The sequence below is a fragment of the Coregonus clupeaformis genome, unplaced genomic scaffold, assembly GCF_020615455.1.
Source record: "Coregonus clupeaformis isolate EN_2021a unplaced genomic scaffold, ASM2061545v1 scaf0018, whole genome shotgun sequence".
NCBI lineage: Eukaryota > Metazoa > Chordata > Actinopteri > Salmoniformes > Salmonidae > Coregonus > Coregonus clupeaformis.
The window spans coordinates 309364-452359 of NW_025533473.1; the positions used below are offsets into that span (position 1 = coordinate 309364).

Genomic DNA, 142996 nt, shown 5'->3' on the forward strand with positions numbered 1-142996 from the left:
CAATAAAAATATTATGTTTTCAAGTCATATTTACCTTTCTTTTTCTATAATTTCCTGACATCAAGATTGGAATTCCCCTCCATGACATCCATGTGCTCCACGGTCACTATTCATATCCATGGTAACCAAGTACACAAACTTTTGAAAAAAGGTTATTATTATGTAATTTGCTTGTCTTGGTGGTAATGACACAATAATTAGAGAAGACTGTATTTTGTGTAAAAAAAAGTATCAAATGGCTTATGCACATCTAATATGTATATAGTTTCCATTTATTTGACTATTTTTTAAAACAGGTGCATTAAATATTTTGTTATTATCAAGACTTTTGTAAGTGTAATACATAGAATAATGTCAAACGTCTGAGTGTGAGACAAAACAGTGAAATCCAGACATGAAATGCTTTATAAAATAAAATAAAATAAACATTTTGAAAGCTGAAAAAAAAGTTGTAGGTTATTTTAGTCTCTACTTAATGGATGTAAAATCTAAATTAACATTTTATCTTAAAAATCTAACCCTGAGACACAAAAAGGCCCGTATTTGCAAAATCACCCATTCTATAATTGTATTAAATGGCATTTACTAATCTAGAAAGCACTTTCAAATAACTACAAAATACCAGGTTTTTGTGTGTGTATTATGACCTTGGAAATATCATACGGTAATAGAGCAGGCTACCGTTTATTTAACAGAAACTGCCTTCAACTCTGTTTTATCAACCTTCTTGATGTGTTCACACAAGTGCCACTTCTACCAGTGAGGGAACATAGCAAGAAGATTAGTGGTTCTCCTGGTATTTGAATTACACTTGCGGCAGTAGAACAGTCTATAAAAACAACCAAATGGACGGAATGTTCTGCATGGAAATAAATCTCATCCTTCATGTATACTGGACAAAAATATAAACGCAATAAGCAACAATTTCAAAGATTTTACTGCGTTACAGTTCATGCAAGGAAATCAGTCAATTTAAATGAATTAATTAGGCCCTAATTTATGCATTTCACATGACTGTGAATACAGATATGCATATATTGGTCACAGATCCCTTTTTTTGAAAGGTAGGGGCTTGGATCCAGTCAGTGTCTGGTGTGACCACCATTTTCCTCATGCAGTGTGACACATCTCCTTCGCATAGAGTTGATCAGGCTGTTCATTGTGGCCTGTGGAATGTTGTCTCACTCCTCTTCATTGGCTGTGCGAAGTTGCTGGATATTGGCGGGAACTGGAACACGCTGTTGTACATGTCAATCCAGAGCATCCGAAACATGCTCAATGGGTGACATGTCTGGTGAATATGCAGGCCATGGAAGAATTGGGACATTTTCAGCTTCCAGGAATTGTGTACAGATCCTTGCGACATGGGGCCGTGCATTGTCATGCTGAAACATGAGGTGATGGCGGCGGATGAATGTAAAGACAATGGGCCTCAGGCTCTCGTTACGGTATCTCTGTGCATTCAATTTGCCATCAATAAAATGCAATTGTGTTAGTTGTCCATAGCTTATGCCTGCCCATACCATAACTCCACCGCCACCATGGGGCACTCTGTTCACAACAATGACTTCAGCAAACCGCTTGACCATATGATGACATACGTTGTCTGACATCTGCCCTGTACAGGCTGAAGAGCACACTTCTACAGCGTGCCAGTGGCCATCGAAGGTGAGCATTTGCCCACTGAAGCCGAACTGCAGTCAGGTCAAGACCTTGGTGACGACGACGAGCACGCAGATGAGCTTCCCTGAGACGGTTTCTGACAGTTGTTCAGAAATTCTTAAATTGTGCAAACCCAGTTTCATCAGCTGTCCGGGTGGCTGGTCTAAGACCATCCTGCAGGTGAAAAAGCCGGATGTGGAGATCCTGGGCTTGTGTGGTTACATGCGGTCTGCGTTTATGAGGCCGGTTGGACATACTGCCAAATTCTCTAAAACGACGTTGGAGGCGGTTTATGGTAGAGAAATGAATATTAAATTACCTGGCAACAGTTCTTGTGGACATTCCTGCAGTCAGCATGCCAATTGCACACTCCCTCAAAACTTGAGACATCTGTGGCATTGTGTTGTGTGACAAACTGCACATTTTAGAGTGGCCTTTTATTGTCCCCAGCACAAGGTGCACCTGTGTAATGATCGTACTGTTTAATCAGCTACTTGATATGCCACACCTGTCAGGTGGAGGGATTATCTTGGCAAAGGAGAAATGCTCACTAACAGGGATGTAAAGACATTTGTGCACAACATTTTAGAGAAGCGTATTGAACATTTCTGGAATCTTTTATTTCAGCTCATGAAACATGGGACCAACACCTTACATGTTGCATTTATATTTTTGTTCAGTATAAATAACATCCGGCCTAATTTAAGGGCACATAGCCTTAACACAAATAGATGGATCCAAGGCACAAGGGATGAGTTCTGTCTGAAGTGAAGTCTCATTCAGAGAGGTTCAAGGCCATAGTACATTGGTAAATATTATATTTTTCTCTCTGCTAGGTCAGAGAAGGATAAAGGAGGGTGGTGGTGAAAATAAGATTTACTGCTCTTTTTCTCTCTCCCTCTCCTCTGTCTCTCTTTATATCACTCTCTCTCTCTCCCCCTTCTCTCTCTCTCAAGTGTTTAGAAACATATTTTATTCTTATTTACAATAAAAGTGACTTCAAAATAACACAATACATACAAATAATCTGAAACACAACCAAAACAAACAGCAAATGCATCCAACAAGTTTGTAGAGTCACAAGCTTGATGTAATCATTGTGTGCTAGGAATATGGGCCCAAATACTAAACTTTTGATAATTTGAATACACATACAGTGGATATAAGTGAATTTGTCCCAATACTTTTGGTCCCCTAAAATGGGGGGACTATGTACAAAATGTGCTGTAATTTCTAAATGGTTCACCCGATATGGATGAAAATACCCTCAGATTAAAGCTGACAGTCGGCACTCATAGTCACTGTATCATTTCAAATCCAAAGAGCTGGAGTATAGAGCCAAACAAACAAAACATTTGACACTGTCCCAACACTGCATTCCACAGTAAGAACATCATACCAAAGGTCAAGCATGGTGGTGGTGGTGTGATGGTTTGGGGATGCTTTGCTGCCTCAGGACCTGGACGACTTGCCTTAATAGAAGGAACCATGAATTCTGCTCTGTATCAGAGAATTCTACAGGAGAATGTCAGACCATCCGTCTGTGAGCTGAAGCTGAAGCGCAGCTGGGTCATGCAGCAAGACAATGATCCAAAACACACAATCAAGTCTACATGAAAATTGATAAAAAGCAACAAATTGGAAGTTTTGGAATGGCCTAGTCAAAGTCCAGACCTAATCCCAATTGAGATGTTGTGGCAGGACAGAAACGAGCAGTTCATGCTTGAAAACCCACACGTCACTGAGTTAAAGCAGTTCTGCATGGAAGAGTGGGCCAAAATTCCTCCACAGCGACGTGAGAGACTGATCAACAACTACAGGAAGCATTTGGTTGGAGTCATTGCAGCTAAAGGTGGCACAACTAGTTATTGAGTGTAAGGGGGCAATTACTTTTTCACACAGAGGAATTGGGTGTTGCATTACTTTGTTTATGAAATAAATATGTAATTGTTGTGTTATTTGTTCACTTATGTTCCCTTTATCTAATATTAGGTTTTGGTTGAAGATCTGATAACATTCAGTATCACAAATATGGAAAAGTGGAGAAAATTAGAAAGGGGGCAAATACTTTTTCATAGCACTGTATATACCCCTCAAACTCAATTCTGGACCTCGAAGCCAGTTCCACTGCATTTTTTTCTACACATTCTAGATCTAAACATAGACAATCAACATAGCACAACACGACACAGAAAATACACACCCTGACTCAACAAATACGAGTCCTTAGAGTCAGGGCGTGACAGTACTCCCCCCCCAAAGGTGCGGACTCCGACCGCGCCACATAAACATAACAGGGTAGGGGCCGGGTGGGCATTCCGCATCGGAGGCGGATCCGGCTCCGGGTGTGACCACCACTTACTCTCCACCTCCCTGTTGCGCCGCTGGTCTGTTCTGGACCTCGGCGCGCTGCTTTCCCTCTCCTTCCTCCCACGACGTACCAAGCCCTGTCTGGACCCTGGTGTGGGAGACCCCAAACCTGGAGAGGGGCTGACGTCTGGGTCTGGACTGGAACCGCTGACTGGCGCTGGACCCGACGACGGTGGATCGAACTGCTCTGGCTCCGGAGTGGAGCCGCTGACCGGAGCTGGATCAGGCACCGGTGGAGCGGACTACTCTGGCTCCGGAGTGGAGCCGCTGACCGGAGCTGGACTGGACCCCGGTGGAGCGGATTGCTCTGGCTCCGGAGTGGAGCAGCTGACGGGCCGCGTCGGACTGGACATACGCACCACTGGCTTGGTGCGAGGGGCAGGAACAGGCCGGGCCGGGCTGGCGACGCGCACCACTGGCTTGGTGCGAGGGGCAGCAACAGGCCGGGCCGGGCTGGCGACGCGCACCACTGGCTTAGTGCGGGGAGCAGGAACGGGCCGTACCGGACTGGCGACGCGCACCACTGGCTTGGTCCGGGGAGCAGGAACAGGTCAGGCTGGGCTGGCGACGCGCACCACTGGCTTGGTGCGAGGGGCAGGAACAGGTCGGACCGGGCTGGCGACGCGCACCACTGACTTGGTGCGAGGGACAGGAACAGGCCGGACCGGACTGGCGACGCGCACCACTGGCTTGGTCCGGGGAGCAGGAACAGGTCAGGCTGGGCTGGCGACGCGCACCACTGGCTTGGTGCGAGGGGCAGGAACAGGTCGGACCGGGCTGGCGACGCGCACCACTGACTTGGTGCGAGGGACAGGAACAGGCCGGACCGGGCTGGCGATGCGCACCACTGGCTTGGTGCGAGGGACAGGAACAGGCCGGACCGGGCTGGCGATGCGCACCACAGGTTTGATGCGAGGAGCAGGAACGGGCCGAACCGTACTGGGAACACGCACCACTGGCTTAGTGCGGGGAACAGGAACGGGCCGGACCGGACTGGCGACACGCACCACTTGATTGGTGCGAGGAGCGGGACTGGGTTCCTTCATTAATCCCCGCTCCTTCTGCTGCCTAACCAGCTCCTCTCGCCGTGCCTCTACACTTTCCTTCTGCTCCCTCTGAACCAATGGCCCCCCTAATCTGGTGGCCTCCTCTGGGAACCACACCGGCCAACATAGATCTACACATTCTAGATCTAAACATAGACAATCAACATAGCACAACACGACACAGAAAATACACACCCTGACTCAACAAATACGAGTCCCTAGAGTCAGGGCGTGACATTCAGAGAGAAGGCAAGAGTGTAGTAGTACATTAAAGGCCCACTGATATTTACAGCCATTTTTGATCATTTAAATCAGTGTTTTTTAATCCTGGTACTGTGGACCAGATGGGACGCACATTTGAGTTTTTGCCCTAGCTCTACACATCTGATTCAAATTATCAACTCTTCATCAAGCTTTAATGATTTTAATCAGCTTTAATATTGCAGATAGATTCTATCAATGTAATTTTTTGCACCGTTTCTAACCCCCCTTATATCAATTGCCCCATTTGACGTAGACTTCAAACTTTGTATGTAGGTATCTTTCCTCATGCTGAACAAATTTGCCTCAAGGACCCATAAGTTCCGTCAGAATAGATTGGACATTTTGGAAAACCTTTGAAAAACTTCTCATTAACCATAAGTCCAAATAACTTGTAGGCCCATGGTACATCTCTTAACTTAACAAAAGGGACTGGTTAAGAGATGGCTGAGTTATTGATAAATCAGGAAATCTGATTTTAATTGTCCATTTAAATCCGTTGTAAATCCACTCCACAGTGGCCTATCAACTTGAAACATTTTAGGGTATTCAAAAACATTACCATGAACCATGTAAAGTTTGGCATTGACATCTTAAAAAATAAGGAAACTATTAACAATTCACATTAATGCTTAAATAATCATATAAAATCTTCTCATGGACTGAAAGTCAGATTCACTCCAAATTTGATATTTGGACTCATCACAATAGTCCCTAAAGAGTTTGAGAAAATAACGTTGATGCATTCAAAGATTGCCACACTATACCAGTAGATGCACAGATTAGCACATATGCTAATATGCTAAAACATGCAAAAATAAAATTCTTACAAAATCTACTTCTCATGAACCATAGGACCAAGTGACACCAAATGTGTCCATGGTACATGTCTTAACTTAGTTTTAGAAGAGCTAAGGGATTGGTCAATGTTGCTGAGTGGCCTATCAACTGTGGCCTATCAACTTGAAATTTGTCATCACTATCATGGATGTCCCAAAGAGGAACCAGACTGAACTTGGTATTGATATCTCAAAAAACAAGGAAACTATTAACAACTAATTAGTTGCATGCATAACGCTGATGCTCAAAATCATCTGCAATCATCTTCTCCTCATGAACCAAATGTCGGATTCACTCCAGATTTTGTATTTAGGCTCATTGCATAAGTCTTTAATCGTTTTGAGAAAGTAGTTGCTGCATTAAAATATTGCCGCACTGTACCTATAGATGCACATATGCTAATGCAAAAAATACTTTTTAAATGATCTTATCATGAACCATATGTCAGATTGACTCCAGATTTGGTACATAGACTCAATGAATAGCCTCTAATGAATTTGAGAATGATTAGTTGCTGCAATCAAAGTCGGCCACACTACACCACTAGATTGCACCATATCACACCAGGGCTATGAGAACTGAACCGATGGACATGGGGCCATAAAATCTGGTGTGTAAACCTTATGTATATGTCCTTTAGAAGCTTTTTGAATATAAAGTCACTGCAACCTTAGATGGCTGTACCAGACCAGTTGGTGGCACTATAGGTGTCATTGGCACCAGTGGCACCACAGGATACTAGAGCAATAACTTTTGATCAAGTGGACTTTGTCCCATGAAAATTAATGTTAGATTTAAATTATGCAGACGACCAATGTGAAATATTGTGATTAGTATATCTGTATAATCACATACAGTGGGGGAAAAAAGTATTTAGTCAGCCACCAATTGTGCAAGTTCTCCCACTTAAAAAGATGAGAGAGGCCTGTAATTTTCATCATAGGTACACGTCAACTATGACAGACAAATTGAGAAAAAATAATCCAGGAAATCACATTGTAGGATTTTTAATGAATTTATTTGCAAATTATGGTGGAAAATAAGTATTTGGTCACCTACAAACAAGCAAGATTTCTGGCTCTCACAGACCTGTAACTTCTTCTTTCAGAGGCTCCTCTGTCCTCCACTCGTTACCTGTATTAATGGCACCTGTTTGAACTTGTTATCAGTATAAAAGACACCTGTCCACAACCTCAAACAGTCACACTCCAAACTCCACTATGGCCAAGACCAAAGAGCTGTCAAAGGACACCAGAAACAAAATTGTAGACCTGCACCAGGCTGGGAAGACTGAATCTGCAATAGGTAAGCAGCTTGGTTTGAAGAAATCAACTGTGGGAGCAATTATTAGGAAATGGAAGACATACAAGACCACTGATAATCTCCCTCGATCTGGGGCTCCACACAAGATCTCACCCCGTGGGGTCAAAATGATCACAAGAACGGTGAGCAAAAATCCCAGAACCACACTGGGGGACCTAGTGAATGACCTGCAGAGAGCTGGGACCAATGTAACAAAGCCTACCATCAGTAACACACTACGCCACCAGGGACTCAAATCCTGCAGCACCAGACGTGTCCCCCTGCTTAAGCCAGTACATGTCCAGGCCCGTCTGAAGTTTGCTAGAGTGCATTTGGATGATCCAGAAGAGGATTGGGAGAATGTCATATGGTCAGATGAAACCAAAATATAACTTTTTGGTAAAAACTCAACTCGTCGTGTTTGGAGGACAAAGAATGCTGAGTTGCATCCAAAGAACACCAATCCTACTGTGAAGCATGGGGGTGGAAACATCATGCTTTGGGGCTGTTTTTCTGCAAAGGGACCAGGACGACTGATCCGTGTAAAGGAAAGAATGAATGGGGCCATGTATCGTGAGATTTTGAGTGAAAACCTCCTTCCATCAGCAAGGGCATTGAAGATGAAACGTGGGTCTTTCAGCATGACAATGATCCCAAACACACCGCCCGGGCAACGAAGGGGTGGCTTCGTAAGAAGCATTTCAAGGTCCTGGAGTGGCCTAGCCAGTCTCCAGATCTCAACCCCATAGAAAATCTTTGGAGGGAGTTGAAAGTCCGTGTTGCCCAGCGACAGCCCCAAAACATCACTGCTCTAGAGGAGATCTGCATGGAGGAATGGGCCAAAATACCAGCAACAGTGTGTGAAAACCTTGTGAAGACTTACAGAAAACGTTTGACCTGTGTCATTGCCAACAAAGGGTATATAACAAAGTATTGAGAAACTTTTGTTATTGACCAAATACTTATTTTCCACCATAATTTGCAAATAAATTCATTAAAAATCCTACAATGTGATTTTCTGGATTTTTTTCCTCCTTTTTTCTGTCATAGTTGACGTGTACCTATGATGAAAATTACAGGCCTCTCTCATCTTTTTAAGTGGGAGAACTTGCACAATTGGTGGCTGACCAAATACTTTTTTCCCCCACTGTATTGTTGCCTTATTATGTGGTCTGAACGTAGTGAAAAGTGGATATTTTATTCAGGAAAATTAGAAACCGGAAATCCTTAAAGCTTGCACAGTCATAGTATTACAGCTGTGAAAGTATTTTGGAATGCTAAATGTGTAGTGTACCAACTGAGATTAAATCATTTACACCAACAGATTTTGACAAAATAAAGTCCCAGAATTCAAAGATTTCCGCAATATACCAATACACTAACGCTGAAAATATTTCACAAATCTTAACATAAACCATTAGTCAAATTGATCCAGAAATGGTATATAAACTCAATGTTTTAACCCTTTACACTTGTGGGAATTGGCCTATATCGATAGGGCTAAATTGAAACGTTTCTTACAGAAGAAATATGAAATGCATATGCATAACCATGGTAGCAATTGAAAGGGAACTGTTTGGAGATAATGGGGAAATTATTAGACCAAAGGTGAGTACACAATAGTTCGCTTGACACAAGACTGAATCCAAACATTACATTGTTGACTTTATGTGCATTTTACATTTACTGTACTGTAATATTCATATGTGTCACCATACTGAATTGTAATTGGATGCATCATACTGTGCAATGATTGGTTAAGACCACCCAGGTGGTGAGGTCATTCTAAGATGATCATGGCCAGAGACACATGGACATGCACGTTATAGCTAGTTAATAAAGAGCTACGTTTATAAATATCCTGTCGTCCTGCATTTTATTATTTTGTACAAAGCGTACAAAACAAGACATGGTGTCAGAGTAAAAGGACTAAAAGATGGATTTTGCTGGAGTTCCTTCACCTCGAATGGATTGGGGGTCTACAAATCTACCCGATGCATGGCGTAAGTTCAAACAGCATGTGGAGCTGATGTTCACGGGTCCTCTGAAGGAAAGAGGAGAAGAGGAAAAGTGCAGCTACCTGCTCCTCTGGATCGGTGAAAAAGGGAGAGACATTTACAACACATGGACACTTACCGAGGCTGAATCAAAGGTACTGAAAACATACTACGATCGTTTTGAAGCATATGTTTTGCCAAAGACCAATACAATTTTCAGCTAGGTACAAATTCCATGAGAAAGTACAAGGCGCTAGTGAATCGTTTGAACAGTTTGTCACTGAGCTGCGTCTGCTTGTGAAAGACTGTGATTATGCAAACAAGGATGAGATGGTCAGGGACCGTATTGTATTTGGAATACAATCACCGCGAGTGAGAGAGAAACTTTTGAATGTTGGATCAGAGTTAACGCTGGACAAAGCTATCGACATAGCCAGATCTCACGAGCTAGCACAGGTTCAGATGAAAACCATTTCAGGCGGCAGCATGAGCGCATCACGTGAACAAGCAGTGCACGCAGTCAGGCAGACATCAAAGCACACCTCCAGTGCCCAGAGAGCATGTTTCAGAACGGAGACAGACAGAACTCCAAAACAGAGCGACACAGACTCCAAACGCCCCAAAACATGTGGATATTGTGGATACAAAGTGCATGGCGAACAGGGGAATTGCCCAGCTAAAGGCAAACAGTGTACTAAATGTGGAAAATGGAATCACTTTTGCAAAAGTGTGCAGAGTTTACCGTGGAAAAACAGTACATACAGTGAGTGAAGATGAAATGTCAATCAAAGAGTCAAATGCTGATGAACTGTTTATTGATTCAGTGACACAGAAAAGTCAGATATCAGAGACAGAGCAAGCCTTTGCTGACATTGAGATAGGAAGACAAGGCACAGAGCTAAAATTCAAACTAGACACTGGTGCACAAGTAAACATTATTCCTCTGAGTAAGTACAGAAGCTTGACATCTGAGTGTGAGCTACAGCCCACCACGCGCAGACTGACTGGTTATGGTGGTGAACAGCTCCCAGTAAAAGGCACATGCACTCTCAAATGCAAATACAAGGAAAGGGACATGATGTTGGACTTTTACGTTGTTGACACTCGAGCACCTGCAGTGCTAGGTCTTAAAGCATGTTTAGACATGGACCTTATCAAGCTAGTTTTATCAGTGACAGCACCAGTAGAGATAGAGAATGTCATGGAGGAGTTTGCTGATGTTTTTACAGGAATAGGACTATTCCCAGGAGAATGTACCATTCACCTTAACCCAGACGCAACCCCTGTGATCTACCCACCGAGAAAGATTCCACTTGCTCTCCGCGCCCGTCTGAAGAAAGAGTTGGAGAGCATGGAGCAATCTGACATCGTCACCAAGGTTACAGAACCGACGGATTGGGTCAACGCGTTAGTGGTGGTGGAGAAACCACGGACAGGCAAGCTCAGAGTATGTCTCGACCCAAGAGACTTGAACAAGGCTATCAAACGCCCCCATTACCCCTTACCGACGCTAGATGGCATCACACACAAGCTAGCGGGCGCACGCTACTTCAGTGTCATGGACGCCAGATCAGGCTACTGGGCTATCAAGCTCACAGAAGAGTCATCTAAGCTCACAACGTTCAACACACCGTTTGGACGCTACAGGTTCCGTCGCCTGCCTTTTGGGATTATCTCAGCCCAAGACGAGTTTCAGCGAAAGATCGACGAGGTGTACGAAGGCCTCGACGGAGTCGTGGCAATTGTGGACGACATCCTTGTCTATGGTCGAACCAAAGAGGAACACGACAGAAACCTCAGCGCGATGCTGCAAAGGTCCCGCGAGAGAGGAGTCCGGCTCAACCCCGAGAAGAGCACAGTCGGCGCTACAGAGGTCAGCTACTTCGGGCATCTTCTCACAGCGAATGGAATCAAGCCAGATCCGCAGAAGATCTCAGCCATAAAGGAAATGGAGCCACCAAAGAACCGCGCAGAGCTGGAAACAGTGCTTGGCATGGTCAACTACTTAGCCAAGTTCGCACCCAGCCTCTCCAATGCTAATGCACCCCTGCGTCAGCTGCTAAAGCAGTCCAGTGAGTTCCTCTGGGACAACCAACACGACATCGCTTTCCAGAAAGTGAAAGACTTGATCACGAGAGAACCAGGACCAATCCTTGCCTACTACGACCCCAACAAAGAGCTCAGACTCCAGGTGGACGCGTCAAAGTATGGACTAGGGGCAGTGCTACTGCAAGAAGGAAAACCCATCGGCTACGCTTCCAAATCTCTCACAGACTGTGAAATCAACTACGCTCAAATCGAAAAGGAGCTGTACGCCATTCTGTTCGGATGTAAGCGTTTCCATCAGTATGTCTATGGACGACAAGTCATTGTGGAATCAGACCACAAGCCCCTCGAGTCAATCATGAGGAAACCGTTAGCCGCAGCCCCGCCAAGGCTACAGAGAATGATCCTTCAACTACAAAAATACGACTTCACAATCACTCACCGTCCAGGCAAAGACATCCCTGTCGCAGACACACTCTCCAGGAAGTTTCTTACCTACAAGGACAGCAGCCTCAGTGAAGGCATGGACATGCAGGTGCACACTGTGTACAGCAACTTACCAGTTAGTGACACAAAACTGAAGGAGATCCGAGCAGAAACAGAAAAAGACACACAACTCACACAGCTGAGGAAAGTCATACAGTCAGGATGGCCTGAGGAGAGGAGAAAATGCCCTCAGAGCGTCTCAGAGTTCTGGAACCATCGTGACGAACTATCACAGATCAACGGAATCATTTTCAAAGGAGAGAAAATCATCATTCCTACCAGTCTCAGAGAAGAGATTTTGACAAAGATCCATGCTGGACACATGGGCATGGAAAAGTGCAAACAGAGAGCACGGGACATTTTGTTTTGGCCCGGAATGTGCAAACAAATAGAGGACATGGTTGGTAAATGCCCCACGTGTCTTGAACGACGCCCTCGAACACCAAAGAGCCAATGTTACCTCACCGTATCCCAGACCGACCCTGGCAGGTCGTGGCAACCGATCTGTTCACGTGGAACAACGAGGACTACATTATAACAGTGGACTACTACAGCAGATACTTTGAACTCGACAAGCTTCACAGCACCACATCTGCAGCTGTGATACACAAGCTGAAAGCAGCCTTTGCCAGGCATGGCATTGTAGAGACTTTAATATCTGACAATGGGCCCTGTTACAAATCAAATGAGTTTGAATCCTTCACAAAAGCATGGGAGTTCACACACGTCACCACAAGCCCACATTACCCTCAAAGTAATGGCCTTGCTGAAAAATCTGTGCAGATCGCTAAATCACTCATGGACAAAGCAAAAGCAGACAAGAGAGACCCCTACCTCAGTCTCCTTGAATACCGCAACACTCCAGTTGACAACTTCAAATCACCAGCCCAGCTGTTGATGAGCCGCAGACTTCGCTCAATCCTCCCCAGCACCAACCAGCAGCTGCAACCTGAGGTCGTCAGCTACAAGGAAGTGCATGCAAAACGTGCACAGAGACAGCAACAGCAAAAGCGATACTACGACAGGTCAGCCAGACCACTGCCACCACTGAACGACGGAGAGTCAGTTAGAATCCAGGAGCATGGCTACTGGAAGCCAGCAGTCGTCATCCAACCAGCTGACACTGAACGTTCATATCACGTTCGCACCGCAGAAGGAGCGGTGTACCGCCGCAATCGTCGTCACCTACTGAACACAAAAGAACAACACACTGACGAGATGAACTGTTCCCCTGAAAGAGAACGGGATGGACTAAACACAGACACAACACAACATACACCATACTTACCTGCAACACCACAAGAACTGTTGACTGACACAGAAGCATGCTCAGCTTCATATCACACAAGGTCAGGAAGAGAGGTCAAGCCTAGAGCTGTCCTAGACCTGTGAAATGTCAAAGGGTGTAGGCGGATCGCTGCCCTAAAAGAGTTTCCAGACTGTAAACTTGTTATTGAAAGTTAACTTGAAATGCTTTGGTATTGTATTTGTTTGATATGTTGAGATGTCATTGCTACAGTGAAAAGCTGAGTTGCTGAGAAATATTTGTTCTAAAAATAACAATATGCTGAATCATTGTTTGTCTGTTATGTTGATGCAGTTGGTGCAGTTTAAATGGTTACTTACCTCGAGTTCAAACTACAGAGCATATATTCAAAAGAAACGCTTTATTGTTCCACATATTTTTTCTTTTTTTTAAAAAAAAGGGGATGTAATATTCATATGTGTCACCATACTGAATTGTAATTGGATGCATCATACTGTGCAATGATTGGTTAAGACCACCCAGGTGGTGAGGTCATTCTAAGATGATCATGGCCAGAGACACATGGACATGCACGTTATAGCTAGTTAATAAAGAGCTACGTTTATAAATATCCTGTCGTCCTGCATTTTATTATTTTGTACAAAGCGTACAAAACAAGACATGTACTTTTTGCCCCATTTGTTGATAACGAAATCTGAAAATACTCTGGATACATTCAGTAACATGATAAGACTATTCCTGGAAAATGTGGGGTAGGTGCAACATAAGTTAAAAAAGTTACAAAGGTTTAACTGAGAGCACTAACTGGTGTCTCCAAGTCGCCACACACCTCTCTAAAGTGTGCACAAGCAATTTCAATGCACTTTTATGACTCAAAGAAGAGTCTTCAACTATAAGGTACCCCCGGCGAACTCTTTGAGTTCACGCCCAGGCCAATTCAGGAGAGGTTTTGGGAGGGTGATTATGTTGTTTACTGGACCAGTAAACCTGTTAAGAGGTTGCAATTACTCCTCATTTGGAGTGAGGAGCCACTCCGAGGGCGGTCGGTCCGCCGTGCCCACAACCTGATACAGCTGAGGAGGACAGGCAAGAGGTGAGAGGACCGGGGACGTAGTGGAGGGTAAACATACTGTATCTGAACAAAACTTAAGTATCTATTCCGGTAAATGACCTATTCTTTTATTTTTTACTTTCGTCATCTCGTTCTGCACTCAGTTTACCACTACATCCATGGAGAGATCGCTAGCTTTAGATGGGATGGGATTGAACTACAGTAAAGCTAAACGCTAAACTGCACAACACATTCAATATCCAGCGCTCTCAACAAACTCAGATTTGTTTTGCATTTTGACGTTTGAGACAATTCCAAGCGTTTAATGCTTTTTGTCAAGAGTAAGGAAAGAGACACTCCGGACACACTGCCCATTTACCTTGTCAGAGAAAAAAGGCTCCGGCCAGTGATGTATGTGACCACATGCTGGATTTCTGGGGAAGTAAATAAAGGCGACCTCCGCTGGGCGCTAAGTCCCAGGCCCCTGGGGGTCCCTGGGGGATTGTTAAAAAGGTCATGGATGAAAATACCCTGTTTGCAGCCCCTTCTTTCTGCCCGTTCCTTCTTTGCATGTATACCACATGACACACTATGCACTACATAGTGCACTACTTTTGATCAAAGCCCTATGGGCTAGAATGCACTATATAGGGAATTGGATGCCATTTAGGATGCACCCTCCGCCACTGACTCCAATAATCGTCTTCTCATTACTTCCAAATGTTTCCCATAACTCAAATGGGCATCGAGAACAAAGAGGAACTAAAAGAAAGGTTTAAAAACAGTGGCAAGAAGAACTTCATATATTGCTGCCCCAACAAAAGGGGCACATTCTGCTAAAAAGGGAGGGTCATATTTTTTGTCAGAGAGACCGAGACGCAATTATACACTATGTTATGTTTTTATTCTTTAATTGGGTGGCGCCAACGATTCTAAGTGATTGCTTGGGTAGAATTAAGGAATAATCAACAACCCGGGACTAAATAGATTTTACAAATATGAATATACAGTGAGGGAAAAAAGTATTTGATCCCCTGCTGATTTTGTATGTTTGCCCACTGACAAAGACATGTTCAGTCTATAATTTTAATGGTAGGTTTATTTGAACAGTGAGAGACAGAATAACAACAACAAAATCCAGAAAAACGCATGTCAAAAATGTTATAAATTGATTTGCATTTTAATGAGGGAAATAACTATTTGACCCCTCTGCAAAACATGACTTAGTACTTGGTGGCAAAACCCTTGTTGGCAATCACAGAGGTCAGACGTTTCTTGTAGTTGGCCACCAGGTTTGCACACATCTCAGGAGGGATTTTGTTCTACTCCTCTTTGCAGATCTTCTCCAAGTCATTAAGGTTTCGAGGCTGACGTTTGGCAACTCTAACCTTCAGCTCCCTCCACAGATTTTCTATAGGATTAAGGTCTGGAGACTGGCTAGGCCACTCCAGGACCTTAATGTGCTTCTTCTTGAGCCACTCCTTTGTTGACTTGGCTGTGTGTTTTGGGTCATTGTCATGCTGGAATACCCATCCACGACCCATTTTCAATGCCCTGGCTGAGGGAAGGAGGTTCTCACACAAGATTTGACAGTACATGGCCCCGTCCATCGTCCCTTTGATGTGGTGAAGTTGTCCTGTCCCCTTAGCAGAAAAACACCCCCAAAGCATAATGTTTCCACCTCCATGTTTGATAGTGGGGATGGTGTTCTTGGGGTCATAGGCAGCATTCCTCCTCCTCCAAACACGGCGAGTTGAGTTGATGCCAAAGAGCTCGATTTTGGTCTCATCTGACCACAACACTTTCACCCAGTTCTCCTCTGAATCATTCAGATGTTCATTGGCAAACTTCAGACGGGCCTGTATATGTGCTTTCTTGAGCAGGGGGACCTTGCGGGCGCTGCAGGATTTCAGTCCTTCACGGGGTAGTGTGTTACCAATTGTTTTCTTGGTGACTATGGTCCCAGCTGCCTTGAGATCATTGACAAGATCCTCCCGTGTAGTTCTGGGCTGATTCCTCACCGTTCTCATGATCATTGCAACTCCACGAGGTGAGATCTTGCATGGAGCCCCAGGCCGAGGGAGATTGACATTATTTTATGTTTCTTCCATTTGCGAATAATCACACCAACTGTTGTCACCTTTTCACCAAGCTGCTTGGCGATGGTCTTGTAGCCCATTCCAGCCTTGTGTAGGTCTACAATCTTGTCCCTGACATCCTTGGAGAGCTCTTTGGTCTTGGCCATGGTGGAGAGTTTGGAATCTGATTGACTGATTGCCTCTATGGACAGGTGTCTTTTATACAGGTAACAAGCTGAGATTAGGAGCACTCCCTTTAAGAGTGTGCTCCTAATCTCAGCTCGTTACCTGTATAAAAGACACCTGGGAGCCAGAAATCTTTCTGATTGAGAGGGGGTCAAATACTTATTTCGCTCATTAAAATGCAAATCAATTAATAACATTTTTGACATGCGTTTTTCTGGATTTTTTGTTGTTGTTATTCTGTCTCTCACTGTTGAAATAAACCTACCATTAAAATTATAGACTGATCATTTCTTTGTCAGTGGGCAAATGTACAAAATCAGCAGGGGATCAAATACTTTTTTCCCCTCACTGTAGATAGAGGGATGGAGGAGGGGGGTAGCCTGGCCCCAGATCTCTCTGTGCTATTTTATTTATTTATTTTATTTAACCTTTATTTAACCAGGTAAGCCAGTTGAGAACAAGTTCTCATTTAAAAACTGCGACCTGGCCAAGATAAAGCAAAGCAGTGCGATAAAAACAACAGAAAATACAACATAAACATAAACATAAAGTCAAAAATACAACAGAAAAAATATATACAGTGTGTGTGAATGTAGTAAGTTATGGAGGTAAGGCAATAAATAGCAAAATAGTTACAATTTCGTATTAACACTGGAATGATAGATGTTCAAAAGATGATGTGCAAATAGAGATACTGGGGTGCAAATTAGCAAAATAAATAACAATATGGGGATGAGGTAGTTGGGTGGGCTAATTACAGAATGGCTGTGTACAGGTGAAGTGATCGGTAAGCTGCTCTGACAACTGAGGCTTAAAGTTAGTGAGGGAGATAAGAGTCTCCAGCTTCAGAGATTTTTGCAGTTCGTTCCAGTCATTGGCAGCAACTGGAAGGAATGGCGGCCAAAGGAGGCGTTGGCTTTGGGGATGACCAGTGAGACATACCTGCTGGAGCGCAGACTACGGGTGGGTGTTGCTATGGTGACCAGTGAGCTAAGATAAGACGGGGATTTGCCTAGCAGTGATTTATAGATGACCTGGAGCCAGTGGGTTTGGCGACGAATATGTAGTGAGGGCCAGCCAACAAGAGCGTACAGGTCACAATGGTGGGTAGTATATGGGGCTTTGGTGACAAAACGGATGGCACTGTGATAGACTACATCTAAATCATTTCCCATTTTATATATGGGAATATATATTTTCTTCCTTAGATAAAACCATTGCTAGAAACTTTAACAGAACGCTCAAATCAATTCAATACCTCAGTAGATGGACTAACATCCCAGTTGCTTTAACCGGCATAATTTCTACTGTCAAAATGAATATATTGCCATGCTGAATTTCTGTACTTCAATGCTTCCCTTGTCTCCCCCTTCTGGCTATTGGAATAAAATCCATAGTGCGGTTTTGAAATGTATATGGCACTAGCATTTCGTCCCATCCTAATTTGGTTTAGACATCATTCTTTCGCCCCCTGGCTGAGTATAGAGATAAATATGGTGTCTCCTGTTGCCATGGAAGAGGTAGTCGTCACTGATACAGTGCCTTCAGAAAGTATTCAGACTCCTTGACTTTTTCCACATTTTGTTACGTTACAGCCTTATTCTAAAATGGATTCAATTGTTATTTTTTTCCTCATCAATCTACACAATACCCCATAATGATAAATGTATTACAAATAGAAAACAGAAATACCTTATTTACATAAGTATTCAGACCCTTTGCTATGAGACTCGAAATTGAGCTCAGGTGCATCGTGTTTCCATTGATCATCCTTGAGATGTTTCTTCAACTTGATTGGAGTCCACCTGTGGTAAATTCAATTGATTGGACATGATTTGGAAAGGCACACACCTGTCTATTTAAGGTCCCACAGTTGACAGTGCATGCCAGAGCAAAAGCCAAGCCATGAGGTCGAAGGAATTGCCCATAGAGCTCCGAGACAGGATTGTGTCGAGGCACATATCTGGGGAAGGGTACCAAAAAATGTCTGCAGCATTGAAGGTCCTCAAGAACACAGTGGCCTCCATCATTCTTAAATGGAAGAAGTTTGGAACCACCAAGACTCTTCCTAGAGCTGGCTGCCCAGCCAAACTGAGCAATTAGGGGAGAAGGGCCTTGGTCAGGGAGTTGACCAAGAACTCGATGGTCACTCTGACAGAGCTCCAGAGTTCCTCTGTGAAGATGGGAGAAACTTCCAGAAGGACAACCATCTCTGCAGCACTCCATCAATCAGGCTTTTATGGTAGAGTGGCCAGATGGAAGCCACTCCTCAGTAAAAGGCACATGACAGCCCGCTTGGAGTTTGCTAAAAGGCACCTAAAGACTCTCAGACCATGAGAATCAAGATTCTCTGGTCTGATGAAACCAAGATCGAACTCTTTGGCATGAATGCCAAGCGTCTGGAGGAAACCTGCCACCATCCCTACGGTGAAGCATGGTGGTGGCAGCATCATGCTGTGCGGATATTCTTCAATGGCAGGGACTGGGAGACAGGATCGAGGGAAAGATGAACGGAGGAAAGTACAGCGAGATCCTTGATGAAAACCTGCTCCAGAGCGCTCAGGACCTCAGACTGGGGCGAAGGTTCACCTTCCAACAGGACAATGACCCTAAGCACACAGCCAAGACAATGCAGGAGTGGTTTCTGGACAAGGCTCTGAATGTCCTTGAGTGGCCCAGCCAGAGCCCGGACTTGAACCCAATCAAACATCTCTGGAGAGACCTGAAAATAGCTGTGCAGCAAGGCTCCCCATCCAACCTGACAGAGCTTGAGAGGATCTGCAGAGAAGAATGGGAGAAACTCCCCAGATACAGGTGTGCCAAGCTTGTAGCGTCATACCCAAGGAGACTCAAGGCTGTAATTGCTGCCAAAGGTCCTTCAACAAAGTACTGAAAGGGTCTGAATACTTATGTAAATGTTATATTTCAGTTGTTATTTTTTTGTCATACCCGTGGTCATACCCACGGCATTCAGCCAATCAGCACTTAGGGCTCGAACCACGCGGTTTATAATACAGTATATTCTATCAGAGGGCATTTTTGCCACACATCGCTGACTGAAATAATGCATTTTACCCTCACATTGTGTCTCTTTAACCCTTGGCTCGACTTCAATGTTTCTCTATTAGGCTACAGTGCTTTGCGCTGTCACTGGCAGCCATGCAGGTTAATTGTTCTAAGCCCTTTCAAAGAATGCATCCTAAATGGAAACCTATGTAGTACACTATAATGGGAATAAGGTGCTATTTGGGACACAATACACCATAATGGGAATAAGGTGCTATTTGGGACACACACAAGTTGTCAGGCACAGGTATCATAGTGGTCTCTGACTTATGGTCAGACTCGCACAAGTGGAACAAACGTAAACTTTTTTCAATGCTGAATTAAATGTCATTGAGAAAACAGAAAGGTGTCACAATGTAATTATTTCTGAATTTAAAAGTAATCCAAGAAACTGCAATCTGAGTACAATATTTTTTCTGGGAACGTAACTGGTTAGTTTTTTTGTAATCAGATGACATGTAATCAGTTACTCCCCAACCCTATGTGTGTCATTAGGTTGCAGAGTCTGGAGCGGAGGGCTGGGGCAGTGTGACAGACGTAGGGGTAATGTTGGTTACAGTGGCCATCCGCACACACAGACACACCTTTGGTCCGTAAGGCTCAGTCGTCACTGGTGTTGGTGTTGTTGAGGTGTTCTGTCGGTTGTTGAGGTATTGATAGATTCATTATTAATGACTAATTATTACACCCTGAAACTGTGTATAATGTGTTAGAAATGTGTGAGTGTAGGACCAGTAAAGACTCAGCAATGTGAGTAAGAGTTAGGCCAGACAAAGGACAAGGAGAACTGTCTACACTACAGACAACTGAGAAACCAAGATAAAGAGGCCTTCCAATTTAGGGAGGGGAGAAACTGTTATGAAAACATGGTGCAGAATATTGTGAGAACGGCAATAACTGAGGAATGCAGAGAGTAGGCTATGATAAGAAAGTGTGTATGTATGAGTGTGTGTATGCATGTGTGTGTGTGTGTATGTATGTGAGTATATCTGTGTGTGTGTGTGAACTGATGGTCAGGAGAGCAGTTTTAGAGTGGAAAACTACAGCCCGCCTACAGAGGGGAGGGATTTTTTGTATGACGTATGAGTATAAAAGATGGACTCTGAAATTGTGATGGCAGAATTCTCAATGAATAAATATCTCTGACTATGCAGTCCGGGACTCTGTCCGTTACTTAAATCCCAAAAGACTTACAACCTTTTGGGAGACGCACAGAGACACTGAAATAGTTTGTTAAATAATTCACATAACAGGTATTCTGTCAGCATGACAACAGTCCCCTTGACAGACCCCGGATCCACAACTTCCTTTATCAGAATATATAGATGTTATAGGTATAGAGGGTTAGATAATATACACTGAGTTTACAAAACATTAGGAACACTCTTTCCATGACATAGACTGACCAGGTGAAAGCTCTGATCCCTTATTGATGTCAATCCACTTCAATCAGTGTAGACAAAGGGTAGGAGAGGTTAAAGAATGATGTTTAAGCCTTGAGACAGATGAGACATGAACTGTGTATGTGTGCCATTCAGAGGGTGAATGGGAAAGACAAACTACTTAAGTGTCTTTGAACGGTGGGAAGCATTGGAGTCAACATGGGTCAGCATCCCTGTGCAACGCTTTCGACACCTTGTAGAGTCCATGCCCCGACTAATTGAGGCTTTTCTGAGGGCAAAAGGGGGTGCAACTCAATATTAGGACGGCGTTCCTTATATTTGTACACTCAGTGTAGGTATGTGTGGGTGGAAATCCAGAGTCCCTGGGGGAGTGTGTGGGACCCAAACCATCCGTCACTGTGACTACACCCCATCCTGACCTGCACTTTGAGCTAACAACTGAGTGTGTATTTTTGTGTGGTACCTGCCTGGTAAAATAAAGTTTAAATTACCCTGACAGTAAAACCAACATTGGGACACGTGATGGGGACTAGCTTTGGGGAAGTGGCTCTCTTTGAGGTCAGTCAGTGCTAATATAGAGCAGAATATATAACTACAGCTCAAGCAGACCAGTTAGAAGTGGAGCAGATCAATATCCAGGTATGTGTCCTAAATGGCACACTATTACCTAAAAAGTGCGCTACTTTTGACTGGAGCCCAATGGGCCCTAGTCAAAAGACGGGCACTAAATACAAGAACAGGGTGCCATTTGTGACCCACATTCAGTATGATCTTTATGAATATGATCTTAAACCAGTTGGACCATTTATCAGATTCCTCATCATTGAAAATATATCCCATCTTTACAAGGCACTTATTTATCATAGCATGCGATAATCAAAAGCAGTGAACATCTGGACTCATGTCATGATGCATCACGTTTTATACATCTTTGGGAGATACATCTCTTTCTCATCTTACCCTGCACTCTCCATAGCTCCAGGGAACATATAAAACTTGATGACATCGAAGGTATAATTATTCATTTGGAAATTGCTGAACCCATTGTCCGCACTAGCTTTCATCAGACATTTGATCAATATGTTGTGTTATGACCATACATTTGTAAACAATATTATTGATGTGCCTGTCAGTTGAGATGTTTAAGTATTACGAAAGCAGGCAGACAGTGCTAGATCTGAATAGACTGAACAGTCTGAAAGAATGGTGGTGTATTTACTGTTGTTGATCCAAGAGCTTTCTTTTTTCTTTTACCCCCTTTTTTTCTCCTCAATTTCACGATATTACGATCTTGACTCATCGCTGCAACTCCCCAACGGGCTCGGGAGAGGCGAAGGTAGAGCCATGCGTCCTCCGAAACAAGACCCGCCAAACCGCGCTTCTTAACACCTGCTCGCTTAACCCGGAAGCCAGCCGCATCAATGTGTCGGACGAAACACTGTTCAACTGACGACCGAAGTCAGCCTGCAGGTGCGCGGCCCGCCACAAGGAGTCGCTAGAGCCAAGTAAAGCCCCCCAGAGAGTAAGGATGTCATGACACTACAATTGTACATGTTATTGGGCTTGAATCTACAATCATCAGCTGTCCTTTTGGGGCCTTCAGGACCAGGATAGAAACGTGGAACATCTCAGAGGAAGCATCTGAGGCACCACAGTTACACAAAAGTCCTTTATTACTGTGCCAAACAAAATAGAGATAGAGAGACGAGGATCAGAGGATTCTCTTCACTCTGCCTCACAGCGACTGCACAGAAATCAGTAAAAAAAACAACGAAAGCTCCTAAGAGATTCCACAGCCGATACAAAAAACAAAGAAAAAACTAATCAGGGGGTCCAACCCATCTCTAACCCAGAGTCCAATATGTGTCCCTTGTCCAGTGACGTCATTGTGGGGACTACTTCTTGGCATAAGTGATCTTCATGGCGCATTGGGCCGTAATCCGGAAGCCTTGCAGCGCATCTTTGGCCACTCCCGCCTGGCCCTCGCTCTCAAACTCCACAAAGGAGATGTCGTGTTTTCCAGGGACGAGTCGCACCTCTTTGAAACCAGGGAATCTATGAGGAAAAAGAGAAATCACAGGTGTATTGAGAGAGGTGAAATGTTCAGAAATCAGAAATGTAATGAATAGAGCTGACATGATCTACACAATGCTTTCTATCTGAACGTTCTGCACCCTCTTGAACAGAGCCCCAGTTGCCATGCTGCAAAATATAATATATCAAAGGCTTCACCACCTGCAATGGTGAAGTCTGAAATGTGAAGGATATAAAGCAGGTTCTTAAACTTTTTCAGCTAGAGTACCAAATTAGAAATTGACCATCCCCCTGTGACCCAAATCTTATAATAATAATATGCCATTTAGCAGATGCTTTTATCCAAAGCGACTTACAGTCATGCGTGCATACATTTTTTTTGTGTGTGTATGGGTGGTCCCGGGGATCGAACCCACTACCCTGGCGTTACAAGCGCTGTGCTCTACCAGCTGAGCTACAGAGGACCTTCCTCCAAACGACCCAAATTAAAATTAAATCATGTGTGATTATACATGTATTCTCATAACTCGCGACCCACCTCTCTCACATGCCCAGGGTCCCTACCCATAGTTTAAGAAACCCTGATATAAAGATAGTACTGTATATTTCACAAGTTCATCAGCCAGACTCAATAACGATTGTTGTCGATGTTGAATGAAGGCAATCAGGCATCTAGGCCAGTTTACTCATTTGACAACAAGATCATCCAATACTCACTGATTGAACAGCATGGAGAGCATCATTTCATTAGTTTCTTCTGGCAGGTTATTAAGGAATAAAATGTAGTTGGGTGGATTGTCTGGAACCTAAAAAGACAAAGAAATCAGTCTGTAATTGTTGCATAGAATCTTCCCATGGAACATTTTTACAGCTTAGTCAATAAGCAGACCAGACTATCTGTAGCACTCCAACAGTTAATCCAAAAAGGGCACATTAAACAGTAAAACGTTCCTAAAGCAGAGTAGTAGAGATTTTTGCAAGAATACAAGGGAAGGCATTGCAACATTGAGCTTATTAAGAGAGTCCATCATTACTAGTGATTTAGTCACTCACAAGGGACATTTGCTGAGTAAACAACTCCATATACATCTCAATGGAGTTGAGTTGCGATGAGTGTCGGCGGAGTGTACCCCCTATTACAGTCGGTATCAGTCGATACTTGAAAAAATGTACATTCTTTAATGCGTACCTTGTACCTATGGTTCTCCTGTGTACCTACATTATTTTCTTTGGATGCTGCAAGCCGTAGTTTTGGGAAAAACAACAGCATTTATGCGACCTCCGCCAAGGGAGCCGTTGTTTGTTAACGGAGAAGGAGCAGCCCCATCATTGCACGGCAGATTCTTTTTTTTGGGCAGGGGATGCATATAATGCAATTTCTTATAAAAAACTATAGATTCCAACTCCCACTGACAACTCTATAACAATCAGGACAAGCACAGGTACACAGTTAGCATTAAATTATTTATATTTATAGAAGTATCGCGTGGTAGTGCATGTTTGAAGTCACTAACTTCATATTCTATTGGAAAACAGAACAGAGCAGAACTATGGATGGCAGCACCCAAAGAAAATAACACAGTTACACAGGACAAACATAGGTACAAGTATTTACTGATACCGACTTGATGTAGTCGTAGGTACACTTCGCCGACACTCACCGCAACTCAACTCCATTGAGATGTATATGGAGTTGAGTTTACTCAACCTAGTTTACATTCTAGGTTATTATTCTTGATAGGGCTTGAAAGGCTTACCTGCATGGTTGTTGGAGCATTGTTTGTGTTGGCTGATCCCTGTTAATAGAAAAGATAAACAAGTTATGAAAATAGTGTTGGAGTAAAATGACTGACTACATTCAAATGCGTACAGGATGGCTATGTGCATTTCGTTGACATATACTCATGCCCTATGGCAGGGGTAGGCAACTAGATTCAGCCTCGGAACTAATTTTGTCTGAGCGGATGGTCGGGGGCCGGAGCATAATTACAATAATTTGTACACGGCAACAGACTATCTGAGTTGACCCTTGTATTTTATTTTTGCACTCTCTCTATGCACACTCACACTCCAACACACACACTTCATTTGTTCACACACACACACACATAACATGTACACACATCTATACTGACTCTACACACACACGCACTCACATACAATCATCATATACGCTGCTACTACTCTATTTATCATATATCCTGATGCCTAGTCACCTTACACCTATACATACCTACCTCTATCGCTCCAGTATGCCAGCACATTGTAAATATGGTATTGGAACTGACCATGTATATAGCTTACTTACTTTCTTGTGTTCTTCTTATTTCTGTTTTTGTTCTTCCTAATGTTATTTTTAGTACTACATTGATATTGATTATTGCATTGTTGGGTTTAGAGCTGGCAAGAAAGGCTGTACTTGTGCACGTGACATTAAAACTTGAAACATTTCATACATTGAATTACATTGAGACACGATGCCATATGTCTATTGGGAACAGATTTCCTAAATTAAACTAATTTTAGCTGAATTCCTGGTGATTTTACAGTCTTTTTTTAACCATTTAAAATAAATAAATAACAATAGTCACCCACAGTTGAGCAGGTTGCCAACCCCTGCCCTATAGGGTCTGGTCAAAAAGAGTCACTATATAGGGAATAGGATGCCATTTGGGACGCAGTCATATAGCCTATGTGCATATACAATACTAGTCTCACCAGTGCTGGTTTCTTGGCCACGTTGGCCACTTGATCTTGACCCTTCTTCTTCCTGTCCTTCTTCTTGTCCTTGTCCCCAAACGTGCCTCTGATTTTGGAGATCACCTCAGAGTCTGTCTTTGCATACTGAATGCGCTGAAAATAAGAGACAATTACAATACGATTTTTGCCACGCACAGGCCTGGGTCGTATTCACTAGAAACCAAATGGTAGAAAACAGACCGAAAAGCAGAGGAACTGCCTGAAGTTGTCCACAAAGAAACTAACATTTTCATTGCAAAACGTTTTGCTTGTATACCGTAATGAATACCACCCTGTACTACTTCCACTTGTGAAAATGACATGCATGACTACTAAGTAATAACTTACCATGGGCTTATTGTAGAAAGGAAAACCTTGAAGTTGACGCAGTGCGTTCGTAGAAGAGGCAAGCTCTTTGAACACTACAAACGCCTGCCCTCTCATCTTCATGGTTTTCATGGCAACAATGTCCATGACTTGCCCAAACTGAGAGAACAGGGCATAGAGTGACCGCTTCAGTTCTAGAAGGAAACACCAAAGGTTATTTAACGATCGTTACTTATACACCATTGACACAGACAAAGAAATCTATGTAAACTTACTACAGCTCCAGTACAAGAGGGTAAATGGCTATCTAGCTCTGAAGGAACGCTGTAGTTAGCTAGCTACATGATCTTGGAACAATGATGTACTGTGATTATTACCATCCTTCTTGATCTTATCATTTACATTATTGATGTAAATGGTGTGGTTTGGTCGAATATCCATGATTAACAACTTTCACCTGGCGCTCTTTCACCTGGAACAACAACAAAACATCGCCACATTAGCTGGGTACTTTAGCTTGCTAGCTAGCTTGACCTACTACTGGCTAGCTAGTGCAATGAATGAAGCGGTGATGCACGCTAGCTAATAAACATTTATAGTAAGCTTCATCACCTCGAACTGGTAGCTGGTGCTGCTGACCAGACACATGTACAGATTAAACAGATTAATATTTATATGTGTGCAAACAGAACATCTCCTGATTCCAGATAAACTGACTTGAAACGGTGAGAACACTCACCTCTCTACACACTTTCCAGAAAACACAGGAAGTGAATGTGCGCGCGCTGGCTTCTGGGTCGTCTTCGGTTAATCAAAAGGTAGTTCTCTACCGCCACCGGCTGTACAGGAGTGAAACTATTTTTCCCACGAGTTCATTTTGTCCTCTCCGAGTACCCGTATCAGCTTTGTGATTTACTAGCTGATGACACTTCGTGAGTTTGATCATTTTTCTGTGACGCTAATGATAGTAATATAATATAAGGTGCACGCTCAAGTCTCAGAGGGGTGCACGGTGTGAGGACCAAGCTACACGAAGTAACTAGCGATCTTCTTTTGAAAGTAACCTTGTCTCTGTGCAACCGGTCGGGTGGTACAGAGGAAATTGGAAACAGACTCAAGATACTGAAACGCGTTTAGCCTGCTGGTTTGCGCGCTAGCCACATTTATTTGTACATAAAACGATTGGGTTGTTCCTTTCAAGGATAACTGGATCTAGTAACAGGTGACGCTGACACAACAGGGATGTGCAATGGCATCCGTGCGGGTGGCTGTCCGGCTCAGGCCTATGAACCGAAGGTAAGTAAAGCAAAAAACATGCAAAAAAAACTAAAACGGCCAAATTATGGTATTGTTGTTGCTAATGATTATATTGTTTCCTTTGAAGAGAGGCGCCCGGCTGAACACTGGCTCATTGTGATACATTGTAGCCATTTCGAACTTTATTGTAACAGTTTAATACACTAATTTGACTGGCATCATATGACTGGCCATGTGTTGCAAGAACACTGCTTAATATATTTGTCATAACAAGCACTGACGTTGCCACAACTGTCTCTTCCTAAATTTAAATGGAGACAGCATTTGGGATTAAAATGCCAACCCCACTCAAAGGAGCACGAGCCCACCACACATCCCCTTGCTAATCCACCAATAAGAACGCCTGGAGGTTGGCACACAAACATTATTATTTTAGGTAGCAGACAGCTGGCAAGGTGACGGGTGGACAAGTTAACCAACAAAACAAACATGAAGAATAGGAACTGCTGTGTCTGGCATTGGGAGTTAGTATTGGCAGCCACCCAGGGATTATGGGAGGGATGCCTTAATACTTTTCTGACATCTGTCAATAATTGCATGGCATTTAGTTTTCTTTATCACATAAACTATTTCCAACAGTAAATAGGATGCATACATAGCTGCATGACAGAAGACAACCACCCTTTCACTTACTCTGCACATCTATGTTAAATGTGGGTGTGTGAAATATGATGTACAGATTCCAAATAAGTAAGATGCACTTGTAGAAAAAGGATTCTGAAGAAAGTAACCTTTCACGCATTTTTAGACCGATCCGCCCAGAGTATAACCTGATTCGGTTGGCATTGTGTTGATGGTAATCTGTTAGGCACCAGAAAGTACGGTTTTATTTCATTACAGTATGTCATACTGGAAAGGCCACTATTAATAAAAGCTTGAACTGAATTCTTCCACAGAGAGACTAGGAAGAGGCATACCAAGAGACATTTCCTCCAGACAACTTTTAGTGATCAATTAAGCTAATAAGAACTGAGAGGATTCAGTTGGGGCCATTCTCCCTATCTTAGAGAGAATGTAGTCTTCTGCAAAGATAACAATGCCCAATATTATAGATTTATAGATGAATTAATCACAGTAAATTTGTGTTTACTATGTTGTCTTTTGTTGCTAATGTAACGGGTACCTTTCTTGTTGGTCCAATTTGTGAATCACAAAGTACTGCAATTTGGTACAACATGAAAGTAATAATTGTCTTACTCTGATGCTTCTTCATTGGTTCACTGTCTCCGTCGCATCCTGGTTTGGCTCAAAGAAAGGGGAGCTTAATTATTTGGAAGTAGTAACCTGTTTTGATTTTTACAGGGAGAAGGACTTGACTGCCAAAAACATAATTGAAATAAAAGGGGACAAGACCACCATTGCAAACTTGAAGGTAATTGTACGTTTTAAACAGGCTTTCTACTGCAATAATAATCAATCTACCCATAGCTAGGACTGTATTTCTTTCAACTTGGCAGATGTTTAGCATAAAATGTTATTTAATATGACTATTTAATACTTTTTAATACTAGTGCTATTTCATCAGTTAATTTAGATTAATTTAATACATAATTTAATTATTTGGTCATAAAATATGATCAGTGAACATCCATCATCTTGAGATTGCACTCAGCTTTGTGTTTACAGTATATTTATTCCTATTGTGTTGTATTTCATTAGATACCAGATGGCATTACTGGGGATTCCATGAGGGAGAGGAAGAAGACCTTCACCTATGACTTCTCCTATGACTCCTCTGACAGTAAAAGCAACACCTTTGTTTCTCAGGAAAAGGTAAGTGTTTTTTTCTCAAATAATATTGTTGTTGTTGTCCAAATCCGATTATAGTCAAAGCAGCTTACATTTGCCTCTGTTCAGGGGTCATTTTTATGTTTTACTTGTAGGACATTTTGTCATGGATGGAAGTTAATTGAGTCAAAACAGTTTGCTAATGTGCTGATACTCTAGTCTACATGTTGACTCACAAGTTTCTGGCGTAAGATATGACTTACTGTTGTGCAACCTTTTTTATTCATAAAATTGCATCATACAGGGGTCAAAGTAGATTTCATTTCTTACTGGTACGGTATCTTCTCACTTGCACACATGTTTGAGAGGCCTAAACAGAATTACTTATAGAATCCCTGTTAAGATCTCTGTGGGCCTAAAAGATGTTGTTTAATTAGAATGTATTACCTTTTAATGTGGCATTCACATAACCAGTCATGATGTTTTCATCTGACTATCAAACAATCAGATGAAAACGCTCCTGTAAGCCTGGTTCATCCACTCTAAAATAATTCCTGCATCCATACAGTGCGCTGTGCACCTGCCATTTGATGAATGGAAAGAGCCATCTGTAACAAAACACCAAGAAGTGTAATGAATGACATTCGGGGATTGTCATTTTATTAGTCTTACACTTGTAACCTGAACTGATGCGTCCACTGTCCACGTGCGTCTCGTTGCAAAATGTGTTATCGCTGAACCACATCGCATTTTGGAGTGTATTCCACACATTTTCAAGTCCATTTGCTAATTTTTAATGTGGGTGAAATGTGGTAATGATAAATAATAGTGTAATGGCCTACAGTTTTCTTGGAATCTTTGTTTTAATTATTGTTATAGGCTCATGTTCAACCGGGACGGCGTACCCCCACTATCTATTTTGCCAGTTCTCTGTCCTGGACCATACCGGCTTACTTTCACCCCTGGTATCATGTCAGTGTAATATTAATAGTAACACATAGCCTATGAGTTAACTGTTATAAATGTGTTAAAATTATGCATGCATAAATTCCATATTTTTGACTTTGTATTGTGTTGGCTAGTTTCTTTCTTTCACTGACTGCTTACTGTAAGATCTGTTTTAGCTAGTTAGATCTGTGGCCTGTTCAGGCGGTCACACCTTTACAGAACATTCAGATCTAAATGTACTGTGTGGAACAAATGAGTCCCTGTCATTGTGAATCATATCAGCTACATTACATTCCAATTTGCCAAAGCTCTGAACATTTCACCTTATTGAACAAGCCCATGTTTGCCCTCTTCCTTTGCAGGTGTTCAAAGACCTGGGCTCAGATGTCCTCAAGGCTGCGTTCCAAGGCTACAACGCCTGCATCTTCGCCTACGGCCAGACTGGCTCTGGGAAGTCCTACACCATGATGGGAAATCCAGTGAGACAAACATTCCCTTTGTAGGAGTGCTGATCTAGGATCAGGTCCCCCTTGTCTATATAATCGTATTAAATATCTAAAAAGCAAAACTTATCCTAGATCAGCACTCCTACTCTGAGACGCTTTATGAATACAGGCCCTGGATTCCCAAATCAAAGACTGGGCTGTGTTCAGCAGGGCACAACGTTGTGGAATGTTCAGATATAAATATATAATGTAGAACAATCATGCCTCTCTGACATGGAGATAAGTAATCAGGTCTACTCCGTTCATGACGTTTCTGGAAGTTTCCACAACATTTGCCTACTCAACTGGGCTGTTGTTTTTGTTATCAGACTATTGGGACTTCAATCAGTCGTGGAGACCCTAAGCAAATATCACAGTAACGAACGAGGGCTCCGACAGTCCTGTTTTGCTTTCACAAGTCTGAGTGATTAGGGGAAAGTACAAGTCAAAGTTCATAGTGTCAGTTTTCTCTGTGGACTCTTATGTATTGGACTGTTTTGGAGAAAGACTAAAGCCAAACCTGACATATTTAGAGTCTTCCCTGTAATGGATTATTTTAAGATCTGTTCTGTAACATATCAACAGGTTTCCTCAGTCCTCCACTGAACAGTTTCAATTGTCAGCCTTATCGTCAACTTATCGTCTGCGTTTGATTAAGGGTTTGCTCTATGGATTTATTTTTCATCAGGGAGATGCTGGTCTCATTCCACGGATATGTGAGGGTCTGTTCAGCCGGATTGCTGGGATGACTCGTTGGGATGAGGCCTCCTTCCGCACCGAGGTCAGGTAAGAAAACTATGTCCGTTGCAATTCCATTGTCATTCCTTGAATTGTTTTTACCTCTTTGGAAAAATTAAGACGCTTAAGAAGATATTTTTGTATTTGTTTCATTAGTCCACTGTTGATACAATCCCAAAATGTTGTGCATGTCAGCAATCAAGTTTTCAAGATATAGAACTTTCAAAACACAAATTGTCACAGTCGGTGTGATGTGGTTTGCATCATATGATGCAAAACTCGTTATACAGGCTGCATTTCTGCCTGCTTGAACGGCAATAGCTCAGATACACATGAAAACATTAAATGACCCCGAGAATTGATAAAACATCGCTCAGAGATGCAAAAAAAAACGATATAACATTCAAAATGGGTGAATCTTTCCTTTTTAATGGTGGCTCAATGAACACTTTTTTAAAATGTAGTAAGTGATTGCACATGATCAGTAGACGTTCTAGCAATTCGTACCTCATCCATCAGGTTTGTTCATGTAAACCTGAGACGACAAAAAGGGTCCCTTAATAATAATTGGTAGATGTCATCAGGCTAAACTTGACCTCTGAATGACCTCTTTATCCTCTCAATGTCATCAGCTACCTGGAGATCTACAATGAACGTGTCAGGGACCTGCTCAGGAGGAAGTCCACCCAAACCTACAACCTGAGGGTGAGGGAGCACCCAAAAGATGGACCCTACGTGGAAGGTAAGACATTACACTTTTTATATCATAATCAATACTATTATACAGACATAAGGGACATGATTTGGTCTTGCATACTGTATTTTCTCTTCATTCTGAGACTGATCCCAGTCCTGTCTGTAAGGCAGAATGATGGCTCCTAAGCTCATTATAACAGTGGATGTCTGTCTGTAGATGAACTCCCTGTGTTAATCCAATTTGAACCCAGACCTGTCTCAGCCAGAATGATGGCTCCCAAGCTCATTATAACAGTGGATGTCTGTCTCTCTGTATTATTACCTCTTTTGTTAATCCAATCTGACCCCAGACCTGTCCAAGCACCTTGTGCAGAACTACCACGACGTGGAGGAGCTGATGGAGGCTGGCAACATCAACCGCACCACGGCCGCCACGGGCATGAACGACACCAGCAGCCGATCCCACGCCATCTTCACCATCAACTTCACCCAGGTGGGCCTAGCTAATGCTATAGCCAATACTACAGCTACCGCTAGGCTAGCTACCGCTACTCCAGGAATGCACAACTCCAGTCCACAAGGGCCGCAGTGTAGTAGTCCTTGTTTGTTAGTTAGGGATTTAGTTACCAAGTGAGTGGACTCCTAGCCAATCAATTACATTGATTGAGAGAAATAAAAAGTAGCAGGACTGTAGCTTTGGAGGACCGGATGCTGCATTATATGTTGCATGTTAACCCTTAAAGGGGTTGCCACTAATAACATCTGTGATGGCACTTAACCATATTAGGAAAAATGGAGACATTTACACTGTAGAATGCACCCACAGTTTACGTGCAACGTTTTGACTCAAAGGTCTTCATCAGACTTAACAATATTAGCCTTAGCCTTTCAGCTTCTTTGAAATCCTTCAGAGTTTTTACGTGTTGTCTCCCTCCTCTCCAGGCTAAGTTTGACGCGGAGATGCCCTGCGAGACGATCAGTAAAATCCACCTGGTGGACTTGGCGGGCAGCGAGAGGGCGGACACCACCGGTGCCACGGGAGTCCGGCTCAAGGAGGGCGGCAACATCAACAAGTCACTGGTCACCCTGGGCAACGTCATCTCCGCTCTAGGTGGGTAACTGTTATACCAACTGTTATATCAATGTAATCAGAGACAGCAGATATAAGGACATATTCATTAAAGTCGCATAATAAAAAATGTGGAATAAAACCCCTTATCTGGCAATGTCTTTTAGCTTGAATATGCAGGCCATAATAATATGTTTTCCCATTACAATATTTGAACCACAGCAATGTTCCAATGACTTACTTCTACTGAGTATGCAGAGTATTGAGTTTCTCTGTTGATTTGCCTATTGATCAGACCTGGATTCAAATACTACTTGAAATCTTTCAAATGCTTTGAGTGTTTGCTCTAGCCTGTCTGAAGTGCCTGACAGGGTGTGCAACCTATTAAGCCAGCAAGCTCAATCAAGCACAGAAAGTATTAGATTTGATTTTTCTTATTGTTTGATTGATCTGAAATCATTTCCCTGTCTTGGTACAGCGGACCTGAGCCCGGATGGAGTGAACACCAACCTGAAGAAGAAGCAGGTGTTTGTGCCTTACAGAGACTCTGTGCTAACGTGGCTCCTCAAGGACAGCCTGGGAGGCAACTCCAAGACCATCATGATTGCTAGTGAGTCCTTAATAATGCGAAATGTCTTGCATTTAATCAAATGTTTCCAATCCTTCCCTTTAAATGCCCCAAATACACCCGACTAGGAACCCTGGTTTTTACCTGTCTGCTTCAGTGTATAAGGGGAACCCTGGATTCTCATTAATATATCTATAGATCAGATCCTGAGCCCAGCCACGCTTCTTACTGGGATAAAACAACGGAGTGGCTGCGGCACCAACTTTTCTGGACCCGTCTTCCCGACAGATAAAGGTCCCGCCACTTCTGCGCATGTGCGGGATTTTGTACTTTACGCATAGTCTCAGCTCTACTCATAGAGAACAGGCTATTTATTAAATGAATGGTGCTCGTTTAATAAAGTTGGATTAAAGCTTAATCAATGTCTGCAAGATATATCATCTAATTGCATAGTATAACGTTACTATAAGACAAAAAAACACTTTCTTATGAGATTTTAGGATGATTGTGCGAAAGGTCAAATGTTTCTCTCATGTGGCCAAAACTCAACAGCACGTGCCACTAGGCAAAATATGTGCTTTGATTTGAACTAAACACAGGTAGGCTATGCTATAGTTTAACGCCATCTGCTCTAAAATTTGCTCATTGTACATATTTCAAAATAACAGAATGATGCTGAGACTCCGATTTTTCATTTAAAAATGTATGTCAAACCAAAACCAATGATTGCAAAGTTAAACAAACCATACAACTCTATGCAGAAGGACTACTTTGAACAATTTCCACATAAAATTGAACAAAAACAAATTTACTTGAACAGTGCAGATGCAAAGTTTGGTAATGGAATGACAGTCTGTCTCAGCATCATTCTGTTACTGTGGAATTGCCATATCCCCATGAAACTGATTGAGATGAAATGGTTGAAGAATGAACCATTTTGAAGAATTAACATTTACGCTAGACTGTGAGAAATGTGAAGGGAGGGTGACTACATAAAATGTGTGTGTAAAAATAATAATAATAATAATATGCCATTTAGCAGACGCTTTTATCCAAAGCGACTTACAGTCAAGTAAAGAAGTAAAGAAAAGAAACGCATGCGCTAGGGCTGTCAAACGATAGAAAAATGTATTAGAGTTATTAATCGCAAATTCTAAATTTGAGCTGTAATTTTAAGATTTTTCATACAAAAAAACATTACAAGAATATAGAAGTCTTGATTTTGTCTAAAGTAACACTTAGCAAAAATAGGTAAACAGAGAAAGCACACTTTTTATTTAACCTCACTAACCACGTTTCCATCCACAGTTTTTATGCGTGTAAAGTCATACCAAAGAAGGAAAAATAATCGACATCTGATGGAAATAGGATGTTTCGGTACAATTTTATAAATGCAAACAGAATTGTTCGTTCGACATGGTGGGATCTTTTTGTGTCTAAAATGTATTATGCGAGAAATGGCGGCGGAAACGCCTTTTATTGTCAAATATTGATCTACAGTAATAACTATCATATCGAAGTAAACTTGGAGTCACGCGATGACATGGTGTGTGGTCCTTCCACTACAACTCAGGAAACCATGCAGTTTATTAGGCTACAGATGAAATAAGTTATGATGAACTTCACAGGGTGGTGAAAGTGCACGGTATGAGCTTGATGCTCCTTTCCAATAAATGTAGAGGGTCTGATTCTGGTGACATGACACTCGACTGCCGCTTGACAAATACAAAATATTCTCGCTCTTATCCATAATAATCACATCCTGTTGTTGGCTAGAGGGCACGTGCCAAGACCAGAGTAGGCACATTTGCTATTTAACTCCACAGTTTTTGTGACAACTATCCGTAGAGTTGAAAATGCGATGGAAACGCATTGAACTTTAGAACTTAAGCGAAAAAGTGAATTTTGTGTGCATTACCTCATCACACACTGATTTTTAACTGCAACAGGTCCGTTTGGTGGAAACACACCACTGCCAGGAAAATGCGCACATTTTCTTTTGCGTATTTTAGAATATTCACTTAAATCTGTCCCAAATTGGATGGAAACTTAGCTACAGTCAACATGTTTTTACATGGCATTGTAGATTTTAGCTGTATTGATTAGGTATTTAGGATGTTTTCAGTGTATTTTCAACGCACTAAAATTACAGTGCACTAAAATCTAAAAGTTAATTTTAGTTAACTTATTAACTCTGATAGCCCTAACATGCGCAGGATCTTTAGCTCAGGGGAAAAGGGATCCAGGGGGGCGGGACGGGGCGGTTACCTACAGATCCGTATTCTGACATTAAACAATAGGGACGCCAGTAGGGACATTCCTGGGTTCCTAGTCCAGTGTATTTGGTGCTAGAATTTGAGAACATGGCTTTCTAAACCCTTGTGAAGGCTGACTTTATGTATAAGAGGCTTAAGTGTGGCCAATGACCATAAGCTAAATATCTGTGGTATGTTTGCAGTCAAAGATACAGCATTAGAACATTGAAAATGCAAAAGTGTTTTGTAGTACGACAAATGTTTCAAAGATGTTTTGTTCTCGTTTGCGGCAGCCATTTCACCTGCTGACGTCAACTACGGCGAGACTCTGAGCACGCTGCGCTACGCCAACCGCGCTAAGAACATCATCAACAAGCCCACGATCAATGAGGACTGCAACGTCAAGCTCATCCGAGAGCTCAGGGCCGAAATCGCCCGGCTGAAGGCCCTTCTGGTCCAGGGAAACCAGGTGTGGATTTGTCACACTGATCTGAATTGTTTTGTGTGTGTTGATGGTTTAGGGCATTGGAACTCAACTATCCTGTCCACTACAACATTTTCTCGGGCCCTGAAGTGTATTTATTTCATAAACAAAACTACTCTACAATACACAAGTTTTGTAAAAAACTGTGAAAGTGTTAATGATATTGTTAATTTATGGGCACATTTTATAATGCATAGCTAGTACATTATGTTTTATTGAAATTTAACAGTCCATTCATGTCCACCTTTCCAGCTACTGGCCAATGACCTTGTTGTTGTGTTTTAAATGTCCCATCTAATCTAACTAGGTCTCACTGACTTCGGGAGTATTGATGTGTGATTCAATAATGTATTGATTGTTGGTTTGTTTTCATCCTTCTCAGATTGCACTTCTGGATTCACCCACCGCTCTGAGCATGGAGGAGAAACTACACCAGAACGAAGCCCGAGTAAGGCCATGTGGATGGTTCCTTTTAGAGTAAAAATAAACAGAATTACACAAAAGAAGCTATCGATACTTTGCAAGTTTAGTGTTCTGTTCTTTGAATCCATAAACAAGCCAAGCATTAAAGCAAGGTAGTGATGTGACCTCACAACATGCACCCCTTTTTTTCTCCAAAAGATCTTTGATATTCAAGAAAAATATTTTTGCTATTTCTGTCATAGGTGTTGGAGCTAACCAAGGAGTGGACTAACAAGTGGAATGAAACTCAGAACATTCTCAAGGTGAGTGGGCATATATTTGTATAAAATGTCGAATTCACTTTAGCTCACACAAGCACTCTGGTTATGTGCCTTTTTAGGTTATATTCAGCTGTGACATTTTATTGACTTATAAGTCAGAAACATCAATCAATTTCTAATGATTGACAATATCTGTCTTCCATTGATCTTTACAGGAAGAAACCCTTGCCCTGAGGAAAGAGGGAATTGGCGTCGTCCTCGATTCAGAGTTGCCTCATCTAATTGGTATCGATGACGACCTCCTAAGTACTGGCATCATCCTCTACCATCTAAAGGTCAGTCACAGTTGATTTGATTATTTTTAGTAGTTTTTACAACAACAACAAAACATCTCAGATTGCTTCACATACAGTGCATTCGGAAAGTATTCAGACCCCAGGACTTTTTCCATGTTTTGTTACGTTACAGCCGTATTCTAAAATGGATTAAAAATAATAATAATTCCTCATCAATCTACACACAATACCTCATAATGACAAAGCAAAAATGGGTAAAAATAAATAAAAATATAAAAAAATATATATATATAAATGATGATGATAATAATAAATAACTGATTTAACATAAGTACTCAGTACTTTGTTGAAGAACTTTTGGCAGCAATTACAGCCTCGAGTCTTAAAATGTAAAAAAAAAATGAGTCTTCTTGGGTATGACGCTACAAGCTTTGCACACCTGTATTTGGGGAGTTTCTCCCATTCTTCTCTGCAGATCCTCTCAAGCTCTGTCAGGTTGGATGGGGAGCATCTCTGCACAGCTATTTGCAGGTCTCTCCAGAGATGTTAGATCGAGTTCAAGTCCGGGCTCTGGTTGGGCCACTCAAGGACATTCAGAGACTTGTCCCGAAGCCACTCCTGCGTTGTCTTGGCAGTGTGCTTAGGGTCGTTGTCCTGTTGGAAGGTGAACCTTCACCCCAGTCTGATGTCCTGAGCGCTCTGGAGCAGGTTTTCATCAAGGATCTCTCTGTACTTTGCTCTGTTCATCTTTCCCTCGATCCTGACTAGTCTCCCAGTCCCTGCTGCTGAAAAACATCCCCACATCATGATGCTGCCACCACCATGCTTGACATTCAGGCCAAAGAGTTCAATCTTGGTTTTATCAGACCAGAGAATCTTGTTTCTCATAGTCAGTCTTTAGGTGCTCCAAGCGGGCTGTCATGTGCCTTTTACTGAGGAGTGGCTTCCATCTGGCCACCCTACCATAAAGGCTTGATTTGGTGGAGTACTGCAAAGATGGTTGTCCTTCTGGAAGGTTCTCCCATCTCCACAAAGGAACTGAGCTGAATTTCGAGTCTCATAGCAAAGGGTCTGAATACTTATGTAAATAAGGTATTTCTGTTTAAAAAAATATTTGTTTCTAAAAACCTGTTTTCGCTTTGTCATTATGGGGTATTGTGTGTAGATTGATAAAGATTTTTTTTTTTTTTAGAACAAGGCTGCAATGTAACAAAATGTGGGGAAGGGGTCTGAATACTTTCCGAATGCACTGTAAGTTCATTTGACTTCCTATTAAACTTAAATAGAAGTTACATGGACTTGACATATCGCTTTCATTTTTGTTCCAGGAGGGCAGGACATATGTTGGTCGAGACGATGCGTCGACTGTTCAGGACATTGGTGAGTGGCCTCTGTTACATACAGTGGGGGAAAAAAGTATTTAGTCAGCCACCAATTGTGCAAGTTCTCCCACTTAAAAAGATGAGAGGCCTGTAATTTTCATCATAGGTACACGTCAACTATGACAGACAAATTGAGAGAAACATTTTCAGAAAATCACATTGTAGGATTTTTTTATGAATTTATTTGCAAATTATGGTGGAAAATAAGTATTTGGTCACCTACAAACAAGCAAGATTTCTGGCTCTCACAGACCTGTAACTTCTTCTTTAAGAGGCTCCTCTGTCCTCCACTCGTTACCTATATTAATGGCACCTGTTTGAACTTGTTATCAGTATAAAAGACACCTGTCCACAACCTCAAACAGTCACACTCCAAACTCCACTATGGCCAAGACCAAAGAGCTGTCAAAGGACACCAGAAACAAAATTGTAGACCTGCACCAGGCTGGGAAGACTGAATCTGCAATAGGTAAGCAGCTTGGTTTGAAGAAATCAACTGTGGGAGCAATTATTAGGAAATGGAAGACATACAAGACCACTGATAATCTCCCTCGATCTGGGGCTCCACGCAAGATCTCACCCCGTGGGGTCAAAATGATCACAAGAACGGTGAGCAAAAATCCCAGAACCACACGGGGGGACCTAGCGAATGACCTGCAGAGAGCTGGGACCAAAGTAACAAAGCCTACCATCAGTAACACACTACGCCGCCAGGGACTCAAATCCTGCAGTGCCAGACGTGTCCCCCTGCTTAAGCCAGTACATGTCCAGGCCCGTCTGAAGTTTGCTAGAGTGCATTTGGATGATCCAGAAGAGGATTGGGAGAATGTCATATGGTCAGATGAAACCAAAATAGAACTTTTTGGTAAAAACTCAACTTGTCGTATTTGGAGGACAAAGAATGCTGAGTTGCATCCAAAGAACACCATACCTACTGTGAAGCATGGGGGTGGAAACATCATGCTTTGGGGCTGTTTTTCTGCAAAGGGACCAGGACGACTGATCCGTGTAAAGGAAAGAATGAATGGGGCCATGTATCGTGAGATTTTGAGTGAAAACCTCCTTCCATCAGCAAGGGCATTGAAGATGAAACGTGGCTGGGTCTTTCAGCATGACAATGATCCCAAACACACCGCCCGGGCAACGAAGGAGTGGCTTCGTAAGAAGCATTTCAAGGTCCTGGAGTGGCCTAGCCAGTCTCCAGATCTCAACCCCATAGAAAATCTTTGGAGGGAGTTGAAAGTCCGTGTTGCCCAGCGACAGCCCCAAAACATCACTGCTCTAGAGGAGATCTGCATGGAGGAATGGGCCAAAATACCAGCAACAGTGTGTGAAAACCTTGTGAAGACTTACAGAAAACGTTTGACCTGTGTCACTGCCAACAAAGGGTATATGACAAAGTATTGAGAAACTTTTGTTATTGACCAAATACTTATTTTCCACTATAATTTGCAAATAAATTCATAAAAAATCCTACAATGTGATTTTCTGGAAAAAAAAATCTCATTTTGTCTGTCATAGTTGACGTGTACCTATGATGAAAATTACAGGCCTCTCATCTTTTTAAGTAGGAGAACTTGCACAATTGGTGGCTGACTAAATACTTTTTTCCCCCACTGTACTCTATCCGCTGTCAGACTTTGCTATAAATCAGGATAAAGAAACAATTGATAATGCAAACACACACACACGAACAGTATCTTTCCCTCTCATTCTCTCTCCTCTCTGTAGTTCTCCATGGGCTGGACCTGGAGAGTGAACATTGCATGTTTGCGAACCAGACCGGCACTGTCACCCTGGTTCCACTCAATGGGGCCCAGTGCTCCGTGAATGGAGTGCAAGTGACAGAAGCCTCCCCACTAAACCAAGGTATATGCTTTTGATCGCACTTTATTTGGATAGTCATAGGCTACTATCAACAACCTGTTGATAAGCAACTGCTTGGTAAGGTTACGGTTAGAGTTAGGTTTAAAATAAGGGTTAGGGTTAATAAATAGTTAGTTGAAATGTTACTGATAGGTTGTGTACAAAACATTAGGCACAGTGTACAACACATTAGGAACATCTTCCTAATATTGAGTTGCACCCCCTTTTGCTCTCAGAACAGCCTCAATTCGTCGGGGTATGGACTCTACAAGGTGTCGAAAGCGTTCCACAGGGATGCTGGCCCATGTTGACTCCAATGCGTCCCACAGTTGTGTCAAGTTGGTTGGATGTTCTTTGGGTGGTGGACCATTGTTGATACACACGGGAAACTGTTGAGCATTAAAAACCCAGCAGTGTTGCAGTTCTTGATACACTCAAACCTGTACGCATGGCACCTACTACCATACCCTGTTCAAAGGCACTTAAATATTTTGTCTTGCCCATTCACCCTGTGAATGGCACACATACACAATCCATGTCTCAATTGTCTCAAGGCTTAAACATCCTTCTATAACCTGTCTCCTACCCTTCATCTACACTGATTGCAGTGGATTTAACAGGTGACATCAATAAGGGATCATAGCTTTCACCTGGTCAGTCTATATCCCTCAAACTCAACTCTGGACCTCGAAGCCAGTTCCACTGCATTTTTTCATTGTTCCCCTCTAATCAGGGACTGATTTAGACCTGGGACACCAGGTGTGTGCAATTAATTATCAGGTAGAACAGAAAACCGACAGGCTCCGGACCTCGTAGGGTAAGAGTTGAATACCCCTGGTCTATATCATGGAAAGAACAGGTTTTCCTAATGTTTTATACAGTCTGTGTATAGTCCGTAGAGCATCTACAGATGGACTATCCAACTAGCGTTAGCACGCTTTTAGCCAGCCAACACAATGATTGTTCTGTGAATGCACAATCCCACATTTACTGATCTGTAGTCATTTTAGCAGTAGTAAAACCCACCCATGTGCATTTCCCTCCCTATGTAGTTTTATTCCTTATTATCTTATTCAATGTTTCTAGTTCTATTGTGTTTGATAGGTGCTGTCATCCTGCTGGGGAGAACCAACATGTTCCGTTTCAACCACCCTAAAGAGGCAGCTAAACTAAGGGAGAAGAGGAAGGTAATACCAAAGGCTCTGTCTCTCAAAGGCGTTTTAAAGAAGCTTATTAGTTGCGGTATCAGTCATAAGTTATTAGATATTAGATTATTATTATTATTAGATATGTGGATGACACATGCTCCCTAAGGGTTTAAATCAAGTAAGTCATGACTCGTATAGCTTATTACTCATGTAGCCAAGCATTTCGTTGCACCTGCGATAACATCTGCAGATCTGTGTACGCGACCAATAAACGTTGATTTGACATAACCATCTAGTGGAAGGGCACGTTTACTGTAAGCCTTGTAGGATGTAGGCGACTTACCAATGAGTCATCATGAGGTCAATGGTCATGTTGACCTTTGTTGTGTGTTGGTCATTTTTCCCAGAGTGGACTGCTCTCCTCCTTCAGTCTGTCCATGACCGATCTCAACAAATCATGTGAGAACCTCTCCACAGTAATGCTCTACAACCCAGGGTGAGTGTATGTGGGTGTATGTATCACCTAATCCCAAATCAGCCCCTAGCCCCTACTGTCTATGTACTTGTGGAGATCTGAGAGGAATGGATGGGTGTAAGCAATATGGCGAAAACTCCACCTAGTCTAACAGAGGGCAAGGTGAAGCTGTTCCCATATTTCTTATACTAATCTATTCCTCTCAGATCTCCAGAAGTGCATGGGGAGTAGGCAGTAGGGGCTGGTTTGGGATTAGTCAGATGTATGCTCCAGCGCATGAACGATTCACCCCAACTCCCTCTGCGCAGTTCCCCCTGCCTTCTCAGCAGTTCAGAAGCACTCCTTTTCCTCCATTCGCTTAGGTCCGTTACTGCTCACTCACGTGACCACTGACTGAAGCAGTGGATTGGTTGTAAAAAAAAAAGAAAAACACTTTTTTTCTTTGCTGAATAACAATGTTACAGTGCCCAGTCAAAGACATCAGTGTACTGGCAGTTTATGATGGTCTAGGCAGTTGGCACAGGTGTAGCTCAAAATGGAAATGGGGGGAATGTACTTTGGAATGGAGGAGGTCTGTGACATTGCAACTGCTGTGACTCAAGCTGAAATCATGTGAGCTGGTAACGCTGCTCGTCACAAATGCCACATCACTCAAACTGTATGGCCTTCATTGATTCTATTACTAACTCTCCAAAAATCTGTTGAGCCAGAGATTAATTCTGCTTGTACAGAACCGCTAGAGAATGCATTTGTTTTGTTGTTGTACAGCACCCCTTGTGGAGGAAGTACATAGTCTTCCATTTCAGTTTTGTACAATACAACAAGTAATGCAATAGCTCTTACTCCGATTTAGACCTAAACTGGATTTTTTTAAAACCTAGAACGACCTACTAGGTAGGTATGCATACATGGACAACACAAAAAAATATATTAGTAGGTCTAGAGTAACCATGGATATTTTGAGGAATACACAGCCAGTATTTAGTGAACGTTGGTAATGGTTATTGCTGTGTTGTTTTAACTCATTTGTGTGACTATTGCTCTTCATTGAGTCTAATTTTAAAAGTACAGTAACTAATGTATCTCTGAACCCTCCCTTGGCAGTCTCTTCACTGAAAAGGGGCCCATCTATCTCAGGTAGACCCAACCAGTGTTCAATGTTCACTGCTTTGTTTTAACAATGCTAGTGAAACATGACACATCTTTTTCACTTTGTCCAGCCACCACCACCGTTGTTTGAACATAAGCCATCATCGTCTCGTCTTGTTTTTATAATGATTTTGAACATCGCCCCCGCTTGCTTCAATCACTGTTTTGGCGCATAATGATGACATCAAGCTTTGACATCCATTGCCTTGTATGAAGCTCTTCAGTCATTCCATGTGCCAATTGCAGCCTTAATTTCTGTGATCATGCCGTCTCGTTGAGTAATACTGTTATGTGCTGTGTGTGTGAGTCCAGTCTCACTGTCATTGTTATTAAGCCAGCTAAATGCTATTGGTGTACTTGCCTAGGTTGGAATTTGAGAGGCAGCAACGGGAAGAGCTGGAGAAGCTGGAACACAAAAGGTGCGAGGGGAGACACACACACAAACATGCTCACATTTTGACTATATAAAAAAAGTCCAACAATGTTTACTCACTAGTCACCTGTAATGCACCACATTGTAGGAACGGTGTGCTTTAAAAGCAAATATGCTGACATCACATGATTTATTCAAATCAAATCTTATTTTATTGGCCACATGCGCCGAATACAACAGGTGCAGACATTACAGTGAAATGCTAATTTACAGCCCTTAACCAACAGTGCATTTATTTTTAATAAAAAAGTAAAATAAAACAACAACAAAAAAGTGTTGGAGACTCTTGTTATTGTTAAAAGCAATTGTACAAAAAATGTCTTGTTTGCTATGTATGTTTTTGGCGAATTGCATAGTGTTTCATGATTTGTCTGTATTTGGTTGGGGTGCAGGAGGCTGATTAAGGAGATGGAAGAGAGGCAGAAGTGCGAGAAGGCGGAGCTGGAGCTCCTGCAACAGGAAGTAGAGTCCCAGCGCAAGGAGTCGGAGCAGGTGCAGCAGCGCATCCGCCACCAGGAGGAGACCCTCCGATGCCGCAGCCAGGACATCGAGAGTCGCCTGCGCGACCTCCTGGCTGAGAAGCAGCGCTTTGAGGAGGAGCGCCACCGCGAGACCCAGGAGCCGGAGCTACAGAGGCGCCAGCGGCAGAAGCAGCAGCAGGAGGAGCGCGAGGATGAGAAGACACAGGACGAGGAGGCGCGCCGCCATAGTGAGGCGGCAGAGCGTGCCGAGCAGGCGGAGGTCTTCCGCGAGCTGGAGCGGCTGAAGCGGGAGCACGTGGAGCAGGGGGTGCGGCTGGAGGCGGAGAGGCGGAGGCTGGAGGAGCGCGAGATGGAGCAGCTAGGCCTGGTGGGGCGCCTGGAAGAGCAGCTGAGGGAGCGTCACGAGGCGGCGGCCGCCCTGCTGACCCGCGAGGACACCCGGCGCCTGGACGAGGAGCGCCGTGCCCTGGCAGAGATCCGCGAGGCGCTGCTCCGCGCCAAGGAGACCAGTGGGCGCTCCGACTGCAACGGAATGGGCGAGGAGGCCGGGCGCGCCGCCCAGGTCCGTTACACGGACTTCAAGGCAGCGCAGGTGGAGGAGCTGGGTCAGTTGGAGGAGGGGCTCCGGCAGCAGAAGGAGTGCCTGGAGAAGGAGGTGGCGTCAGAGCGCGCTGCCCTGGCCCTCCTGGTTCACACCCACAAGGAGCATCAGCGACAGCTGCGAGAGACCCAGGAGAAGGGGGCGCAGGACGCCTCGGAACTCTCCCAGGAGGAGCAGCGGATGCACCAGGCCGAGCAGCGCCTCCTCTTCAAGGAGCGCCGGCTAGCCAGCCTAACAGACAGCCTCCTGCCGGCGGTGGCCGAGGAAAGGCAGAGGGCGGAGGAGCTGCTGAAACTCGGATGCTTCTCTGGCGCTGGCAGCATTTCCAACATCTCCCTGGGACTAGACAACACCCTGTACCAGGTGGAGAAGGAACTTGAGGAGAAGGAGGAGCGCCTCACCTCACACTGCGCCAGCGCCGAGCAGCTTCAGCAGCTGCAGGAGACATACGAGTTCACGGCCAACGTGGCACGCCAGGAGGAGAAAGTGCGGCGCAAGGAGAAGGAGATCCTGGAGTCGCGGGAGAAGCAGCAGCATGAGGCCCTGGAGCAGGCAGTGGCACGCCTGGAGAGAAGGCACTCAGCGCTGAAGAGCAGTGTCTCGCTGGACCCCGAGAGTGAGGAATCCAGGCGCAAGGCCTCCATTCTGGGGCCCGCACGGGAACTCGACCATGAGAGGTGAACACGCTTGTTATTTACTGTCACTACAGATACATCTGTACAATCAATGAATAGTAAAACATTTGTCCTCTAGTGGAAGGTGTGTGGTAGACCCATTGCTGTCCACATAATTATGGAAAATGTAGATAAGCTGATGTTAAAGTTTCAAGAGATGATAGATGATGAGATGGTAAATGAGTGTCGTTGATGATGGTATTATCACATTGGTCAATCCCTCCTGTCTAAAAGGGTGTTCCTCAATTGGTAATATGATTAAGGACATGATAAATAAGTAACTCTGCCTTTTTATAATGATATTGTCATAGTTTTTGTGGAATGAGTGTATTTATCATGACTCTTTGGGTCGATAGACACATGACAACTCTCCATCTTCTCTCCATATCCTCAGGGTGGAGCGGGAAATCCAAAAGCTGAAGCAGAGGATCAGTAAGACTGAGGGAAGTGGAAGGAATCACACTGGGAGCGGCGATGAAAAGACCGGCCTCAGCACTCCCCCTGTCAGCCCAATCCAGAGCCTACCCCCAGTGCTGCCTATCGCAGATGACGGGTACAGTGCCTTCAGAAAGTATTCACACCCCTTTACTTTTTCCACACTTTGTTGTTTCAACCTGAATTTAAAATGGATTAAATTGAGATTTTTTTGTCACTGGCCTACACACAATACCACATGGAATTATGTTTTTCAAAATGATGGCAAGCCTAAATGAGTTCAGGACTAAATATTTGCTTAACAAGTCACATAATAAGTTGCATGTACTCACTCTGTGAGCAATAATATTTATTAACAGGATTGATTTTATGACTACCTCATCGCTGTACCCATACATACATTTATCTGTATGGTCCCTCAGTCGAGCAGTGAATTTCAATTCACAGATTCAACCACAAAGACCAGGGAAGTTTTCCAATGCCTTGCAAAGAAGGGCACCTATTGGTAGATAAGAAATACATTAAAGAAAAGCAGACATTGAATATCCCTTTGAGCATGGTGAAGTTATGAATTATACTTTGGATGGTGTATCAATACACCCAGTCACTACAAAGATACAGGCGTCCTTCCTAACTCCGTTTCCAGAAAGGAAGGAAACCGCTCAGGGATTTCACCATGAGGCCAATGGTGACTTTAAAATGGTTACAGAGTTTAATGGCTGTGATAGGAGAAAACAGAATGGATTAACAACATTGTAGTTACTCCACAACTAACCTAATTGACAGTGAAAAGAAGGAAGCCTGTACAGAATAAAACATATTCCAAAACAGGCAGTAAAGTAATACTGCAAAGAATGCGGCAAAGCAATTAACCTTTTGTCCAGAATACAAAGTGTTATGTTTGTGGCAAGTCCAATACAACACATTACTGAGTATCACTCTCCATATTTTCAAGCATAGTGGTGGCTGGATCATGTTATGGGTGTGCTTGTAATAGTTAAGGACTGGGGAGTTTTTCCAGGATAAAAAAGAAACGGAATGGAGCTAAGCACAGGCAAAATCCTAGAGGAAAACCTGGTTCAGTTGGCATTCCACCAAACACTGGGAGATGAATTCACCTTTCAGCAGGACAATAATCTAAAACACAAGGCCAGATCTACACTGGAGTTGCTTACCAAGAAGACAGTGAATGTTCCTGAGTGGCAGAGTTAGTTTTGACTTAAATCTGCTTGAAAATCTATGGCAAGACCTGAAAATGGTTGTCTAGCAATGATCAACAACCAATTTGACAGAGCTTGAAGACTTTTGAAAAGAATAATGGGCAAATGTTACACAATCCAGGTGTGGAAAGCTCTTAGACTTATCCAAAAAGATTCTAACATTTATTGGCTCAGGGGACTGAATACTTATCTAATCAAGATATATGTTTTTTTTTGTAATGATTATTTACAACTGGTAGAATTTCTCTTCCACTGACATTTTGTGTAGATCGTTGACAAAAAAAAGACAAATCCATTTTAATCCCACTTTGTAACACAATAAAATTTGGAGAAAGTAAATGGGTGTGAATACTTTCTGAAGGCACTGTATGTGTCATCCTTTTGCAATATTCACAATGATAGCCAGAAACGGCACAGGCAAATCTGTTGTAGGTGGAGAATGATGAAATGTAGATGTCAAAGTTACTACCAGATGATCATGATAAAGATGCATTATTTTTGGACCCTAGGGTTGATCTGGCCATTGTAGATTTTGAGTATCTAATAAATGACCTTATCCGTTGACAGGATAAATGCATACATTGAGGAGGAGGTTAAGAGAAGGTTACAGAAGCTGAACCTCCTCAATGGTGACAAAAACATTGAGCTCGCACTTTCATCTGAATCTCCGCAGGTAAGCATCAGTGACACATACAGTGGGGAAAAAAAGTATTTAGTCAGCCACCAATTGTGCAAGTTCTCCCACTTAAAAAGATGAGAGAGGCCTGTAATTTTTTCCACCATAATTTGCAAATAAATTCATAAAAAATCCTACAATGTGATTTTCTGGATTTTTTTTCCTCAATTTGTCTGTCATAGTTGACGTGTACCTATGATGAAAATTACAGGCCTCTCTCATCTTTTTAAGTGGTAGAACTTGCACAATTGGTGGCTGACTAAATACTTTTTTCCCCCACTGTAGCTTTGTTTGCATTCTCCGTACAGAGCATATGCAATATTAAGATAGTGATATTTCTCATGTTCAAACTCATAAAGACATAGTTACTGTAGCCTCCCATACAATCGGAGCATAATAAAGGAACCCCAATTTGGAAATTGTGCCTTCGAAAAATAGCAATTAATTATATGAAGTTCTTCATTCCTACAGGAGGACAAAGAAGTTAATGAATCTAGCTCTGTTAGATTAACAGATGAGGTAAACACAGGTCCTCGACACAGGGTATACAGAATGGACTATAATCGGCATGCATTTCTGATTATTCTCTATAGAGGTTACATGGACCAATCAAGTGGGGTGTTTTTCCAACCCTTCTCTAATTTGTTTGTATGTGGATGATGTTTTGCCTGGTTTGCTTTTCTTTTCCCCAATATGAGAGGAACTCTGCTTGCCTGATGGCAAAATTGTCCATTTGTCACAGCATATGTAATTTTAGTTTGAGATGAATTTGACATTACATTGTATCTTTTAGGAATTGTTTGTCATTGCTTAGAAGTGTGTTCTTATTCATTACAGGATGATGACAAGCTGCAAAACCGTGTCAACTCTAGGAAATTGAAATATGAGGTAAGAGTTGAGTTTTCAATTTTTTGGTTGGAGATGAAGAAACTAACCAGACATTTTTAAACATTAATTTAACTTGAGTGGCAATCATGCTGAATCTTCACTAACCACCACACCAACTATGAAAAGAGGCATGCCGTTTGTAAAAGGTGCTTTAGGGAACATCCTATTTTACAGGAATCTCAAATTTGTATCTGATGAACATAGAAGATTCCTAAACCAAGAACATTTAAGGTCTTTATAAAGAAATGGCAAAAACTTAAGAATATAGCTGTTTATGGGGATATTGACTAGAAAAATCCACACAATCACAAAGAAGCAGGAAATTGAATAAAATACTGAATTGGCTAAAGGAAACCAGTCACTGACAGAGTAGGCCAACCTAAGTGTAGAACAGGATAAGGGGAAATGTCCAGCCAAACAGGGTTGATATCTGGTTTTGTAAGCAAAAAGGGAAGGTCAAGGTTGCATGGAAGCCTGGGGTGTGTACTTTTGTATTCATGCTCCATAACAAGCATCAATCTCTTTAATTCCCTTTTCAATTGTAATCTTGCTCATCTGGATTTTATTTCAATCACAACTGGATTTTTACACTTGGTGGAGGAAGACCTTAATTTACTGGGGTGAGAATGAATACTTGAAAGACTATAATTCAGAGCTTTTGATCTCTGGTTTGAAGTTATAGTCATGGAATCCCCCCTTGTCCACACAGAAAGACTCCATGCCCTTGCTGTGGCGTAGCTTCCTGTACGTCCCAGGACTTGAGACAAGCACTCACCTGGAAGGGCATACAACAAGTTCTGAAGAAGGCAGCGGCAAAGACCACTCTGAGTTAGATAAAATCGGCAACCCAGAAAGGGAAACCAAAGTCTTGCCAGAAAAGGACATAATGCCTTATAAAGAGGGTGAAAAAGCTAAATGGTGGCAGGTGGGAGTGAAGGGGAAGGTTGACCAAGCTGAGAGCGAGAACAATGGCTGTGAATTTAAAACCAAGGACTGGAGATTTAGGTCTACAAACACCATAGCCAGTGAAGATGGAAATAACAGCCAATGTAGGCCAGATGAGGAAGAAACCAATTTGAGTTGCTACATTGTTGATGACAAGACCAAAAGTCTATCATATTCTCAGTCCAGAGAAACCAGAACAGAGAACCCACTGTTGCACACTCTCTCACAGTTTGACTCTGTGGAAGGAACCAAAGACCAAGTTCAGAACACAAGCAAGACAAGTAACGACACTGCAACCGTGATAAATTCTGAAGTCCCCATACTGAGACTAAGCTCAAAGAGACAAATCACCATCAAGGGCTACTTTGGTCTCAACAAGATCCCTAAAGAGTCTGTAAACGGGCAGGTGCAGAGTAATCTGGTAACTTCAGAACCGGATCTACTAACCAACGAACTGGGAGCCAAACAGAGTTACGTCCTTGGATACTTGGCAGGCAAGCTGTCTGGAGTTTACAACGACGCTGGACGATATCTGCAGAGTACACGTGATATAATTCGGCAGGTTCGAGCAGGAGAAACTTCAGCATTGAATAGTACATTCTCTCAGTACATGACCATAGTAACAAAAGATCTTCCACTTGTTCAGAAAAAGCAGCTTGAACCTTCAATGAAACCCGACTCAAGGCAGAATAAAGTTCATTTTGCCAATTTGACAGGCAATTGCCTTTTAAATGTTCCTGAGAAAGGTAATGTGTCTGCAACTCCGGACATTTCATTATGGCCTAAAGGCTCTGTGACTACATACAAAGATGGGAAGCCTGTAGTTTATTGTCAGACGCTCGTGGAGTTTCCCAAATGCCTTTCGGAATTACAGTCTCTTCCTCTTCAGAAGATGATGCATCGTTTGTACTGTGTGACGCCTAAGATCGCTGCCTCTTCCCACCACCTTTTGGGTATCTACTGGCTAAGCATTGCCAATTGCAAACAGCCTACACCACAACCAAGTTGCTTACTGTTATCTGAAACCGACCTCTATGCAGTCTCCGCTGGTACTGGTTTGGGTAACAACCAGCCTTTGGCAGTTTTTCACCACTTCAGTCTCTTGCACATCAAGGAGATCCAAGTGAGCTTTGCTGGGCAGCATGTACGACTCCTGGGTTCCACTGAAGACACCATCTTGGTCATCTTCACCCACAGCAAAGCGCTTACCCAGGAGCTATGCTGTACTCTGCTGAAGATCCTTGCCCCGGCAGAGGTTCAGGAAGGCCCAGGAGCCTACCCCTTGCTTCGTGGAGACCTCTTGCGCCTCTCTCTGGACTGGAGGTCCCACGTTCCAGACCTCCTGCTGGATAGTGGCCTCTGTGTTACCTCGCGCTTTAAGAGGGTCATGGCTGACCTGCTCTACATCCTGCACGGCAACATGGAAGGACCTAACAGGCCCTCCTTGGCTAACATACACCTTCTTCTCTACACTTCCATCAAGGTGGAAAACTATTCCACCTCGCGCCAAGTTGTCCTTTGCCAGTTCTTTCTCACCGACAACCACATAGGCCTGGTGCAAGAGGATGCCGTGTTCCACCCGGTACCTCGAGGCTCAACTCTGGTTCCCATCCAACCCCAGTTTCGGGGAGTAGAGCTGCGCAGACGCTCAGACATCCGATGTGTGCTTGTGAGACACAGCGACAGATGTATGGTGCTTGACATCTTATTCTCCATGACTCACAAAGGGCAGATTGAGACCAAAAGAAAGACCAGGAAAGGCTTAGCCATTGTCCCTCCACCTTCTGATTGCAGGCCCCCAGCTGATTCCTGGAAATTAACTTTCAGCTCTACCTCGGATGCAGCAATCCTAATCAATCATCTGTCAACCTGATTTAAGGATGTGCTTCCAGGTCATAAAAGGATGTAATGCTAATAGGTAATAAAAGGAAAGGAGCTTAACTGCCACTGCAGGCCTGAAGCGTTAAGACTGTGCCGTCCTGCTGAACTCGTCTTGTTTTCTGTCAGCATTGCACTTGAGCAAGAAAGCCATGGTGAGTTGGCTAGCCAGCTAAATTCAGTATTGTCAGCCAACTGCAGTTCTGAGTATAATAATCAGCTAGCTAGACTGATAACGTTAGGGTTTGCATACTACAAGAGTTTAGCAACATTATAGTAAAGATTTCACTTGTAAATCTTATTTTGTTTGAGCATGGCGGCACCGTCCTACCACTTCCGATGTGTATTTAAGACTCTGTTTAAATTATTTGTTTGATTAGTTGAAAATCATATCCAAAAAACCCATTATTCTTGTAACATGGGAACCATGCCTTTTGTAATTGTTAATGTATGTCCACAATGTCAATGTAACATTTTATTGAAACTCATCTAAAGGATCCTCATGAACATTGTGTTATAAGAAAATACATTTCCATATTATGAATACAGATCAAATACTAAATTTTAAAGGTCTAACGCCAATGGCTGCTATTGATTTTAAAGTATTTTATAGTATATTTTAATGCTTCTCTTCTTAACATACTGCCACTGTGGTGGTACACATTAATCAAATCATAGTCAATCCTTCATTGTCACTTTAAGAACAATTTTACTCACAAACCTAATTGTTTTGTATTGGTGTAGTTAATTGGATATTTCATAGATTTTCTTTCCCACTACAGGTAATATTGTGTCATTTTCATGTAGTCAGCTTAGCTCTCCCTCTGTTCTTACATGAATGCTCACATCAATCACTTATGGCTGGTTAAATTGTTTTCTTCAATATGTTTGTGTATCCGTTTACACATATTCATCATATGGCGAATTGTAATGTGCAATATGATTTTGAGGAATATGTGTGAAGCGTAATATGAAGAATGTCTGACGTACAATATGACTTGTGACTATGATCACTGCAATAATGTTAATAAAAGATGGTTAATTGTTTTAACAAAAAATAAAGATTGTGTTCTGTATAAGCCTTTGTTTGTGTTGCCTGGTTGTATCTAGCTGTTCTGTTTCGTACCTGTTCACTGTTGTCATATAAATAAGACTACACCTTCCTGTCCATGTTTCTCTCGCTCTCTCCCATTTTCCTTTCTTTCCACCCATGTTTTTCCCAGCAGCGATTTGTCTCTGTCCCTCTTGGGAACAACTCTGACTGCCTAAAGGACCCCGTTAAAATTAGCATTCCTCGCTACGTTCTCCGAGGGCAAGGGAAAGATGAGCACTTTGAGTTTGAAATTAAGGTAAGCTTCTCTTGTTAAGTATCTCTCAAGATCCAGGATCATCGCTTTGCGGTCTCTGGTCTTGCATACATGTCTGATAGGTCCATATCATACTGAGTTGTCCATTTTGAATTCTGGCATTATTCAATGAGTTAGTTGTATCTGCCTTGTACTCAGTATTATTTTCCTCTCTCTTTAGATCACTGTAATGGAAGAAACATGGACCGTCTTCAGGAGATACAGCCGCTTTCGGGAAATGCACAAAACTCTCAAGATGAAATACCCCGAGGTAAAATAATTTGATGAACTAGGAATTACCACATACTACACGTCCTCGCCTATTGTAGATAATAGTAATATAATTGGCACGATCTTAATGACCTCCTTCCATACCAGCTTGCAGCTTTAGAATTCCCTCCCAAAAAACTATTTGGAAACCGAGATGAGAGAATGGTTGCTGAACGGCAGAGTCACTTGGAGGTGGGTGCAGCCATTGACACATACTATTGCGTTTCTTAACAGTAGTATAATTAAGTTGTAAATCTGTCAATCAGTGACACAAGTCTGAAGGTTTGTCATTCTCATCCATCATTTCAGAGACCTAATTGTTCCTTGACATACATTTAAAGCAGTAGTCACCAACCTGTCGATCGCAAGGCATTCCTAGTCGATCACCAAACATTTCTGTAGAAAAGCAAATGATAAAGCCTTGCACTCCAATTTGTTTTGGTATTAGTGTTGTGCTGTAGGCGGTAGGTGCACTTGATTCAGAAGCCCTGCACGCCGGGTAGGCAAAGTGTTCCCATTTTGAACCATTTAATTTGTCTAAAGGGACAAACTCTGCCTACCCTACGGACCAAGAGCGCTAAATCAAGTGCGCCTACTGCGCTGGCCAATCGGATAGCTGAAATCACCGTGCCTACAGTTTCCACGACCCCACAGCAAAGTTTGATACTAGCCTACGTGAGATTTCATAACTTTTTTTTTAAACCATGACCAAAGAGAGACTGTCAAAGAATAAAGCAAGTAGCTGCTGTGTTTATGAGTGAGTTCATGTTTAAGGTTTTATTCAGCACTGTCAACACTGTTTTTAATCAACACGCTTCTCCCTACTTCTACTCGCGCTACAACCAGCACTGCAGTTGCAATGAATGAGTAGCCGAGTGTATCGATAAGCCTGCATATTTATTATTAGCAGCTCGTTGCGTCTTTTTTTATATGATTTGTTTGACCATTTCTCTGGTCATAAGAACATCACAAATTTGTGCATGAGGCAGATATAATGTAGCATGACTCGAGTTTCGCCATTAGGTGGAAGACTGTGTCCCCGCTCTCTGGTCAGTCTCACCAGAGGAAAGGAGAGAGCAGGGAACATGAGGCAGACCCTCTGCTGCGCTCTCCCTCCGCTGAGACTGACCATCAGATGCAGGTACCATCAGTCCAGTGAAATACAAAAGATAATTATTTGTAAATTATTTCAATTCATTCTCAGATGTGCCTGGCAAGTGATACTACAACTCTATTTTGTTATCAAAGCTCGAGTTTTGAAATATAATATGGTCTGAGAAGAACAATATTGGCAGGCCAAGCATATAGCCAATATGCTGTGATAATGTATTAGGCCTACTGCACAAACCTCATTCCTACAGAACTGTTTTATTAGGTTAATGTTGCATAGCCTTACATTTTTAAGTCATGATAAAAATAAAAATACATCTGAGCGGTAGATCTCTGCTTGCTTTTTGACTCCGAAAGTGATCTTGACTCCGAAAAGGTTGGTGACCACTGATTTTTAAAGTATGTTTGAACAGTAGATAGCACTGTAGGAATGATTATTACATTGATTGATATCCATTGTATGGCTAAGAATAAATATTGTTCTCTGGTTGGATGACTAAGCAGTAGATAAATGCTCCATAAAAAAAAATATATATATATATATATATATATACAGTGAGGGAAAAAAGTATTTGATCCCCTGCTGATTTTGTACATTTGCCCACTGACAAAGACATGATCAGTCTATAATTTTAATGGTAGGTTTATTTGAACAGTGAGAGACAGAATAACAACAACAAAATCCAGAAAACGCATGTGAAAAATGTTATTAATTGATTTGCATTTTAATGAGGGAAATAAGTATTTGATCCCTCTGCAAAACATGACTTAGTACTTGGTGGCAAAACCCTTGTTGGCAATCACAGAGGTCAGACGTTTCTTGTAGTTGGCCACCAGGTTTGCACACATCTCCGTAGGGATTTTGTCCCACTCCTCTTTGCAGATCTTCTCCAAGTCATTAAGGTTTCGAGGCTGACGTTTGGCAACTCGAACCTTCAGCTCCCTCCACAGATTTTCTATGGGATTAAAGTCTGGAGACTTGCTAGGCCACTCCAGGACCTTAATGTGCTTCTTCTTGAGCCACTCCTTAGTTGCCTTGGCCGTGTGTTTTGGGTCATTGTCATGCTGGAATACCCATCCACGACCCATTTTCAATGCCCTGGCTGAGGGAAGGAGGTTCTCACCCAAGATTTGACGGTACATGGCCCCGTCCATCATCCCTTTCATGCGGTGAAGATGTCCTGTCCCCTTAGCAGAAAAACACCCCCAAAGCATAATATTTCCACCTCCATGTTTGACGGTGGGGATGGTGTTCTTGGGGTCATAGGCAGCATTCCTCCTCCTCCAAACACGGCGAGTTGAGTTGATGCCAAAGAGCTCAATTTTGGTCTCATCTGACCACAACACTTTCACCCAGTTCTCCTCTGAATCATTCAGATGTTCATTGGCAAACTTCAGACGGGCCTGTATATGTGCTTTCTTGAGCAGGGGGACCTTGCAGGCGCTGCAGGATTTCAGTCCTTCACGGCGTAGTGTGTTACCAATTGTTTTCTTGGTGACTATGGTCCCAGCTGCCTTGAGATCATTGACAAGATCCTCCTGTGTAGTTCTGGGCTGATTCCTCACCGTTCTCATGATCATTGCAACTCCACGAGGTGAGATCTTGCATGGAGCCCCAGGCCGAGGGAGATTGACAGGTCTTTTGTGTTTCTTCCATTTGCGAATAATCGCACCAACTGTTGTCACCTTCTCACCAAGCTGCTTGGCGATGGTCTTGTAGCCCATTCCAGCCTTGTGTACAATCTTGTCCCTGACATCCTTGGAGAGCTCTTTGGTCTTGGCCATGGTGGAGAGTTTGGAATCTCATTGATTGATTGCTTCTGTGGACAGGTGTCTTTTATACAGGTAACAAACGGAGATTAGGAGCACTCCCTTTTAAGAGTGTGCTCCTAATCTCAACTCGTTACCTGTATAAAAGACACCTGGGAGCCAGAACTCTTTCTGATTGAGAGGGGGTCAAATACTTATTTCGCTCATTAAAATGCAAATCAATTTATAACATTTTTGACATGCGTTTTTCTGGATTTTTTTGTTGTTATTCTGTCTCTCACTGTTCAAATAAACCTACCATTAAAATTATAGACTTTTTTTGGTCAGTGGGAAAACGTACAAAATCAGCAGGGGATCAAATACTTTTTTCCCTCACTATATATATATATATATATATATATATATATATATATATATATATATAATTTTTCATATGTGTGTTTTTAGGGGTTCCATGTTACTGTCATTGCTAATTCACACACTACTAATCTATAGTATTCTCTATTACTTGTAGTCATACCTCCCTCTTCTCCGTTTGCTCTAGAAATATCTGAAAAACTTCTTCAAGGTGATGATGTCGCCCTCCTCGGGCTCTCCACTCCGCACTGATTTGGACTCTGAGGGTGGTCTGCAGCTGTCCAAGCACGCCATCTGTGACTTCTCCCCGTTCTTCAAGAAGGGTGTCTTCGACTACAGCAGCCATGGAACTGGTTGAAGACATTTTGGATGAGGACAGGTTGGAGCTAGCCTGGCCCCAGATCTTTTTGTGCTGTTTTGCCATTTCCTATGGTAATTGCCATGCATTGACCATTGGAGTTGACGTGACAGTGCAAACAGATCTGTGACCAGGCTACGATGGAGCAGCTTTAATCCCAAAGCCAAAGTGTGTAGTGCCTTCCCAGGTCGCAGTCTAGGGATTGACCTCAGTACAACAAAGTTATGCTTTCTTCCTTTCTTGTTACGCCAGTACATTTGGAAATGGTACTTCTTTATGAGGACCAAACACATGAGAAAATAGTCTTCTCTTATGAATCTAGTAAGTAATGTAATGACAACAGGTGTAGAATATTTGCTATTACATGTGAATTACAGTGACACAAAATGGTTCTAAAGCGGGCCTTGTCGAAAGGTAATGCAACCGCTGCCAATCTAGAAGACATTACAAAGTCCTGGCAGTAGTGACTTGCTAAGTAATCTACTCTGCTCTCCTCCTGTTCACCAGAGTTTACTCAGAAATAATGTTCTGAAGGGAGGCTTTACAAAAAAAACTATTTTTATGCAGCTATGATTTCGATGGCAACTCTAGTTTCTACCATTTCTGGTGATATGCAATTGAGACTGATGTGCTGTAACTATGGGAACTGACCATGAAGGCATTACTCTTCACTTCCTGTAGGGTTGATAAGGGTGGCCGGTTTCTGTACTGTATTGGTCGTGGCCTCTAGAACTTGCTTAAAGGGAATGTTCAGTATTTATAACTTAATGTTAGATGGTTCCTCATCCTAAAAGTAGGCTAACCGAACCATGGGTTACATTTAGACTATTAGCCCATAAACTACTTTCAAGGTTAGAAACCATAAAACAGAACTTCCCCTTTTTAATGTTGATACCAATTTCTCATTAAATGCAAATACTCTGAGGAGAGGTACTTTTGAGTGCAATAACGATGACTCATGATCCCTCACAATTTAGGAGAAACGTTTAGTCATTTTGGTGAGCTATCGAAGTAATAATAGTCTGACTTCACCTTTAATGGTGGCTACTACAGTAAAACAAAACACTAATGTCAAGCTGATGTCACATGGCATTTGTGCAGGTTGAATCATAATATTCACGATTGTGAGAATAATGGTTGAACTAATGGTGGCATAGTATAGTCTTTCGAGACTTCACTCTGCAACTCTTAATTGTGTATTTCTGGGCCTAGGCAGTTGGTGTGCCTACTGCTCCTGAAAGCTGTTGCTAACAGTGTTGCTCTCCATGTTTCTAACTGGCTAATAGAATTACGCTTTTGTTGACCTCCAGTTGACCGCATGTCTTCCAAGTTTCACACTTAATACAATCACTGCTGCTGATTCAACACTTGACAGAAACACTTTCATAACTGTACATACTGTAGGTGCTAATACTTGAGTTGTGGATGTCAAACACAGTTCACTTAAGTATAATTATTTCTTAAATAAGGTGGTACAAATATAATACAGTTTCACATTTCAATTTAGCATAGTGCAAAAACATCAAGTAAATCTAGCCCTGAATGACTACTTAAGTTGCATTTTAGGGACTTTTTGGCATTGCCTGAACAGCCAATAACACTAATCACTCCCTTTTGTAAAGCATATAGATACATAGAATGTATATTTCAATGTTTTATGTGCATAGTTTTCTACATGAAGTGCTTGTACACACGCAATGTAAACTATTGACACTGAATGTCATAAAAGGGATTGTGCATTATAACTGCAATTGTTGATTTCAGTTGGAGAATATATAGCTTTTAAAGGCTTTGATATCTTAATGATATAAGAGGAGGACCACTTTGCGTTACTGGTGTCCATTTTGAGACTCCTCCAAGTTGAGGGATTGAAGTCAGTCATATGTAAGTACTGTAGTATAAACTTTTTTTTATATATATACTTTTTTAGAACTGGAATATAATTAGGATTATATTGATTTTCATAACTGACAGCTCATTTGTGTGTTTGTATTTATGTCCTGTAAAAACATTTAGCTATCTGCAAAATAATGTACAGCAAGAAACTGATCAATTGTACCATTTTTATTGAAGTTGTAACTGACACATTTACAAAATCAATACATTTGATAAAACTCCTGCAATATATTTTGCTGTGGCATTGTTTATAGCATGGATGAAACTCAAAAAAAAAAATATGGACAGTTTATGACCTCTTGAATATCTTACTCCTTGGTGTAATACACAGCAAGCATATCAAACAATGTCTTTCATTATTAATGTTCAAATGGGTGTAATCTTTAAATACTTTGAATTATGAATTATTTTGGCAGTGTGATTGTATATACAATTTGTACAATAATTATGCGTATACTATTCCTGCAGTAAAAGCTAAGAAATTCACTGACCATTCCAGTTAGATCATGAAAAAGGAACAGATGTATAAAGCCAACACTTATTCTGCAATAGTCTTTTGACTAGTCTTTTAAATGTACTAACACACAACACTGTCTCAAAACCACACTGTCATTCCTTTGTCCCAATTGACATTTTCCCTCAGTACTCCGAGGCAGACTAAGCAAAACATTAACAGGTTCACACACATCAAGGCCACAGGATGGAAAAATAAACCAATATCCAACAGCCTTGTGAGAAATGTCTTAATGATTCAGAGTGACTTGCAAAGACTCGTCATTATCATTTCCTGTAGATGTATTGCCAAGGAATTTATGCCCTCACTGTTGTGACTTCAGCTTGCGGAATATGGAGCATGACATAAGGGGATTCACTTTGTTTAGGAGTACCTTCACCCTTCATTCCTGGAAAACCAGCCAGGTGATATATAGACTCACTCTGACCCTGAGTGCTGCGTTTTGCTCTCGGCCCGGCCTCAACATCCTTTATGACAGCATAGATGGGGTCGTCTGCCATTTTGTTGCCTTCCGATTCAGCCCTTACTGCCCTTCTTTTTGAACAATATCTCCAGATGAAGATAATCGTTAACCGAAGCATCCCAAAACCAGAAACTACACCAACCAAAACGTGCTTAGTATTATTGTGTCCTGTGTTTGGTCTCTCTCTAGAACAGTTGGTTATTGGGACATTCATGCTATTGTTTGACATCACTCTCAGATATACTGTTAGTTGGCTATTGCAGAAGTAGATCTCAGATTCTGAGACTTTCGAACTCACTATAACCAATGAGTTGTCTGTTGTTGAACCATAACGTTTGCCTGGATCAGGAATGTGTTTTCTGTGTTGGACTCCTTCTTGTAAAGTGACAATGTCTACTTTTTTACAATCTATTTCTTTGCTCCATGTTACGCAACTTCCCACAGGGGGATTACAGCTCAAGGTTGCTGTTTCTTCTCAGGCATTGTCTTTTGGAGTATCCCTGTCATAAGAAACATCAATAAAGGGTTAGGATCCACACCTCAAGATGCTACATTTTGTACCCTGGATCTAACCCTATAGTAGTCTATTCTTTCTTTAAGATACTTGAGTAGGAAAATATTAATGTTGCTGCCTATGATAGACAATGAAATCATAAGCAAAACTGAGCTTCGATCAGACTAGACTGAGGTAAAAAAATAGATTGTGAATAGTTGTGTACAGTTTTTCCAATTAGCCAACAGAGCTCATGCTACTACAACAGGTGCACACCTTGTCCAGATCTTCAAACAACCAATACAATGATTTGGATAAATTTTTAAATGTACTTACCAGTGCAGGCATTGCAGATATACCCAAAGATTAGAAAGTTAAGATAAAAGAACATCGCTGCTCTGTAAATTGTCTGGCTGACTGGGAACTAACGTCAGACTTCAGTCAGATTTTAATTCAAATTAGGAACTTCTGAATAATACTGAAGCGTGTGCATGTGTTTGTACATACACACAACATTTAGTCTTACAAACTTCATACATACTGTACAGTGCCTTGCAAAAGTATTCATCCCCCTTGGCGTTTTTCCTACTTTATTGCATTACAACCTGTACACAAAATAGTTCAAATTGGTGAAGTGAAATGAAAAAAATTACTTGTTACAAAAAATTATAAAAAATAAATAACGGAAAAGTGGTGTGTGCATATGTATTCACCCCCTTTGCTATGAAGCCCCTAAATAAGATCTGGTGCAACCAATTACCTTCAGAAGTCACATAATTAGTTAAATAAAGTCCACCTGTGTGCAATCTAAGTGTCACATGATCTCAGTATATATACACCTGTTCTGAAAGGCCCTAGAGTCTGCAACACCACTAAGCAAGGGGCACCATGAAGACCAAGGAGCTCTTCAAACAGGTCAGGGACAAAGTTGTGGAGAAGTACAGATCAGGGTTGGGTTATAAAAAAATATCAAAAACTTTGAACATCCCACGGAGCATTAAAAAATTGAAAGAATATGGCACCACAACAAACCTGCCAAGAGAGGGCCGCCCACCAAAACTCACGGACCAGGCAAGGAGGACATTAATGAGAGAGGCAACAAAGAGACCAAAGATAACCCTGAAGGAGCTGCAAAGCTCCACAGCAGAGATTGGAGTATCTGTCCATAGGAACACTTTAAGCTGTACACTCCACAGAGCTGGGCTTTACGGAAGAGTGGCCAGAAAAAAGCCATTGCTTAAAGAAAAAAATAAGCAAACACGTTTGGTGTTCGCCAAAAGGCATGTGGGAGACTCCCCAAACATATGGATGAAGGTGCTCCGGTCAGATGAGACTAAAATGTAGCTTTTTGGCCATCAAGGAAAACGCTATGTCTGGCGCAAACCCAACACCTCTCATCACCCTGAGAACACCATCCCCACAGTGAAACATGGTGGTGGCAGCATCATGCTGTGGGGATGTTTTTCATCGGCAGGGACTGGGAAACTGGTCAGAATTGAAGGAATGATGGATGGCGCTAAATACAGGGACATTCTTGAGGGAAACCTGTTTCAGTCTTCCAGAGATTTGAGACTGGGACGGAGGTTCACCTTCCAGCAGGACAATGACCCTAAGCATACTGCTATAGCAACAAACAAGTGGTTTAAGGGGAAACATTTAAATGTCTTGGAATGGCCTAGTCAAAGCCCAGACCTCAATCCATTGAGAATCTGTGGTATGACTTAAAGATTGCTGTACACCAGCGGAACCCATCCAACTTGAAGGAGCTGGAGCGGTTTTGCCTTGAAGAATGGGCAAAAGTCCCAGTGGCTAGATGTGCCAAGCTTATAGAGACGTACCCCAAGAGACTTGCAGCTGTAATTGCTGCAAAAGGTGGCTCTACAAAGTATTGACTTTGGGGGGGGGGTGGTGAATAGTTATGCACGCTCAAGTTTTCAGTTTTTTGTCTTATTTCTTGTTTGTTTCACAAAATAAAATATTTTGCATCTTCAAAGTGGTAGGCATGTTGTGTAAATCAAATGATACAAACCCCCCAAAAATCCATTTTAATTCCAGGTTGTAAGGCAACAAGATACGAAAAATGCCAAGGGGGGTGAATACTTTCGCAAGCCACTGTAATACGGTCCATCATCCGACATACTGTGATAGAGATACAATCATTGTATTTTAAACCAACTGTTTTATTGGATGTTTCTCAAGATTGAGCACTGCATATTTTTCATACATAAGTTACATTATTAGATTGTTATTTAAACAAGAAAAAGACAAAACAAAATTATGATAATTAAAAGACAAAAGAAATGTACATGTGCAGGAGACATAAAAAAACAAGGGGCTTGTAAAGCACCTATCCCTTTCAAATATTAGAGTTCAATGTGTCAAATCGGTGGGCCTGTTGTCTGGACCTCTGGCAGTCTCTATGCGGGTGCCACAGGGTTCAATTCTCGGGCAGACTCTCTTCTCTGTGTATATCAATGATGTCGCTCTTGCTGCTGGTGACTCTCAGATCCACCTCTACGCAGACGACACCATTTTGTATACATCTGGCCCTTCATTGGACACTGTGTTAACAAACCTCCAGACGAGCTTCAATGCCATACAACACTCCTTCCGTGGCCTCCAACTGCTCTTAAACGCTAGTAAAACTAAATGCATGCTCTTCAATCGAACGCTGCTTGCGCCCGCCCGCCCGACTAGAATCACTACTCTCGGCGGGTCTGACTTAGAATATGTGGACAACTACAAATACCTAGGTGTCTGGTTAGACTGTAAACTCTCCTTCCAGACTCACATTAAGCATCTCCAATCCAAAGTTAAATCTAGAATCGGCTTCTTATTTTGCAACAAAGCCTTCTTCACTCATGCCCTTGTAAAACTGACTATCCTACCGATCCTTGACTTCGGCGATGTCATTTACAAAATAGCTTCCAACACTCTACTCAGCAAATTTGATGTAGTCTTTCACAGTGCCATCCGTTTTGTCACCAAAGCCCCATATACTACCCACCATTGTGACCTGTACGCGCTCGTTGGCTGGCCCTCACTACATATTCGTCGCCAAACCCACTGGCTCCAGGTCATCTATAAATCACTTCTAGGCAAATCTCCGCCTTATCTTAGCTCATTGGTCACAATGGCAACACCCACCCGTAGTATGCATTCCAGCAGGTATATCTCACTGGTCATCCCCAAAGCCAACACCTCCTTTGGCTGCCATTCCTTCCAGTTCTCTGCTGCAAATGATTGGAACGAACTACAAAAATCTCTGAAGCTGGAGACACTTATCTCCCTCACTAACTTTAAGCATCAGTTGTCAGAGCAGCTTACCGATCACTGCACCTGTACACAGCCCATCTGTAATTAGCCCACCCAACTACCTCATCCCCATATTGTTATTTACATTGTTATTTATTTTGCTCATTTGCACCCCAGTATCTCTATTTGCACATCATCTTCTGCACATCTATCACTCCAGTGTTAATACTAAATTGTAATTAATTTGCACTATGGCCTATTTATTGCCTTACCTCCATAACTTACTACATTTGCACACACTGTATATAGATTTTCTATTGTGTTATTGACTGTACGTTTTGTTTATTCCATATGTAACTGTGTTGTTGTTTTTAATCGCACTGCTTTGCTTTATCTTGGCCAGGTCGCAGTTGTAAATGAGAACTTGTTCTCAACTGGCTTACCTGGTTAAATAAAGGTGAAAAAAATAAATTATATACATGTTTTAAAAACATTACAAAACATACTTTATTTATCCATTATAAAAATCAACAGTGTACATTTAGTACAGGATATGAGAACAATGTAATGATAAAATGAAACTGACATTTGTCAGTGACCACAAGTTCAGATGTGTGAATCCAGCTATGAAAAATTGTCAATTGTCCAAAATAACATGGAAATTATATATTATTACAATGCAGTTATACAAGAAGAAAAAACTATATCAAGGCGTGAACGCCAAATTATAATGTACAATTTGTGCTTGAAAAAGGAACCTCTATAATTACAGTGCGGAAAGTATTCAGACCCATTGACTTTTTCCACATTTTGTTACGTTACAGCCTTATTCTAAAATGGATTAAATCGTTTTTCCCCCTCATCAATCTACACACAATACCCCATAATGACAAAGCAAAAACAGGTTTTTAGAAATGTTTGCAAATGTATTAAAAATAAAAACTGAAATATCACATTTACAAAAGTATTCAGACCCTTTGTTGAAGCACCTTTGGCAGCAATTACAGCCTTGAGTCTTGGGTATGACGCTACAAGCTTGGCACATCTGTATTTGGTGAGTTTCTCCCATTCTTCTCTGCAAATTCTCTCAAGCTCTGTCAGATTGGATGGGGAGCGTCGCTGCACAGCTATTTTCAGGTCTTTCCAGAGATATTCGATCAGGTTCAAGTTCGGGCTCTGGCTGGGCTACTCAAGGACATTCAGAGACTTGTCCCGAAGCCACTCCTGCGTTGTCTTGGCTGTGTAGTTAGGGTCGTTGTCCTGTTGGAAGGTGAACCTTCACCCCAGTCTGAGGTCCTGAGCGCTCTGGAGCAGGTTTTCATCAAGGATCTCTCTGTACTTTGCTCCGTTCATCTGTCCCTCGATCCTGACTAGTCTCCTAGTCCCTGAAAAACATCCCCACAGCATTATGCTGCCACCACCATGCTTCACCGCAGGGATGGTGCCAGGTTTCCTCCAGACGTGACGCTTGGCATTCAGGCCTTAGAGTTTAATCTTGTTTTCATCAGACCAGAGAATCTTGTTTCTCATGGTCTGAGGTCCTTTAGGTGCCTTTTGGCAAACTCCAAGCGGGCTGTCATGTGCCTTTTACTGAGGAGTGGCTTCCGTCTGGCCACTCTACCATAAAGGCCTGATTGGTGGAGTGCTGCAGAGATGGTTGTCCATCTGGAAGTTTCTCCTATCTCCACAGAGGTACTCTGGAGCTCTGTCAGAGTGACCATCTGGTTCTTGGTCACCTCCCTGACCAAGGCCCTTCTCCCCCGATTGCTCAGTTTGGCCAGGTGGCCAGCTCTAGGAAGAGTTGGTGGTTCCAAACTTCTTCCTTTTAAGAATGATGGAGGCCACTGTGTTCTTGGGGACCTTCAATGCTGCATTTTTTAGTACCCTTCCCCAGATCTGTGCTTTTTGCTTTGTCATTATGGGGTATTGTGTGTAGATTGATGAGGGGAAAAAACTATTTAATCAATTTTAGAATAATACTAACGTAACAAAATGTGGAAATAGTCAAGGGGTCTGAATACTTTCCGAATGCACTGTTCTATTAGTACAAGAAAAGATAATTGGACGCTGCACATATCAAGTCGAAGAAATGCCACTAAATTGTAACAATTCAGCCCACAATATCGAGGGACAGACAAGTAGTTAGCTTGTGTGTAACCTTTGCTTACTTTATTTTTTATTTTTCATATATTCTAACAGAAACATGGGATTATTAATTTATACAACAACTGACAATCTTCAAATTGACCTAGGTGGTCATGACCTCGCTGTAGAGCCCTGAATTCACGTGGTCAAGAAACTCAGGGCCCCATCTTGATGTCCTCAATAGTAGTTTCTCATATGGCTGCAGCTCTCCTTTTTGACCAATATCTCAATATGAAGATAATCGTTATCATTCACAAGCACTCCAAAACCATTAACTAAAGCAACACACACTTTCCAACGGGCTATGGGGGGTAGTTGGTCTTCTATTTTCTAAATATATTTGTTCTGCTTTGTACATTCATATTGGTTCCACTCTTTGTGGTGGGGTAGGTTGGGACCTTTTTTGCAGATTTTTATGTCACTCTTAGATCTGCTGTTGGTTGCCTATTGCAGTAGTATGTACCAGAGTCTGGGGTTTTCACTCTAACTATAACCAAAGCCTTTGTGTGGTTGAACCATGTTTGCATGGATCAGAAATGTGTTTGACGTAGACTTCATCTTGAACAGTGAGAATGTCTACCTTCTTTCCATCTGTTTCTCTGCTCCATGTTACCTTACTCCCCACAGGGTGATTACAGCTCAGGGTAGCTGCATTCCTCTCAGGCACTCTGCGTGAGTATCCCTGTCATAAGGAACCTTAACTAAGAATTACTTCTGTATCTCAAGAGTCTATATCTAATACAACAATAGATTGTGGACAATTGTGTAGTTTACTCCAAATATTGAGCTAATGATAACACCACAGCTTAATACTTTTACGCACCACAACTACAAACAAAAATACATGGCTTTTGAACACAATTCAAAATGTATACCAGAATAGGCATTGCAGAAATACACAAAGACGAAAAAGTTTAGATAAATGAACATCTCTGCTCAGTAAATTGTCTGTGTAACATCTGACTGACAATCAGGGTTGGGGAGTAACTGATTACATGATTACATCAGTTACATATAATCTGATTACAAAAAACGTGTTACCACCAACAATATTGTAATCGGATTACAGATACTTTTGAAAAACTAGATGATTACTTCTTGGATTACTTTGAAATTCACAAAGGATGTTGGCAAAGAAATATATATTGACACCTTTCTGTTTTCTCAATGACATTAAATTCAGCATTGAAAAAATGTGCAAGTTTGTTTGTTTCACCTGAGCGACTCTGACCACAAGTTAGATACCACTATGATGACACACTAATGCCTCAACAATCTAAAAAAGATAGGGTAAATAATGATTGGCACCCGTTCTCAGTACTCCAGCACCCTTCCATTGCGAGGATAACGACACTGAGCCTTTTTCTAAAATGTTTCATGAGATTGGAGAAGATGTTGGGAGGGATCTTAAACCATTCATGCATAAAGAATCTTTCCAGATCCTTGATATCCTTTGTCTGCGCTTATGGACTGCCCTCTTCAATTCAAACCACAGGTTTTCCATTGGGTTCAGAGACTGAGATGGCCATTGCCAAAATGTTGATTTGTGATAAATTAACAATTTCTTTGTGTAGTTTGATGTGTGCTTGGGGTTATTGTCTTGCTGGAAGATCCACTTGCGGCCAAGTGTCAGCCTCCTGGCATAGGCAACCAGGTTTTTGGCTAAAATGTCCTGGTACTTGGTAAAGTTCATGATGCTGTTGACCTTAAACAAGGGCCACAGGACCAGTGGAAGCAAAATAGCCCCATAACAATAAAGATGCACCACCATATTTTACTGTAGGTATGACATACCTTTCAACACCAAACCCACCACTAAAGAGCTCTATTTTCATGCCATCTGACCATAGAACTGGGTGCAATCCAAATGCCAATGCCGTTTATCAAACTCCAGGCGGTGCTATGGTCAGATGACAAGAAAATAGAGCTCTTTGGCCACACACACCAGTGGTGGGTTTGGCGTTTGAGTACAAATATATTTCTATTTCCACTTCTGACATACAACATTACCTTCAGATATACACACTGTATAAACAGTACACATACAGTCCATCAGACATAAAGTGGAGACTATATATCACTGCATTTATTTTAAGAACATGAAGCATGGTACGACAGGAACACAAGACACTAAATGATACATGTAATGTAGAAATGTATGCATTTGCCATTCATTGGTGAGAAACTATAATTATCTGTCATAAAGCATGTATATCAGTCACTGTTTCAACACGGTGTTGTAGCCTTTCTCAATCACTGTCTGGTTTCCACTGAACCTGTGTTGATAGTATCAGTAGAAAAAAGTGATACACTATAAATAAACGGTGACATCTGACTGATTTCAGTCATTGAGTGGACATCTCTTGGGAACCAGTCACCTATCTACGTTAATAGTTCTCCAATACTTTCATTGGGGAACTTACCCCATACTTTCATTGCATTGCTGTTTAATTTTCTTTATGCAATGGCTGCAGATGTTTCTTCTAAGACTTGTCTTTAGTTGATGGCTGGCCGATCTTCGAGAGGTCCCCAAAAGACACGTTTGCAGAGCCTCTTTTAGCTGGTTTCGCCTGCCAAGAACAAAACCGCATTAAATATTGCATCTTCACCATTGACATTTACATTATATTTCTGCAAATGTAATTTGCAAACATACGAGTGAAAATCACACACCTGTGAGTCATGAGGCTTCCAACCAATCATGTAGAGGATCTCAAATGTTGCAGGAACAGACCCATCCTCACTCCCATACATCTCTGAGGGAAATCAATCAAATACAGTATCAGCGTCTAAAGCAGTGGTCAGGCTGGTTAACTGGAACTGGAGAGCTGCTGGTTGTGCATGCTTTTGTTCCATTCCTGCACTAACACCCGATTCAACTGCTCATCAACATTTGTTTAATCAGTGTTTGTGCTGGGCTGGAACAAAACCCCGCACACCCAGTAGCTCTCCATGACCAGAGTTGGTGATCACTTCTCTAAAGCAACAGCTTGATATTAGAGTTACTTTTGCTTACTTTAAATAAGGGTTGAGACATTCAGTCTGAGTCTACACTTCTGACCTCAAACCAGATGATACTGTACGGTGACAAAGGAAAATAACACTCAATATAGAACTTTCAAAATACAGAAAGTTTCACACTATGATGCGTTTTGCTGTTGCACTTTCTGTATTTTGAAAGCTCTATCTTAACTTGATTTCTGACATGCAAAAGATTTTGGGACTATATCAACAGTGGACTAATGAAACATATCAAAATATAGTTTTTGATTGGTATTTTCCTTTACTGAACTTTCACATCTTTAGCTCAAATTAAACACTAAAATGAGACAGATGGGATGTTGTTGGTAGGAGAGGGTTGGAAAAGTGGAGATAAGAGTTTAGCAAAATAAGGGAAAATAATGTTTTAAGATTTGAAGACATTTAAGAAATATATATATATATATATATATATTTTAAATATAAGGATAATAGTATAAGGATATTAGATGGTTTCATTTCAAGTATGTCTTTTTCCACTATGTAGCTCACCTTGGTAGATTGCAGCTGCAGCTAAAATGGTATCTCTGTGCAACATGGACTTCCTGTTCCAAGCGCAGTTGCTCTCCCCCATACCTGGAGGTTCAAGACAAAGGGGATAACTCAGTATTCAGACATTAAATATTATTTAACTGCCTGTCCTATGAGACAATTACCTATGAGAAGTTGAATAGAAACAATTAAACTATAAAAACTCAAGAGTATGAACAAAAAGCACAGATCTACAATAGTAGAACTGTGGTATACAGTAGGCTTACTGTACCTTGCAGATCACTCATGACCTCAAGTATCCCAGGATAGTGCACTTGAATTTCATCAATGTCCTACAGAAAAAATGTAATATAATCGCTTGCCTCAAACACAAATATTGCGGCATCATTATAATTTCTAGCTAATCGCTAGAATCACAGCTAGGACCACAGAATTAAATAGAACACTCATATTAGCCTATATTGTATCTCTATGGCTAGGACACCCAAGGCCTCACCACTGTCAGCATACTGAAGCCTGCCTGGCCCAGCAGGTTGCCCAGGTCTGTGACGGCCGTGTAGGGGGACACGTGGGGGGAGAACCCCCCTTCCCGCTCGAGCTCAGCCAGCTGCAGGGAGCAGCGCAGCTCGTACAGGGTCTCCCCGCCCACCATGGCCCCGATGAACACCCCATCTGGCTTCAGAACCTGGTTGATCTTTGGGAAGGGAGAGGGATTAGAATGACAGCACAGCGATACACACTGAGGAACCAGGATTGTTGTAGTCCTGCATAATTATGATGTTATAAGAATGTAACGTATTTGGAAAAAACAGACGGCAAAAGGCAATAAAGTACTGATGTAAAAAAATAATATGAGGCTGTCAGTTACCTGTCTCAAGGCTCCAGGGAGATCATTGATCCAGTGTAGGCTAAATGGGAGAAACATACAGTACTAGATAATTGCGAGTTGCAAGTAAGCCATATAAAACCCCAGGGAATATGACTTGGAGGGCTCAAATCCAATGTTATGTCAGAAACATCTACAAGGCCAAATCACCTCAAGCTGCTGACCACCAGATCAAATATGTTTTCTTTAAAGGGCAGAAACTCTTCATCGGCCATGACACAGTTGGTAGGGATCTCACTTTCTCTTGTGTTTCTCTGAGAAGCGAGACAAGCGTTAGATCGTCCAGAAAAAAAACAGAAGTCCCTCCATAACATGCCTCTGATTTTACAGACCACTCCATCAATCTATTGATCTATAATTAGTGGCCTCTGCTCATAAACACAATCATTCTACTTAGGCTATGGGTGTTCTAACAGAATGACATATTATAATTCCTATTAGTAATTTAATAGGATCTAAGGAGAAGATTTAACTCACCAAAGACTTTTCTGAGATGTCAGTTAAGAAGAGCTGCTCAACTACTTCCTGAAAATAAATGCACAATTCAATATTCAGAAAGCCATACATATTGTGAGTTAATGTTTTCCCTACCATAAAGGGGCAATCTGCAGTTGCTACATCAATTTTTTGACTTATAAATTAATGATATGTACCCATTGATTCTTGACGAATATAACTAATAAATGTCTCATAAGCTTAGTTAAACTGTTGTACCCCATCAGAATCCAAAATATGTATAAGCTTATTTTACTCCAATGTTTGTCAACAAAGTAAATGTAAACACACACTATATAGCCTCAAAACATGGTTAAAACTATAATTTTGATATCATGGATATATTGCATCCATAGCTCTGTCTATGAATTTGAGAGTGGTTACATTTCTCCAGCCTCATCCCTCAACTTTTTACCAAAACTGGGGCGGGGATTGGTTTATTGTTTCAAATGCTGCCTGCCTGTTTAAGAACAACCATTGACAGCTACCTTGTGCAAATGCTCAGCAATGTGACTTTTCCCACAGCCAATTTCCAATGCTAAAGGAAATGTCCTGTGAAAATAAGTCCAAATTGTCAGCACAATACACACCCTCACATGCACAAATTTAAACTTTCATTTCAACAACAGTGCCATGAATGTGACAATTTTCATATACTATGTCTATGCATCACAACTTCTGTTGCCTTACCTTGTAATGTCATAGACCCTGTCTGCAACTCTGCTTCCAACCTACAAATGAATATGAACAGTACCAGAACACATACATTTTCTTGGATAAAAGAGAGCTAGGACAAGACAAAATCTCTCATACAAATACAGCTACAGTATACCTCATCTCTAAGATAGTCATATTTGTCACTGTCTTGTAGTGATGCAGCCCAATTCTTCTGTCTCCTCTTCATAGTCCTGTCAAATACATTCATTGTACCTCCAGCCCTGCCTGATAATTTCCTCTGAAATTCGGTCCAATGAGAACACCGAATTTTGGAAGAAGACAACTCTTTCACTGGTGTAAACCTTGAAAGAGCTGTCATGACATTTCTTTGTGAATGAGCTGAATCATGTTGTTGAGGGACCAGAAATCTAACGCTGCCTATTTTCAAGACTCTCCGGCAGACACAACTACCATTGATAAAACGACTACCTATTGCATTGTTCATTTTTACAAATTGTTTAACGACTCACGCACCAATTACAGTAATAAGTAGCAAACCATTGCACAACAAATTCATTTTTGGAGCGTGTTCTTTCAGTCGTCCACATTGAATGACCTCGACACAGTGGACAAATAGACAATTATGGAACAGTTTCTTCCTCGTTTGATAGAAGATATGGAACTGGATTTCAGTCTGTTCGCTAGTTTTACCGCCTCTTCTTGTTGTAAAGACTAATGCATATGGTGCTGATTTCATTTTAAAGCTCAAATAATACATTTATATTGGTAAATGTATGTATTGAATTTGAATACATTATGTATTGAATATGGACTGAATTGCGGTTTTGTACTGCCTGGCTTGCCTCATGTATTGAACATGGACTGAACTGTGGTTTTGTACTGCCTGGCTTGCCGTATGCGAAAAGGGGTGGGACAAGAAAAAGGTCACGAAAGTGGTGCATGTTGGGAGAACACGTGGATACCGGTACAATTTCACTGGAGCAGTTGTTTTGGTAAGTCCCTATTCACCAAAATACTTTTGCATTCCTCTTTATCTGTGCCAAATATTTATCAGTTTACACTTTGAATTGTGTTCTTTATGCTAACTGCAGCTCTTGGAATGGCCCTCCTCAAATGTTGTTTACATGTCTGTCTCGTGTGTCTGATTTATGTGTCAAGTGTGTTAGCTTGCTTGCTAATCCATGCAATAAAAAAACTCACTTGTTAGAATAGTATGTACCCAGGGTATTGCACTGTGGTGCAGTGTACCTACTAGGATTAATAGAGAGTAGGAATTAGTTTATGTCATTCTGAGTTTACCTAGCTAGCTAGCTAACTACCTAGCTCGGGTGCCCATAGAGAATGATAGAGGCCTCTGGTGGCCAAAAGCTCATTTTTACCATGGGAAGCGCCATTGAGGGCTTCCACCATTTTAATGTAGTCAACTGGGTGGGACTTCCAACTTCATTGGCTGATCCCTCCAGATGATCCGGTTCGAGTAATGTCCAACCGGGTCAACAGAAGGGATCAGCCAATTGTGAAGAAGAAAATTGACTACTTTAAAGGAGATGGCCTCAATGGCGCTGCCAATGCTGTCACAGATGCTATAATGTAGGGCGTTCACTTGCTGCTGTACAATGTAGAGAAAAACGGGGCAATTCAAGAGGGTGCAACGAAATTGTCAAAACGTGGTTTTTCTATGTCATTATAAATTACATAGAATTAATCATTAGATTGTTCTCTACAATATTATAACCTTAATATACTTGACAGTGTTGATTAAATAAGAACGTTAATTTGCTGTGACCGTTGCTGGTTTAGACTGCGTCGCTCTTGGTTGTATCTCTTCCATATTTGGTGTTGTGAGGTGGTACTATTTGGAGGTGTTTCCGCTGGTTGGACAAATCAAAATAAACTTGATACCTTTGTCATTTTCTACTCCAGATAGTTGGCTTTCATTGCCTATAACCATGGTCAATCTATGTTGAGGGGCCGTTTCTATGATGATTTAAAAGGAACGACTCAAAAATACACAATGAAAACAGGAATAGATTGTCTTTGCGGAGGGTGGATATTGAAATTCAGTCTTTTAGCTTTGTAAATAAATATATATTTAGTCCCTATTTAGTTTTGTATTCAGCAGATTTAATTTATAAAAAGCCCATGTTTTCACTCACGAACCTGCAGCCAATAGCTAGCTCGTCAGTTGATGTTCGAAGATAGCGCCGTTTTGCCGTGGTGCAGCACCACAGAGTTGTATTGAGCAGTGACCACTTTTTGATCATGCCTGTGATGACATTCCATTCACTCTAAACATGCTCAATTCAGAATAAATCATCAGTAACTTTTGAACCATATATGGTAGAGACATGGGGTTTGGACAGTTTTTCTGACAGACTGTTCTATTGAATGGACTTTGATTGAATTAATCATTTTATGGGTGAACACGCTATATAATGGCACAGATACAAAGATGGGTCCTCTATCTGTCTCTATGGGGGTGTCAAACTAATTCTATGGAGGGCCTATTATTGTTAAAGTTGTAAATATGTATTTATTATTTTTATTGTTTCATTCTCTTCTCTTTTTGCAATGCACTGTTGGAGCTCGGAGCTTAAGAATTTCACTGTACCCTGCAATTACATCTGCGACCCTGTGCATGTGACTAATAAACTCATGTAATCTAGGGTCTGAGGGTTTTTGCTAATGTTCTTTACTAATCAATTACCTTAATTCATCAATCAAGTACAATGGAGGTGCAAAAACCTGCATATGCTCAGCCCTCTGTGGCTTGAGTTTAACAGTGACCTAGGGGCAATTCCATGGTAACGGAATTGGTATTCATTTTTCACTTCAAAATGTATACCAAACAAAAACTATTGATTTAAAAGTTTAACAAACCATCAAACTCTATTCACAATTACTACTTTTAATAAATTCCACTGAACATATTACAAAAACACATTTACAAGAACAACTGTGCAGATACAAAGTTTGGTAACAGAATAAAACAGAGGGAGATTTTACTGTAATTCTGTTACCGAACTTTTCATCTGCATAATTTTTCCAGTAAATGTTTTTTTTTTACTGTGTAAATTGTTCAAAGTAGTCATTGTGCATAGTTGTATACACCAAAAGCATAATTCCGTTATCGTGGAATTGCCCCTAACTAGTTACTTTAACATCTTTCTTGGTGGCTATCAATAGACTGGAGAAAATCTACCATCTCTTACTGTAGTTAGAGTAGCTAGCTAGAGATGTTCAAACTTTTGCTCTCTAACCTGGTGGTCCCTGCACGCACGACCCACGTGGAGTTCCAGGTCTCAGGCAGCCTCTGGAACTGCCGTTCTGCTGCCAACAAGGCAGACTTCATCCCAGCCTATGCTACCCTCCAGTCCCTCGACTTCTTGGCGCTGACGGAAACATGGATTACCACTGAAAACACTGCTACTCCTGCTGCTCTCTCCTCGTCTGACCATGTGTTCTCGCATACCCCGAGAGCATCTGGTCAGCGGGGTGGTGGCACAGGAATCCTCATCTCTCCCAAGTGGACATTCTCAATTTTTCCCCTGACCCATCTGTCTATCTCCTCATTTGAATTCCATGCTGTCACAGTCACTAGCCCATTTAAGCTTAATATCCTTGTCATCTATCGCCCTCCAGGTTCCCTTGGAGAGTTCATCAATGAGCTTGACGCCTTGATAAGTTCCTTTCCTGAGGATGGCTCACCCCTCACAGTTCTGGGGGATTTCAACCTCCCTACGTCTACATTTGACTAATTTCTCTCTGCCTCCTTCTTTCCACTCCTCTCCTCTTTTGACCTCACCCTCTCACCGTCCCCCCCTACTCACAAGGCAGGCAATACGCTTGACCTCATCTTTACTAGATGCTGTTCTTCTACTAATCTCACTGCAACTCCCCTCCAAGTCTCCGACCACTACTTTGTATCCTTTTCTCTCTCCCTCTCCTCCAACACTACTCACTCTGCCCCTACACAGATGGTAATGCGCCGTCGCAACCTTCGCTCTCTCTCCTCTTCCATCCTATCATCTCTTCCCTCTGCTCAATCCTTCTCCCTCCAATCTCCTGATTCTGCCTCCTCAACCCTCCTCTCCTCCCTTTCTGCATCCTTTGACTCTTTATGTCCCCTATCCTCCCGGCAGGCTCGGTCCTCCCCTCCAGCTCCGTGGCTTGATGACTCATTGCGAGCTCACAGAACAGAGCTCAGGGCAGCTGAGCGGAAATGGAAGAAAACTAGACTCCCTGCAGACCTGGCATCTTTTCACTCCCTCCTCTCTACATTTTCTTCATCTGTTTCTGCTGCTAAGGCCACTTTCTACCACTCTAAATTCCAAGCATCTGCCTCTAACCCTAGGAAGCTCTTTGCCACATTCTCCTCCCTGCTGAATCCCCCCCTCCTCCCTCTCTGTGGATGACTTCGTCAACCATTTTGAAAAGAAGGTTGACGACATCCGATCCTCGTTTGTTAAGTCAAATGACACTGCTGGTCCTGCTCACACTGCCCTACCCTATGCTTTGACTTCTTTCTCCCCTCTCTCTCCAGATAAAATCTTGCGACTTGTGACGGCAGGCCGCCCAACAACCTGCTCGCTTGACCCTATCCTCTCTTCTCCAGACCATCTCCGGTGACCTTCTCCCTTACCTCACCTCGCTGATCAACTCATCCTTGACCGCTGGCTATGTCCCTTCCGTCTTCAAGAGAGCGAGAGTTGCACCCCTTCTCAAAAAACCAACACTCGATCCCTCTGATGTCAACAACTACAGACCAGTATCCCTTCTTTCTTTTCTCTCCAAAACTATTGAGCGTGCCGTCTTTAGCCAACTCTCTTGCTATCTCTCTCAGAATGACCTTCTTGATCCAAACCAGTCAGGTTTCAAGACTGGTCATTCAACTGAGACTGCTCTTCTCTGTGTCACAGAGGCTCTCCACACTGCTAAAGCTAACTCTCTCTCCTCTGCTCTTGTCCTTCTAGACCTGTCTGCTGCCTTTGATACTGTGAACCATCAGATCCTCCTCTCCACCCTCTCCGAGCTGGGCATCTCCGGCGCGGCTCACTCTTGAATTGCGTCCTACCTGACCGGTCGCTCCTACCAAGTGGCGTGGCGAGAAGCTGTCTCCGCACCACGTGCTCTCACCACTGGTGTCCCCCAGGGCTCAGTTCTAGGCCCTCTCCTATTCTCGCTATACACCAAGTCACTTGGCTCTGTCATATCCTCACATGGCCTCTCCTATCATTGCTACGCTGACGACACACAACTAATCTTCTCCTTTCCCCCTTCTGATAACCAGGTGGCGAATCGCATCTCTGCATGTCTGGCAGACATATCAGTATGGATGACGGATCACCACCTCAAGCTGAACCTCGGCAAGACGGAGCTGCTCTTCCTCCCGGGGAAGGACTGCCCGTTCCATGATCTCGCCATCACGGTTGACAACTCCGTGTCCTCCTCCCAGAGTGCGAAGAGCCTTGGCGTGACCCTGGACAACACCCTGTCGTTCTCCGCTAACATCAAGGCGGTGACCCGATCCTGTAGGTTCATGCTCTACAACATTCGGAGAGTACGACCCTGCCTTACACAGGAAGCGGCACAGGTCCTAATCCAGGCACTTGTCATCTCCCGTCTGGATTACTGCAACTCGCTGTTGGCTGGGCTCCCTGCCTGTGCCATTAAACCCCTACAAGTCATCCAGAATGCCGCAGCCCGTCTGGTGTTCAACCTTCCCAAGTTCTCTCACGTCACCCCGCTCCTCCGCACACTCCACTGGCTTCCAGTTGAAGCTCGCATCTGCTACAAGTCCATGGTGCTTGCCTACGGAGCTGTGAGGGGAACGGCACCTCCGTACCTTCAGGCTCTGATCAGTCCCTACACCCAAACGAGGGCACTGCGTTCATCCACCTCTGGCCTGCTGGCTCCCCTACCTCTGCGGAAGCATAGTTCCCGCTCAGCCCAGTCAAAACTGTTCGCTGCTCTGGCACCCCAAGAGACATTTGAAACCCCACCTCTTTAAGGAATACCTGGGATAGGATAAAGTAATCCTTCTACCCCCCCAAAAAAAAAAACATTGTAAAGTGGTTATCCCACTGGCTATAAGGTGAATGCACCTATTTGTAAGTCGCTCTGGATAAGAGCGTCTGCTAAATGACGTAAATGTAAATGTAAATAGCAGTAGGCTGCATTACTAGCTTCTGATCTGCAGTATTGAATACTTCTATTCAGTTCAGTTTGGACACCAATAGATCTGCATAATCAGAATTGAGTACTGAGCACAATAATTGCTCTAATAAGCTTACATGTGAGGTAGGCTGTTCTTGGTTGTTATGACAAGTATGATAGTATTAGTAAGTAAGAGAGTAGTGTGTATGTAGAAAGGATAATAACTAATCTTGTTTTCTTTCTTTATCTTGTGCAACGTTACCTTCCATGTTACCAATTCACTTCCATTGACAAACTGTCTGACCTCTTTACAGGTACTCCTCCGACGACTTAGCCATCATGGCTTCCAAAAAGAGCCAAAGCGGCGATGACCGCTTCCAGAAAGTGAAAAAGGACCCACGCTTCTGGGAAATGCCAGAGAAAGAGCACAAAATCAAGATTGACAAGCGCTTCCAGTCCATGTTCCACGACGATCGCTTCAAGCTCAAGTACACGGTCGACAAACGCGGCCGACCTGTCAACCACACAACCTCCGAGGACCTGAAACGTTTCTACAATCTCTCTGACTCGGAGGAGGAAAAGGAGGATGGAAAGGACAAAGAGGAGAAGAAGAAAAAGAAGAAGACAAAAGCAAAGTTGGACTCTGGGAAGGGAGAGGAGAAGGTAGTGGATGAGCCTAAAAAGCCTCTGAAGAAAGAGAAGGCTTCACAGTCCATAAAGAGTGGACCTAAAGGAGACCAGCCTATCAGAGGAGTCAGACTGTGTGAGGAGGGTAAAGAGAAGAGGGGACCTAACATGCATTACACCTCAGGGCCGCTGCTAAAGCAAATGCGTTAAAAGCAGATGTTTCAAGTTTTATTGTCACGTGCACAAGTACAGTGAAATGCATTTCTTGAAAGCTCTTTCCCAGCAATGCAGTAATCAGTATCAGTAGTCCTATAAAGTAAAGTAGAACAAAAACACACGAGAAATAGAAATTAGAAGAATACGAGAAAGTAAGTAGGCTGTATACAGGGTCAGTGCCAATACCATATTTACAATGTGCAGGGGTAGATATAGACCCCTTTCTGTGTTTACAAACATTGCCGCACGAGGGCAATGCGCGCAAGTTGGTGGCAGAACAAGGCGAGTTCTTATAGAACGCCAGCCAAAAAAAGCCTCTATTTACATGTTGCTTATGAGTGCATTTCACACTACTTTAGGATTATAATGGGATTTTAAGGCTCGTATGAACGTCCTGCTTAATATAATGTTTGTATCATCATCGCAAATCAGCTGCATTATACTTAAACACTTCAACTTCAACCAGTAAAATGTATATTTGGCTAGCTGTTGCTACAGCCTATATCAATGAGCGTTAGCATTCTAGTTAACAACTGCGGCAACCAAAATAGTTATTTTGCAAAGATCACAACCAAAATATAATCTTAGTGACTTCAAGCAAGAATCAAAACATCATTGTAAGCGTATGAGAACCCAAAAAAGTGATTTTGTTTAGAAGTAATACAAATTTAAGTCTAAGCTATGTTGAATGGGCGCAGATAGTGATGGCTTTCTAACTGCCGCCAAGAGTCGCGTGCATCTCTGCGTGATGCCAGTGTGTCATGTACTGGAAAAGGGTCTATGTATAGGTATAAGGTGACTAGGCATCAGGATATATGATGAACAGAGTAGCAGCAGCGTATATATGATGATTGTATGTGAGTGTGTGTGCATGTAGAGTGTAGAGTCAGTATGAATGTGTGTACGTGTTATTTGTGAGCAAATGAAGTGTGTGTGTTGGAGTGTGAGTGTGTAAAGTCCTTTGAGTGTGCATGGTCAGTACAGAAAATGCATTAAACATTGGGCGATGAGTTGGATTGAAGACATGCATAAAGATATAGCCCTAGAGATGATGATGGTTTTCCTTTGACCCGCTTGCTCAGTCCTAGCAAAGCTGCTGCTGCGGCCAAGTGGAGACTTTATACAGTGCATTCAGAAAGTATTCAGACCCCTTCCCCTTTTCCACATTTTGTTACGTTACAGCCTTATTCTAAAATTGATTAAATAAATAAAAATCCTCATCAAATTCCCCATAATGACATAGCGAAAACAGGTTTTTAGAAATTGTTGCAAAAAAATAATAATCCAGAAACACCTTATTTTTACATACAGTATATGCTCATACAATCCATGCATTGTATTGAAGTTTGTTGCTGCAATCAATACATGCTGTTTTTACAGGAGAGGAAGATGACAAGGTGCCTCGCGTTGAGGGGGATGAGGACTATGTGGACCTGGCGGCCAGCATTTCAGACGGCAGTGAGGATGAGGAAGATGATGACGTGGATGAAGATGAGGAAGCAGATGTGGAGAGTGACGTGGAGAGCGGCTCAGAGGACGAGTCCAGTTCAGAGTCAGACGAGGACAGTGACGGCAGCGGGCCAGATCTGGCCAGGGGGAAAGGCAATGTGGAGACCAGCTCGGACGAGGACAGCGATGATGACGTGGAGACCGTCTTGAAACGCGAGGAGGAGGAGATCCAGCACGACTGGGGCGAGCTGTGCAAGGATGCGCCGCGGAGCGAGGAGGTAAGGAGGTCTAAGGCTGTGTCTCAATTGTCCAGAGGGACTTCCTCTACTCATTTCCTTTCGTCATCTAAAATGACATAAGAAATTGCATGTTCCAATGTTGTCGTTTTTTACTACAACAGGTAACCCAAAGGCTGGCCGTGTGTAACATGGATTGGGACCGGATGAAAGCCAAGGACCTGCTGGCTCTGTTTAACTCCTTCAAGCCTAAAGGAGGGGTTGTGCTCTCTGTGAAGGTAAGGCTCCATTAATTTGCCTTCTGGCTGTCACTCAATTACGATGGATGTGACACTGCTTCACCAGACCAAGTCACAAATGTTATGTATGTTTAACACTGTGTGTTTGTTTAGATCTACCCCTCAGAGTTTGGGAAGGAGCGGATTCAGCAGGAACAGACCCAGGGTCCCCTGGAGCTGATGGCCCTGCCGGAGGATCCGGACAAAGACACAGAGGAGGAGAAGTATGATCTAGCTACCCCATTCACACATCCCTATCATCTCTGTATTATTCTACCAAAAATTAACCGGAGATGAAATGTAGTGGTCCTAACAGATCAAAGATAGGCAGTGAAATAGTTTCTATGAAAAGTTAATTGTTATTCATTTATGTGTGTGTGTGTATTGCAGGATTTACAGAGAGAAGATGCGGGACTACCAGTTCAAGCGGCTAAAGTACTACTATGCGGTGGTGGAGTGCGACTCGCTCGACACAGCCGCTAAAATCTACCAGGAGTGTGACGGCTTTGAGTACGAGAGCAGCTGCTCCATCCTGGACCTTCGGTGAGGGAATAGACAGACACTCATTTATACGAAAGTGTACACTGGAGGAAAATGTGTTCAATTAAAGTCTAATAGAATGTACTCTATAACTTGATAACGTAAAGCATGGTAATGAAGCTGTCCTCAAAAGAGAGGTGGTGGTACACTATATTATCAATACATAGAATAACATAATTGCTTACATAGTGATGAATCTCATCCTTGCCTAATACACTGCTCAAAAAAATAAAGGGAACACTTAAAGAACACAATGTAACTCCAAGTCAATCACACTTCTGTGAAATCAAACTGTCCACTTAGGAAGCAACACTGATTGACAATACATTTCACATGCTGTTGTGCAAATGGAATAGACAACAGGTGGAAATTATAGGCAATTAGCAAGACACCCCCAATAAAGGACTGGTTTTGCAGGTGGTGACAGAGACCACCTGCACAGACCACTTCTCAGTTCCTATGCTTCCTGGCTGATGTTTTGGTCACTTTTGAATGCTGGCGGTGCTTTCACTCTAGTGGTAGCATGAGACGGAGTCTACAACCCACACAAGTGGCTCAGGTAGTGCAGCTCATCCAGGATGGCACATCAATGCAAGCTGTGGCAAGAAGGTTTGCTGTGTCTGTCAGCGTAGTGTCCAGAGCATGGAGGCGCTACCAGGAGACAGACCAGTACATCAGGAGATGTGGAGGAGGCCTTAGGAGGGCAACAACCCAGCAGCAGGACTGCTACCTCCGCCTTTGTGCAAGGAGGAGCAGGAGGAGCACTGCCAGAGCCCTGCAAAATGACCTCCAGCAGGCCACAAATGTGCATGTGTCTGCTCAAACGGTCAGAAACAGACTCCATGAGGGTGGTATGAGGGCCCGACGTCCACAGGTGGGGGTTGTGCTTACAGCCCAACACCGTGCAGGACGTTTGGCATTTGCCAGGGAACACCAAGATTGGCAAATTCGCCACTGGCGCCCTGTGCTCTTCACAGATGAAAGCAGGTTCACACTGAGCACATGTGACAGACGTGACAGAGTCTGGAGACGCCGTGGAGAACGTTCTGCTGCCTGCAACATCCTCCAGCATGACCGGTTTGGCGGTGGGTCAGTCATGGTGTGGGGTGGCATTTCTTTGGGGGGCCGCACAGCCCTCCATGTGTTCGCCAGAGGTAGCCTGACTGCCATTAGGTACCGAGATGAGATCCTCAGACCCCTTGTGAGACCATATGCTGGTGCGGTTGGCCCTGGGTTCCTCCTAATGCAAGACAATGCTAGACCTCATGTGGCTGGAGTGTGTCAGCAGTTCCTGCAAGAGGAAGGCATTGATGGTATGGACTGGCCCGCCCGCCCGTTCCCCTGAATCCAATTGAGCACATCTGGGACATCATGTCTCGCTCCATCCACCAACGCCACGTTGCACCACAGACTGTCCAGGAGTTGGCGGATGCTTTAGTCCAGGTCTGGGAGGAGATCCCTCAGGAGACCATCCGCCACCTCATCAGGAGCATGCCCAGGCATTGTAGGGAGGTCATATAGGCACGTGGAGGCCACACACAATACTGAGCCTCATTTTGACTTGTTTTAAGGACATTACATCAAAGTTGGATCAGCCTGTAGTGTGGTTTTCCACTTTCATTTTGAGGGTGACTCCAAATCCAGAGCTCCATGGGTTGATACATTTGATTTCCATTGATAATTTTTGTGTGATTTTGTTGTCAGCACATTAAACTATGTAAAGAAAAAAGTATTTAATAAGATTATTTCATTCATTCAGATCTAGGATGTGTTATTTTAGTGTTCCCTTTATTTTTTTTGAGCAGTGTATATTACCAGTATATCATCGTACATCGAGGTATTGCACTTGCACATGCTAACTACTTATTAGCACGATACCATTATCTGTGCTGCTGGTTCCTTCTAAACATTAGGATGGCGCTATACTCCCATGCTAACTGTTGTGGTGGTCCCTCGTCCCTTCCGTGGGAACAGGTTTGTCCCTGATGATGTGACGTTTGACGAGGAGCCAAAAGACTTGGCCACAGACGTGGACCTCTCTGCCTACACCCCCAAGCTCTTCACCTCCACAGCAGCAGCCACATCAAAGGTTAGGCACACTCCGTCTAATAAACTCTTATGGTCGTAGCATTAACTCTTTCATGGTCGGTCCCAGGCTTACCACCTGTGGAGCGATGGTCCCTAAGTACACTGAACAAAACTATAAACACAACATGCAACAATTTCAAAGATGTTACAGATCATATAAGAAAATCAGTCAATTGAAATAAATAAATTAGGCCCTAATCTATGGATTTCACATGACTGGGAATACAGATATGCATCTGTTGGTCACAGATACCTTAAAAAAAAAAAGTGGGGACGTGGATCAGAAAACCAGTCAGTATCTGGTGTGACCCTCATTTGCCTCATGCAGCGTGACATATCTCCTTTGCATAGAGTTAATCAGGCTGTTGATTGTGGCCTGTGGAATGTTGTCCCACTCCTCTTCAATGGCTGTGTGAAGTTGCTGGATATTGGCGGGAACTGGAACACACTGTCGTACACGTCGATCCAAAGCATCCCAAACATGCTCAGTAGGTGACATGTCTGGTGAGTATGCAGGCCATGGATGAACTGGGAGATTTTCAGCTTCCAGGAATTGTGTACAGATCCTTGCGACATGGGGCCGTGCATTATCATGCTGAAACATGAGGTGATGGCGGCGGATGAATGGCACGACAACGGGCCTCAGGATCTCGTCACGATATCTCTGTGTATTCTAATTGCCATTGATAAAATGCAATTGTGTTCATTGTCTATAGCTTATGCCTGCCCATACCATAGCCCCACTGCCACCATGGGGCACTCTGTTCACAACGTTGACATCAGTAAACCGCTCGCCCACAAGACGCCATATACGCTGTCTGCCATTTGCCCGGTACAGTTGAAACCGGGATTCATCCGTGAACACACTTCTCCAGTGTGCCAGTGTCCATCGAAGGTGAGAATTTGCCCACTGAAGTCGGTTACGACGCCGAACTGCAGTCAGGTCAAGACCCTGGTGTGGATGACGAGCACGGATGAGCTTCCCTGAGAAGGTTTCTGACAGTTTGTGCAGAAATTAATCGGTTGTGCAAGCCCACAGTTTGGCTGTTCTCAGATGATCCTGCAGGTGAAGAAGCCGGATGTGAAGGTCCTGGGCTGGCATGGTTAGACATGGTCTGCGGTTGTGAGGCCGGTTGGACGTACTGCCAAATTCTCAAAAACGGCTTATGGTAGAGAAATAAAGATTAATTTATCTGGCAACAGCTCTGGTGGACATTCCTGCAGTCAGCATGCCAATTGCACGCTCCCTCAACTTGAGACAAACCTTGTCTGACAAAATTGCACATTTTTAGAGTGGCCTTTTTATTGTCCCCAGCACAAGGTGCACCTGTGTAATGATCATGCTGTTTATTCAGCTTCATACAGTGAGGGAAAAAAGTATTTGATCCCCTGCTGATTTTGTACGTTTGCCCACTGACAAAGAAATTATCAGTCTATAATTTTAATGGTAGGTGTATTTGAACAGTGAGAGACAGAATAACAACAAAAAAATCCAGAAAAACGCATGTCAAAAATGTTATGAATTGATTTGCATTTTAATGAGGGAAATAAGTATTTGACCCCTCTGCAAAACATGACTTAGTACTTGGTGGCAAAACCCTTGTTGGCAATCACAGAGGTCAGACGTTTCTTGTAGTTGGCCACCAGGTTTGCACACATCTCAGGAGGGATTTTGTTCCACTCCTCTTTGCAGATCTTCTCCAAGTCATTAAGGTTTCGAGGCTGACTTTTGGCAACTCGAACCTTCAGCTCCCTCCACAGATTTTCTATGGGATTAAGGTCTGGAGACTTGCTAGGCCACTCCAGGACCTTAATGTGCTTCTTCTTGAGCCACTCCTTTGTTGCCTTGGCCGTGGGTTTTGGGTCATTGTCATGCTGGAATACCCATCCACGACCCATTTTCAATGCCCTGGATGAGGGAAGGAGTTTCTCACCCAAGATTTGACGGTACATGGCCCCCGGTCCATCGTCACTTTGATGCGGTGAAGTTGTCCTGTCCCCTTAGCAGAAAAACACCCCCAAAGCATAATGCTTCCACCTCCATGTTTGACGGTGGGGATGGTGTTCTTGGGGTCATAGGCAGCATTCCTCCTCCTCCAAACACGGCGAATTGAGTTGATGCCAAAGAGCTCAATTTTGGTCTCATCTGATCACAAAACGTTCACCCAGTTCTCCTCTGAATCATTCAGATGTTCATTGGCAAACTTCAGACGGGCCTGTATACGTGCTTTCTTGAGCAGGGGGACCTTGCGGGCGCCGCAGGATTTCAGTCCTTCACAGCGTAGTGTGTTACCAATTGTTTTCTTGGTGACTATGGTCCCAGCTGCCTTGAGATCATTGACAAGATCCTCCCGTGTAGTTCTGGGATGGTTCCTCACCGTTCTCATGAGCCCCAGGCCGAGGGAGATTGACAGTTATTTTGTGTTTCTTCCATTTGCAAATAATCGCACCAACTGTTGTCACCTTCTCACCAAGCTGCTTGGCGATGGTCTTGTAGCCCATTCCAGCCGTGTGTAGGTCTACAATCTTGTCCCTGACATCCTTGGAGAGCTCTTTGGTCTTGGCCATGGTGGAGAGTTTGGAATCTGATTGACTGATTGCTTCTGTGGACAGGTGTCTTTTATACAGGTAACAAGCTGAGATTAGGAGCACTCCCTTTAAGAGTGTGCTCCTAATCTCAGCTCGTTACCTGTATAAAAGACATCTGGGAGCCAGAAATCTTTCTGATTGAGAGGGGGTCAAATACTTATTTCCCTCATTAAAATGCAAATCAATTTATAACATTTTTGACATGCGTTTTTCTGGATTTTTTTGTTGTTATTCTGTCTCTCACTGTTCAAATAAACCTACCATTAAAATTATAGACTAATCATTTCTTTGTCAGTGGGCAAACGTACAAAATCAGCAGGGGATCAAATACTTTTTTCCCTCACTGTATGTCACACCTGTCAGGTTGCTGGATTATCTTGGCAAAGTAGAAATGCTCGCTAACAGGGATGTAAACAAACTTGTGCCTAAAATGTTAGGGAAATAAGCTTTTTGTGCGTAAGGAACATTTCTGTTATCTTTTATTTCAGCTCATGAAACATGGGACCAACACATGTTGCGTTTATATTTTTGTTCAGAATAAATAAGTATGAATTGTTCAGATTGAAATGAGTAGATTTTTATATTTTTTGCTGAATTTTTGCATCTCGTATATTTTTATTTTCCCCTAGTCCTATCATCTTCTTTAGTTATATTTCAGTTTGTGTTTGTTTACATTTCTGACTTATTGTGTGTTTTTCACCCAAGGTGGAGTTGACCTGGGACGAGACGGACCACGAGCGTGTCACTGCCATGAACAGGAAGTTCAACAAGGACGAGCTGCTGCAGATGGATTTCAACGCCTACCTGGCCTCCTCCAGCGAAGATGATGATGAGGATGGAGTGGAGATGGAGAAGGAAGAGGATCTTCCAGAGGGTAAGAAGAAAACAACACTTGAAGTGATTTGATTTTGATTTGTTTTATAAAATGCCTTTCAAACCTGTATACTTGAAGGACAAAACCTTTAAGGTTATTATTCATTGTGCTGGTAGATTATTGCCACCGGGGACAAATCACTATTACTGGAGAGATGTTATTTCACTTATTTTAATGTGTATTGCATATGTTTGTTGCATTGACTTTTATTTCCCCTTTGGTCACCTAGTTAAACAGCCAGAAGAGGCCAGCAAGGAGGTGGAGAAGAAGGCCAGGAAAGGGAAGCAGAGCAGTGGCAAGCAGATAGAGAAATACAGAGAGATGCTGAAGAGCATCCAGGAGAAAGACAAGAAGAAGGACGACAAGGGCGTGGAGATGGAGATCACATGGGTGCCAGGTAGGGCCCCAAAAATATTTTTCCCTGTGTCAGACAGACTTTTCATTGTCAATAGTGCGACTTTTCATTATGTCAGTGCGACTTTTGCCCACATGTTAGACAGAGCGACTTTTCCCCATATGTCAGAACTACTTTTTCCTTATGTCAGACAGTGTGACTTTGACTCTTGTCAGTACAAATTGCATTTAGTTGGAACAACCAACCACTAAGCAGCCTCATAATTACTCACATATTCATCACCTCAGGACTGAAGGAGACAACTGAACAGTTGGTGAAGAAGAAGCTAGAAGGAAAGGACAAGCTGACACCCTGGGAAGAGTTCATTGAGAAGAAGAAGGACAAGAAAAAGCAGAAGAAGACCAAAGGAAAGCAGGTGAGATCACTAGATTAAAGATTGTTGTTAAATGTCTCTCACACACTGTATTGGAGAGTGACAGACTTTTATTTCCTTCAGGAATCAGATGATTCGGACCTCAGTGACGATGAGCTTCCTCCAGACGTTGACTTTGATGACCCGTTCTTTGCTGAAGAGCTTGGTTCTATGGGTGAGTCGCGTCGTGAATCATACTCAATCAGTTGCCACATTTACTCGAGTGCACCGGTAAAATGTATCACAATATCCTTTTATGCATGATTTGGCCATGACTTGTTTTTTTCCTAATCTGCCAGATCTGAAAAAGAAAGCAAAGAGCAAGAAAAACAGAAAGGTGGAGGAGGAGAGGACACCTGAAGAGGAGGAGGAGTTGGAAAAACAAAAGGTAGGTGTCAGTGACATGTGGAGTTGAAGCACTCGTATACACTAATGCAATGGACTTAATACTGTTACTGGTATTCTGAATGCTACACATTACATTTTGTGAACAGATGTCTTGACAAGGTTCGTGAGTAAGCGAAAAACCCATTTTATTTCTCCATAAAACCACAGGCTGAGATGGCCCTGCTAATGGACGACCAGGACGACGCCAAGCACAAACACTTCAACTACGACAAGATCGTAGAGGAGCAGAACCTGAGCAAAAAGAAGAGGAAGAAGCTTCTGAAGAAGGACAACACGAGCCTGGAGGAGGACGACTTCCAGGTCGGAGCAGCCTTTTGGTTTCTTTTCATGGCAAAGAAATAGCTTGTACTCAACAGGCGGTATTTTTACTTGTGTTTTCGACCATCGTTTCCCATTGACATCAATGAATGATTACGTAAAAGTCTCAAATCAGAAGCTTCATGAATACTCTTATTGATAGGGGAATTTAGGTGAAATTACCTGGAATAAGGTGGAATTGGTACACATACAACTTTGCCAAAGTTCATTCACTTTAATTAAGGACCATTTTTCTGTGGCCTTACGATGCACAATTTGTTTTACTGTCAAGGCTTTTTTGTAGACTTCAATGAAATCTCAACATCCCCCTCATCCCTTCTCTCTGACTTACAGGTGGACGTGAAGGACCCTCGTTTCCAGGCCATGTTCACCTCCCACCTCTACAACTTGGACCCGTCCGACCCGGGCTACAAGAAGACCAAGGCCACCCAGAGCATCCAGGTCGAGAAGCAGCGCCGTAGGGAGGAGCGCCAGCGCGACCAGGACGAGGCGCTCAAGAGCTCACAGGCCCCGCCCACACAGGAAGTGGGAGAAAAGAAACAGGAAACAGATGCCAGTGGCCAGGCGGTGGCTGAACCCACCAAGAAAATGGACCCCGGACTGTCCATGCTCATCAAGTCTATTAAGAACAAAACAGAGCAGTTTCAAGCAAGAAAGAAACAGAAGACCATGTAGGCCTTTCTAACTGGACTATTGAGGACTGCGTTTCTGGGTGAAAAGCTATGGACTGTTCTTAACCAGCAGCTATGTGCAGCAGCCTTACGCTACACTATCTCTTTGTGATGAAGATACTGTTGGTGTGTGTGAGGCCTGAGACAAAAGCCTTGCCCACTTTTATGAACTATCACTCTACAAAAGAGGCCTGATCAGGAACACGAAGTTGAACATAGAATATGCTAATTAACATTGAGACGCTTGTATAAACCATGTTCTGGAGGACTGCCAACAGTAAATGGTGGTTTGATGGGGCTCTAAATTATACAAACCTGCTCTATAGCCCCAGTCGGAGCCCTTTAAAATACTTCTTTATATAAAAAAATGACAACACAATTTTACAGAACTGGTTAATTTTATTTTCTAATTTATATGCAACAGTACACATTCATAGGTCCATTGACACTGTCAAACTCACAGCACGATTCTCATTGGAATCTCGTTCTTCAACACTTCATACTGATTTTCAGAGAAAACAAGGGGGGAAAAAATCTCCCTAAATTAGTGTATACAAGTAAGCAAGATACAAAAAGGCTGTCCCGTTTGAAAAGAGGACCAATAGTAGTGCAAGAAAAAGTTAACTATACATACTTGGGCCTACACTGAGACGGCAACATACTCAAGTATCTTAAACCTCAGCACAGGTTTACATTGCCATTTGATGTCTATTCTCAGTTTATTAATCTCACAGAAAACCCAAGGAGATACTTAGATTGAGAGGTAACAATATTAGCAACACAAAATGAGTTAACAATATAAAATCTTAGAAATTGCACCATCAAATGTTTAAACTATTTATCAAGTTACGAAGTACAAAAATATTTGATTATACCCTAAGTCTCCTCTACATCAATGTCGAGTTTCTTGCACAGGTTGAAATATATTGTATTCAAGTTGTAGTGTTTTACTTGAAAAATAATAGGAATGTGTGACATAAAAACAAAAAAAGCTACCTACAACATACTAATAATCTTGTTAAATGAGAACTGTGCTTCATAAACAGTAAAACAAATGAGTGAACAGTGTTAAATGTGTTAGGACCAACCCTGAACAAATGCCTATCCTTCATTTAAAATAAGAAAATATTTGGTCACTGCAACCCAGTTTTAAGTCAAAATACAGTCCTACGCTAGGTCCGACATACTCATAAGGCAATTGAATATTGAACTAAATAACCACCATTGGATGTTTTTTTCTCTTCCAAACCAGGTATACTTTTAAACCCATAGTTAAGAGCTGATGCTTTCTCAACATCCGGAGTGGTGCATTTACTGTGGCAGTAAAGAGGAAGGGATACGATTCTCTCACGTTCGACACCTCAAGCGTAAAAGATGAGCTCAGGGATTTGCCCCCCCTGCACACCCGTCCCGTTGGTGCTGTCCGAGGAGCACTGGAACTGGAAGGTGACCTTGCCACACTGCACCTCAGTCATGCCCTCCTGGCCAAAGTAGCTGAGCTCGTTGCCGTCCAGCACTACGCTGGCCGTGTAGAATGTGTCGGGCTCGATCTGCACAGGGTATTCAAACCACACTGGGAATGTGCTGCTGGAGCCGTCCGAAAAGTACTTGATGAGGCTCTGGCCCAGCGGCACGCCCTGCCTCTTGAGTTCAATCTTGGCGCTGTACTCGGCTGAGCCGCAGCTGGAGCCGTACAGGCCGAAGCCGGCGATGAACACTCGCTTGTCCACGGCGAACTGGATGCTGTCGCAGCGGCCCCGGTAGCGCCACTGGTTGCTCCGGTAGGCGCACGACTGGAAGCGGTGGCAACGCTGCGGCGCCAGGCCCTTTCGTGGCTTGCTGGCAAAAAGCAGCTCAGGCTTCTTGGCTGCCGTGTACCACAGGAAGATGTCATTGGTCTCGTTGAGCGTCAGCATGCCCGACTGTGCCGCACCATTGGCGAAGTCATCCAGTGTCATGGTGGGGATGCGGATCAGGTAGATGGCCTTGCCCAGCGTCAGCCGTTTGTTCTCAATGGTGGGCGTCAGGTCCTGGCGCTGGCATTCGGCCTCGGCCCAGCTCAATGCCGCCTCGAACACCACCATCTCCTTGGCGTTGAGCGTCTCGCGGCGCAGGATACTCTCCAGGGTCACCGAGTCGATGTCTGTGAAGCCCTCTGAGCGGAGCGCCAGCTCGGCTTGGGCATCGATCACCTCCCAGCAGCGCTGCATCAGGTCGGGCTCCTCAAACAGGCAGCTCTGGGAGAGCAGCACACAAGCGTTCTTGGCGCTCAGGCTCGTCTCCAGGAAGTTGACGCAGGCCCGCGCCAGGTGGGGCACGATGTACTTCTTGGCAGCGTAGAGCGTGGCCAGGACCGTATCGGCGCACAGGTCGATCTCGTCGCAGTAGATGTACCTGCCAGACCAGAGCGGGGAGAGTCAGATGAGGGCTCGACACGCTCACTTCGACTTCTCATTTATGATTGGAAGGCTAACTTTATCATTTCATATGCCATTGCATTGCTGAATATTCAAACACATTCTAACCTGAATACGGCCAAGTAAAACTTTTCATCTGGAAAAAAACTTGGAGGGTCCCATCATTCAATCGGAGAGGCATTCTTCCTTTGTAGCTTACTTGCAAATACCATACCACCATTATGACCTATGGCGAATTAGCCTACATTTCAAATGACTCTAAGGTAGTCCTCATTCTGAAATGCACAATGAACACTGGGACTGCATCTAATGAGATGTCAGGAGGCGCCGGCCACTTACTTCAGCATGGCTAGAAACGAGGGAGGCTCCACATCAGGGATACGGATCTCTTCATTGTCCTCTGCCAGTTCACCGTAAAACATGGCATGGAACACAGAACTCCCCACAGCCAGCACATACTGGGGGACAACATGGAAGATGAAGAGCAGCAAGTTATGGTGGGAGGATGGATGATGGACAGAAGGTGGAGAGAATGACAGGTTAGAGAGAATAAACATTTACACATTGTGTAATATAAATGTAGATATTTGCAAAAGGATTTAGCATAAAGAGGCTGGTGTGGAGAAATGTCAGCCAATTGCATTTTATTTTACATTTTGGTCATTTAGCAGATGCAACAGATAAATCTGTCTGTACAGCTGTTGTGTTTTGTTGTCTTGCTCAGTGAAGTGAAGTCCTCACATACGTTGGACAGGTTTAAAGGGGATTGTTACCTTGTGCCCAGGTACTCGCTGAGTCCCTCCTGGGGGACCAACGACAAAGTGAACATCTGCCATCAACTCATTGTTGAACATGACAGAATTCCTGTGAAAGCATGAGTCATATGATTAGTAAACAGTGTTGATGGCATCACATTCAGACTTCAGTATCTGCATGTAAGAGCTGGTAGACCCAAGAAATTGGTTCTCTTTGGCCATTTTAAATATTTGAAAATTCACATCATCTCCCCTCAAAAGGCAGCAGAATCCCAGTTTAACTACTGCTTACTAGGGTCACCTACCTCTCTCGGATGGTAGGATAGAGCCCTTGCCAATTGCAGCTGTGAATGGTGTTGTTGTTATTCAGGTTCTGCTGCTGGTATTGCTGCACAGCTGTGTTGGTTGAGGATGCTGGGGCCAGCTTCTTGGTGGGAAAGAGCTCTGCAGCCATCTTCTCCCCACTATTTCTTGTTAGGGTAATCTCATGACAGGCTTGAGGTTGCGATTGTTGGGGCAATCTTTTAAATTGCCTTCATTTGACGATCGTGGCTGACGCTGGAAAGGCCAAAAAAAAGCTACCTAAATAAAGGACAAGGTGGTCTAATGAGGCAAGTTGCTATTGTCGACCATGTTTGTAAGTCCACACACCTAACTAGCCAACCCAGAGTCCTCATGGCATAAATACAGTAGTTAGGTACATTAGTCAACTAACTAATGAACACACCTTACTAAGTTAGCTAGCAAATTACAAAGGAACAACAAAACTAAGTTGTGGTAGCTAAATGACTAACGTTAGCTTGCTAGCCACTGCAACAATAAAGTTCTAACGTTAGCTAGCGTAAAATAGTTCGCTAGCTACGCGAGGTAGTCAAACAATGCATGCAAAAATACACACGATAAACATCTAGATAGCTAGATTCTAGAGAATGTACGTTGTTTAAATCCTCGCTTAATTGTAGACATATTAGCTAGATAGCTACCTGTAGCCACTTTGCTAATGCTAGCTAACTGTGCTAGACTGCGGTCAAGACTGGCCAGGCCAGATGTGATACAGGAAGTAGCTAATGAATGCTTGTTTGTTGAATTTGGCAAACCGGGAAAGGTAGCTATCCTTTTACCTGTCGCATTTGACGTCTAGGTAGTAGCTATCACCAATCGTAAAGTGGGCGCCCGACGCTTGTATGAAACGTTTCCACATCCAAGGAGCTAGCTTGCTACACAACTCGAGTGTACACAATACACACCTGCCAGGCACTATTGTTTAGGTGTCATACAAGTTCATACCACTACGGGTGAAGGGGGGCTGTACTCCTGTTTTTCTTTGTAGAATGCTGAACAGGAATCCTTTCAAAACTCTTGTTAATTTTTGTGACATTTATAGAGAAGCACAACATTCAAGTAGATTGTCACTGAAATATATTTGTGTAGGTATTGAAGTTATTTCAAAATAAATGTAACACAGTGTATGTGAGTGTTTCTACTGCCTTTGCCCAGTGTTGTAGTACTCCGTCTCGAGACCACATATTGAGTGTCTCGGTGTCGGAAACGTTTGTACTCGGACAGTGAGGACTCGTAATTTCTTACCGAGACCAGCGGAGTAAAAAAACTCATAAAAACCAGCTTCCATTCAGTCAGCGCATAAAACCGCTTCGACAGGCCAAATATATACACTCCTTTCTTGAAATATGAATATCTTAAGAGCCTTTATATCTATTACAGACATGTTTGTAATAGATATACCTATAGGCCTTCAATGTGTGACAGGTTCGAGATTCTGAAAGGACAGCAACCGTAATACCAGCGCATTCATGTAGGAGAGTGCACTTTTTGTAAAACACAAAGGGCCAGTAGTGTAGGGTATGCAGAGGTATAAACCGTATACCCCACTTTTTTTTCAGTGGGCATTGCTTATACTCACTTCTTAATCCCTACTGATGCGTATCGAAGTAGTGTAGTGGAGGTATACGATTTATCAATTATGTAGTACAATAGAGAAATCATGCACAAAGTAGCCTACACAATTGCAAAGCACGTAAAATATATTCACATGCGCGCTGCACGCAGCCTAGTTTCAACGGAATATCATCTGCAGGCAGCAAGAGCGTGCAGCTCTCAACTGGTTTTGACATCGGTAGCCGGTAGGGTAAGAAAGACGTTTCAATTTATGATATCTACCAGCAAATGCTAACTAAGGCAACAATAAGTAAGCAAACCAGATATTGAAAAAGTTTAATCCGAAGTGTTGGTTAGTAGGCTATTTGTGATGCGCAATTGTCATCCTGCACAGTTTGCATCAGGGGCGTAGACATGGATGGGCCTGGGTGGACAGAGGCCCATCTACTGGGGAGCCAGGCCCTGACAGGCCCACCCAATCAGATTGATGTGGTTTAAGCATTGGTGTAGACTTAGACCATCAATGTTTTTTCTATTTTAAAAAAGTTTGATTTTGGGAGTTAAAATCAAAAAAATCTATAGGAGAACTCATTAAAACAGGAAAACATAGGACTTTTCACACAGGGTGCATTCCCTTCGCTTGGCGGGCCATTTGGGAACTTTTTGACAAAATTTGAGTATACCCACTTCTCCAGGCACAACTACGCCACCACATAGGGCCGATGGAAAGACAGCAGTCACACACAGCATGATTTTAAAGGATACAAAATCCATAAACTCTGACATAATAAGCCAGTAGGTCCCAATCATAAGATTACAAAAACACAACCAAATCGAAATGTACAACTATTACTTCCCATTGCAAAAAACATTTCACGTTTAGCACACAAAGTAACCAGTGACCTAAAGTTTAAAGTGGAACTGACAGCGTTTTAACTACTTTACAGATATGAAACAAACAGACAATCATAATATCAGTCAAAAATATAAAATTCCCAGTTTATGCTACAAAAACAACTTTATAAGAGGTTTTCAAAATAGGTTCTATTTGACTCAACGTTCCATGACATACACTAAGGCATTGTTGGCCGACTAGATGGATGCAGTTCAATGCATGATTAATATAATTCACCAATACATTTCTTAGTAGTCCAAAAAAATATTGCTATCAGTTTGTAAATCACAGCCGGCCTGGTACATTGTTTGTTGCCACCATTCGGGATACACTGTTTCAGTTTCAATGACTCTATATTCTGGACAGAAATGGACGAGTGTAACTGAAGCTGGGAATGTCAATACAATGAAACTAGCAGGGGCAATGATCGCAAGTCAGTCATAACGTGGCTAATAGGCTAGCGTACCTATTTATGTAGCAAGCTAAAAACACAGAGCCGTTTTTCAGTGGCTATACACAGCTAGAGATGCAGGTGTCATTTGGTTAGCTAGTAAGAACTTGAACGACTGTTACACAGTTAGCATATCTCTTGCGTTCGCAAATTCACTCTGGCTATCTACTCTGATTTAGCACAGAACAACTGATGAATTTACGAACGCGCAACACCTGCTGTATATGACCGGTGTCAGTAAACAGGCAAAAAAAGTAATAGTTAGTCAATAACATGTAAACAGCCTAACCAACTCTGCTACGGTGAGTAAAATGGTCAGAGTGAGGTGTTCTCTCATTTGTGTCTGGAAGTAGCTAGCTAGCAAGCTAGCCAACTTTAGCCAGTTAGCTTGGGTGCTTTGTTGGGACAAGCATGCATTGGCAGGCAAGCTGCAGAAGGACAAGGAGGCTACAATTCGCCATTGTTTATCAGTGTAATTTTGATGGCCAACTAGCTGAAAAAGTTTAAAATTCCTTTGTTAGATTTTAGCTCATCTTGCTCTGGCTTGCATTAGTTGTTGATCTTGTTGTTGATGTGCATAACTGAGGGAGAGAAAGCCTACCTTTTCATGTTTTTTTTTACCTTTATTTAACTAGGCAAGTCAGTTAAGAACAAATTCTTATTTAAAATGACGGCCTACACCGGCCAAACCCCGATGACGCTGGGCCAATTGTGCACCGCCCTATGGGACTCCCAATCACGGCCGGTTGTGATACAGCCTGGAATCGAACCAGGGGGTCTGTAATGACGCCTCAAGCACTGAGATGCAGTGCCTTAGACCACTGCGCCACTCGGGAGCCCCTTGATCATTAGGACTGTAAAGTTCCCAAATGTAAGAGGACTCCCATGGTGTTTACATATTTGCAGAAATCCATTCAGGTGTATTTTGTGGCTTTTGGAGAATGCGTTCTAATTATCTAAAGTCGCGCTGTTGCAACTGCCTGTAAACACACAGTCCAGTTCAGAGTGAATGATGGCAGGCCCGTGTGGAAAATGGCTTGTTTGTATAAAGGTCTACTGTAGCTCTGATTGGCTATAGCGCACCATCTGTGTAGACTCCAGTCTTGAACAAGACAGATGTTTTTATTTGGTTTTATTTACTGCAGTGTCTATTAATTTTCCAAATGCATGGCCACTTTCCCACTCTATATTGCTATAGAATCCACTTTAAATGCAACAATGTTTCACATAAGTTATTTTCAAAGAGATGGCTAACATCAGCAAGCGCCCTGCAATAAAAAAACACAGTTCCACTCACCAGATGATTTGAAACTTAACTTCTCATTGAAAGTTATTCTTGAAAAGGGAGAAGCTAACAAATTAGCAACAACATCCTCTTTGATAACACCTGCTGCAGCCGCTGCAAATTAGCCGGCAACAAAAGCTAGCTAGACCTTGAGAAAACTACTGCTGGCTTTTGCCCAGTGACCTGTTGACCTTCAAGAAGGCAGAAACTTCCATAGGTTTTTGGAAAAACAGTCCCACTCATTGAGTCAAAATGTGATTGGTTGATTCCACTGTCACTCCAAAATGTTGCCCTAATACAGTTGAATGGCAGATGCCTTTATCTAGCTTCTAATGGCCTAGCCAATGGCTGACTTAGCTAGCTAGATTTATCTCCCCAGAGACCAGCAAAGAAAAATTCTGATTGGATCTTTCCTTTCCAACAAAAACTGAAGAGATTAAATCAGAGCATCATTGAAAATAATAATATAATTATCATTATTATAATATTATCATAATCATTATTTTATAAATCCTTAGCCCTTCTCTGAAGGCGTAGAAGGCCCATTGTTCCCCTCTGTGCTTGGGTTAGTAATAATTTGTAGTGGCTCTATTTTCCCTCAGCATGCATTTTTTCACTATTCTGAATGTCTAAAGAATCCATATGTTGTTGTGAAATATGAACACAGAAATACTGGACATTTTTAACTCTTATTATGGTGGTGATTTGACAAAATTACAATCATGGTCTTGAATTGGACTCATATTTTTCTGACTCGGTCTCGGACCCCTTGTCCCCCTCCCGGTCTTGGTCTTGACTCGGACTCGATTTGCTCCGGTCTTGGTCTTGAATCGGTCTCGCTTTAAGTGGTCTCGAACACAACAATTCCTCTGTCCAGAGCTTCTGTGCCACAGTCCGTTAGGTGCGTGCCTCTGCATCGTAGGAGCCGCTGTCCGAGTCCCTGTGGCAGTCTCACTTTATCCCGCTACACTGGTGGCAGCAGTGATCCCTCCAGTGGTCTCACGTGGCATTGGGCAAGCATGATCTGTAGGTGTTTTGAGCTTGGTGTGTGAGGACACTTAGTGGAGAAGCCTGGAGTCCGAGGGTAGTAGCAACAATGTGATCAACGTGGTTTCGAACCTGTGTTTTGCGAGCTCACACCTCTGACCTCATCCTGAGTCTAATTTCTCCCCTTAAAGGGATACTTCAGGATTTTGGCAATGATGCCCTGTATCTCTTTCCCAAGAGTCAAATTAACTTGTGGATACCATTTGTATGTCTCTGTGTCCAGTATGAAGGAAGCTATAGGTAGTTTCCCGAGCCAATGCTAACTAACTAGCGTCAACGCAATGACTGGAAGTCTATGGGTGTCTGAAGCTAGTTAGCAATTGAGTATGGAATTTTATATTTTTTGAATCTCTGCCTCCTTGGTTTTTCTTTTGTATGTTTTTTTGTGTTGGTTTTTCCTTTTTATGGTTTGTGTGTGATAAATACCTGCTGAACTCTATAACTTACCTACTGTATCTAGCTATATGTCTTATCTTAACTAATGTCAAAGGAACACATGAGAGGTAATTCCAATTTCTTTCCTTTTATTATTAATATGTGCAAGGCAAAATAGAATGGCATTGTATTTGCTCTTGCAGAACAGTTTAAACAACTGCCAGTAGGGCATGCAGCAGCCTGTCCTGGTCCAGGTTCTCCATCCTGGGGGTCTGCTCTGAGGAAGATCTCGTCTTCTTCCTCAGGTAGTTGCGGAACCTCTACCAGGCAGAGAACTTGGCTTTGCCATAGAGAAACCTCTCTGCCCAAGAGCTTTAAGTCAGTCTCCTTTTCATCGGCATCACCAAGGTCCTCCACTTCAGCTACTTCAAGCAGAGTGTCCTCTGTGACAAGCTGGTTGGACAGGGGAGGCTAACCTGGACTGGCTTCTGCTGGAGCCCTTCCTCTCCATAGTGCTGGGGGTAGGCCGCTCTACAGGAACACCTTCCTCCTGCAGAGCGATGACCTCCTCCTCACACCTAGGAAAATGGCAAAGGACCAGGAAATGTCTCCACTCTCTGAGGAGGTATCAGCATCTTCCTCCTTTCACCAAACAGCCTTGCAGCCAATCAGCTTTTCCCCCAGAGGGTCTGATGCAGAGATCTCGAGATTGTCTCTTTGGCCAGCCTCCTCCAACTCAGTGCAAATCATCACTGACAATGTTTTAAAGTTTAGGACCAAAGGAAAACCGAACTAGAGCCTGAAATATGAATACATGTCAAAATAAAAGCATGTAAACAATACATCAGCTAGGGCTGCAGAAATGACACTGCCACAAATTACAGTGGATTTTCATTAGGCTATTATAACAAGTCACATGAGCACGCAGTAAAATCATTTTCATTTTTACTGTACGTCCTTCACCTCTTTGCTTTCCGTAGACGATTTTTTTTAACCAATCGTCTTGGGTCGACAACTGTGTTTTATTAGATGGCAAAACTTGGGATTTTCGGCGTTGTGAATATTATTTATAACGACTACTGGTAATACTAAAGATATTTTCACAAGTTACTTCTGAGGACACTTTCATTTATCCAGCAGTTATCATTACGACAAGCGAATAAGCTTTTCGCCGCTGTTGTTGCTAGTGCGCACTAGCTAGTAGCACATCATTAGCTAGCCTGCCAACTAGCCATCTACTTTTCAAAACGGTTCTTTGTTTTTGTGTTTCGTGGCGCGTTGCATTTGCATCAGTGATGATAAAAAACACGATACAATCTGCAGGACTTCTGGTTTTGTTGTGGTTGTTATTTGGGGACTTTGTTCTGGGTTGGTTTCACAACAGAGTCAAAACCAAAACCTACAACAACCAATATTCTTCCAAAGAAGATGCTCCTGACAGTCAAGACCAGAGCTGTTTTTGTCACGTAAGTACATTCAATTTACAAGTTACAATATATTGCAATATCAATGTCCGTTTAGGAAGGCTAAATGAAAAATCTTCTAGCATTTTCTACTGTCACGTTAATTTGACGTCATCATACCCAGATAGCTTTCTGGCGCCCTAAGGTTGCATTATCCAACTTTATGGACATCAGGGCATAACATGTATATATTTATCAAATTGTTTATTTTGCCTTTCACATCGATACACACGGACTTGTCAAAAATAATTATTAAAATGGGTGGCTAGAGACACTTAGCCAGCTATTTCCTGAATTCAACATCAGTGTTTATTGTTATTGTTGTACAGTGTAATTTGACAGACAATATCTCGTGCTTGTGCGCATCTCAACTCAAGACCCCTGTCATAGTCAAACTTGCCCTTATCATGCGAATATCCGATCTTACAAATCCGTTTGTAGGCCTGTGTCGTGCAATGTTATATTTCTGTGTATTTTTTCTTGATGGTTCTCATTCATGCCAACTTTTGAAAGAAGTTAGCTACTGAGCTGAGTGGTTGTGTATCTGATCGACGGCTGATTTGACCCACATACTGCAATCCGAATCAATGTGTCTGTTTTTTGTTCTACTATGGCACGTGCCTTTATTATTTAATTCTAACAAATTGCACTCACATGAGTAATATGAAAAGACCGAGACGTGGTGTCGTCTGATTGGCCATACTAAAGCTTCCTTCCAATGAGTTTGTGGGACATGTAGTCTTCTCTTCCGTGAGTAATACTTGCTTTAAATGACCTTGAACCGATGTGAAGACTACAAATGTCAGGTATAGAGGCAGGACTAAGTTTGACAGCTGCTGAATTATCTTTGTTTGGAGGCGAGGCCTGGACGGGAGAATAATGCACGAGGAAAATCAGTGGTCTGAAATGACAGTTCATCCCCAGGTTAGGTCAGAGTCGTCGCATCAACTCTGGCAAACTCTCACCTTTTGTTGAAGTAGGCTACAGCAGTCCTATTAGTGACATAAAAGACAGAGAGATTCTCATAAGGCTGGTCTTAGTTTTGTAATTTCCTGCTGTTAAAGATAGCAGCTCCTCTGAGAAATAGGCAAATTAAACTGTATTTTTAATAAACAAGGGAAACCACTCAATGGTTTTGAATTAACCGTCATGCTCAGAGGACTTTGTTACTTATGGACGGCTTCACTGCTTCCAATCACATTCTCTGGACAGCTACACTCAGAGGTCAGATATATGGTTATGTTTCCAGCTGTGGGCTATATGATGATGCTTGTGTCAATGTACAACTGTTTGCTACATTTCTGACATATTGTCACAATGACACAGAATAAACTGAAAGAGAAATGCATTTCTGCTGTTTGTAGCCAGTTTGTGAAACTAGTTGTCAGTAACAGCTGGTCAGATAGGCTACTCCGTTTTCTCCTCATCATGACACACAACCACTGATGTGAAAGTGACTGAATAGTCTACACAGTGCTAAGAGAATTCTTGCAACATGCAATCTTGTGCAACTTGTTTTTTATAAAATAGCGTATGTGTCTGGTGACAGTGACACACATACCTTTCAAACGACTGTAGTGACAAGATACTCCTGAAACGAGTTTAACAACTAAAACATTTTCTATAACACCATTTTCATTGATTGGGTCTAGAGCTGAATACTTCATGACAAGAGAGAGTGGGAAGGCTTGGGTGTCTGCTGGACCAGACCAACGCAGTCTTTCTTTCACAAAGCAGCTGTCTATTTCATTATGTATGGGAGAATAAAGCCGGTTGTCCGCAGGTATCAGATGTATGAATAGTGATAGGTGGAGGGAGAATGGCAAACGTTTTGTTAACCAAATTTTGGTCAACAACCTCAACCGGCAGCTGGAACGAACATCGTCGTGTTGCTTAAGTTTTTTGTAATGTTCGAGCGTCAGGAAGTGGTATTTTATCTGGCTTCCAGCTCTCATATCTGAAAGTGTTTGTGATTTGAAATAGTATGTTGCAGTTTAGGTATCAGGCTAAATGTATGTAAGAGGAAGTTAAGATTTGCAGGCCAGCTTTTGCCCTCGTTTCTCTCTCTCTCCTCTCTCTCTCTCCTGCCCACACTCATCGCTTGCTCCCCAGCTGATGTATGCTAGGCTGTGTGTGGCGGCTCCTTCCCACTGCTGAACAGAACCGCGCTGCGCATCTGTACTCTTAATATTAATTGTGCTGATCACTGAAAAGCTTTCAATCTCTCCAAAAACTCTTGTCCAGTCCACTTAGTAGTCTGATTTTAGCCACAGAGATAATTTAGTCTCGTTTTAGTCAACTGAAATTAACAATCTTTTTCGTTTAGTTATAGTTTTTTCTGGGTCTATTTAGTCAGTTATAGTGTAGTCAATTGCCACTGAAAAATAGGTGTTTGACAAATATTTTTGTTGACGAAATTAATGCTGGTGTACAACCATAATTCTTAAGGCATTCTCCGGTTGTTTCCCTCAGTTGACAGGCGTCTTGGACGACTGCTTCTGTGACATCGAGAGCATCGATGTCTTCAACAACTTCAAGATCTACCCCCGCATTCAGAAGCTGACCGAGAGAGACTACTTCAGGTACTACAGGGTAAGTACTAAATAGTAGGCCCCAACAGTGGAGGACGAGGAGCTTTAGAAATGTCCTTAAAATCATCAGACCGTAAGGTTTTGCGTTTGTCTTTGCAGTATAGCTTAAATGTGTCCTAAAAGTAATCCCTCAATAAACAATCATACTACTGTGGATTTACACTAATTGACTACCTGTATTTTCAAATGGGTTTGTATTTTTTTTAACAATACCTTTGTTTGAGCTTCAATGGCTCCTAACCCGTAGTACTTAGTGCTTTTAAAGGGACCCTCCCCAATTCAGTTCCTTGCTAATCTAAAACAAATAGGCCAAGCAAATGTTTTCCAGCCTACCCCGTATAGAGTTTGTGGACGCTGCTCTGTTGTGTATTCACTGCAGAGGATGTCTCCGCCCGGGACTACTGTTGTATTTGGAATAGGTCTGCTTCAGGGATGACTGTAAATTGACAGCGAATAGACAACATTCTTACATAAATAAAAAACTAATTCTGTTTACATTATAATGTCCAGGGTGTGTATTCACTAGGAACCAAACGGAATGGGATGGGACTAACCTGAACTCGTCCCATAGGGTTGGTTGTTTAGCAACAAAACTGACGCATGCGCAACTATGGCGCAAAACAGACAGGGTTAGCTTATGCACTAATGAATACACCCTGACCAGGAAAAACTTGCTTGGGCCCTAATTACAGCAAAAACTCATTGACCTTAAGTTATAATTATGGTATGTGATACTTATCAGGCACACTAAGTGTGAAAATTAGATGCTCCTCATACTGGAACCTAGGTATTAGAAAGAGTGCATTAGGATGACATCAACGTGTGGATGTAACTGAATCTTGTAGGGAAATACAGTAGATCCAGTGCTGACCTTTAGTCATCCCTCTTTCCCAATCATCCTCTTTTGCATCCCTAGACAGTCTTACGAGTTGCCCATTTGTAGAACCTGATGCAAAAATTATAAAATTCTCTCTGATAACAGCACTCTGTCCCCTGTTACATTCTGTATAACTGCTCAAACACTCTCCCAACACCTAGCATCCATAAAAAAACCATTGAGGCCCATTGAGTCACTTTAATCTTTTCACAAAGGCAGTAAAAAAAAACACTTGGCGTGTGAGTCCAGCTGTTGCGTTCATACACCATTCATACACACTAAGCCAACTCATTCTAAAGGCAGAGTGTATTGCCCTTTTCCCACTGTGAACTTCCCATCAGGAACTCTGAAAAGGAAGAATAGACTCATAGGAACATCATTTAATATTTTCAGAATACTCATCTGGCCCCTAGTCTGATAATCCGATTAAGTTTATGTCTACCACTGCCACTGGTCAGTAAGCTGCTGCTCTCCTAGTCAACATCCCATTGGCTGAGCAACACTTTTGACCCCACAGACAGTGTGTCACCTTTATGATTATGAAGCATTCTCCTCATACGGTCGCCTTTGTATGAGGTTGATGTATCCAATGACGAGCACGACTGGAAAGAGGTCACCAGCAGCGACGATGCCCCGTGGCGTTTTCGACGGAGCTCGTCTCTGAAAAGCGTCAATGGAAAGAGAATCTGAATCATTTGATGACATCATCATTTGAGACTCCTTCTGAGACACTTATAATCATGCGTATAATTCTAAATCGGGAAAAAAGTGAATTTAGCTTAGCTGTTCTCTTGCCTGTCTCCAATACATCACATCTCTGTGTGACGCAGTTACTTTCATAGCATATACCATGCCATCCCAACTCTTCCCTTTTCTTCTCCACAGGTCAACCTGAATAGGCCCTGTCCCTTCTGGGCTGACGATGGCCACTGCTCCATCAAGGACTGCCAAGTGGAGCCCTGCCCAGAGGTCAGTTCAACCTACCCACAATTATCTACGTTGGTCTCCAAATTGACTCCTAGTATTCATTACCCATAGACACCTCCTGTAGGTCTGAAATGATTAAGTAAGTATTGGCAATGTGGTGAAAATTCCACGTAGGCTACAACAAGGTGGAGCTATTATTACTATATTGCTAATCACTCTGATTATTTTAGATCTAGGCCTACAAGAAGAGGCCCCTAACCCCTAGTGGGTTCATTTACTATTGTTAATATAGTGTTCCCCGAGTCTTCGTATTCTAATCTGTGTTTTCCATTAATTATAGCTTAGCCTCTGTGACCTGCTTTCTGCGTTGTTGACAGTGATGTTCACCTGTCCCATCTGTTTTCTTTGTGTGTGTGTTTGTTTACAGAGCAAGATTCCAGTGGGAATTAAGTCTGGAAACTACAATAGGGTAAGACGGTCTCTCTCCAGACAGGAACAGACATCGTTAACTCAACAGTCATTCAACTGTAATGAATACAAACACACTCTACAAACACGTTAGCATGAAAGGAAAGAGAATGTACCGCATGCACTCTTGATTTTCATGCAATATGGAAAAGAAACAGCAGTGTATTTCCTATGTTGTAAAATAATTAGGACAAAGGAGGAAGTTAAACAGATAATACTGTGTAAATTGATGGTTGGAAGGATGAATTATAGTTGGATATGTTCTATTTTATATCTGATTTAACTGATGGTCTCTGGAGTGTCATGTACATATAGGCCAGGCTACCTCTAGAGAGCAGACAGAAAGCGTTTGTTTGCCTCTTCAAAGTGTAGCCAGGTAAATAGAGTGTTTGTGCTTGTTCCAGCACTTTCTGACTAGGGTTTGTCCAAAATGGCACTCTATTCCCTATATAGTACTCTACTTTTGACCAGAACCCTTTGGGCCCTAGTCAGTAGTGCACTATATAGGGAATAGGGTGCCATTTGGGAAGCAGTCTGTCTGTCTTGGCAGCTGATTCAGAACTTAGTGGTAGTTTCCATTGATCCTGGACTGGAGGGGGCGGGGGGTATGCGAGTGATATGTTGGCGAACGCTTGGGTCGTGTTCAGTAGGCACGAAAAGGAGTGAAACAGGTAGGTACTATCTGATTTTGTCTATTTACAAATGCTTGTTTTTGTTCTCTTCTGCAAAGTGTTTTGATACAGTGTGCCCTAATGAACACGACCCTGGCGTAGTGGCTTCTGTTTGTCTTGTAATGACCCAATAGTGTTTGTTGGACATCTGGACTGATTGCCAGGCAAGGTCAAATCCTGCTGTATCTTTAGTTGGTAGGAAAAGTTTGTTTGGACACATCGGTTGAGCTTTTCAATGGGCTCCTAGTTTGGTGTATTTAGTCCCATTGTTTTTCACACTTTCCACTCCAGCAGGGGCTATATACATGATAGGGGTAGTTACATGGCTATATGTACAGGGCAAGGTTGATTGTTTTTCACCTTTTAATAAAATCAACCCCATCTCATAGATTTTCGACCAACAGCGTTAAGCCAGACAGCTCTTCAAAACGTTACAGTAGTTTATTACCACATCTGGCTTGATCTCCCGGGGTCTCTGGTTCCTTATTGTGTGGTCTGTTGTGTGAGGATTTTTGCCACATCACCCCTAGTGTTAGGGGTTAGCGCTAAGCGTGCTACTGGAGACGTGTGAGGCAAAAAGCTGATTAAATTTGCAGTTAGCGCTGTGGTGGTGCTCTCCCACAGCTGAAGGGACAGAGGGGGCATGCAGGCAGTGCTGGCTAGAGACGCAATGTGGCTGGCGACGTGGCCATGCCGCAGGATAAAGCACAGCAGGTGCTTGTGTGTGAAGTCATGACGAAACATTAGCTGACTGCACATTAGAGTTGTTTATTTAGCTTTTTATGCATCGTGGCTTGTGGCGTTAGCTTAACCAATTTGTTTAGCCCCTCAGGTATTTTTTCTTGACTGACTTTCTATTTTAAAAGTGTAGTCCTATTGCAGACAGTGTGTGAAGAGCTCGAGTTGAAGTATGCAGAGTAGGGAGCCTTAATGATGGATTTAGCCTAGCCTAATTGATAACAAAGATGGGTCGTTTCATTTGATTTCAATCATCTTTGGACGCCACCCCTTTTGATTTTAACAAAACTTTGAATACATATTTGTCCATGGTAGAAGTGGTCAGAAAGTAGCTTTTTGGTAGAGGTGCTCAAAGATGACCCATTTTGCATACCCCACCCTACCATGAGACATCCATGTCTTAATCACTGGAAAATATAGAAGGTTGAGTTTTATATAATTTAAAGCTTATAAACAGGGTTGACAAACTATTGTATAATTTCTTGACAATTACTTACTTTTTTTTAACCTATATGTTGTGTCTTAGACCCGATTTTACATAATCTGAGGGGTTTGTGTTGTGCCCGCCACAGCATGCTCTTGAATACAGGTTGGGTGTCATGTTTTGGGTGATAAATGATCTAAAATGGGAAAACAATTGAAATGAAACTTTCAAATAAATGGTAGCACAAGGATGTTTGGAGGTGCACACATCAGAGACTTAGATAAGAATATCAGTTGTTTTAAATTATACTGTCAATCTTCCATAGGAAACCTATTGAAATCAAAAAATTATAGATAATAGAGTAGACATTCCCATTTAAATTGACATTTGATGGTGGGTGGACTGGTGGCCATCTTTGTGGTATTAATTGGAAGTAAACATTTACATTCAATTAACATTTAATATTAACAATTTGTACCAGCTAAATTGCAGGGATATGTCCTAGGGTTGAGCGGTATCCAGATTTCCATACCTTAACACCGTGCTTGTGCCATCCCGGGATATACGGTATTACCGGTAGTGCACACAAGGGGCACTATTATTATTGTTTTCAAACAGGAAAAAAAGCCCAAAAAACTTCACTTACCAGAATGTTAACAAAATGCTAACAAGTACTAAGGAATTCTCATAGCAGATGCTAGGTAAATGGTAACGAGTACATTCAAACATTTATTACTAGGACCGACAACCCAGCTCATAAAGTTATGCAAGTATCTCAAAACGCAGTTTGCAGCACGCACAAAACAAATATTAGCAGCAGGAGGGGATTGTCTCTGCTGCTGTTACCAAGAAGCTTGATCTTGCAAGCTAACGTTAGCAACATTAGCAAGTTAGCAAAACCCAGCTGGAGAAAATGTATTTGGCACATCTTAGATAGTTAACTTAATAGTTATAGGATATATAGCTGGCAAACATTAGTAGTGAGTTTCAAACAAGTGTAACTTGATCACCTCACTTAAGTTGCGCTGCAGGAGTGACTCACCTTACGAAGCTCCCATTTTGCTCGTTGTGCTTCTTTGTAAACAAACACACGTGGCTGGCTCAAACCGCTGTTTTGGGAAACTAGTACCGGTAAGCTTCATAATGAAAAATTATCTAACGGGCGAAATGATGAACACGATCTGCTTTATCTATTACCTAATTGACTAGTTGACTGCAGTATTTATTTAAAAAGTACTAATATTCAAAGCGCAAAAAACGTCACTTACCAGAATGCTAACAAAATGCTAACAAGTACTAAGGGATCCTCATAGAGAATGCTAACTAAATGCTAATGAGCGCATTGCGACCGTTTTGTACAGTTTCTGACCTAAACTATACAAGTAACTCAAAAACTCTACTCACAGTTTGTTGCATGCAGAGGCGCCACTTTAGTTTTAGAAGTGGTGGGAGACATAACCTGGCGAATTTGTTTGGGGCATCTAAAGCTCATTTCCTGCATTTTTACACAATTTAATATGCCGTCTCTATTTAGAATGAAAAGTAAGCAAAAATGCCCACAGTCATCAAGCTAGGTAAGAGAACATTATTAAAAATATGTTTAAGTGATGAATAAGACTGAACTAATTACAAAGGTAATTCAATAATAAAAATTGTGTTGCACCTAACAAATGAGAAAAACAGACTTTTGATTTGTCTTTATTAAGACTCTCTATCAAATTTCAGCCAGACCAACCAGCCAGCCGAGCCGGCTGCACGCCCAACCCCCACCAGTCTAGTCAATAACTCAACTCTCTCCCAACACAATTTCCTTCCCAGTTCACACCTTTCATTTTTTTAATTCCCAAGGGAAAGTTTTGGAAACAAAAAAAACAAAACAAAAAAACATACATATACATTAACACACAGAAACAGCAAATCTTCCATATAATTAATCTCATAGGACTAATAGTATTGTAAGATACCTTTTTACTTGCACACAATATAACTGGGTCTTGCACACAATATAACCCGTCTTGTCCCTAGGGGTCCAACACCCTGCCGCCCCCCAACCCAACACACCCCAATCAGCTTTAGGATCTTAGTGAAACATTCATTATTGGTTTTGGGTGTGTTAGGCCATGGCCAGATTGACAACCCACAGGAAGGCAGACCCCCAGGGCCAGGACTGAGCAGCCCAGCAGCTAGGGATTGCCTAAATGGATATCTCCGTTAATAATATAATAATATAATATGCCATTTAGCAGACGCTTTTATCCAAAGCGACTTACAGTCATGCGTGCATACATTTTTGTGTATGGGTGGTCCCGGGGATCGAACCCACTACCTTGGCGTTACAAGCGCCGTGCTCTACCAGCTGAGCTACAGAGGACCGTTGATGTGGGCATGTTTTCAATACAGACTCCTTTAGTCGTACTATATTCCATATAAGGCATCCAGACCTTATGAAAGTTGCCCAATATACCCTTAATCTTGTGAAAAATCAAATCTACATTTTTACATTTACATTTTTAGTCATTTAGCAGACGCTCTTATCCAGAGCGACTTAGTTAGTGAGTGCATACATTTTAATTTTTCATACTGGTCCCCCGTGGGAATCGAACCCACAACCCTGGCGTTGCAAACGCCATGCTCTACCAACTGAGCTACATCCCTGCTGGCCATTCCCTCCCCTACCCTGGACGACGCTGGGCCAATTGTGCGGCGCCCCATGGGTCTCCAAAAAACGGATCACATTTACATAAGTATTCTGACCCTTTACTCAGTACTTTGTTGAAGCACCATTGGCAGCGATTACAGCCTCAAGTCTTCTTGGGTATGACGCTACAAGCTTAGCACACCTGTATTTGGGGAGTTTCTCCCATTCTTCTCTGCAGATCTTCTCAAGCTCTGTCAGGTTGGATGGGGAGCGTCGCTGCACAGCTATTTTCAGGTCTCTCCAGAGATGTTCGATCGGGTTCAAGTCCGGGCTCTGGCTGGGCCACTCATGGACATTCAGATACTTTTCCTGAAGCCACTCCTGCATTGTCTTGGCTGTGTGCTTAAGGGTCGTTGTCCTGTTGGAAGGTGAACCTTCGCCCCAGTCTGAGGTCTTGAGCGCTCTGGAGCAGGTTTTCATCAATAATCTCTCTGTACTTTGCTCTGTTCATCTTTCCCTCGATCCTGACTAGTCTCCTAGTCCCTGAAAAACATCCCCACAGCATTATGCTGCCACCACCATGCTTCACCATAGGCATGGTGCCTGGTTTCCTCAAGACGTGACGCTTGGCATTCAAGCCAAAGAGTTCAATCATGGTTTCATCAGACCAGAGAATCTTGTTTCCCATGGTCTGAGAGTCCTTTAGGTGAATTTTGGCGCACTCCAAGCGGGCTGTCATGTTCCTTTTACTGAGGAGTGGCTTCCATCTGGCCACTCTACAATAAAGGCCTGATTGGTGGAGTGCTGCAGAGATGGTTGTCCTTCTGGAAGGTTCTCCCATTTCCACAGAGGAACTCTGGAGCTCTGTCAGAGTGACCATCGGGTTCTTGGTTAATTCCCTGACCAAGGCCCTTCTCCCCCGATTGCTCAGTTTGGCCGGGCGACCAGCTCTAGGAAGAGTCTTGGTGGTTCCAAACTTCTTCCATTTAAGAATGATGGAGGCCACTGTGTTCTTGGGGACCTTCAACGCTGCAGAAATCTTTTTGTACCCTTCCCCAGATCTGTGCCTCGACACAATCCTGTCTCTGAGCTCTACGGACAATTCCTTCGACCTCATGGCTTGGTTTTTGCTCTGTGGGACCTTATATAGACAGGTGTGTGCCTTTTTCAAATCATGTCCATTCAAGTTGTAGAAACATCTCAGGGATGATCAATGGAAACAGGATGCAACTGACCTCAATTCAAGTCTCATAGCAAAGGGTCTGAATACTTACACTACCGTTCAAAAGTTTGGGGTCACTTAGAATTTTCCTTGTTTTCGAAAGAAAAGCAATTTTTTTGTCCATTAAAATAACATCAAATTGATCAGAAATACAGTGTAAACATTGTTCATGTTGTAAATGGCTGTTGTAGCTGGAAACGGCTTATTTAAAAAAAAATGGAATATCTACATGGGCGTACAGAGGCACAGCTGAAAACTGTTGTGCTGATTTAAAGAAGCAATAAAACTGTCCTTCTTGAGACTAGTTGAGTATCTGGAGCGTCAGCAATTGTGGGTTCGATTACAGGCTCAAAATGGCCAGAAACAAATAACTTTCTTCTGAAACTCGTCTGTCTATTCTTGTTCTGAGAAATGAAGGCTATTCCATGCGAGAAATTGCCAAGAAACTGAAGATCTCGTACAACGCTGTGTACTACTCCCTTCACAGAACAGTGCAAACTGGCTCTAACCAGAATAGAAAGAGGAGTGGGAGGCCCCGGTGCACAACTGAGCAAGAGGACAAATACATTAGTGTCTAGTTTGAGAAACAGAGGCCTCACAGGTCCTCAACTGGCAGCTACATTAAATAGTACCCGCAAAACACCTGTCTCAACTTCAACAGTGAAGAGGCGACTCCGGAATGCTGACCTTCTAGGCAGAGTTGCAATGAAAAAGCCATATCTCAGACTGGCCAATAAAAATAAAAGATTAAGATGGGCAAAAGAACACAGACACTGGACAGAGGAAGATTGGAAAAAAGTGTTATGGACAGACGAATTTAAGTTTGAGGTGTTCGGATCACAAAGAAGAACATTTGTGAGAAGCAGACCAAATGAAAAGATGCTGGAGGAGTGCTTGATGCCATCTGTCAAGCATGGTGGAGGCAATGTGATGGTCAGGGGGTGCTTTGGTGGTGGTAAAGTGGGAGATTTGTACAGGGTAAAAGGGATCTTGAAGAAGGAAGGCTATCACTCCATTTTGCAACGCCATGCCATACCCTGTGGACGACGCTTGATTGGAGCCAATTTCCTCCTACATTTACATTTTTACATTTTAGTCATTTAGCAGACGCTCTTATCCAGAGCGACTTACAGTTAATGAGTGCGTACATTTTTCATACTGGCCCCCCGTGGGAATCGAACCCACAACCCTGGCGTTGCAAGCGCCATGCTCTACCAACTGAGCTACAGGAGGCCTTGTCCTACAAACAGGACAATGACCCAAAGCACAGCTCCAAACTATGCAATAACTATTTAGGGAAGAAGCAGTCAGCTGGTATTCTGTCTATAATGGAGTGGCCAGCACAGTCACCGGATCTCAACCCTATTGAGCTGTTGTGGGAGCAGCTTGACCGTATGGTACGTAAGAAGTGCCCATCAAGTCAATCCAACTTGTGGGAGGTGCTTCAGGAAGCATGGGGTGAAATCTCTTCAGATTACCTGAACAAATTGACAACTAGAATGCCAAAGGTCTGCAAGGCTGTAATTGCTGCAAATGGAGGATTCTTTGACGAAAGCAAAGTTTGAAGGACAAAATTATTATTTCTAACCTTGTCAATGACTACATTTCCTATTCATTTTGCTATATTTCCTATTCAAACTCATTTAATGTATGTTTTCATGGAAAACAAGGACATTTCTAAGTGACCCCAAACTTTTCAACGGTAGTGTATGTAAATAAGGTATTTCTGTTATTTATTTTTGATAAATTAGTAAAAATTGTTTTCGCTTTGTCATTATGGGGTATTGTGTGTAGATTGATGAGGGGGAAAAATAGTTTGATCCGTTTCAGAATAAGGCTGTAACATAAAAAAAATATGGAAAAAGTCAAGGGGTCTGAATACTTTCCGAATGCACTGTAACTTGCCATTGTGGGAGGATAACCAACCTTCCAATTAATTTGCAATACATTTTTTTAGCCGCTATAAATGCTTGGTTACACATTTTGTTTAGATAACAGTCTCTAGAATCAACATGTCCAAGCAAATAAAAATAGCGAGAAGGGAGAATCTGTAGACATGCTGAGATAAGAACATACTCTTTGCCAGAATTCAGCCAGCCTTCACAAGACCATAACATATACAAATGTGTCACCATTTGTGTTTTACACCTCCAGCAGAGGAATGACATTTCTGAGTGCATGTAATTCAGTTTCAGTGGCATATAGTACATTCTATGGATGGCCTTAAACTGCAGTAATTTATGGCTGAGATGATATGAACATTACTGGGCATTCAAACATATCTGTATCCATTAATCATCATCAATAGCTTCTACCAGGTCTTCCTCACATTTTTGTTTTACATGTTGTGTGTCATCGGATTAAGCCTTGATACAGTTTGGAAATCAATTTGGGAGGTTTGTCAGACTGCCTTAAAATAGCATCTGGCTGGTCCAGTGTTTGCAGCACAGATAATAAAGTTTTGTAACTGCAAAAATTCACCTCACAGACTGGTCTTCCCTGGCTGCCTGACCGTGCTGAGACCCCTGTCACCATCTGATCCTTCTAAAATGAGGCATGACAAAGAATTACCTTGGTGTACATTTATACATTATATTATCCAAGAATAGAATCAATGGTTCAATAATTGAAATGACCATTATTTCCAGATCCCAGACTGTAGCTTTAAGCTTAAGCTGCTGTCCTGTAGCTTAAGCTTAGCTACTGTAGGTCTACCCATTAATTCAAGATGGAACTTTGTATAATTCACTGATATTGTTAATATACTTAAAAATTCACCTGAGCTCCGTAGACTGTTCTTCCCTGGCTGTCTGAACCCTGCTGGGACCCCTGATCCTGCTAAGACATAATGAGCATAGTGTTGTGTACTGACTGCACTAGAGGGCTGCGGGTCCGACAGAGATCATTGCGGCTCGGTCTGCATTTTTGCGGGTCTTTGTGATGAAAACATTTTTGTTGTCCCACAGATTATTTGGAAACGGTCCACTTTCTTCTTTGTATGCGTTAACAAAGGCTACAAAACCTTTCCATACAAACAGCAGCTGTTAGATAGCGATATGAGGTGGCTATTATTACTATCTGACAGAAAACTAGAGGATAGAGCTGACCTGGCTGTGGTAGGTACTACTAGCTAGCATAGCTTATTCATTCACCTCAGTTGAGAGGGGATGAAACATTAGCTAACGTTACTGTATATGTCAGTTACAATACTAGCTCAACACTGCGAATAAACACTAGTTTCGTTTTCTTCTGTTAAGTTAAACAGCAGTTACCTTGCCAGCTACATCAGTCAACTAAAGAGTAGCCAGTTTCTGCTCTGCTTGCTTTTGAAACTTGGTGAAAGAGTGCAACACATACACACTAAACTATGCTCAACTCTCCCGTGCCTTCCAGAAGCTTTGCCTTCACACAGCCTGCCAGCCTGCTCTGTGGTGTTCGCGGGGTCCTAAATCCAGCCGGCTGAACACTCCAAATAGCCTACCTGACTGCTCGGATGCTGGATTTTGGAAGAAGCTAACCACTTAGTTAGATAGCTAACTAGCTACTAAATTAGCAAACCAAATGCAGAACTGCAGAGCATTTAGCACATTTTAGACAGTTAACTTAATAGTTATAAGATATCTAGCTGGCAAACATTTAGTTGTGAATTCCATACTGTAATTAGATCACCTGGCGCATGCTGCATGACAGTGAATGACTCACAAGGGTCTCTCTCCATGTGCTTGTAAACAAACACCACATGAGATGTGTCTGGGGACTACTGTAAGCTACATAATAATGTGACAGGTGAAATTAAGAATGTAATGTTCTTTATCTCCTAACGTATTGCACAAGTTGACTGCAGGTATTTACTTAAAAAGTAGCTACAAATATTCAAATGTATAAAACATTTTTTTTTCTTCAAATAAATAGTTTCAGTGGTATTGAAAAACCATCTCTTTCTATCCTTGTGTGCCAGTACTCCCAGGTGTCCAACGCCAACACAGACATAGTAGATTGTGAACAAGCCCAAGACCTGGGGGCCATTAACAGCACCCTGAGGTAAGAGCACACGCACGCTACTTCCCTAAAAGGCCTCATACATACATGGGCAAACCAACACTGCAAAACATGGTGGTTATTTCAGATGAATGAAAGCGTTGTCCGAGAGTGGTTGCAGTATTACTTTTACTCCTCCTCTCCCCTATAGTAACTATAGTAAAGAGGCCTTTGAGGACTGGGCCCGGCACGATGATGCACAGGACCACTTCTGTGAGCTGGATGGTAAGGACCATTCTTCTTCCACTGCAATGCTCCACCTAAGAGACTTATAGACTTTATAGACGGTGCCTACCTTTTCCATTCATATGGGATCGAGGCTGGTGTATTTCTTCTAACATAGGAGCTACACTGTGGTGTTGCAAAAGTAGTAGGTTTTTTACCTGCTACACTGGAAGCAGAACTTTTGGCCAGTGTGCGAGAACCACTTTTATCAATTGTTCTCGGGCGTGAGCTACACAACGAATCTTGAAAATAGAACCAGAGCTTAATTAGACGCTCAGTAATCTCTGATGGACAAACACATGTAACTGTCTGAGAGTATCTGTTTAGAAAGATGGAGACGTCATTAGAATATTTTCTAACACGTCTCCCCCCACAAGATAATCGAGCATCTGACGCAATTGCGAAAGATTTTAGTTTTGGGTGTCTTGAGATTATACGCTCAGCCACGCGAGCCTCTCGTGAAGCGACGCTTCTTACATCCAGGTTTCATTGAAATGAATAGGAGCGTCTCATGCTCTGCAAATAATGTGCATTTAGTGTAGCAGGCCAGTAATGCATTTTAATCTTTTGAGGTGTGAAAATATCGGACACATTTTGGTATTGCGGTGAAATACCCCTTTAACGTTGATAAGAGAGATTTTATAAGGTGTATCTCAATAGTGAAATTGATTAATCTATCCATCCATCCCAATGTTCTCTCATTCTTTCTCACACCTTTCTTCTGTCAGATGAGACGTCACCAGATGCAGACTATGTGGACCTGCTCCTCAACCCGGAGCGCTACACTGGCTACAAGGGCCCCTCAGCCTGGAGAGTGTGGAACAGCATCTACGAGGAGAACTGCTTCAAGTGAGACACACACACACAGAATAAACTTGTGCACATGAATGAATGCAGTCTTACACACAGATGAACTCAATCTCTCACGTGCCTACTCGCGCACAGTCCACATCACATAAGTGACATGTTCCCTAATCTGTAGCTAGCTGAAATAGTTCAGCTTCTTTCCTCTCTTCGATGGTCTGATGGACAGTCAGGTCCATAATTATTGGCATGTGTGCATCAAAGATCCACTACCATATTTTACTGTAGGAACGTGGTACTTTTCTGCATATGCTTCTGTTTTTTAACACCAAAACCACAACTGGTATACAGTATATACATATGAGATGAGTAATGCAAGATATGTAAACATTATTAAAGTGACTAGTGTTCCGTTTATTAAAGTGGCCAGTGATTTCTAATATATGAAGACAAGGCGGTGCTATGGTCAGATGACATGAAAATAGAGCTCTTTGGCCACACACAACAGTGGTGGGTTTGGCATAAAAAAAGGGACGTATATGCAATAAAGTACATCATACCTATGGTAAAATATGGTGGTGAATTGTTGATGTTATGGGGCTGTTTTGCTTCCACTGGTCCTGAGGCCCTTGTTAAGGTCAACGGCATCATGAACTTTACCAAGTTCCAGGACATTTTTGCAAATAATCTGGTTGCCTCTGCCTGGCCTCAAGTGGATTTTCCAGCAAGACAATAAACCCAAGCACTAACAAAATCCAAAACTTGAAAACCTGTGGTTTGAATTGAAGAGGGCAGTCCATAAGAGCAGGAGAATGATATGGCAAGATTCTGTATGGAGGAATTGTCTAAGATCCCTCCTAACGTGTTCTCCAATCTCAGAAAACATTTTAGAAAAAGGTTCAGTGTCGTTATCCTTGCAAGGGGAGGTTGCTGGAGTGTTGAAAAGGGGTGCCAATCATTTTGACTCCTACATTTTATTTTATTTTTTGTATTACTTGTTAAAAATATATATATTTCTCTGAGCAATTGTATTAGTATAAAATAATATAATTTCCCAATTTTTTGGAACATACAATATAGCTCAGTATTTGTCTTATTTATTTTAGTATTTTTTGCTTGTCTTTATCAAGGCTGCCAATAATTATGGACCTGACTGTATGTCATATTAATAAATCCAAACAGTATAGTGTCTGATTGCGTATTGTTTGTGGTTTGCAGGCCCAGATCAGTGTACCGGCCCCTTAACCCACTGGTTCCGCCCAGAGGTAAGGGATGCTCTTCTAATTTACAGCCTGTATTCACCATCATGGATTGTCTTGTCTTCATTGTCCTTCTCAGAGTGGCCTGGATTATACACACTTAATCCAACAGCTAGTTTTGTTTTACGATTTCCCTGTGTATTCGCATGCTTTCACTTCGCTATTAGGTTATAGTAATAGTTGTTATATTGTTAATAACCAATATATTAATTATAAATGATATAAATGGTTATTTATTGCTTGTTTTCCAGAATCATTTCCAGAAATGTTGGTGTGCATATTCATCTTTTGTGTAATAAATAATGTCCTCTCGATCAGTTTACCTGCTGGTAATTGATCGTTGATGGTAATAATGAATTACTTGAGTTATTTATAAGTAAATACTGTACAGTTTTCCCCTCCAGAAGAGTGTGTGTGTGTGTGTGTGTGTGTAATATTAATAGCCTACAGTGTGTAACCGGCTTTGTTTTCCTCTCTCTTCTGTATTTTTTCATTCCCATAGGAGGAGATGATGACGGTAAATTGGAATCTATGCATGTTAATCTATGTATATTGAATTGTTCTATTTATAATATGCTTTAATGAATGCAAACTTACACAAGGCCTATTGTCTTGTATCCGTGCAGGCGAAGGCTTCTACAACTGGCTGGAAGGTAACTTTAAAAAATTATTTTTATCTCCTCAAATTATTTCTTTTTTTCTCATCAAATCTGCATTCTTTTCACTTGAAACACACTATATATTTTGGAATGAAGCAGTTTCATGACAAAATGGCACATCTTGTATCTGCGCTGTTACACCCTATAGTCATTTCCCTGTATGGGACGCCACAGGACAAGTAGAAACTTCAAAATGAATTCCACTAGAATGGGATTATGATGACAGACTATTTTGACGCTCTAACCACTTTTGTTATTTAGTCAGTTTCAGAACCACACCACTCAGAACAGCCACTCACATTCAAACCAATTCAGCCGAGACACTCTCTCTCTCTCCAACTTTTTCTCTTGACAACATCTCTCAGATTGCGTCCCAAATGGCACCCTATTCCCTATGTTGTGCTAAACTACTTTGGGGGGCTCTGGCCAAACCTACTGCACTATATAGGGAAAAGGGTGCCCCAAAAAAGCGCCCTCTTATCTCTGTATGCCTTCATTAAGGTTTTTGTTCAGGCAGACAGTAGTGGTGGAAACCTCTTGGGGTGGGCTACAAAGAAACCATACACAGTTCCATTCCTTGGCTCTAGTATAAAGAAGACTATGAAATAAGCCTTTGTTGTGAATGTCCCGTGACGTGCAGACACACTTACTGGACCAAGAGAGGGGACTCTAGTCACTCAAATGCGATGAGTCGACGACACACACGTACACAGTGATGGCAGACTATTTCTGAACTAGGGGGGTGTGTGCGCCTATCTCAAGCTTTCTTTTTTTTCTCCTCCCTTTCTCTCCCCCTCTCCCACCCCTCCCCCTCTCTCTCTCCTCCCATCACCCCTCTCTCTCACTCTCTTTCGCCCCTTCCTCCACTCTAGGTCTGTGTTTGGAGAAGAGGGTGTTCTACCGGCTCATCTCTGGTCTCCACAGCAGCATCAACATCCACCTGTGTGCAGAGTACCTATTGGGCGGTAGGAAACACAGACCACTTCCTGTTCACTTTCTCTCCATAGATGTCAAAACATTCACCAGCGTTATATGGTCATAGAATTATAATTCTTAGAATAGAAGAAGCCCCTCGAGTCCATGGCAATTTGGATGACGAACCATGGCAATTTGGGTGACGGATTCTATCTCTGGTTATAGTAATGTGTGTGGTGTATTGGTGTTTGTGTAAAACCAATTTAGCATTTTCTGTATATTTACTCTACTTTTGTAAGTATTCTTGTATTGGAATACTTTCATATGTGTCTGTTTTATCATTGTATAACTGATACACTATGCGTTTACACCTTCATTACATCAATGCATCAAGGTTTCTAAATCAGTGGTCCCAATTTTTCACCCCAACGTCGTCATAACATTGTGCCAACGTCGATGTAACCCTGACTCTTCACTCCCTCTGCTCTCGTCAGAGGGCTGGGGCAAGTCCCTGTGGGGCCCCAATGTGCAGGAGTTCCGCCAGCGCTTCGATCCGGCCGAGACCAAAGGCGAGGGCACACGGCGCCTCAAGAACCTCTACTTTCTCTACCTGATCGAGCTGCGCGCCCTCTCCAAGGTGGCGCCCTACTTCGATCGAGCCTTCGTCAACCTGTACACGGGAGACCTTCAAGAGGACCGAGCCACCAAAGAGTTACTGCTGCAGTTCTTCAACGAGACCAAGTGTGTTTTATTTACAAAAAAAATTATAAAAGAGATACTGAGAGATGAGGGTGACAGTGAGTAAAGCTAGAGAGAGGGTGTGTCAAAGGGAAGTAGGCTGGATTCAAACCTATGCCAACACTGTAGACATTACAGATAGGCCAACCAGGCCACAAGACCAAGTGAGTCTTAGGGATCTTTTGCGCTACTGAACTGTAGGGCTTCAATGAGACCATGTGAATTTCAGGTCAAGTGGTTGGTTTTGACTGTGAATTAGAGCGGATATTGTCTTGGCTTCGAAATAACTGTATTTTCTCGTCACCCAGAGCTTTCCCAATGCACTTTGACGAGAAGTCCATGTTTGCTGGTCAGAAGATTGAAGCAAAAACGTTGAAGGTGAGTCCACGCATCTCACTTTCATTTCACTATATTGGTACCTCATAGCAATGCTAACTAACATGCTTATATTTGCCATAAGCCCAGTCCTAGAATAGGTTTGACCCATATGTCAATGGTTTGGTCCCTATCATAGCTTTGTACAGTGGGACTTAATTTGGACTGTGGAGAGCAGATGTGTGTATGCTGATTTTTGTGCTAGCTGACTGCACAAGCGGCTAACCAAATGAGCCAGTATTCGGTCAACAGACCGAATTTGATGCGTGCGTTGAACTTTACTTAACACTTCCATGATATGGCCTACATGCTGTACATTTAGGCTGACAGGAAGTCATAATAGCTAAGCTAATGACAACTGACTTGGTGCGAGTGTGTGTGTGTGTGTGTATGATTCCTCAGCCTCACTGATTCTGACTAAATCTCTTCAAATTATACTGAATGAATGCAGGTGTTTGCAGGCTATTTATTCACATTGAGCCTAGCTCATACCCACACATGAAGCAAAAGCCTGAAACATTCCTGTCTCTCTCTCCCCCTCTGTTTTCCCAGGAGGAATTCCGGCTACATTTTAAAAACATCTCCCGGATCATGGACTGTGTGGGCTGCAGTAAATGTCGACTGTGGGGGAAGCTACAGGTACGCCATTTTGTGCCTCTTGTCCTGTGTCTTCTGTGGACCCGTGGTTACTTTTAGCGGTAGTTACCCGTTATGCTTTGCAGTAGTTAGCTGTTACGCAATGAGTGGAAAGGCAGTGCTATTTGTAGATGTGATCAGACAATTTTTCATTTATTTACTTTTCATTTACATTTTCGTCATTTAGCAGACGCTCTTATCCAGAGCGACTTACAAATTGGTGCATTCACCTTATGATAGCCAGTGGGACAACCACTTTACAATATACACTGCTCAAAAAAATAAAGGGAACACTTAAACAACACAATGTAGCTCCAAGTCAATCACACTTCTGTGAAATCAAACTGTCCACTTAGGAAGCAACACTGATTGACAATACATTTCACATGCTGTTGTGCAAATGGAATAGACAACAGGTGGAAATTATAGGCAATTAGCAAGACACCCCCAATAAAGGACTGGTTTTGCAGGTGGTGACCACAGACCACTTCTCAGTTCCTATGCTTCCTGGCTGATGTTTTGGTCACTTTTAAATGCTGGCGGTGCTTTCACTCTAGTGGTAGCATGAGACGGAGTCTACAACCCACATAAGTGGCTCAGGTAGTACAGCTCATCCAGGATGGCACATCAATGCGAGCTGTGGCAAGAAGGTTTGCTGTGTCTGTCAGCGTAGTGTCCAGAGCATGGAGGCCCTACCAGGAGACAGGCCAATACATCAGGAGACGTGGAGGAGGCCGTAGGAGGGCAACAACCCAGCAGCAGGACTGCTACCTCCGTCTTTGTGCAAGGAGGAGCAGGAGGAGCACTGCCAGAGCCCTGCAAAATGACCTCCAGCAGGCCACAAATGTGCATGTGTCTGCTCAAACGGTCAGAAACAGACTCCATGAGGGTGGTATGAGGGCCCGACGTCCACAGGTGGGGGTTGTGCTTACAGCCCAACACCGTGCAGGACATTTGGCATTTGCCAGAGAACACCAAGATTGGCAAATTCGCCACAGGTGCCCTGTGCTCTTCACAGATGAAAGCAGGTTCACACTGAGCACGTGACAGACGTGACAGAGTTTGGAGAAGCCGTGGAGAACGTTCTGCTGCCTGCAACATCCTCCAGCATGACCGGTTTGGCGGTGGGTCAGTCATGGTGTGGGGTGGCGTTTCTTTGGGGGGCCGCACAGCCCTCCATGTGCTCGCCAGAGGTAGCCTGACTGCCATTAGGTACAGAGATGAGATCCTCAGACCCCTTGTGAGACCATATGCTGGTGCGGTTGGCCCTGGGTTCCTCCTAATGCAAGACAATGCTAGACCTCATGTGGCTGGAGTGTGTCAGCAGTTCTTGCAAGAGGAAGGTATTGATGCTATGGACTGGCCCGCCCGTTCCCCAGACCTGAATCCAATTGAGCACATCTGGGACATCATGTCTCGCTCCATCCACCAACGCCACGTTGCACCACAGACTGTCCAGGAGTTGGCGGATGCTTTAGTCCAGGTCTGGGAGGAGATCCCTCAGGAGACCATCCGCCACCTCATCAGGAGCATGCCCAGGCGTTGTAGGGAGGTCATACAGGCACGTGGAGGCCATACACACTACTGAGCCTCATTTTGACTTGTTTTAAGGACATTACATCAAAGTTGGATCAGCCTGTAGTGTGGTTATCCACTTTAATTTTGAGGGTGACTCCAAATCCAGACCTCCATGGGTTGATCAATTTGATTTCCATTGATAATTGTTGTGTGATTTTGTTGTCAGCACATTCAACTATGTAAAGAAAAAAGTATTTAATAAAATTATTTCATTCATTCAGATCTAGGATGTGTTATTTTAGTGTTCCCTTTATTTCTTTGAGCAGTGTATATATTTTTTTCTTTGTGGTGGGGTAAGGGGGGGTAGAAGGATTACTTTATCCTATCCCAGGTATTCCTTAAAGAGGTGGGGTTTCAAGTGTCTCCGGAAGGTGGTGAGTGACGCTGTCCTGGCGTTACTTTGCAAATTACAGTGCAACTTGCTACAGTTTTAATACATACTGTAGAAAATAGATATTACATTTTTGATGTATGAAGACTTAACTAAAAGGATACTTCTCTGATTTCAAACTGATCCCGGCACATAACAGGGGCACCATTATAAGCAGTAACAATACCCTTAGGACAATAAACAATACTATTGAATTTTGAGTACAGTCAAGAGGAAGAAGCAATATGGAATTGTACCCTGTATCGTGGGACAGTGTTAGATCTGATGATGTATAGGAAAATATTACATACCAGTATCCACATCCAATGTTTCTGAGCATTTGCTGGATATCAAATATGTTCATAAGGTAAAAAGAGACTCCGAACATTGAAATCTACGCTCCCATGTGGTTTATGGGCGACAGTATTTCTCAATCCTTGTCCTGGGGAGCCAGGGCACATTTTTGTTTTTGCCTTAATAATAAGACACCTGATTCTAATAATCAAAGGCTTGATGATTAGTTTAATCAAAAGTGTCCAGGACCAGGATTGAGAAACATTTAAATACAGTGGGGGAAAAAAGTATTTAGTCAGCCACCAATTGTGCAAGTTCTCCCACTTAAAAAGATGAGAGGCCTGTAATTTTCATCATAGGTACACGTCAACTATGACAGACAAATTGAGGAAAAAAAATCCAGGAAATCACATTGTAGGATTTTTTATGAATTTATTTGCAAATTATGGTGGAAAATAAGTATTTAGTCACCTACAAACAAGCAAGATTTCTGGCTCTCACAGACCTGTAACTTCTTCTTTAAGAGGCTCCTCTGTCCTCCACTCGTTACCTGTATTAATGGCACATGTTTTGAACTTGTTATCAGTATAAAAGACACCTGTCCACAACCTCAAACAGTCACACTCCAAACTCCACTATGGCCAAGACCAAAGAGCTGTCAAAGGACACCAGAAACAAAATTGTAGACCTGCACCAGGCTGGGAAGACTGAATCTGCAATAGGTAAGCAGCTTGGTTTGAATAAATCAACTGTGGGAGCAATTATTAGGAAATGGAAGACATACAAGACCACTGATAATCTCCCTCGATCTGGGGCTCCACGCAAGATCTCACCCCGTGGGGTCAAAATGATCACAAGAACGGTGAGCAAAAATCCCAGAACCACACGGGGGGACCTAGTGAATGACCTGCAGAGAGCTGGGACCAAAGTAACAAAGCCTACCATCAGTAACACACTACGCCGCCAGGGACTCAAATCCTGCAGTGTAAAACGTGTCCCCCTGCTTAAGCCAGTACATGTCCAGGCCCGTCTGAAGTTTGCTAGAGTGCATTTGGATGATCCAGAAGAGGATTGGGAGAATGTCATATGGTCAGATGAAACCAAAATAGAACTTTTTGGTAAAAACTAAACTCGTCGTGTTTGGAGGACAAAGAATGCTGAGTTGCATCCAAAGAACACCATACCTACTGTGAAGCATGGGGGTGGAAACATCATGCTTTGGGGCTGTTTTTCTGCAAAGGGACCAGGACGACTGATCCGTGTAAAGGAAAGAATGAATGGGGCCATGTATCGTGAGGTTTTGAGTGAAAACCTCCTTCCATCAGCAAGGGCATTGAAGATGAAACGTGGCTGGGTCTTTCAGCATGACAATGATCCCAAACACACCGCCCGGGCAACGAAGGAGTGGCTTCGTAAGAAGCATTTCAAGGTCCTGGAGTGGCCTAGCCAGTCTCCAGATCTCAACCCCATAGAAAATCTTTGGAGGGAGTTGAAAGTCTGTGTTGCCCAGCGACAGCCCCAAAACATCACTGCTCTAGAGGAGATCTGCATGGAGGAAGGGGCCAAAATACCAGCAACAGTGTGTGAAAACCTTGTGAAGACTTACAGAAAACGTTTGACCTGTGTCATTGCCAACAAAGGGTATATGACAAAGTATTGAGAAACTTTTGTTATTGACCAAATACTTATTTTCCACCATAATTTGCAAATTTCTCATTTTGTCTGTCATAGTTGACGTGTACCTATGATGAAAATTACAGGCCTCTCTCATCTTTGTAAGTGGGAGAACTTGCACAATTGGTCGCTGACTAAATACTTTTTCCCCACTGTAACTATAAGCTCATGAAACCTTGTCACCAATAAACCACATGGGATCATGGATTGGCGTGTGTGAGATCTCAGGCTTTCTCACATGATAAACCCATTGCTCCCCAACCCCCCATTGCAGACCCAAGGGCTGGGCACGGCGTTGAAGATCCTCTTCTCTGAGAAGGAGATCAAGAACCTTCCGGAACACAGCCCCTCTAAGGGCTTCCAGCTGACACGCCAGGATATAGTGGCCTTGCTCAACGGCTTTGGGAGGTTGGTACCACTTTTATAGATATTTTGTCTTTATGGTTGGTACTACTGCCTTGGAAACTGGGTGGTGTTCATTAGGGCACACAATGGAAAATGTTTTAAAACGGAAAACAAAAATGACCATTTAATGCTGGACAAATCCAGGTAGTCCTTCCGTTTCAGTCCGTTTTGTTCTCTTTGGTGCGTAATGAACACAGTTGGCCTCATGACGGGGGATTCAAGTAGTGTTAAAATCTCTCTCACTCTCTCGCTCTTTCTCGCACTTTCTCTGTCTTGCAATTTCAAATTACTATTAGCATGACATACATTTAGTAAATATTGCATACATTGTCGTAAATAGTTTCTCAATCTTTTTCTCTCCCCATCTCCTCCCCCCTTCTCTGTTTTTCCCCCTAGGCTCTCCACAAGCATCCACCATCTCCATCGTTTCCGCGCCTTACTGAAGGAGAAGAGGTAACAAACACCCACCCCCACCAGCACTACCACCTCCCGGCCACCAGGTGGAGCCGCCCAGAGGGAACTGCAATAGTCTTATTCCTCCCCAGATTAAGACCAAGTTCAGGGACTTCAGGATCGACACTGAACCCCCATCCCCTCCTCCTTCCTTCTTCCTCTCAAAGTTTGTTTTGACTGTTGTGGATGAAAGTGTTCAGCATTTCAGGCATACTAGTTATGAGCTAGACCCATCCTTGAGTGTGTGTGTGCAAGTGTGTTATTGAAGGTGTGTGTTTGTGAGAGAGTACTTGTTTGTCTTTGATCACCAGTTGCAGCTAAATGATAACGAGAACTAGGATTCATTCCGTACTTTTACGACCATAAACTTGATAAGCATAGCTGCTTTTTGCTATCCTAGAGGTGTAACCTTTTTTCTGTGTCAATGTGAGTGAGTGCATGTATTGAAATAACGTCTGTGTGCGACTGTCTGCTTTTGCTTTTGTGTGTCTGTGCATTTAACTGCCCTGTTTAGGGGTGTTTTAACATCATCTCTATTTGGCAATCCAGTCTTATTGCTCATCACAAATGTATTATATAAAGCCTAATTTAAATGTGAAAAAGGAACAATTTGCGGAGTGTGTATCTGTTGACAACGATAAGCTTGCATTACTTCTCTCATACCTATTCTATTTGGTGGCAGAACGGTTCATGGTGTTTTATTCGTATCCTGTTATTTTATTGGTTTTATGAAAGACGAGACTAACCAGGGTGATGGCAATCCCAAATGTGTAAGAGGTGTTTTCATGGCAATGAAAAGCCACACCAGTATTTGTTTCATAGTTCACTTAAATAAGCTGTCGTGCTGTGAAACTGCCATGTTGGAGAAGAGGGAGAAGAGTACTGTTAAAGTAGAATGGAGAATGGAGCCAATGGTGTGAAAAGAAGCAACTCGAAACAAGCAGAGGGGTTTGTTCCCCCATGATGGTCAAGTTCGCTGGGGTGTCTTGGTGAGCTTGCCATATAAATCAATTCAAAATGGATACATGTAATGGCATTTAACGTCACACAACCTTTTTATACCGTCATACCCTTCAGGGCTGGGACGATACCAGTATCGCGATACTCTACTCTAGTATCATGGCATAGAAACAAAACACGAAGCGGATTTAACTTATTTAGGAAAACAGCCCTAACGTTCCACCCACTATACATTTTTTATTTCTGTCTGAAGTAGGTATTTTACGATGTGGACCAAAGATTTTACGTTGCCTTTTTTCTTTTCTATCATGTCAAAGCACATTTTAGTTTTTCCAGCATATACGTTTTTAGTTTGTGCATCATCACCCCCTTGGGTAACATTGGTTAGAAAATGTTGCAAGTGAGGATCGCCTTATGTGCAAAGATCACAAACTATCGGTAGCCAGAAAATACCTGGGTAATACTTAGTAACACATTTTTGTAAAAGAAAGATATCGATCCAATCAAAGGTAGACATGGGGTCCAGTAAGTAGGACTTGAGTCAATAGTGGTAGCTAGCTGATACTTATGCTAACATAAAGAGCAATGCTAATGTCGCCGTGAATGTGAACGCTATGGAGATTTGAACGAGCTGTTCCTTCTTTGCTTAAACTGAAGGAAATAGACAAGAGAAAATATTATCTTTGAGGAAAAGCGTGTGTGTGTGTGTCTGAGCCTCGCATGCTTTCAAAAACACCAGAACGTCCTGTGCAATCCACTTGTCTGCCTTAAAAGTTCCAAAAAATTGTTTTGAAAATAATAATTAAAAAAGCTTGAGTCTGCGTTCTTGGATGAAATCCACAATTTTGTCTCCAATGATCTCCACGCTCTTCTGCTTTCTGCTATCTCTGCCTTTGTAACATATTCAGATTACCCAGAAAGTTGTACTATTTGTAAAAGGAAAATTACAGAACTTTTTTCAAATCTATATGAATATGTATAGTTGCACCTGTATTGATGTGTATTCTTGTTTGATTATATTTATTTGAACATAGGAATAAACATTTCTGGTTGTCATTCAAAACTTTTTGTGCCTCTTTTTCAGATTTGTACCCCAATCTATTATGTACAAGCACTTTGGGAACAATACTATTTGACCTCACCGTAACCGAAAGGTATACTTTATACCCCTCAAACTCAACTCTGGACCTCAAAGCCAGTTCCACTGCGTTTTTTTTTCTCCATTGTTCCCCTTTAATCAGGGGTGCAGTTAATTATCAGGTAGAACAGAAAAACCAGTAGGGTATCAGTTAAATACCCCTGCTCTATACGCTTAATGTAATATTTTAATGTAATTTTTAGCAATAAACCCCGAAAAGGGTTGCGTTGTTATTGGGACTTGTTCTGACCTTTCCTATCATAAAATAAATTGTAGACAATGTTGGGGTCAATTCCGTTTTAACTAGTGACTAAATCAAGAACAGTAGGCTATCTTCACGTTGAGTATGTCACACCCCAAATGTCCTTTTATTCATGGTTATGTGTCAATACCGACCACGATGCATCCACAGACAGAAAAGCGGACACAAAGTAGAGCATCTGATTAGTGACATTTTCTCCATTACAAATTACGTTTTAAAAAACCTTCCTGTTAGAAATATAGAATCCATATTTTTCACCATTACATCACCAATAAATTAATGTATGTTCATAGTCATATTTACTGCAGATATAGATATGACATGATTTTGTTTCTGTATTTGTATCATTGTTATATACAGGCTTTACGATATTGATATTGTCTAAGGTCAACTACCTTGATGTATATGTTTGTGCATGACTTAGTGCTAGCTTATAGTATGGTTTTATTTAACAGGTTTTCTAGTCGTCTTTCTAAAATGTCTATATCAGTGGTTCCCAAACTGTGGGGTGGTCTGTAGGGGGGACGCAGAGTTTTTTTTAAGGAACTCAGTCAGGCTTTCAACTTACTATTGAAAGTTGTAATAGTAGAATGCACAAGGCACAATTTCGAAATTGGGTAGTATATCAGCAGTTTTCCTCTTGTCATTGCAGACGTTAGGGCTATTTATAACTTGTCAGAAATGTCCAGATCAACTAGCCCATGTCAGCTAACGGGATGTTCCCCAATGATGGAAGGGGGGCCTGAGTGAAATAGTTTTGGAACCACTGGTCTACATTATCACTAAGTTGCTAATGCAATACGGTGGCTGATGATGGACAAAGTACGGATGCTGTCGGGAAGTGTCAAAGTTGACAAAAGTGCATTGCGGTGCTGTACAGTGCAGTGTGGACTGGTTTAGAGTTGGGGTCAATTCCATTTAATTGCTTTTCAATTTGTAAAATTGGAATTTGAATTTTTGCATCTTGATTTGAATTAATTGAAATGGAATTGACCCCGACCCTGGACTTGTTATGTCTCAGTAAGGATGGAGCTCTCCCGTCACTGGTGCCAACCGTTGTTCGTCCGTCCCCGTTTGTACAGTGAAACTGCTGTTGCGGCTGCCCCAGTCGTAGCAGTCTGTAACTAGGCTATAGAAACAAAAGATAAACAAATCCTTTAGTTACTATTATTATACTGAACAAAAATATAAACGCAACATGCAACAATTTCATTGATTTTACTGAGTTACAGTTCATATAAGGAAATCAGTCAATTGAAATAAATGTATTAGGCCCTAATCTAAGGATTTCACATGACTGGGAATACAGATATGCATCTTTTGGTCACTGATACCTTTAAAATTAATGGGCCTCAGGATGTCATCACGGTATTTTTGTGGATTCAAATTGCCATTGATAAAATTGTGTTCGTTATCCGTATCTTATGCCAGCCCATACCATAATCCCACCGCCATCGTGGGGCACTGTTCACAACGGTGACATCAGCAAACCACTCACCCACACAACGCCATACACGTGGTCTGCAGTTGTGAGGCCTGTTGGACGTACTGCCAAATTATCTAAAACGACGTTGGAGGCGGCTTATGGTAGAGAAATTAACATTCAATTCTCTGGCAACAGCTCTGGTGGACATTCCTGCAGTCAGCATGCCAATTGCACGCTCCCTCAAAACTTTAGACATCTGTGGCATTGTGTTGTTTGACAAAACTGCACATTTTAGAGTGGCCTTTTATTGTCCCCAGCCTGTGTAATGATCATGGTGTTTAATCAACTTCTTGATATGCCACACCTGTCAGGTGGATGGATTATCTTGGCAAACGGAGAAATGTTCACTAACAGGAATGTAAACAAATGTTTGCACAAAATTTGAGAGAAATAAGCTTTTTGTGCATATGGAACATTTCTGGGATCTTTTATTTCAGCACATGAAACATGGGACCAACACTTTACATGTTGCATTTATATTTTTGTTCAGTGTAGTTATCTTTCAGTATATATTTTAAATCTAAAACATACTCAGAAGTATACTCAGAACCTATCCCCGTCTTGACACTGTACTGTACCTTGCGGAGTTGTTCTGAGGAGGGATGCTCCACGCCAGGTCATCGTCACTATCGTACCGACGGGGGTTGTCAAAGAAGTAACCTCTGGAAGAGAGCACGTGGTTCGGGATCCCTGTTCCACTCTGCAAAGACAGAGCATTCCGAATAAGCTAAATAAATAGGTAACGCTTTCTTTAAGAGCCCAGTTTAAGCTGGTACTTACCTGGTGTTTTCACTAAGAAACTATGTGGTAACAACGGACACTTTCTAGTACTTACCTCAGAATTCAACACAATTGGTAACTACCTGGCACCAAATGGTATTGGCTTACATAGTGACGCTAGCGTCAATGAATCTCAATGAAACCGAAGTGTAAGTGCAATGCAATTATTAGGTATTTACCGTTTAAACCACTAACTAGCTGGTAAACAGCAGACTAGTTAAATTAAAGCATTTTACAAATCAATCAAACATTTCCAAGCTTCTCTTCCCTTGTCATCTGAACACACACTCACCCTGTCCTGTGGCAGCCTGCGGACCCTGAAGAAGAAGACCACCAGGGAGGTTGGCAGCAGTTCCCAGACAAAGAGGATCACCCCGAATACGATGTAGCCAGCGTCCCCCAGAGTGGACCTCAAGTCAGCCTGCACAGAGAGAGAGTGTGCATTAGTGTGTTTATCCCTCCAGAAGGTCCTCATTTGTGGATCGTTGGTGTTAGACTGTGTTTTCGAGTGTGTTTGTCTGGCGAAATGTATTTGACTTGTCCCACATATACTGTGTTTGTGTCTGTCCACTGTGTCTGCCTGTCTCAGTGTGTCTGCCTGTCTGTGTGTCTCCTCTCTCTCTCTCTCCCTCTCATTCTGTGCCTGGGATAGCGTGTCATCCTTACCTGGTCGGACACGTTGTACCAGTCGTAGTCAAAAGAGTTGACGGTCTCGATGTCGGTCAGAGCCAGCACCACCAGGTTGTAGCAGGCCCGTGATGCGTACAGTAGAACCACCAGGACACCAATCAAAGTCACCTGACACACTGACGTTCCCTGCAACCAATGGTGAGGGAGGTCATGGTCATGCACTACCAATCAGCATGAGTATTTACGAGGGGTCACAGTTTAGTGCTACCGAGTTCACACATTTTCCCACCTCCAAAATAAATACAAAGACATTAAATAAAATAGAAAACTTTAACTGTTTTTTAAGTTGACCTTAACTGTTTTTATACTTTGTGTCCTACGTTCAGAAAAGCATGGAGCAGACCTAGTCAATCTTAATGGAAGTCTGGGGCTGTATGTATCAAGTGTCTCAGAGAAGGAGTGCTGATTTAGGATCGCATGGACAGACGAGACCTGATCCTGGATCAGCAATCCTACTCTGAGATGCTTGATACATACAGCCCCTGATCTACAAGTTCTGAAGGTCCTACCTTGGACTCGAGGTATATGCTGGCCAGGGACATCTTAGCCACCTTGTAAAGGCAGACGGACAGCGAGATGGCGCAGAGCACGAAGAGCGTATCGTTGATGGTGACTCTGACCAGGACAATGGTCTTGACTTCGGTGGCGGTCATCTTAACCAGCAGGGCACAGACCAGGTTGACCACCAGGAAGAGAAGACTGACTGCCAAGAAGACCAGATACAGAGGGAGCCTGCAGAAGGAAAGATAGGGAAAGGGGGGGGGGGGTCTAAAACACTGCAATACATACGGTCTGGAGACGCATGAAATGAATAAAATCTCTGGGTCCTAGTTACAGCCTTTGAGATATGTGAGGGTCCTGTATATGGAGAGGAAGAGAGGGGGAAACAGTCTACTTACTTGTATTTAAGGAGCTCTGGGGTATATTTGGACTTTGCCTTGAAGTAAACCTGTTTTGGGTGACATCAGAAAGCAAGAAATGAACAACAAACGATCAACGATGTGGAAGCTTAGCTGAAAAACCAGTTAATTAATTGATTCTGTCTCCAGATCAGATACATTTGAAGGGATCCCGAAGAAATCCAAACAAATTGGACCCCTTTTTCACTATGTAGACTAACCTCTTATCAGTTACTGTAATTGCACCAAAAAAGAAACCAGTGACGTGATGTCAACAGCAGACAAGCGAGGCCCTACTGTATTATCTTTAATAGTAATGTGTGAAGGGAGACAAATAGATATAGCATTGCGTCTCTAACTGGCTATACAGAGCAGTGGGCATGAGAATGTTAAGCAAGTGTGTGATTGCTGGCGTCTCTAGACGAGGTCTGTTCAAGTCTGTATTGTGGGCCACCCCTTTGAGCTGGGTTCCTCTTTTTAGGTTTGCTTCCTCCTAGGGAGTTTTTCCTGCCCTGTTCTTTCGCTTCTGATTTGCTTGCTAATTGGGGTTTAAGCCGGGTAACCTTAAAGCACTTTGTGACAACTGCTGATGTGAAAAATCTATATAAAACTACAAAACGCTAGATCCTCTATTTAAGTCTATTACAATTTAATTACGCGCCTCTGATAATGATTCATCATCTATACTGAACAAAAATATAAACGCAACATGTAAAGTCTTAGTCCCATGTTTCATGAGCTGAAATAAAATATCCCAGAAATGTTTAGCACAAAAAGCATATTTCTCTCAAATGTTGTGCACAAATTTGTTTACTTCCATGTTAGTGAGCATTTCTCCTTTGCCAAGATAATCCACCTGACAGGTGTGGTATATCAAGAAGCTAATTAAACAGCATGATCATTACACAGATGCACCTTGTGCTGGGGACAATAAAAGGTCACTCTAAAATGTGCAGTTTTATCACACAACACAATGCCAAAGATGTCTCAAGTTTTGAGGAAGCGCGCAATTGGCATGCTGACTGCAGGAATGTCCAACAGAGCTGTTGCCAGAGAATTGAATGATAATTTCTCTACCATAAGCCGCCTCCAATGTCGTTTTAGAGAATTTGGCCGTACGTCCAACCGGCCTCACAACCACAGACCACGTGTAACCACGCCAGCCCAGGAAATCCAGCTTCTTCAGCTGCGGGATGGTCTCAAAAGAGCCACCCGGACAGCTGATGAAACTGTGGGTTTGCATAACCGAAGAATTTCTGCACAAACTGTCAGAAACCGTCTCAGGGAAGCTCATCTGCGTGCTCGTCGTCCTCACCGGGGTCTTGACCTGACTGCAGTTTGGCGTTGTAACTGACTCCAGTGGGCAAATGCTCACCTTCGACACTGGCACGTTGGAGAAGTGTGCTCTTCACAGATGAATCCCGGTTTCAACTGTACCGGGCAGATGGCAGGCATCATGTATGGCGTCTTGTGGGCGAGCGGTTTGTTGATGTCAACGTTGTGGAAAAAGTGCCCCATGGTGGCAGTGGGGTTATGGTATGGGCAGGCATAAGCTACGGACAACGAACACAATTGCATTTTATCAATGGCAATTTGAATGCACAGAGATATGGGGCCAATTGTCGTGCCATTCATCCGCCGCCATCACCTCCTGTTTCAGCATGACAATGTACGAACGGACACATGTCGCAAGGATCTGTACACAATTCCTGGAAGCTGAAAATGTCCCAGTTCTTCCATGGCCTGCATACTCACCAGACATGTCACCCATTGAGCATGTTTGGGATGCTCTGGATCAACGTGTACGACAGCGTTTCCAGTTCCCGCCAATATCCAGCAACTTCACACAGCCATTGGAGAGGAGTGGGACAACATTCCACAATCAACAGCCTGGTCAACTCTATGCAAAGGAGATGTGTCGCGCTGCATTATGCAAATGGTGGTCACACCAGATACTGACTGTTTTTCTGATCCACGCCCCTACCTTTTTTTAAAGGTATTTGTGACCAACAGATGCATATCTATACTCCCAGTCATGTGAAATCCATAGATTAGGGCCTAATGAATTTATTTCAATTGACTGATTTCCTTATATGAACTGTAACTCAGTAAAATCTTTGAAATTGTTGCATGTTGCGTTTATATTTTTGTTCAGTGTATCTAAAAGCAGCATGTCTCCTTGTCTGACCCGTATTGCCCACACCTCACCACGACGCCCGCTATGATATATTGTAAATAACTAGCTATATGAATATATAATTGCCAAATGCTGTGTGCACAATGAGGTGGCTGTGCTAAATTACTAAATTAGGAAAACGTTGCTAATCTTCCTTTGCCGGGGCTTCATACCTTTACCCTTCTGTATTTTTCTTAAACCGCCCGCTCCTCCCCACTGCCTTCACGCCCCTTCCACCACTTACCTCTTCTAGGGGAGCTTCCCCCATATGATTGTATATCCCCCCTATTGGGGATGCCACCAATATCGGAAATACCAGTCCACAGCTATTCTTGTATACACAACACTCACACATCAATGTATCATCATATTAATACTCTGAACTACTACCTAGACACTGAGGCTGAAAAAAAGGACAGATTGGGTATAAAAAACAACAACATATAGCATCAAACCGTAATCCACATTTTGGACCCCAATGGACCCTCAAAATGGCCCTTGTGGCTCCCTGAGACCCCCCATTCCCTCAATGTGGCCCCTAGGAGCCCATCCTTACCTGGGCGCAGTAGAGGTTCATGAGGCTCAGCGTGAAGAACTGCAGGCAGACGGGGAAGCAGTAGAGCAGCCAGAAGGCGAAGGGCCCCAGCGCGTTGGCCGTGACGCAGTCGCGGAAGTAGAAGGAGAAGAGGAGTGCGCGCAGCGCGGCCCACAGCAGACACAGGAAGAGGAAGGCCGTCTGGTAGCTGAAGCGCTTGTGGCGGTAGCGCAGCACCAGCCACAGCTGGGCATAGATGAAGGCAAAGAGGAGAGAGTAGAAGACGGTGTAGGCCACGGTGAGGCCAAGCTTGACGTAGGGCGGGATGGCCGGGGCCATGGTGGGCGGGGGAGGCAGGGAGCCGTTACCGGCTGCTGCCGGCTCTGGTGCCGCGGACGCCCCCCTGACGGTGCCTTGCTCCACCACCGGGGATGATGACTCCAGGGACATGTCCATCGCTTCTCCATTCATCCTCTGTTCCTCAACGAGGGAGAGAAAGAAGGGAATCTGTTTTTTTCCTTCTATCTCTCTCAGGCAATGCTATATTGCGGCTGGTCGAGACGATATCTCCCCTCCATGGAGCCTTTGCTTCAGACACACAACCCTGCTGTCTGACTCAGAGAGAGAGAGAGAGAGAGAGAGAGAGAGAGAGAGAGAGAGAGAGAGAGAGGGAGACAGAGGAGGGAGGAGAGGGGGGAAAGAGACACTCCCCTCTTGAAGAGTGGTTGGAGGCTGATGTCACATGACCGTGGCTCGGAGCGTTTCATGGGCTGAGGGCTCGGCAGGAGGTTGTGATGCATTTGAAGAGGATGGAGGGAGGGTACAGATGGATCGAGAAAAAGAGAGAATGAGAGAGAGGGAGGGAGGAAGGGAGAGGTGCACTGACTTAGACCACGTGCTGGAGGGACCTGTCATCTGCTCCCATCCCCCTCTTCCGTCATAGACAGCATCATCATGCAGTCTGTGCCAATTGTCTTTCTGTCGCCCCTCCCCCGTTTTTTTCTCCTAATTTCTTCTTTCCTCCATCAATACTGAAGGTTGAGTAATGGATGTATCACAGTGATGGTGAGTGCTTTAAAACATGTCAGTTAACCACTTGGTTGAGTAAGAATTTTGTCCACAAATGTACCCACATTTCTATTTTACACTGAGTGTACAAAACATGACATAGACTGACCAGGTGAATCCAGGTGAAAGCTGTGATCCCTTATTAATATCACCTGTTAAATCCACTTCAATCAGTGTAGATGAAGGGGCAGAGACAGGTTAAAGAAGGATTGTTAAGCCTTGAGACAATTGAGACATGGATTGTGTGTGTGCCATTCAGAGGGTGAATGGGCAAGACAAAAGATTTAAGTGCCTTTGAACGGGGTATGGTAGTAGGTGCCAGGTGCACTGGTTCGAGTGAGTCAAGAACTGCAATGCTGCTGGGTTTTCACACTCAACAGTTTCCCTTGTGTATCAAGAATTGTCCACCACCCAAAGGACATCCAGCCAACTTTACACAATTGTAGGAAGCATTGGGGTCAACATGGGCCAGCATCCCTGTGGAATGCTTTTGACACCTTGTAGAGTCCATGCCCCTACGAATTGAGGCTGTTCTGAGGGTGAAAGGGGGTGCAACTGAATATTTTGTAAATCCTGCCTAGTGGCGTTCGCTATTGAGTTCACGCCGCATTATGATAATTTTTTTGACTATTCAGCTTCAGATAAGAAATTACTGAGGATGTGTTTTTGGTATAACATATTATAAGCCTACTATGCTACAGTATTTTTGGGGTCTCTGTGTCTCCGTATTCACAGACACTCAAATATCACCTATGTATATTTTGACATGGCCCATTGATTAACGAGACACCCTCTACAACCACTGTGATTATTATTTGACCCCGCTGGTCATCTATGAACGTTTGAACATCTTGAAGAACGATTTGGCCTTAATGGCCATGTACTCTTATAATTTCCACCCAACACAGCCAGAAGAGGACTGGCCACCCCTCAGAGCCTGGTCTCTCTTTAGGTTTCTTCCTAGGTTCCTGCCTTTCTAGGGAGTTTTTCCTAGCCACTGTGCTTCTACATCTGCATTGCTTGCTGTTTGGGTTTTTAGGCTGGGTTTCTGTATAAGCACTTTGTGACATCTGCTGATGTAAAAAGGGCTTTATAAATACATTTGATTGATTGATTATTTATCTTTTTATTTTGTGCTATAATTTGCCAATTACCTTTAAACATATTATCATTATCATTTGTTTATATTGTTGTGTCTCAATGAGCCACTAGGCTATAAATAGGATTTACGCGCAATAGTCAGGTCACTGAGGAAGACGTCAGCTTGACGTCGAAACGTCAGTCACCTGTCCACATCCTGTACAATGGATTAAAGTGAGAAATAAGAAATCAATCTCTGCCTTTTATTTTGAGTGCTCCAACTCCTTTTATTTTGAGTGCTCCAACTCCTTTTTACCTCGAATTAGTCCTTTTGGATGTTTTTCTTGGTAAGCCATTCTCGTGATTTTTGTCATTGTTGTTGAGCACCCCTCCTTTTCTTTGTTTAGTGAAGCGCAAAGGTCCATCTGCACTCTATGCTACAGTTTACTGTATGCTATTATATTCTGTTATGTAAAATACGAATGAATCATTATATGATTTTGCCAAACATTGATTCAGCTTTATTCTTACTTTACTAAACCAGCACCATTGTGAGAACAGACAGTCTTCTATTTGTAATAATAATAATAAGTGATGAATAGGACTATTAGGCGATTTATGCGCCCTCAGAATCATGGTGCTGAAAGGACAGCACCGTAACCAAGTGGTCACATATTGTTCTGAGTTCCACTGTGCAAGAGGGGGTCCGTGGAGTTTTATGAACATCAAGGCAGATGCGTTGAATTTGGATCCTAGATCTCGTTGGTGTGATGAAAAGGTTCATGCGGTGGATCCGTTTGTCTGCATACGCAATTCAAGCGGTACGTTTCTGTAAACTAAACACTCGGACAGTAGGACGAGTTCAAGTGCGTCGTACATGGGCCCCAAGTTCATAACAAACTGTTTTGAGGACAGCCGTTTTAGCAACCCCTGGTAGAGTTTTCTGTCTGTCTTGTTATGTCGGATTTGGTCCGACTGACCGACGGGCCTCTGCATACAAGCCTACAGTATTCACCATTTGCGCCTCCGCCAGAGAGAGAGAAGAGAGGGAAGAAACCACCATTTACAGTGCCTTGCAAAAGGTAGCTTTTTGGCCATCAAGGAAAACGCTATGTCTGGCGCAAACCCAACACCTCTCATCACCCCGAGAATACCATCCCCACAGTGAAGCATGGTGATTCTCAATCCAATTTAGAATCTGTGATATGACTTAAAGATTGCTGTACACCAGCGGAACCCATCCAACTTGAAGGAGCTGGAGCAGTTTTGCCTTGAAGAATGGGCAAAAATCCCAGTGGCTAGATGTGCCAAGCTTATAGAGACATACCCCAAGAGACTTGCAGCTGTAATTGCTACAAAAGGTGGCTCTACAAAGTATTGACTTTGGGGTGGTGAATAGTTATGCATGCTCAAGTTTTCTGTTATTTTGTCTTATTTCTTGTGTTTCACACAAAAAAACATTTTGCATCTTCAAAGTGGTAGGCATGTTGTGTAAATCAAATGATACAACCCCCCCAAAAAATCCATTTTAATTCCAGGTTGTAAGGCAACAAAATAGGAAAAATGCCAAGGGGGGTGACTACTTTCGCAAGCCACTGTACAAGATAAATGTAAGTCACAAAAAAACATTTAATTAACCTCTACGGGATTGGTGTTCCTTATACGGGACGGTTGTTGCTCAATATGCAATATATGACTAGAATGGTGTTGTAAACAACAGCCAACTTTCCGGGACATAGTCATGTCTTATATGGGCAAAAAGCTTAAATTATTGTTAATCTATCTGCAGTGTCCAATTTACAGTAGCTGTTACAGCTAAAAAATACCATGCTATTGTTTGAGGATAGTGCACAACAACAAAACACTTTTATCACAGCAACTGGTTTGGTACATTCACCTCTGAAGGTAAGTAATGTACTTACATTGAGTAATCTTGCTCTGATTTGTCATCCTGAGGGTCCCAGTGATAAAATGTAATGTAGTTTTGTTTGAAAAATCTATTTTTATATTCAAATGTTCTACAGTTTGACCACTGACTCCAAACCCACCCCGCCCGGTCATCTAAATGTGGGAAGGTTAGTGTCTTTTCTGTAGGGAAGCTAATTATCCATAATTTATGACATTCCTGGGAGTGTGAAAACTTAAATGTTGTATTACTATAGCATTTTTGTATGTTCTCTATAGTTATGTACTTGAAAACCAATTCGGCACATTTGGGAAAACTCCTGGCAGACTTGAAACAAAATATTTTGTAGTGATGTAATTCTTCACTGGATTGTCTAAAACTTTGCATACACCCTGCTGCCATCTGGTGGACAACATCTAAATTACATCTAGAATCCTACATCACTGTCTGGCCTTTCTCTTGCACTTCAAAGATGATGCAACAACAACAAAAAATTGAAAACGCATGTTTTTTTGTTTGTATTATCTTTTACCAGATCTAATGTGTTATATTATCTTACATTAATTTCACATTTCCACAAACTTCAAAGTGTTTCCTTTCAAATGATATCAATAATATGCATATCCTTGCTTCAGGTCCTGAGCTACAGGCAGTTAGATTTGGATCTCTCATTTTAGGTGAAAATTGAAAAAAAAAGAGTCAGATCCTTATTAAAGTGCCTTGCTATACAAGATTAACATATGTCTCACAAATAGATTTTCATTTAAAAGCCTACTGATGCCGGTACAAAACTGTACTTCTTGGTTTTAAGAGGTAATGACCTGAGTCTGCGGCCAAAAATCTGAGTTCAAAAATAGGACCAAATCAATCTTTATTTAAAGTGCATTTAAAGTTTGATTTGATTTAGTCCTATTCTTTAAATTAGATTTTTGGTTGAGATGGAGATATGAATCCAACATATAAATTATTAATTTGTATACAAACTGGAATTAAAGCCGGACTAAGTCAGTGGCACCGATGGAACTATCCAAGCAGAAGATGCATCTTCTTTAAATGTTGATATTTGGTTGCGTTGACAACCAAACACAATGCAATATCAAGTTTGTATCTATCAGCCTCTTTTAGATATGCTGGATAAATTACATTTGAAACGTAATCTAGCTCTCTATCAATTGATAACCATTCACATTAAATGTATTCAAGCCACGTAAGGGAAAAATATTGTCTCCAATGGCTCTTTAGCGGACTATAGTGGGATTGAATGAATGAAATACAATCAGTGAACCATTGGAGTCTTTTTCACCTTTCAACTGCCCCTTAATCTTCCCCTTTCTTCCTCTCTTACCATCACGTCAACACAGATTGTTCTTGTATGGCCCAGAACATGGCTTCAGTGTGGTTTAGGCTATAGATTGAATTGAATTGAATTACTTCATTTTTCCAGAAGGAATTTCATTTGTGGCAAGTCGGATAAGATAAAGATATATAGTAAGCATATAAACAGCAACATTCACACTTGACAGATACAAACGCTTACATGGTATATACAAGATAAATGTAAGTCACAACAACAAAAATTAAAGCGCCTTGCTATACAAGATGAACATAAGTCACACAAATACATTTTCATTAAAAAGCCTACTGATGCCGGTACAAATCTGTTAGTAGCTTTCTTTGTTTTAAGAGGTAAAGACCTGAGTCTGCGCCAAATCATCTGAATTAAAGAATAGGACTAAATTAAATCAATCTTTATTTAAAGTTTAATTTGATTTAGTCCTATTCTTTAACTTGGATTTTTGGTTGAGATGGAGACGTGAATCCAACATATCAATTATTAATTTGTAGACAAACTGTAATTAAAGCCGGACTAAGTCAATGGCACCGATGGAATTATCCAAGCAGAAGATACAACTCCTTCAAATGTTGATATTTGGTTGCGTTAACAACCAAACACAATTTGTTAATTGTTAATAGGACAGCGCACAATTGGCCCAGTGTCGTCCGGGTTTGGCCAGGGTATGCCGTCATTGTAAATAAAAATGTGTTCTTAACTGACTTGCCTAGTTAAATAAAAAATAAAAATGTTGGATTTTAGACTTTGATTCCAAGTACACAATACTTGAAACAATGTTGATTCAACCAGTGGGAAGTGAAGGCCTAATATACAATTATAATAACTGCTATTATGAAAGTCGCATCTTCCCCGCTCTGTCTTTTTTAATGTGACACTGACATTTTATTGAATTTCAATATCACAAAATAAAAAAGTATGTTATTAGTAATAATAATGGACATTGAGTGGCCACTGTCTGATGGCTATGGTGTCACGGTTTCGGCCGAGGCGGCCCCTCCTCCTTGTTCGGGCAGGCTTCGGCGGTCGTCGTCTCCGGAGTACTAGCTGCCACCGTTCGATGTTTCATGTTTGATTCGTTTTGTCTGTTTGTCACACCTGTTTAGTGTTTAGTCTCATTAGGCACCCTATTTAGTTCCTTGTGTTAGTTTAGGTGTTGTGTGTAATTGTTTTACTGTCGTGTGGTAGTTTTGGTCCGCTGTATTTTGTTCTCTCTTTATTTCGTGTTGTAATTAGAGAGTCCTGCACTTTGTGCACACTTACTTTGTTCAGTTTAGTGTGCGTTTATTTCGCCTGTGGCCTGTGGCCGTTGTTGGCGTGTTTCTACGGACTTCACTAAAGACCTTTGGATTTATATCTCTGTGTCCTGCGTGTGATTCCACATCCCACTACACTCCACTCTTGACAGAATTACACACCATCTCATGGAATCAGCAGGAGCACCCACACCCACCGACATCATGGAGGAGCGCTTTCGTGGTCAAGAAGATCGGATCAACCAAATCGGGCACGCCCTGGACCGGGTGATGAACATTCTCCATCGTTGGGAGATCAGCGATGTACCCACACCTCCACCTACCGCACCATCACCATCGGTCAGCCCGCCCGTCCAACAACCGGAACCCAGTGGGATTCGGCTCTCGCTCCCGAGGGCGTACGACGGCACCGCTGCCGGGTGTCAGGGGTTCCTGTTACAAGTGGAACTCTACCTTGCCACCGTACACCCGGCGCCCTCGGGACACGAGAGCGTTTCCGCCCTCATCTCCTGTCTCACCGGCAAGGCGTTGGAGTGGGCCAACGCCGAATGGAGGAGAATAGACGCCGCCACTATCACCTATGCGGAGTTCTCCCGCCGCTTCCGTGCGGTCTTCGACCATCCACCGGAGGGGAAGGCGGCGGGGGAGCGTCTATTCTACCTCCGGCAGGGGATGAGGAGCGCTCAAGAGTTTGCGCTGGAGTTCCGGACTCTAGCGGCAGATGCAGGGTGGAATGAGCGGGCCCTCATAGACCACTTTCGTTGCAGCCTCCGGGAGGACGTCCGCAGAGATTTGTCGTGCAGGGATACTACACTCTCATTTGACCAGTTGGTGGACATGGCCATTCGACTGGACACCCTGCTCGCTACCCGCGGACGTCCCAGGTGGGGGTCGCCCATTCCACCCTCCAGCGCCTCCGAGCCGAGCCCGATGGAGCTCGGAGGTGCTGGCGCTAGAGGGGGGAGAAGAAGGAGCCCGAGGGGGGCTGTCCCCTGCACCAACTGTGGCCGTGGAGGGCACACCGCGGCTAGGTGCTGGGGAGGGTCCCCTGGTGAGGGAGACGGCAGGTCACACATTGGGGAGTCCTCCCAGGTGAGTAGGCGCCCCACTTACCCAGAGCTTTCTGTCGTACACATAACTATACCTGTTTGTTTTCCACAGGTTGCACCTCGTTCCCAGCATAAGGCGCTAGTAGATTCAGGCGCAGCTGGGAATTTTGTAGATCGTAAATTCTGTGTTGAGTTAGGGATTCCCCTCCTTCCGGTTGATAATCCTTTCCCTGTACATGCCCTAGATAGTCGTCCGTTAGGATCTGGGTTGATTAGGGAGGTCACGGCGCCACTTAGGATGAAGACGCAGGGGGTCATGAGGAGACGATTCAACTCTATCTGATCGACTCTCCTGCGTATCCGGTGGTACTGGGGCTTCCCTGGTTGATTACCCATGATCCTACGATTTCGTGGCGAGAGAAGGCTCTTAAAGGGTGGTCTGCTCAGTGTGAGGGGCTATGTCTGGGTGTTTCCGTAGGGGCGACCTCGGTGGAGAGTCCGAACCAGATGCCAGCACTGCACATTCCACCTGAGTATGAGGATTTGGCACTCGTGTTTAGCAAAACAAGAGCGGCACGGTTGCCGCCTCATAGACAGGGGGATTGTGCGATAGACCTCCAGGCAGGAGCTGCGCTCCCGCGGAGCCATGTGTATCCTTTGTCACAGGAGGAGAAGAGGGCAATGGAGACATACATTGCCGAGTCTCTGAGACAGGGATACATACGGCCCTCCACTTCTCCCGCGTCCTCAAGCTTCTTTTTTGTGAAGAAAAAGGATGGAGGTTTGCATCCGTGTATTGATTACCGCGGTCTCAATCAGGTGACTGTGAAATATAGTTATCCACTCCCGCTGATTGCGACCATGACGGAGTCCTTACACGGGGCACGGTTCTTCACAAAATTGGACCTCAGGAGCGCATATAACTTGGTGCGCATTAGAGAGGGCGATGAGTGGAAGACAGCATTTAGTACTACCTCCGGTCATTACGAGTATCTCGTCATGCCATACGGGTTAATGAATGCTCCATCAGTCTTCCAATCTTTTGTAGATGAGATTTTCCGGGACATGCAGGCGCAGGGAGTAGTGGTGTACATAGACGATATTCTGGTGTACAGTTCTACTCGGGCCGAGCATGTAGCCCTGGTGCGCAGGGTATTGAGGAGATTGTTGGAGCATGACCTGTATGTCAAAGCCGAGAAATGTCTGTTCTTTCAGGAGTCAGTCTCCTTTTTGGGTTATCAGTTGTCTGCGTCAGGGGTGAGAATCGAGGTTGACCGTATGTCTGCCGTGCGTAATTGGCAAACCCCAACTACGGTTAAAGAGGTGCAGCAGTTCTTGGGTTTTGCGAATTACTACCGGAGGTTTATCCGGGGTTTTGGACAGGTGGCAGCTCCCATAACGTCCCTTCTGAAGGGGGGTCCTGTGCGCTTGCGGTGGTCAGCTGAGGCGGACAGGGCTTTTGGGAGACTGAAGGACCTGTTTACCTCGGCTCCAGTGCTGGCGCACCCGGATCCCACTTTACCATTCCAAGTAGAGGTAGACGCGTCTGAAGCCGGTATCGGGGCTGTTCTTTCACAACGGTCCGGCACACCACCTAAACTCCGCCCCTGTGCTTTTTATTCTAAGAAGCTCAGTCCGGCGGAGCGGAATTATGACGTAGGGGACAGGGAGCTGTTAGCCGTAGTACAGGCCCTAAAGGTGTGGAGGCATTGGCTTGAGGGGGCTCAACACCCTTTTCTCATTCTGACTGACCACCGTAACCTGGAATACATTCGGGCAGCTAGGAGACTGAATCCTCGCCAGGCTCGATGGACTATGTTTCTCGCCCGGTTTGTGTTTAAGATCACTTACATCCCTGGGTCCCAGAACGGGAAGGCAGATGCCCTGTCTCGGCGGTATGACACAGAGGAGAGGTGCGTGGAACCCACTCCCATACTACCTGAGTCTTGTCTGGTTGCACCGGTGGTATGGGAGGTCGATGCGAAGATCGAGCGGGCATTACGCACCGACCCTAGCCCTCCACAATGTCCGGTGGGTCGGACGTATGTCCCGCTCGAGGTCCGGGATCGGCTTATTTATTGGGCTCACACGTCACCCTCCTCTGGACATCCAGGTATTGGCCGGACAGTGCACTGCCTTAGTACAAAGTACTGGTGGCCAACGTTAGCCAGGGATGTGAGGATTTATGTCTCCTCCTGCTCAGTGTGTGCCCAGTGTAAGGCGCCCAGACACTTGCCCAGGGGTAAATTACAACCCCTGCCCGTTCCACAACGACCCTGGTCTCACCTCTCGGTGGATTTTGTTACCGACCTTCCCTCCTCACAGGGGAATAC

General features: G+C 42.8%; 7 protein-coding genes across 23 annotated transcripts; 3 read left to right on the forward strand and 4 right to left on the reverse strand.

Moving 5' to 3' along the window:
- Positions 1 to 22716: 22716 nt before the first annotated feature.
- On the reverse strand, positions 22717 to 26980 carry LOC123483076 (U2 small nuclear ribonucleoprotein B''-like). 2 transcript variants are annotated; one of them, XM_045212526.1, is made up of 7 exons: positions 26901 to 26980; positions 26539 to 26633; positions 26183 to 26355; positions 25814 to 25948; positions 24853 to 24891; positions 23813 to 23901; positions 22717 to 23116 (listed from the first exon to the last, which is right to left on the reverse strand). In XM_045212526.1, exons 2-7 carry the CDS (start codon positions 26600 to 26602, stop codon positions 22957 to 22959), a joined length of 660 nt encoding a protein of 219 aa, XP_045068461.1. In that variant the 5' UTR covers positions 26603 to 26633; positions 26901 to 26980; the 3' UTR covers positions 22717 to 22956. The 2 variants fall into 2 exon arrangements, with proteins under 2 accessions (XP_045068461.1, XP_045068460.1); XM_045212525.1 differs by lacking the exon at positions 26901 to 26980 and adding an exon at positions 26774 to 26894.
- Positions 26981 to 27037: 57 nt separating this feature from the next.
- On the forward strand, positions 27038 to 59513 carry LOC123483063 (kinesin-like protein KIF16B). 12 transcript variants are annotated; one of them, XM_045212492.1, is made up of 28 exons: positions 27038 to 27457; positions 28781 to 28850; positions 29138 to 29251; positions 30517 to 30633; positions 31328 to 31425; positions 32010 to 32119; positions 32424 to 32566; positions 33016 to 33184; positions 33621 to 33752; positions 36259 to 36434; positions 36832 to 36897; positions 37115 to 37174; positions 37348 to 37467; positions 38757 to 38808; positions 40542 to 40679; positions 41763 to 41863; positions 42232 to 42320; positions 43404 to 43436; positions 43814 to 43867; positions 44274 to 45641; positions 46033 to 46209; positions 47861 to 47966; positions 48441 to 48488; positions 48807 to 48857; positions 52904 to 53029; positions 53208 to 53297; positions 53405 to 53488; positions 56721 to 59513. In XM_045212492.1, exons 1-28 carry the CDS (start codon positions 27411 to 27413, stop codon positions 56889 to 56891), a joined length of 4110 nt encoding a protein of 1369 aa, XP_045068427.1. In that variant the 5' UTR covers positions 27038 to 27410; the 3' UTR covers positions 56892 to 59513. The 12 variants fall into 12 exon arrangements, with proteins under 12 accessions (XP_045068427.1, XP_045068428.1, XP_045068429.1 ...); XM_045212493.1 differs by having other exon boundaries at positions 52907 to 53029; XM_045212494.1 differs by lacking the exon at positions 48441 to 48488 and having other exon boundaries at positions 27039 to 27457.
- An 8208-nt stretch (positions 59514 to 67721) lies between these two features.
- LOC121572402 (arginine-hydroxylase NDUFAF5, mitochondrial) lies at positions 67722 to 72045 on the reverse strand. Of its 2 annotated transcripts, none has more exons than XM_045212501.1 (11): positions 71402 to 72045; positions 71260 to 71300; positions 71058 to 71121; positions 70552 to 70599; positions 70225 to 70328; positions 70057 to 70096; positions 69685 to 69882; positions 69460 to 69520; positions 69189 to 69272; positions 68331 to 68413; positions 67722 to 68227 (listed from the first exon to the last, which is right to left on the reverse strand). In XM_045212501.1, exons 1-11 carry the CDS (start codon positions 71729 to 71731, stop codon positions 68141 to 68143), a joined length of 1140 nt encoding a protein of 379 aa, XP_045068436.1. In that variant the 5' UTR covers positions 71732 to 72045; the 3' UTR covers positions 67722 to 68140. The 2 variants fall into 2 exon arrangements, with proteins under 2 accessions (XP_045068436.1, XP_045068437.1); XM_045212502.1 differs by having other exon boundaries at positions 71785 to 71802.
- Positions 72046 to 72144: 99 nt separating this feature from the next.
- On the forward strand, positions 72145 to 88848 carry LOC121572401 (ESF1 homolog). The gene is made up of 14 exons (XM_045212497.1): positions 72145 to 72239; positions 77718 to 78175; positions 79627 to 79973; positions 80096 to 80209; positions 80324 to 80433; positions 80600 to 80752; positions 82724 to 82838; positions 86132 to 86300; positions 86530 to 86697; positions 86943 to 87070; positions 87152 to 87242; positions 87367 to 87455; positions 87623 to 87775; positions 88127 to 88848. The coding sequence occupies exons 1-14, from the start codon at positions 72187 to 72189 to the stop codon at positions 88466 to 88468; spliced, it is 2490 nt and encodes an 829-aa protein (XP_045068432.1). The 5' UTR covers positions 72145 to 72186; the 3' UTR covers positions 88469 to 88848.
- On the reverse strand, positions 88844 to 92922 carry LOC123483064 (BTB/POZ domain-containing protein 3-like). Of its 3 annotated transcripts, none has more exons than XM_045212499.1 (5): positions 92758 to 92922; positions 91942 to 92194; positions 91655 to 91745; positions 91221 to 91339; positions 88844 to 90858 (listed from the first exon to the last, which is right to left on the reverse strand). In XM_045212499.1, the coding sequence occupies exons 2-5, from the start codon at positions 92088 to 92090 to the stop codon at positions 89826 to 89828; spliced, it is 1392 nt and encodes a 463-aa protein (XP_045068434.1). In that variant the 5' UTR covers positions 92091 to 92194; positions 92758 to 92922; the 3' UTR covers positions 88844 to 89825. The 3 variants fall into 3 exon arrangements, with proteins under 3 accessions (XP_045068434.1, XP_045068433.1, XP_045068435.1); XM_045212498.1 differs by having other exon boundaries at positions 91942 to 92218; XM_045212500.1 differs by lacking the exon at positions 92758 to 92922 and adding an exon at positions 92620 to 92744.
- Positions 92923 to 98574: 5652 nt separating this feature from the next.
- LOC121572398 (ERO1-like protein beta) lies at positions 98575 to 126050 on the forward strand. 2 transcript variants are annotated; one of them, XM_045212503.1, is made up of 16 exons: positions 98575 to 99051; positions 101521 to 101640; positions 103402 to 103485; positions 103871 to 103912; positions 113563 to 113645; positions 113794 to 113867; positions 114596 to 114716; positions 115890 to 115936; positions 116433 to 116447; positions 116557 to 116583; positions 117462 to 117554; positions 117999 to 118245; positions 118551 to 118620; positions 119170 to 119256; positions 123444 to 123577; positions 123971 to 126050. In XM_045212503.1, exons 1-16 carry the CDS (start codon positions 98881 to 98883, stop codon positions 124029 to 124031), a joined length of 1476 nt encoding a protein of 491 aa, XP_045068438.1. In that variant the 5' UTR covers positions 98575 to 98880; the 3' UTR covers positions 124032 to 126050. The 2 variants fall into 2 exon arrangements, with proteins under 2 accessions (XP_045068438.1, XP_041740388.2); XM_041884454.2 differs by lacking the exon at positions 98575 to 99051 and adding an exon at positions 99981 to 100272.
- Positions 126051 to 127063: 1013 nt separating this feature from the next.
- LOC123483065 (G protein-coupled receptor 137Ba-like) lies at positions 127064 to 134088 on the reverse strand. The gene is made up of 7 exons (XM_045212504.1): positions 132975 to 134088; positions 130243 to 130292; positions 129853 to 130075; positions 129320 to 129469; positions 128946 to 129074; positions 128452 to 128573; positions 127064 to 127516 (listed from the first exon to the last, which is right to left on the reverse strand). The coding sequence occupies exons 1-7, from the start codon at positions 133422 to 133424 to the stop codon at positions 127405 to 127407; spliced, it is 1236 nt and encodes a 411-aa protein (XP_045068439.1). The 5' UTR covers positions 133425 to 134088; the 3' UTR covers positions 127064 to 127404.
- Positions 134089 to 142996: the final 8908 nt, after the last annotated feature.

What these genes read in the sequence shown, in the direction of transcription:
- LOC123483076 (XM_045212526.1), bottom strand. Translation starts at nt 26,602, where the DNA reads ATGGATATTCGACCAAACCACACCATTTACATCAATAATGTAAATGAT. An exon ending in CTTTCTACAATAAGCCCATG is followed by an intron (nt 25,949 to 26,182) that starts GTAAGTTATTAC and finishes TCTTATTTTCAG; the next exon opens with CGCATTCAGTATGCAAAGAC. An exon ending in TGGCCAAGAAACCAGCACTG is followed by an intron (nt 24,892 to 25,813) that starts GTGAGACTAGTA and finishes TTCTATTAACAG; the next exon opens with GGATCAGCCAACACAAACAA.
- LOC123483063 (XM_045212485.1), top strand. Translation starts at nt 27,411, where the DNA reads ATGGCATCCGTGCGGGTGGCTGTCCGGCTCAGGCCTATGAACCGAAG. An exon ending in TACACCAGAACGAAGCCCGA is followed by an intron (nt 36,898 to 37,114) that starts GTAAGGCCATGT and finishes TTTCTGTCATAG; the next exon opens with GTGTTGGAGCTAACCAAGGA. An exon ending in AAGGGGCCCATCTATCTCAG is followed by an intron (nt 43,437 to 43,813) that starts GTAGACCCAACC and finishes GTACTTGCCTAG; the next exon opens with GTTGGAATTTGAGAGGCAGC.
- LOC121572402 (XM_045212501.1), bottom strand. Translation starts at nt 71,731, where the DNA reads ATGAACAATGCAATAGGTAGTCGTTTTATCAATGGTAGTTGTGTCTGC. An exon ending in AGGGTCTATGACATTACAAG is followed by an intron (nt 71,122 to 71,259) that starts GTAAGGCAACAG and finishes TTATTTTCACAG; the next exon opens with GACATTTCCTTTAGCATTGG. An exon ending in GGTCATGAGTGATCTGCAAG is followed by an intron (nt 69,273 to 69,459) that starts GTACAGTAAGCC and finishes TTGAACCTCCAG; the next exon opens with GTATGGGGGAGAGCAACTGC.
- LOC121572401 (XM_045212497.1), top strand. Translation starts at nt 72,187, where the DNA reads ATGTTGGGAGAACACGTGGATACCGGTACAATTTCACTGGAGCAGTTG. An exon ending in AGTCAGACTGTGTGAGGAGG is followed by an intron (nt 78,176 to 79,626) that starts GTAAAGAGAAGA and finishes CTGTTTTTACAG; the next exon opens with GAGAGGAAGATGACAAGGTG. An exon ending in TGAAGAGCTTGGTTCTATGG is followed by an intron (nt 87,243 to 87,366) that starts GTGAGTCGCGTC and finishes CTAATCTGCCAG; the next exon opens with ATCTGAAAAAGAAAGCAAAG.
- LOC123483064 (XM_045212499.1), bottom strand. Translation starts at nt 92,090, where the DNA reads ATGGCTGCAGAGCTCTTTCCCACCAAGAAGCTGGCCCCAGCATCCTCA. An exon ending in TATCCTACCATCCGAGAGAG is followed by an intron (nt 91,746 to 91,941) that starts GTAGGTGACCCT and finishes ATGCTTTCACAG; the next exon opens with GAATTCTGTCATGTTCAACA. An exon ending in AGCGAGTACCTGGGCACAAG is followed by an intron (nt 91,340 to 91,654) that starts GTAACAATCCCC and finishes GTTGTCCCCCAG; the next exon opens with TATGTGCTGGCTGTGGGGAG.
- LOC121572398 (XM_045212503.1), top strand. Translation starts at nt 98,881, where the DNA reads ATGATAAAAAACACGATACAATCTGCAGGACTTCTGGTTTTGTTGTGG. An exon ending in GCCATTAACAGCACCCTGAG is followed by an intron (nt 113,646 to 113,793) that starts GTAAGAGCACAC and finishes TCTCCCCTATAG; the next exon opens with TAACTATAGTAAAGAGGCCT. An exon ending in CTTCTACAACTGGCTGGAAG is followed by an intron (nt 116,584 to 117,461) that starts GTAACTTTAAAA and finishes CCTCCACTCTAG; the next exon opens with GTCTGTGTTTGGAGAAGAGG.
- LOC123483065 (XM_045212504.1), bottom strand. Translation starts at nt 133,424, where the DNA reads ATGAATGGAGAAGCGATGGACATGTCCCTGGAGTCATCATCCCCGGTG. An exon ending in TGAACCTCTACTGCGCCCAG is followed by an intron (nt 130,293 to 132,974) that starts GTAAGGATGGGC and finishes CACCCAAAACAG; the next exon opens with GTTTACTTCAAGGCAAAGTC. An exon ending in CCTCAGAACAACTCCGCAAG is followed by an intron (nt 127,517 to 128,451) that starts GTACAGTACAGT and finishes TTGTTTCTATAG; the next exon opens with CCTAGTTACAGACTGCTACG.